Genomic DNA, 144,179 nt, shown 5'->3' on the forward strand with positions numbered 1-144,179 from the left:
CTGTTTTCAAAACATTCTTCTGGTATTTGAAGGGCATTATTCCCGGTGAAACTCTTCAGATACCTATGTGACCTTTGTCCATCTTCACTTCTTCTGTTTTCAAAAACCCTTAACTGTTTATCATAAATATTCAATTGTCATCAATAAAACAACAAAAAATTGCTGTTGAGGCTTGGTACATACTTCTTCAAAGGCCTCCACTCCATCCAGGTTAGGCTTTACAAGCTTTCAATTTACAGTCTTTATTTAAATTACTGTCAAATATAAACTGTACATATATTTGTTTAGAACTACGTTTGAGCATAAACCCTAGGACAGTTAAACTATATATATATTATAGGAATATGGCCTAGGATTGAGAATGTCTTCCCGGTGAAGGCTCTTTCCTAATTAGAGATCTGTAGTCCAAACCCCCAAGATGAATTATTCCCGGTGAAACATCTTGGCAAAAACCTTAGAATCCAAAAAATAGGACACATCCACCCAAAGAGGAATTATTCCCGGTGAAACCTCTTACCCATTTGCTTAGAGCCAAAATAAGTTCAAAACTACATAGCTTTCTCTTGTGCTATAACAAGGACCCTCGATTAGCCTCCTCTTGGGCTTTGTACAAGGACCCACAGGCTTCTTAAAAGCATTTCCAGCTTCCTCTTGAGCTTGTATACAAGGACCCATCAGGTTTCTTATAAACATAGGAACAGGTCTTTAGTCACCTTTTAGCCTACCCTGGTGAGTTTCTTCCAATTTAAACTAAACTTTAAACAAGCTAAGATTGTCTCAATTTTATATTGAGTACACCTTTTGGAATGAGAGACATGGACAGTCTCTGTCACCCTTATCTTCATCAATCTTCCTTAGCAGAGTCTAGGATCCATATTTGCTTATCCTCAGCAAGTGTCAGCCTTCATCTTGGGCTTTAAACAAGAAGTCTCCACTAGATAATCTTTCTGCCATTCATTTCAATAAAAATCCCTGGAAAGGGTTAGCCTCCAAAATCAATCTTTCATTTCAATAAAAACCCTGGAAAGGGTCAGCCTCCAAAAAACATGATAAAATCAGTCCTTCAAAAAACCAAAGATTCATTCTCTTAGGAGATAATTTCCCCAAAAGATTCAAAACCCCTGGAAAGGGTTAGCCTCCAAAGTCAATTAATAAAAACCTGTTTAAAAGGACAAAACCCCTGGAAAGGGTTAGCCTCCAAAATCAATCTGTCATTTTAACCAAAATCCCTGGAAAGGGTTAGCTTCCAAAAATCATTCTTTTCAAAAGACAAATTCACCAGCTGAGTCAAAATCCCTGGAAAGGGTTAGCTTCCAAAGAAAAACAGTCTTTTAATAAATAAACTCTCCAGTAGAGTCAAAACCAACAAAAACAGTTAGCCTTAACCTTGGGCTTCATACAAGGCACCAAACAATAAAACTCCCCTGTCAAGAGTCAGCCTCAACCTTGGGCATTGTACAAGGCAGATAATAGAGTCTCCCCAGTGAGTTCTTCATCATTCAGTAGCCACAACCTTGGGCTTTGTACAAGGCAGATTAAACCATATTTTCATGTGTCAAAGATTCCTAACACCAAGTATCTTTTCCCCATAGAGTCATCCATACTCAGTTTATCTAAGGGTCAGCCACAACCTTGGGCTTTGTACAAGGCAGAAAATAATGTTTTCCCTAGCTAGAGTCAGCCTCAATTCTGGGCTTTGTACAGAACACCAAATAAAAATCCATCAAACAAACACTCTCCAAATAGAGTCAGCCTCAATTCTGGGCTTTGTACAGAACACCAAATAAAAATCCATCAAACAAACACTCTCCAAATAGAGTCAGCCTCAATTCTGGGCTTTGTACAGAACACAAAAATACCCTGTAATTAATCCCCAGTGGAGTCATCTCCCAGAGTTAATAAATATTAATTAATCAATCAAAAAGCCTCAAGCTTGGGCCTCATGCAAGCCAGCTAAAGTCAAATCTTTTATACAGTAGATAGACATAGCTTATCTCTATAGAGAGATATTTTTACTACTCTACCACATTCAAACAAACAAACATTTCAACATTTCAATTTCAATTTCAATCAAGTCTCCCATTTAGGATTTTGAAAGGCATGAGCTGGCAGTAAAACCCAGACATGTGGTAACTTTCCCTAATTTGGATGAGCATCTTTCTTTCATTTAAGAGGCATCTGACTGGTATACTTGCACACACACAAGTAAGGTCCCCCTCTTGAATGAAATGAATTCAGTTATTCTGTCACTCTTTTAAATGTTTGTGGTAGAATAGTACAAATACCTCTCTGTAAAGATGATTTCATGTCTCTTTACTGTAAACAGAGATTTAATTCAAAGCTTCAACCTTGAGCTTCAAGCAAGGCACCAAAAATAATTAATTTCCCTAGTTAGTTCCCCGAACTACATTAAGCTCTGACTTCCACTAGGGATATGTAGGCATGAGGTTCACAAGGAATCTCAGCGAGCTAATAAAATACCAAAAATAGTCAGTTTGTCTATCTGTCTGTCTTTCCTTAATCAATTCAATTCCTTCTCCTAACACAAAGGAGAAACTTTCCCAATCATTAGCAGCAAACACTATCACAATGACACAAAGAAGGTTCCTGTAGAGTACTACAGATATGTAGGGTGTTTAAACACTTCCCTATGTATAACCGACCCCCCGGACTCCAGAATTTCTAGTCTAGGTGAAATCCCCACACTTAGCAAACTCTTAGGGTTTAGTTGAGATCTTTTTTTCCCTTTCCTACTCGTAGGACAATAAGAAAGTTCGTGTGATATCGTAGGAAGAACTGAAACAAAATTCATCCCACCACGGGCGCATTCTCCTTCCAAATTTCGCGTGAAGGGTCTAGCGTGCCGTCCTCCCAAGTGAAACGGGGAGGTAAAGAAAACGACACCACAAGAATACTACCAAGAGGCCATCTCAAATGTTGATAAAGAAAAGTGGTTGAAGTCAATGCAAGAGGAGGGGAATTCTTTGCATGAAAATCACTTGTTTGAGTTGGTAAAATTGCCTAAAGGTAGCAGAGTAATCAAGAATAAATGGGTATATAAGATAAGGTTATAAGAGAATAAATCTTAACCCAGATACAACATAATATTGGTTATGAAAGCTTTTAATCAAAGAAAAAGTATTGAGTTTGAATAAATGTTCTTACCTATAGTGAAGATGACATCTATTCGAGTTGTGTTGGGATTAACAGCTAGCTTGAATCTAGAAGTAGAACAACTAGATGTGAAGACTGATTTCCTTTATGGTGATTTGGAGGAAGAGATCTACATGGAGAAATCTGAAGGCTCAAAGTCAAAGAAGAGCTTGTTTATAGATTGAAGAAAAGTTTGTATGGTCTCAAGCCGTGACAATGGTACAATTTTTTTTATTCTTTCATGGAAAGAAATGGTTATGGTAAAACCAATGTTGATCATTATGTGCTTGTGAAGAAATTCTATGATTGTGATTATATTATTATCTTGTTATATATTGATGACATGTTGATTATTGGTCATGACACTAAGAAAACTCAAAGCTTAAAGAAAGAGTTAAGCAAGTCCTTTGCAATGAAGGATTTGGGTCCTGCACAACAAATAGTCAAATACTTGGTATGCGAATTTCTTGTGACAGGAAGAAAGGTAAATTATGGTTGTCTTAACATAATTACATTTAAAAAGTGTTAGATAGGTTTAACATGAGTAATTAAAATTCCATGAGTACTCCACTTGCTAGTCATTTTAAATTGAATTCTGATCAATGTCCTACAAGTGAAGAAGACAAAAAATATATGAAGAATGTTCCTTATGCATCTGCAGTTAATTTATGCAATGGTATACATAAGACCACATATTGCTCATGTTGTTGGTGTTGTTAGTCGGTTTCTCTCTAATCCTGGTAAAGATCATTGGCAAGCAATGAAATGGATTCTCAGATATATTAGAGGTACTTCGAGAGTGTGCTTATGCTTTAGGAGCAGTAATCCTATATTAGCTGGCTACAAAGATGCATATATGGGCGGTAATATTGATTCTAAAAAATCTACTTCTGGATACATGATGACTTTTGCAGGGGGCAGTATCTTGACAATTGAGATTACAAAAGTGTGTGGCTTTATCTACTATCGAGGATGAGTATATTACAACAACTAAAGTGACTAAAGAAGTTTTATGGATGAATAAATTTCTTTAAGAGTTAGGTGTTGAGTCAGAGAAATTTGTGTTGTTCTATGACAGTCAAAGTGCAATTCATCTTGGTAAGAACCTGACATTTCACTCCAGGTCATAGCACATTGAGGCACGGTGTCATTGGATACGATATTCATTAGAAACGTAGTTATTTTCACTTGTAAAGATCCATACCAACGAGAATGGTTAAAATATGATGACAAAGACTTTGTCTTCCACAAAGATGATCAACTGCAAAAAGAAGACGTACATGGTGGAGTAGCTTCATCCCACTTGAGTCGTGAGGGGGATATTCAGGGTGGGCGCAATCCTAAAGTGGGACCCATCGTTTATTTAGGAAAAGAAAAAAATAGTAAAAGTATAAAAGAAAAAAGTTATTAGATTTGTTTTATTTGTGCCAAACTCATTTGGCGTCTATTTAAATGGGTTTTTTAATCCCTAAAGCAACACAACAAATAAGAAACTTACAAGAGTTTTAGAGAAGAGCACAAATGTTTTAGAGAAGAAGAAAAGACACAAGTGATAGAAAGGTCATATTTGTTTGAGCTACAAATTCAGTATGTTGTTACTATCACTTCGATGATAGTATTGATATTTTTGTTGCCTGGTTTTACCTTCTCTTAGAGTTGTTTTGGTATATTCATAATTTATGGAGGTGATGTTTGAAGTGAGTTTTTCCACCTTTATTATTTATCGGTGAAAATTTTTATTCTCTAGTGTTACTTAGAAGACTTTTGTATATGCATTATTGATATAGTGGAAGGTTTTTACTAGACTAGGTCTCATGGTTTTTATTCTCTCACTTTGAGAGAGGTGAAACTATGCAAGTGTCAATAAGAGTAATACCCCAGCATGACTCTAAGTCACACTTATATAAGAGAGAAAATTAGAACTGTCATTGGTTGGTCCGATAGTGGAAGGTTTTTACTAGACTAGGTCTCATGATTTTTATTCTCTCACTTTGAGAGAGGTGAAACTATGCAAGTGTCAATAAGAGTAATACCCCAGCATGACTCTAAGTCACACTTATATAAGAGAGAAAATTAGAACTGTCATTGGTTGGTCCGATGTGAGATGCGGAAGTTCGTTGGATAAACATCAACGAAATGAAAATGATCTCCTTCTTCTATGCGGTGTTTCAATGTGGGGATTTGTCTGCTCATCGATGGATAGAACACTTTAATTAAATTAAGTCTCCAAATTGAATCGGTCTTATTGGACCTATGATTAGCCCGCATAAAAGTAATCTATATATTAGTTCATTGATCCCTCTTAACTCTAACCACCATTATCAATTATTTTAAAGTTTCTTTAACTATACTCAATATTCATTAAAATCTTTGAATGTGTGATCCAATGCCACAATGTGTAATGACTGATTAACTGTATTAGCGATTTGATAGTTGCTTTGTTGGGCAAACATCAATTTCAAAGTTTAAACCATCATGTTATTATGCTGGGCTTTGCTAGGCAAAAATCAATTTAAATCTTTAAGCAATCGTGCAATATATGCTTTTGCTTTCCTCTTTTCATACATTGCACTTTGATATGCTCAACTTCCAAAGCAGCCAAATGAAATAAAAAATATTAAAATATAAACATGGCCAATTTTAAATAGCATAATGTAAGGAGGTATCTTTTTCTTGTTCCTATATAACTTTTTTTTTTTATAAAAAAAAAAGTCATAAAATCGTTCATATCAAGTGTTGAGAAATAAAAAAAATTATATAATTGAATCTGTGTCTAAATATTAAAAAAAAATGAAACTTATTTTGACCTGGTCCAATATCCTTTCATGAATTTATTGGTCAACTTTGTAGCTTGAATTGTATTATATAAAATAATGCACACTAAATATAATATACATACTATAGGTTAAATGTCTACTAAAAGCTAAGAATCGTTTTTTTAAGTGTGTACAAGTACATTTATAATTTTTAGATTATTCAGTCATGCATAACTAGGGTTAAAATTAGTTCAATCAGAATATCAATAACACTAAATTAAACCGAATTATATTAATTTATTTAAAATTAATTCAAATTAAAATATTAATTAAAATACAGATTTGAAAATTTAAACTATACTAATTCTTAAAAAATAATTTCTTTTATAAAACAGACAATTTGTTAATGAAACCGTTTTTTTCTTAAATTAATAACAATTTCTTAATTTGTTTTTAGTATTTTTAATTTCGGTTCAGCTTGCATTGAATTTTAAGTCAGTTTATTTGTCATTTAGTTCGATTTTAAAATTATTTGTGTAATATAATAGTTTAATTATTTTAACTTTAATTCAATTCAATTTAACAATTTTTTAAGAGTCTTATATATAATAACAATTCAAATATATTATATAAAAATTATATATAGAAATACCAAAATGAGTAGTTGTACACCCATCTAGAACATACACTACTTTTCTAATTTCCAAAAATCCTAATATGATAAATCTATTTAGGCACAAAACTAGCTATTATTACAAAAGAAATGACAAAGAAGATGTCAATTTCATGATCATACAAAACGTGTGACACATTATGACCCCCCCACAAAGCAATTCAATTCCAAATCAAAACCCAACACAAAACCATAGCTTTCCCATAACCAACTCACATAAGGGACCCTCCATTCACATGCTCATGTTTCCTCAAAATCAACGCTCAAGATTTCATTCTCAAACCAATCTCAACCATCCAAATTCCAGACCAAATGGTTGGTGAATATGTCCCATTCTTGTCACCCCTATAAGGTGACACAATACTTTAAATCTGTTGATGCTGCTACCGACAACTTAGCTTGCCTTTGTCCATAATTTATGCATTAATTCAAAACAATGTTTTTTTTATGTTAATGTCAAAGTGATTATGATTATTCCTATAAAACACAACCTTGCATTTCCCACTTTTGACACAAGTGTTACACATTTCTTTGTATAGCATCAAATTCCTTAAACTTTAGTCACTATATATTTTGTTATTGAAGAAGAGGATTTTCATAAGGAAGATGGAATTCAAGGCTACTGAACTTAGATTGGGGTTACCAGGAATAACAGAGGAAGAGGAGAAGAAAATCAAGAACAACAAAAGACAATTACCTCAAACTTCTGAGGAATCTGTTTCAATTTCCAAGGTTACAAATGATGAGCAGATTGTGGAGAGTTCTTCTGCAGCCCCTCCTGCAAAGTAGGTTTCTAAAGCATTTCTAACAAAACTTGATCCTCTACAGCGGCAGAAGTACAGTGCTGCTGTAAATTTGCATCAGCAGCACACCGTACTGCGGCTGTAGAGGGTCCTCTTGATGAGATAAAGAATTGAAGGTTTTCGTTTGTTAGGATTTGAATTTTGAACTAATGGATTGAATTTATTTTGATATTGCAGGGCAAAGATAGTTGGGTGGCCACCAATTAGATCTTACAGGAAAAACAGTTTGCAGGAGGCTGATGCTGGTGGGATCTTTGTGAAAGTGAGCATGGATGGTGCCCCTTACCTTAGAAAGATTGACTTAAAGGTCTATGGAGGGTACCCAGAATTACTCAAAGCTCTAGAAACCATGTTCAAGTTAACCATAGGTAAGATTTAGAGAAAATTTGATAGACAATTGCATATAACAAAACTATACCAATTCAATCAACTAGGTTATCTGATATAAGTTAGTTTATCAATTATCCGCTATTTTTTTCCAAACAGAACTATAGACTAGTTTAAGTTATTTGTTATAAGTTAGTTTATCAGCTATCTGCTATTTGTTTTTTCCAAATAGAACTATGGACTAGTCTTAGTTTTATTGCGGTGAAGCTAGTTTAAGAGACAATTTTTATTGTTGTTGTTGAAATGAATTTGGATTTTGTTATTTCAGGTGAGTATTCTGAAAGAGAAGGTTACAAGGGATCTGAATTTGCACCAACTTATGAAGACAAGGATGGTGATTGGATGTTAGTCGGAGATGTTCCATGGGAGTAAGTTCTCTTACTCTTGTGTGTTAGTTTTTCGTGCTTATGTCTATGATTTACCTATTTACATCCTCTGCAGTCGATTTTATAATGTATCAGATAATCGGATGCACTATAAATTTAGCTGCAGAGAATCAATTTTGACCTAATGTCTCTTAGTCTACATATAAAATTATTTACACACAAACTAATAGTACTTTATTTTATTTGCAGCATGTTTGTGACTTCCTGCAAAAGGCTAAGAATCATGAAAGGGGCAGAAGCTAAAGGTTTGGGCTGTGGTGTATGAGAAACCAATGAGTTTTTACTATATCTATATGATTTGATGAGTGAGAGGAGCATGTGCAAGAAAATAGTTTTGGTGTTGAAGAAAATCACCATGCCAATCTGGATTTGGAATGGAGATGGAACAAGATTTTTTCTACATAAACTTTGTCAACATATTTTTCTGGTTATTTTAGCATCTGATAGCATCTTGATCAGATGCTATATGCTATTGTTTGTCATTTCCAATGAACATTTTTAATAAGAATTTCATAGAAATTTTCATATATACAACTTTGTATACTATAGTAATTCAAAAGAATTAGAATTAGAAGGGCAAAGTGGTTTGTTTTGTATCAATATAGATAAATTAAATACACAGTTTTTTTTACAGAAAAAATAATACAGAGTTAATACTTATTAGTCCCTAATATTTGATGATTTAAGCTTTTATATTTTGTCAAAAAAATTTTAAAAATACAATAAAAGATATTTTCCCTTTGTTGATACACCAACCATTTGAAATGGAATTATTCGATTTTGTTGAAGATTTAAATGTGTTTGATTCCGTGTTGATAAAATTTAATTTCAAATAAATTGATTTAGTTAAAAATAAGTTAAATGTAAAATTATTTAAATTAATTCATTTATTTAAAAATGTTGAATACTAATTTCATATAAAAAATCTTTTTTTTTTTTTTTTAAATTTATGAGATGTAAGTTGACTCTGTTTTTTTGGTAAAGCTATGGGTTGAAAATTGGGTCAATGATCCATGTAATCCACATGAAGCAATATTTGCTTCCATTCAACGTGTCTTGCCTAAAACCACACAACCAATCAAATAACAGACTGGAAGGCGAGCAGGGCAGGTTAATCTTATGTTACTTTTCATTTTTTATTATAAAAATTCAATATTATTTTTTATTTTAATTAATTCTTAAATTAATGTTTCTTTTTTAGTTTTAAGACAAGGATTAATCTTAGAAAATTTCTTTACCCACCTCCCTATGGGGTCATCCCCAGCGAAATTCCCAACTTACTCCTGCTTCAGAGATTCATCTCCGAAGTTTTTTTTTTTTAAAATTTTTTTATGTTTCGGAAATGCATTTCCGAAATGCATCAAAATTCATTTATTTTTTACCTTCAGGTAAGAAATACAATCAGGTAAGAAATGTGGACACATGTGCCTACGTAAGCCTTCTAAGACGGTTACCTTCTAAGAAACGTGGTAACACTTTCCTACTTAAAAGCCTACGTAACAAAAATTGGGAAGCTCCACAGCCACGCCCTATTTAAAAGAATAAAAAACCTTTTGAAATTTCGAAGTTCCCTTTTCCTTCTCCCCACCACTCTCAGACGGTTAACTTCTAAAACACTTTCCTATTTAAAAGCTTCTCACCCATTTTTCTTTCAAAATATCCCAAATCATTTTCGATCCTAAGTCTTCTTCTTTGCTTTAACGTTTTCTATCTCTTGTTACTGCTTTCATCACAATGTCTCGCCGCGGTGGAGGAAATCATCCCGAAATTCGCCGGAGTCAACCATCTCCTGCACATTCTCAACAATCATCCATCAATGCTGCAGGATCAGGCCGTGGTGGTGGTGGCCGTGGCTCTCGCGGTGGACGTACCTCCAATCCTTCTTCCTCCGGACATCCACCTCCTCCCTCATATGCTCCGGCCCCGGTTACCTCTCCTCCGTCTGTTGTTGCAGCTCCGGTTGTTCGTCCATCTGTTTCAGCGCCGTTTGTTCCATCTGTCGCAGCGCCGGTTGCTTCCTTGAGTTCGGCTCTGATCTCCATCGAGAGCCTGACTGCCGAAGTTAAACAGAAGGCTACTCTAGAGTCGGCTCCGTCGTCTCAGAAGGAAAATTGGGAAGGAAAATTCAAGTTCGTGCTAATCATTTTCAGTTGCGAGTGGCTGATAAGGATCTACACCACTATGATGTAAGTATAGTTTGCTCATAAGTTTTTTGTTGTTGTTTATTATGTTGGTAAGTTACAATGTGGTATGGATTTCTAGAGGATCAGGACTTTCTAACCTGTTGCAGCGTCTCCTCCATCGTCTTCATCCGATTAAATAAAGCGAATCGTTCTTGTTTGTTATTTTTCTTCTGTCCAGACCTTTTTTCGGAAGTGCATTTCCGAATTCCTCCAAGGGGGGTGAGTTCGGAGATGAACTTCCGAAACACCACATTTTCTGAAAATGTAACTTTATTTCGGAGATGCATCTCCGAAATCAATATTTTATATTAAAAAAAACACGTTTTCGGAAGTTCATTTCCGAAAACACCTTTTTTTCAAAAAAAAGTACCTTTTCGGAAATGAACTTCCGAAACAATGGATAGTGTTGTAAATTCACCAGGGGTGAGCAAGAAGGTTAGGAGGTGGGTGAAGAAATTCTCTTAATCTTATCACCAACATCACTCCAAATATCCAAAATACACATATTTTGACATCTAAATTCTTACCATAAGATTGATTAACAATATAAGTGTCATAATTTTTTGCATTATGCATTTCTTCTTTAAAAAAATTTGGTCTTCTTCATTTTCTTTCATTCATCCATGGCACCTTGTCCTCCTCCACCTCTACCAATTCAGCCGCAATTTAATTTTGTCTCTTATGTTGATGTTAGTTCCTAATTTTTTTACAATGGCAACAATTTAATGGCTCGAATTGTCCAGTTTAGAGTTGGTCAATGCGTCAAACTCTAGGTACAAAGAATAAAATTGTAATCAATGGATGGTTTCATACTAATCTAAGAATTTGATGATCTAAATTGAGAAGCTTGGAAGAAAATTACTTCAAACATTTTTGACTAATTCACTCAGTTTTAGATTTAATTATTCAAAATCATTATGTTGAGTTATATATTTACTGAACTCCAATAGGGGACAAATTATGTAAAGGCGGGGGAGGCCAACAAATGGACGAGAGATGAGTCTTCCACCGAAGACCTCGGCCGCCCAAAATAGGCCAATGATGCCGCCTAAAATGGGTTATGAAGTCACCCTATTAGTCTTAGTCCACATGAACTCTTTTCCATTCAGTTGGAAGAAGTGGGAATGACGTGTCCTACTATAACATACCAAAAAAAACGTGTCAAAAGAGGAATAACTCCTTCCTCCTCATGATCTAGTAGTGGGGGGAAGTTACTTCTCTTAACCCTTGGCCCAAGAGACCTCTATAAATACTTACTGCCAATGAGAGAGGGAGAGAGAGAGAGAGAGAAGGGGGTCATTCTTTACATCCTAAAAGCTCAAGGCTAATGGAAGGAAGAGCTACTTGCAATGTGCCGGGAAGAAGCATTGTCGCAATAAAGAAGAGTTGATTCCATGAAAGAAACGTGAAATTCCTTGAGGACGTTTGTTAACCATTGAAGTTCACAAACAGTATTCTACTTCAATGGAGATCCGAGACATAGTTGGTTGCTTCGTTATTTTCCTATAAATCAGTGAATCTCTTAGGCAGATGCAGAAGCCCGTGATTGATTTACGAGTGTCTGGACATGTAACCCAGTCTGAATTTGAGAAAGCTTTTAGTTGCAGAGATGAGTGGCTTGGAAAAATAAGTCCTTGACCTGGAGAAGACTTGAGATATCGTAGCACTCTAATGGATGCATTGTAATGAATGTTGGTAGGATGACTCATACATTGGCTGAGTTGTTTGACAGAATATGAAATGTCAGGTCTTGTATTCAACAAATTTATAAGTTATCCAACAAGTCTTCCGTATGCTGTAAGATCTTGCAAAGGTGTTCCTTCTTTGATTGTTGAAGAAGAAGAAGTAAGTGTTGATAACCCTCCTTGGAAATGACACCATATTTTTCTGGATTATGTGTGGACTTGGGCTTCTAAGATGATTTTGTGTTCTTGCTTCGATATCCTGATGGAAAACCATGCTTGAAATAAGATGTTTTCACGGTGTGATTTGTTTTGTTGCAGTTGGTGCAAATAATTGAATTCTTCGAGTTACATCTTTCTTTTCCACGACTATTATTGGTATTATTGTTGGCATGGAGAATAGTGGTGTTGACAACGGAAGTTGTAGGTGAAGAAATTTCTTGTTGAACAATAAGAGAATATACTTGATTGATGTTGGGAGGTGGGTCAAAAAGCAAGATTTGGGTGCGAATATTTTGGTAATTATCGTTCAAACCCTTTAGCAAACACGATACATATTCCATATGCTAGTAACGTCGAGCAACTTTAGCCAAATCACACGCGCATGGAAAAGGGCATGAACAAGAAGGGGTTGGTCGGAGATCTTCAATCTCATCCTAAAGAATCTTTAGCTCAGTAAAGTATTGATAAAGGGATTGATCACCTTGTTTGATGGAATGAAGATCACGAAGAAGATTTGAGAAACGAAAAAATGGTTACCTTTGGTGAATCGTTCTCGAAGATCTTCCCAAAGATCAAAAGTCGAATCGAAGTAAATTGTGCATTGTACGATGTGAGGTGAAAGAGTTATGTTGATCCAAAAAAGCATCATACTATATGCACAACCCCATAGCTCCCATAGCTCGAAGTTAGGGTCTGAGGAGATCGGTTTGTTGAGAGTTCTAGTGATGAAGCTGGGTTTGTTCACCGATGTCAGCACGTGACACATTGATTTACTCTAATTGTGGTAGTTGTTGTGGTCGAGCGGCGGGGCGACCAGTATGGTGCCAAAATTTTCACTAGGGTGAAGTTCGAAAGGCTTACTGGGTTCAAGGTTGGGTCTTTTTGCCCAGTTGAATCCTTCTTGGAAAAGTCTTTAACGGTAGAATGGACATCATCGGAATCATTATCGAAGGCCATTATAGGGATGCGATGAAGGTGAGAAAATTTTTAGTGTTGGTGGTACGTTGAAGGAAGATGATGAATAGAAAGAAAAATATTGGATTCGGTCTCTTAATACCATATTACACTATATGAAATATGATGAAAGGATCCATTGGACCAAAAATATTTATTGAATGAATGAATGAATTGAATTACAAAGGAAGAGGCCAATGCTTTATAAAGCAATTGGGCCTTCAATGAAGGATAATCCAAGCCCAAGAAAAAAGAAACAGAAAATTAACTAAATTAACTATAAAAGTGAAAGTTAGTTACGCTTCTCATAGTGATGACTATTTAGTTTGGTTGTCATTTATTTTCACAAGTTTTTTTTACTTTTTTTTCTTAAAATAGTCTTTTCACAAGTTTTGTGAAACTTAATTTGAAATAATATATAAGGGTGTGAGAATTTTTAATTTTAATAACACCAGATTCAAAAATGGAATTTTGTTGGGGTAAGGGTATGATCGTTCGTTGCCTCTTAAATGTTAGGCATGTCACAAACAAAAATGTTCACTAGGTACCAATATCTTCTCACATAGGATGAGTCTCTCGCCTCATTAATAGTCATCACCAAATTCATGCATCTCATAGTATTATCAACAATGAACAATAGCAATCACACATATCACATACATCTATAATGACCACCTTAAATTAATTTATTCTAACGATCACATTCTTAAACTAATTCTTAAAACCAAATAGACCAACACAATAACCTAGTTCACCTAGCCACCAATTTTTGTGTACCAAACCCATCATCAGATAGCTCAAACCCATTCTCTTCACATTTAGTAAGTGAATAAACAATATCTATAATACTAGGTCTCTTTGATGGATCTCTATGCAAGCAAGCAATAGCAACACTAAGTACACCCATCAAACTTTCCATTGAACATGTCTCTTTCAAAATAGCTTCATCCAACCATTCCTTAAGTCTCTTAGCTTTTTCTTGTTCACTTTTCACTTCAAATGTTTTTATAGCCCTAGCCCACAAAACATTTCCCTCCTCATCAATCACTTCCTTCCCAGAAATCAACTCCAACAACAAAACACCAAAGGAAAACACATCCATCTTTGTTGACACGACACCGTCGGTTAGATATTCGGGTGAAATGTAACCTTGTGTTCCTACAATGTGCATTGTAATCGCATTTATTCCGCTCTTTGCAAGACCGAAATTCGCAATCTTAGCTCGCATGTTTGAGTCCAAGAGTATGTTGCTACTTTTAATGTCTTTGTGTACAACTTTTGGTCTTGTGTGTTCATGAATGTATAATAAACCATTGGCTATGTCAATGGCTATTCTTAGTCTTCTTACCCAATTCAACTTTTCATTTTTGTCTTCATGTAACCATGAGTATAGAGATCCATTTTCAACATATTCATATACTAAATAGCAATTTGATTCTTCTGGTTCTATGCAGAATCCTTCCAACTTCACCAAATTCCCATGGTTTACCTTCAATACATAATAATACATTGTTATTCAACTCTACCAAAAAAAAGTCTTAATTGTACTAATGAATGATTAAGAAATAAAACTTTTTGAGGATAGTTCCACTATCATTAAATAATGACTAATGTTAGAATAATTGAGCATTATCTAGGAATCTAGAGGTTTATTCCATTAGTTTGATAAGGTTACATAAATTATACTATATTTCTTCATAAGTGGTGTTCTTCTATTGATTAATTAAATATAGTTTGAAACTTTGAATGATGTACGAATAAATGAGCATGACATAATTATATGATTTGTGTTGTTTCTATTAGCCATAATGAGCAATGAGTATAATACTAACAAGTATTAGAGGCTTTATTTATTTCTCAGTTTATTCTAAAATGTACTAGTACGACAAACAAGTTGGGCAGGGAGACACCTTTCAAACATTTAATAACATTAGTTTAGTTGACCATTCACTAAAAAAGTCACTTCACTCAATATCATCTCATTGCTCATCAACATTAAGATATTAACTTCCTCAACTAAATATTTGGAATTAAATTTAAAACTCACACACAAAACCTAGAGATCTTGTGTTTGAACTCGAGTCGCGTGATGATGTTCAACCTAACTGTTCCGGGCCAGACAGAGGTCCAATAACGGAAAGGTCTAAACCTTAATCCAAAGTCATAAGGTGCTGAAGGCACTATGCACACGCGACTTCCAAACACGTATTCGATCCACACCATGGATTGTCCTTTGTCGTTGGATGTCATCCAACAATTCCCCGCACACCACTATGAAAAGCAAGGCGATCTCTAACCGCTCATTGTATATGAGAGACCTCACTCCGAAAAGCAAGGCGATCTCTAGCAGCTCATATATAAGGGACCTCACCCAATGTTCTAATCGTAATTTACTCGCGCCACTTTTCACTGGCTTGGCCGTCCCCTCTCCACCGCATCAAAAAATTACTCCGCCGCAACAACACTTCATTACACATTTTTGGTTCCACCACGGAACACTAACTATATCAACATTTGTGATGACCTAAAACTTATGGATGCATTTTGATGACATTTACTGGTTTAAAATTAAACTATTTGCAGAATAATGACTAGTAGATACAATTTCAAGTCTAACACATGTAAAATACAAAGGCAAATGATCATTACCTTCTGCAAAATTTTGAGCTCTTCATAAGCATTCCACTTCATCTTCTTAATAGCATAAACCTGTCCATCAATCTCACCTTTATAAACACACCCTTGAATCAAAAAACTTTCATCAAACCCATCCGTAGCTTCCACCAATTCATCATATCCAAAAACCCTATACTTATCCAAACAATCAGACACATTAGCCATAAAATTCACATCCATCCCCTTCTTCTTATAATCCTCCCCCTTTTTCCCTTTCTCTCCAAAATACATATCCTTCTCTTTCTCTTCCTTCTTAAACACCATCTCTCTGTATAACCAAATCCCCAAAATCAAAATCAACAAAAACCCTAAAATCCCCAACCCAATAGCCAACCCTCTAACAATCCCACTCTTATCATCACCACCATCACCACCACCAACATCATTAGAATTCCGACTCGGCGCCGGAGAAGGAACAACAGCAGTACTAGGTTGTTTCAAAACAGGTAATTTAGTAACAGGAACAAAAATAGTATCATAATCATATAATTTCTCACCATTAACATCAGTTATAGACTTCTCAGAAGCTCCAAACATCGAAGCAATAGATGAAACATTATCAGAAGGCTGAACAACATAAGAAATCATGAAACTGGAACTGTTTCTGGTTCTATCAGGACACTTGCAGAAGATAGGGAAAACAGCGTTATCACCAATTGAGAGATTAGTAGCAACGAGATTCGGGTTAACGACTTCAACGGAAGGGTAGGTAGTGAGATTCTGGTAGTTTATAGTTGAGACAATGAAAAAAGTGTCTTTTGGTTTGATGGTGTAGGTGATGTTGGAGTAAGAGATGGAACCGAAGGTGGTGTTGATGAAGTTGCAGGAACAGGTGATGGGGATGAGGAGGGGTTGGTTGGGGAGTAAAGGGGTGGAAGGGGAAGAGATGTTGGAGGGTTTTGAGATGGATAAGCGGCTGAGGGAGAAGAGGTCGGAGATTGTGGCGAGGTCGAGGTAGTTTGGGGAGGTTGCTCTGTAGAATGCGTAGGTTTGACATGGATAAGTGTTTGTTTGGTTTTTGTTGCAGGTGAAGCCTGTGTTGTTTTCTTGTCTTGGAGTTTGGGAGTTGAGGAAGGGGAGGAGGAGGAAGAAGAAGAGAGTGGATAAGTGGTGAAGAGGTTTGAAAGTTTTCATTTTTCACTTGATGTTTGTTTGGTTGGTTTTAGGATTTGGTTGTTGTTAACATTGTTGTGTGTGTTATTTGAAGACGGTTTTGGGATCTGACTATTCAATGTTCAACTTAAGTTTCTTATATATGAAACATTTACTATAATCACGGACAAATGTACTATTGGATATTATTATTTGAACAAACCATATAGGATGTTTTGGGATAATTTTATAAATTTATCGGTGTTGTGAATTTTCTATAATTTTACATAGTTGTGATTGTGACCAGTATAGCTGTTAAAATGGGTAGTCCATATTGACCGGCTCGCCAGCCTCAAAAAATTATAAGGCTTGGGCCTTAAAATTAGAGCTTATATTTTTCAGAGCATTTTTAGCCCAGTCCTGAAAAGTCCGCTACCTATTAGGGTTAGCCCATATGGGTCGTGGGTAGCCCATTAGGCCCGCATAATTATAAATTTAAAAAAAATATATTAATATTTATATTATCTTACTTTTTCTCACTTCACTAAATTTTATCTTTATTTTATTCAATAATTCTATTTTAAATATTATATATTAATATAATCAACATTTTTTCATCGTATTATATTAGTTTTTCTCTTATAATAAATATTCAAGTATTATTTTATACAATTTAGACATATATTGTATTTAGAAACACATCATAGTATTTATAATAGATAATATAGTACTTAAAAATGTATTGTATTTAAAATAACATAATTTTTAATTTTATTTATAATAAATATTATGGAATTTTAATTTTAATTTTTTTAAATAAAAAAGTCCATTTAGAGCCGGGTAGTCCGAAGTCAATCTAGGGCCGAGCTCTGATAGTAAATCTCGAGTCCATATTATACAGGGACTTTTTGGCCCAGTCCTAAAAAATTCAGCGCCCGTCAGAGCCGGCCCGTTTGGGCCGGATAGCCCATATTGACAGCTCTAGTGACTAGTGTCAATTCAACTCAATTAAATTTTTTTCTTATTCAGAAATTTCCAAATAAATAAATATTGTGGTTGTAATATGATTTTACTCTCAATAAAATTGTGAGCTTTTAAGTATTTTCTTTTTGAAAAAATTATATTTAGTCTTTCATTGATGGAGTAAGATACATAAATAACATGCAAACGTGTAATAACATGTGCCATTATATCTTTTCAGACAATAAAATCGATCCTCTTAAAAATTATATTCACTATCTTAAGCTACACAACATTGTTATTGTTATTTATATTTAGTATATACATAATAAAAGTATCTATTTTTGAGAAAATAATCAAAATAAAAATTATTCGTATCAAGTGCAATATTAAGAGAATTAAAATTTAATAAACATTTAAGCTTTAAAGTTTATGATTTTACAATGACTAAAAACATCAAGGGTCCATTTGCACCAATGCCTTCTTCGTACGCAGATAATGTAGGTAGGTATAAAATTAATGACTTAGAAATTTTTGAAAATGTGGGTGGGATTGGAAAGTAAGTATGCATTGATAACCAGTTTAAATATATTTTACTGCTGGAATAAATTACGGAATAATATAAATTATTTATTTTGTTAGTTGATAAATTGACGGAGTGGAATGTATTATAACTTTTTCATTATTTATATGTTAAAATAATTAAATTTGAATAGCAAATTAAAATAATCTCTCGTTCCTTTATCATGAAGTTTGTATGAATTATGATGAAGATGAATGAAAAATTGTTAGAAAGAGAGAAAAGAGGTATTGAACTCTCTCACGGTAAAGTTAGTTACAATGTAAGCTTATATAAAGGAAGAAGTTATAACAAACCTTTAACATAATTTCAATTAATTTATGCTTAGATGTAATCCTCTGTAGTGAGCCTACACTAAGTTATTATGATCCAAATGTTTCGTGCGTTCATAAAAAATTAGATTTGCTGTAATATGGATGGCGCTATGATTGCCACAGTATAGTACTAGTAGTTTGTTGCATTGAACACCTAAATCATGCAACAGATAGATGAGCCATTGAAGCTCATAACTCACAAAGGATAGTACCTGATATTCAGCTTCAGATGAACTTTGAGATATAATCTGCTATTTTTTAACTCTCCAAAAAATCAAGAAAGAGTCAATGAAGAAGTAGTAGCTTGAGGTGGATCTCCTTGTGACCAAACATCCAGCCCAATCGACATTAGCGAAACCATGGAGTTGGATGTTTGAGTCTCTTATGAACAATAATCCTCTCCCAAGTGAATCCTTCAAGTATTTCAACTCTGCAAGCTGTGTCATAATGTGCAGTGGTTGGTGAGGCAAGGAACTGACTTAGTTGTTGAGTTACAAAAGTTATATCAGGTCGAGTAGTTGTGAGGTAAAGCAGTTTTCCAACCAATCTTCTATAACTGAGTATGTCTTCAGAGGATGCACTTGTATCTTGATGGGGTTTGACAGACTGATCAGGAGGAGTTTTGGCTGGCTTAGAAGCAAGGAGACAAGTGTCTTTCAACAAATCTAAATAATATTTCTTTTGGCATATGTTAATACCAATTTTGGAGTGTGTTACCTCTATGCCTAGGAAATATTTCAGCCAAACAAGATCTTTGATTTTGAATCCAGTGTCAAAGTGTAACCTTCACCGTATTGATTTCATCTATGGAATCAACTGCTAGGATGATATCATCCACATATACTAGCAAAGCAGTGAAATATAAATTAGCGTGAAGTGTAAAGAGAGAGTGGTCAAAGTTGGAATGTTTATAGCCTGGATAAATGAGGAAACTAATTAGTTTCTCATACCATTTTCTACTAACTTGTCCATACAATGACTTCAATAATTTGCACACTTGATTTGGTTTAGGACTGGTGACACCCTGTGGAACTGACATGTAGACATTCTCAAATAATTCTCCATGTAGAAGATATTGTTTACATCCACTGATGTTAATTCGAAGTGCTTAAAGGATATGAGTAATGTGCTTAATAAGTGTAGATTTTTGTCTTCGTCATCAATCTCCACCTCCACAATCTCTAGATTATCAAAGATCTAATGAAATTCTATAAAATAATATCCACTATGGATTTATTTTATACCATTATAAATTAGTAGAGTTGTTGTTTCAAACCAACATGTGATCCAAAGATTTTGTCATATACAATGATTCAAGTTTTGCTCACATCGAAGTCGTAATCTTCTCTCTGACGAGTTCTTTTAAAACTTTATTCCTAAGGCATAAGATAATGACATTTCTGACTTTATCCACCATCTCAGTCTTCTCTGCTTACGTTAGATGTAGAGACATTGAAGCCTCACCCTCAAATGTTTCTACACACTTCTGTTGAGTTAACATTGCTGGCATCTTCGCTTTCCCAAATCCAAAATTGTTGTTTGCGAAAAAATTATCGATCTCTTATTTAAAACCTATGGTGCACACTTGAAAGTTTAAGAAAATTTCTTTACCCACCTCCCTATGGGGGTCACCCCCAGCGAAAAACCCATTTTACCCCGCTTCGGAAATGCATTTCCGAAATATTTTTTTTTTCAAAATTTTTCCAGACTTCGGAAGTGCATTTCCGAAAAAATCCCAAAAATTGAGATTTTGACTAATTCGGAGATGCATCTCCGAAACAACAAAAAAAATCTTAAAAAATCCCAAAAATTAATTTTAGGATATTAATTAATTCACATATCATAAATTTGATATAATTTATGAGTAATAAATAATAATAATTATATATTTTGATATAATTTATGAGTTATGAATAATAGTTATCATATATTTCTATCCTAATTCAAATTTAAAATTTAAAATAATTTTAATTATCAAAATTAAAATAATTTCACTTACAAAATAAGTTATAATTTTTTATTTATATATTTATAATAATTGTTAATCTTTATAAAAAAATAACATATTCTTATTTTAAAACAAAACTCACGTTTTTATTTTCTTTAAAAAAATCATATTCAATTAATTAAAGTAAATAATAAAATTGTTTCAATTTTAAATAGAATAAAAAATAATGCTCAAAATGTGCATAAATAATGAATAATAAGCACACAAATATGTAAAAATAAAAAATATATATAATATTTTTTAAAATGTTTAAAAATGATTACAAAATATTATCAATTTCATTGTTCACTTTATATAATACTTTTGGATTAATCATTAATCCTTGTTTGTTTTTATATTTACTGTTTATATAGTTTTTAACGCACTATTTAAAAATATAACAATTTTTATAGTGTATATAAAGTATATATAATATAAGTTTATTTAAATAAAAATAACAAAATTTGATTGAAGGTCAGATTTTTTTTTTATTTCAATATAACGTTTATTATTTATTAATATTAAAAAATTTATAATTTGAAAATTAAAAATTAAAATAAGTTTGTAGAATATAATTTTTCTTAATTATCAAAATTGTCATTTGTTTAAAATTGAGATAAATCATTATTTAATAAAAAATAACATTTCCTACAAATAAATATTAAAAATCACGTATTTTAAAGAAAAATTAATATAAATTACGTGATTATTATTATTATTAATTATAATACATTATTTTTATTATTTATTAAGAAAAAATGTGATTTTTTAATTAAAAAAACGTGTATTCATTATTTGAAACAAATTTCACAATTATTTAAAATACAATTATATATTTTTTTTCACAATAAAATTATTATGCTAATTATTATTTAGTTTTTGTATATTTTTTATAGACACTTTGTGAATTTGTATATATTATATTTAAAAATGAAACAACTTTATTATTTATATTAAGTGAATTCAATATGATTAAATTTAAATAAAATTAAAAAAAAATTCAAAAATATTTAGCATTATGATTTTTTTTATATGAAGTATAATTAGATAGTTATACAAAAATGTGAAAAATCTATTTTATGTATGAGAATAGGGAATTATGATTTATTAGAGAGGAAATTATTTATTACTAAAAATAGGAGAAAATTATTTTAAGTAAGAATCTTGAGAAAATTATTGATTCACTTTCATTTTATACCTATTAATTGTATTGATTCACCTTGATTTTAATTTTTTAATAATTATTGAATTATTTCGGAAGTGTATATCCGAAACATTCCACGACCAATTTGGTCTTGGAATATTTCGGATATGCATCTCCGAAAACACCTCCCTCTCCCAAGGGGGGTGAGTTCGGAGATGAACTTCCGAAACACCACATTTTCTGAAAATGTAATTTTATTTCGGAGATGCATCTCCGAAATCAATATTTTATATTAAAAAAAACACGTTTTCGGAAGTTCATTTTCGAAAACACATTTTTTTCAAAAAAAAGTACGTTTTCGGAAATGAACTTCCGAAACAAGGGGTAGTGTTGTAAATTCACCAGGGGTGAGCAAGAAGGTTAGGAGGTGGGTGAAGAAATTCTCAAGTTTAATCCCTTTGCCCCCACGACGAGCCCCACTTGTTTTGAACTTAAAAGGTTTAACCACACCAAACCTTATCGTTGTGAAATCTTATAATATATCAACCACGCCCAGAATAATGATGTGTGGGACAAAGAATAAAGACAACCAAACTAAATTATCTCAAGCAAAAAATTAATCTATCAAATAATGTAAGTAAATCCATAACAAGAAAAAAAAAAAAGATAAAATACGAGTACACAAAAATTTGTTTATCCAATTTGATCAAATTGATCTACTCTAAAAAATAGAGCAATTTTCAGAGTCATTATATTTTCAAAAGTTGTTACAATATATTAAAAATGAGTTATAAAAAAAATAGTCTCTCGTGTTCTCAAGAACAAATCATATTTTTCACGCACGTATTATTCAATCTTTCCAATTCTACATATATAAATCACATAATTTCAATGTGTTTAAAAGTGTTTTTCAATTTCTTTGATACCAACATAGGTTTGTCAAATTCCAAAAACTCCAAAAAAAAAAAAAAAAAAAAAAGATTGTAGTCTAGAATTATCACCTCTTCCATCTAAAAAAAAACTTTTTAAATTATTATATTACCATATTCTATTTCCTTCTCTTGTTAATCAAACTATTCACAAAGCATAAAATTCAGGCGAGAATCCACACTAGTCAATATTAACAACTACACGATTAATTAAATGATAATTTTTAGACTTTGAAGGCACTTGGCAAACAATATAGTCATGGCACGATGTTGACTCGTCTACTTTTTTCAAATATAAAGAATGAGAACATTCTAAGTGAGGAACAATTCTTGCATGGACACGACCCTAAATCCACATTCTTAGGCACAACTTATAAGAAAGAGTCTTTTTTAAATTTATTTTAATTTTAATTTTGGTTTTAATTGGATTCATGGGGTGGTTGAAATTATGAAAGAGAGAGAAAAATCAGTATTTATTTTTTAATTAATTAAAATTGTGTGATTAATTGTGTGCAAAACAATTTCTTAAATATGTGTCCACCTAAGAATTTTCCTTTAAGGAGCGTGAGATACTGAAATCATGGATGTCGAATTTTTTAGATGTCTTCCACAAACAATAGACCTCGTCAAGGCATCACTTCATGCCGTGCTATAATAACTAACAAGACCCCAAAGTCTTTAATTGCCAAGGCTTTTGACTATAGTGTTACATTTTTCTTTGTTGTAGCAATTATCTCTTACCATTCATCATCAAAAGAGAAAAATATTGAATTTAAATGGAGTGAATTTAAGTATACTTTACCCTTTCATATATAAATTATATTTAAGATGAACATGACCGTCTCACATAATTAATAATTTAGAAATATTATCCTAATTTAATTTCAAAAATTAAGCTCTTAATAAAAACAAATTTGAAAAGTTATTAATAATAGTTAAAAAAATTTAAAATAGACAACAATTCAATTTTATCCTCAATCATTAGAACTTTAATGTTATCTAACCACTCAATTTATATTTTCAATATTTTTCCAATTACTTATGAGTGATGCCTTCAAAATTTTAAGGTTATGTGCTATGGTTATGGTTTCTTTTGCATAAGGTCATCCCTGAGACAACCTATTATCCTAAAAATAACGTGTTTGTTTCCCAACTCTTTTTTTTTAAAATTTTTTTTATCAAATTTTGTTAGGCACGTACGCTCCTGTTATTAGTCTGACTTATTTCCACCCTTACTCTTCAGGAATCCAAATCTAGCATTACACTCTCGGGTCTCTTCGATCGCCTTTAGGACATATGTTGAGTCACCTCTAAAAAAGTCCACCATAATCTCCAATGCATTAACTCTGATATCCTCAAGTGGTTTAATAATATTTCTCTAATCAGAAGATGCAGCAAGCATGCCACATCATCCAGTATGATATATATCTTATCATGGGAAAGATGAAAATATGATGTCTCATAATGTCATCTCTCAACGAGCGCTAACAACATACCATGTTAAGTAGTAGTATAATCTGTCATGCAAAATCTCACAGCCTTGATAGTTGCATCATATCGTGAAACCACTACTCATCAAGCTACTACAGCCTCTCAATTTTGCGATCATGGTTAATGCATTTTAAAGCATCACGATATTGCAGAAAAATAATTTGTCATTGAAAAGTTCGAATATTATAACACATTTTAAAGATGCATTTATGTATAATATAGAGATGTGTATTTCCATCATATTAATTTTTGACAAAAGATTTTTAACAAACCTATCTGAAGTTCCTTTTTAATATTTCAAAAGTAATTTCGATGTTTCACTAAAATATGGGGAACAATCCTTAAAATGAAAAAAAAAAAAAAAAACTCTAAAAACTATCAAACCTAATCTTAAAATCTTTTGGACTTCTGGATACTCCTCTTGATCCTGACCCAACTATAAGTTTGTCATAATAATGAAATTTGAAAGAGTAAATATACTGGATAAAAAATATCCTAGAATAACTTATTAACTTAAAAAAAAATGAAAATGCAAGACTTCCAATATCATATTCTTGACAATAAATTTGTAATTCTCAAGAATATGATAAAAAGTTAGCATAGCTTTATTAACTTATTAACTTAAAACAAAAATGTCCTAGTATAACATATCATATTCTAAAAGATATCCTAGTATATCCTAGTAACACTAATTTTCTTTTTCAATTCTCTCACAAAGTTAGTAGTTTTGGTAGCCTATATTTCCTAGAAATTGGATTGACCGCATTAGATTGAGATCAAATAATATATTTAAATACATTTATTTATTTTTAAATAAAAGAAATGTCAAAAAACTTTTTTGACAAAAAATAAATGTCAAATTTAAAATATAAATAATTTAATATCCATCCAACAATTACAAATATCTTGTTTTGACAGCTAAATAGGCCAAATTAATGGCGGCAACCCATTCAGGTTCTATTATTTCCAACTTACTACACTTTACATGAGTAAAATAAAGTTACTATCTTGACCAAAAATAAATAAATAAAGTTACAATACATTTATGATAATTATTAATAACTAAGTAGTTAAGTAAAAGATAATCTCTTAAATTGAATTATGTCTCCTGCTTCGGTAGATGCACAGTCGTAAATATATATATTTTTTAAAAAATTTATTTTTTTCTTAGGTGCATCTACGGAAGCATTTTAAACTAATGTTTGTTGACAAAATCTACAAATAAATCCAGTTCAGGAATTATTGCGTAGGTACATCTACGGAATGACTTAGCGCCAAAATATTCCGTAGATCTATCTACATAAGCATCTGATATAGTTTGAACCAGCATGATCACTCCCTCATTGTAACACTTCTTCTTCAACACTCACTCTCACCACCCTAAAAAACCCTACTTCATCAATATCATTTTTCACTCCAAAGCTCCAACTTTTTGGTGCAACAAATCAAACGGAGCAAGAGAAGACTCAATTTCAGGTAAATAGTCAAAATGGATAAAATTCCCGGAAATGAGACATCTTATTGCATACGCCCTATGATGTGGTGTGCATTGACTTGCTCGCATCATGTGTATTGAATGACTTTCAAAAGGGAATCACTTTGTGCAAGTTTACTTGAAACCAGGATGCCCCATACCACCTACGTCACCAGAATGAGATCTTCATCATACCGAAGATGTCGAGACGTGGCTGTATCTTTTTGTTGATATGATGCATGAATTCGAAAGATTGAACAACATCAAGAAGGAAGCGAATAAGGAAAAGTCAAAATTGGAACCACCAATAGATTTAGCCGGCGACAGCTCTTTTGATGTATTTTCTACTTTCAAAGTGTAATATATGCACTCCTTAACATTGCAATATAATCATTTTTTGTCAAGTATTAGTTTATGTGTTTATGTGTTTTTCTTCTACTGCTATTGCTACTGCTGTATTATTCTGTTATGTTAAGAAAAATAATAGAGAAACTTCCTATAGATGTATCTACGGAAGGCTCTAATTTTGAAAATTATGGGTTTTTTCCGTAGGTACACCTACAGAAGCAAAATATCTAAGATACTTCCATGGATATACCTACGAAACGTTCTGTGATAGAGAATGTGTGGTCCATGTGCATCAAAGTTTTCTATAAAGTTAGGGTTTCTATGTTGTATTACACACAAACACAAAAATTTCTTAAGAGAATTAGTTCATGGCATCTCCTAGGCCATCATCATGGTAGCAGTCATCATCCAAACGACCCGCTTCTGAACAAATTATTTTCAAAAGGGACGTGCGTGTTGTTTTTTTTCTTCTCAAACCCCCGATCCAAATGAAAATTTGGCACATCTATTCTTTGGATCAACTAAAAAGGGCTCTGATGTCTTGGTTAGAGGAGGACTACAAACCTGACGAAGTCATCAGAAGGATTCAGAGGCTTAGAACAAAAACCTAACTTGAGACCGGAGAAACAAAACGTTGGTGGGATGAAGTGGAAAACGACTTTGATGTCATTCAAATGATGTATGGATCAGATGAAATTGTTTTGACTGTTGTAATTTCTTAGATGTAATATTTAATTTTCAGTTTAAAATTTCAATGTAATGCCGATTTTAATCAATGACTGTTTTTTTTCCCGTTGTTTTGCTGATTTTGGATTTATTCCACAAGTGTACCTACGATGTATTTCGTATGTGTATCTACGGAATATTTTCACGCAAATGTAAAAAAAATGTGCTTTCGAAAATACATCTATGAAATCAAGAACAATTTTGTCAATTCAGTGGTGCGTGAGATCCAAGGTTTACAAGTATGAAAAAGCTTATAGAACATTTATTTCTAGACAGAAATTGTAGCATTCTTAAATTTTTCTATAGAGATAGGGAATATAAACATCTTGATTCAACATAAAACAGAAAAGCAACAAATTTATAAGGGTGTGCTTGATATTCATATTATATAGTATTTGTGAGAATTGTCATCTAGATATAAACAAGAACAAGTTGAAACAATTAATTATCTCTTCATTATGTCACTCGCTTCCTTCTTGATTGTAAAATCCCAAATGTCACCATATTTTTCATTGAAATCCCATATGCTCATAGAATTATAGTCACTTATCAACTTGTCTCTAGCTCCTCTTTCCATGTTGTATATTTGAGGTTCAAAGTGGTGTGGTTGATCAGGTTTATCCATCTCAATTATGCAAAATACGATTGTAAATATTCCTGCTCCAATGAACAAGTACTCACCCTGAAACACAACATAGTAGTTAGGATTTATCCATTGAGTCTTTCTTTATTAATGTTAATTAACTTTTAGAATTACCGGAACATTGAAGAATACCCCAGCAGCAATGACTGGTGGGAAGAGCCATGAAATTAGACCTGCATTAGAATCAAAGTTAAAATTAAAAAATAGTCAAAATTGCGGTCAAGTACGAATGATATTGTCTAAGTTGCAGACAAACCGTCTTTAAGGGCGTGCAAAACGGAACTACCGCATAGAACTCCAAATTTGTCACAGTTAAATTATAGTTAAATATAATTTCATAAAACATTTGTCACTTTTAATCCATAGTTAAATATGACCTCTGATTAATTTTTCATGATTGAATTGTGGTTAATCTACGGTTTCTAAAAACTTAAAATGACTCTGAAAACAATAGTGTGTGGTGTGGTTCAATCAATTGAACCATGACTCGGAGGTTTTACCGATTCAATATTTTGTCTGGTTTTTAAAATATTGGTTATAATATAAATTAAAAAATGAAAAATGTTGAAGCATGTAAAACATACATACCCTGGAATCCAGTGGGGGGTCCTGCTCCTACTACCTCATCCTTAAGTGCACCCCAAAATGTTCCTGCAATGAATATTCATAATAAACTTTGCAATCAAATTTTACAGCTGAAAAAAAAAAAACAAACAACTCGTTATAATTTCCATTAAAAAATAAAGGTGATACTGATTGAAAGAAAGTAAGCATTAATGAAAAAAAAATGACCTTTATCTTCTTCTCCTTCATAAAAAGTATGGTGACCATCAAATATTCCAAACTCAAACTCTTCCTAAAATTCACACGAAAAAATTCCCATTATAGCACAAAACAAAAGTTTAGTACTATAAAAAGAGCGAAGAAAAATGAAGTGGATAAGAAAAAAATAATACAGGTGGAATGCCATTAGTGCGAAATTGGTCTATAGGATCTTCATTGAGGTCAGGCTCAATAACATTGAAACCAGCACTCAACAAGAATTTAGTTGAGTTGTTGTTAGATTTGGTGAAGATGCCATGGAAATTAGGTGGTGATAGAGATGAGAAGGATTTGGAAGTGAGTTTGGGTGGAGAAGTGATGGTGGAAGGGATGAGTGAGAGTGAAGAAGTTAGCGCCATGTGTTAGAATTGGTTGGTTCTCTTTCTAGTGTTATTATCCGTTTTCTCCTTCTTTTATCACCCAACAAATTTTATCTTATTACATTAGATTATTAGATATTTGGTGGTTATGTTATGTAATGTTAATTAAATTATTCACCTAAAAAAAAACCCAAGTTGTCATGTTAGTTATTGTCTTATACTAGAGATTGATTCCTTTCCAACTAACTCTTAAAAGTCAAATACCCCCTAACATCTAATCTTCTCTCTTCTCTTCAAAATTCAATCACATAATCCACACATCTACATATACAAGCTCCTCATTTACCACCATTAAATTTAAACTCAAAACATTGTTTCAATTCAGGTTTAGAAATGCAGTTTGAGGAAGAACAACAGTATGCTTCTCTCTCTAACTTACTTCCACACTTCACCACCATTCCCACCATTCACAAAGCATGGCTTTTCAACAATACACTAGGAATATTTTCTTTTACCCAACCTCATCTTTTAACAAACCAAACCAAAACTTCAATTCTCTCCTGTGAAGTTCTTAAACAAGAAACTGATGTTAAGTTTCAGTGGGCTCCGTTTCCAATTCAGATGTCCGGTGTTGTTTCTATGATTGTTCCGTCTCCTTCTGGTTCTAAGCTTTTGGTGATTCGGAATCCGGAGATTAAAGAAGATGATGCTAGTTCTTGTTTTCAGATTTGGAGTTCGTCTTGCTTGGAGAAGGAGTTTCATGTTCCTCAAACAATGCATGGTTCTGTTTATAATGATGGATGGTTAGTCACGACTTATGAGATTGAGATTTATTTGCAGTTTAATTATGATTCATGTCTTTTCTCAATAATCGATGTTATAGAGTTGCAATGAAACTGTTAGATATAGGTTGATATTAGTTAGAATTAGTTTACTACATATATAACTTAAACTGCAATCGCAATTTAAAACCGTGCTATTTTTATCTCGTTGCCAATTGTGGTTGCATTTAGTTGCAATTTCAGTAATTGTGACTGCAACTATAATCGTGATTCTAAATTTTAGCTCATTGCAAATTTCTCAGAGTGTGAATTGTAAAGTTAATCTAGTATCCATTGCTGTACTATTCCATGATTTCTTTAACTAACACTCATGCATAATTGTAAAGTTATTCCTTCATAATCCTTTATTGTGGTTTAGGTTTGAGGGTGTTTCTTGGAACTTGGATGAAACATTGATAGCATATGTAGCAGAAGAGCCCTCTTCTACAAGGCCAGTATTTAACAATATGGGTTACATGAAAGGGGGTTGTGCAGAGAAGGATTTTGGTAGTTGGAAAGGTCAAGGAGTCTGGGAGGAGGATTGGGGAGAAACATATTCTGCAAAGAGACGGCCTACACTTTTTGTTATCAACGTCAACAGGTTTTTCATCATTCATACTAACGTCCGATATAATTTAGATATATCATATACACGTAAGATAGTAAGTTTATTGTTGTCAAAAAGTGGCAGAATTTGAACTACTCTCTCGTGCCACGATACTCTATAACAGTGTAGTATAGTGGAATTTGAACAAATTTCTATTTTCCATGATTTGCGATAGACAACACTGAGTAAATTTTAGTTTAACTAATATTTATGCAGTGGAGAGGTACAAGCTGTCAAAGGAATTGACAAATCTTTGAGCATTGGCCAAGTTGTCTGGGCTCCATGTACCGAAAGCTCGAATCAGTGTCTTGTTTTTGTCGGGTGGTCATCTGAGGCAAGAAAGCTTGGTATGAAGTACTGCTCTAACAGGCCTTGTGCATTGTATGCGGTTAGAGCACCACATCATGAGTCAAAACCCGAGAAACCAGAGCACCAGTGAGTCATTTTAGTAAGAAATTCTTAACTCCTTATGTTTCCTTAACTTTTACAAAGTACAAATTTGTTTGCAAGTTTGGTTATTTCTGAAAAGAGTTATGAAACTATAATGTTTTACATGTAGCTCAACTGAAGAATTGCATGCACTGAATCTAACTCCAACAATAAGTAGTGCTCTTTTTCCGCGATTCAGGTGAGCTGGTGGAATCAGATACTTATCAAAGTTAATCAAACAATGGCTTATGAAACTGAGTCAGTTCTTGCGAAATATTTGTATATGTTTATGTGTGGTGTCCCTGATCTACTAACCATCATTCGTGAATTATCTACCAGTCCAAATGGAGAGTTTCTTGTATTTTTATCTGCAAAAAGTGCTGTGGATTCAGGAGTGCACAATGCTACAAATTCACTTCATAGGATTGATTGGCCAACTGATGGGAAACTGTACCAATCCGCCAAAATTCACGACGTCGTAAGATCTGTTGCCAGATTAATTTGATTGGATTTGGTTTGATTGCATTTTATTTAATTTAGACTTCAGTTTAAATTCTAAATTAGTCCTCCAAAAACTATGGTGTCATCACATTAGTCTTCTAAAGAGTTTTCTTCAAATAAGTCTCTCAACGATCTAAACCGTCACACGTACATCCTTACGGAGGGACAAAGTGCTGATAGAAAATGATGGATTTTGTAAATGTTATGTATATTTGTATTTGAGGGACTGATTTGGTGATATGATAATCATTGGAGAACCCATTTTTACGTACAATGTGTAATCTTTGCAGAAGTCATAGAGTGCGTGTTTTTGTCAGTTAATAACTCTGATTTTTTCAATCAATTCTGAAGATTCCTGTTGTAATGCGTGCTGAGGATGGTTGTTTCCCCGGGCTTTATTGTACAGCTATCCATGATAATCCTTGGCTTTCCGACAACTGCACAATGATCATATCATCCATATGGCACAGCTGTGAAGTTCTACTTTCTGTGAATGTGTTGAGGTAACTATATAACAGTAGTAATGCTTTTCTTTTCTCTGCTCATTAATGGTTTATGTATTCTTTATATCATATTATAGTGGGGAAGTATTACGTATCAGCCCAGAAGACTCAAATTTCTCGTGGAATCTTCTTACACTGAATGGGAACAATATTCTCGCCAGTAAGAACAAATTCTCGATTTTTCTCTACTTTGGTCTTCTAAAGTGCTGAAGTAAGTTTTATCCCGATTGCTTGTCGATTGTTTTGCAGTTTCCAGCAATCCGGTCAATGTTCCTCAAATTATGTATGGAATGGTCGTTGAGAAGGCAAAGAGAAATACTACATGGAATTGGTCAAAGATATCTAGTCCCATATTCAAATGTTCTGACAAGGTATTTTTAATCTATTTCTTTTGAGATATTAATGAAAACTGTTGTTTCAAAAGTATATTAGTACATGTTTAGACGTGACTCACTGGATTTTGGTTGCAGGTTACAACTTTGCTGTCCTCTCTCCAGTGCAGTATACTGAAGATTTCAGTCACAGATGCTTCCAACGATCCAATAAAAGGTCTAAAACAAATCCAACAAATGTTTGTATATTGATGTCTATGTGTAAATCTTAATCAAATTTAGGGATCAGTCAAGTCAACCGAATCATTAATATGTATTTATTTTAATTTCAGGTGCTGATAAACCTTTTGAAGCCATATTTGTATCATCCAAAACCATGAACAAGGATTTATGTAATCCATTAATTGTGATCCTTCATGGAGGGCCTCAAGACGTCTCTTTGTCACACTTCTCTAAGTCTTGGGCGTTTCTATCTTCGATTGGATATAGCTTGTTGATTGTAAATTACAGGTTATTCATGCTTCTAATACAGTTAGAGATTGTTGATTTAACTCTTACATAATAATTTTAAGGCTACCATTTTTTATGGAAAAATAAGCTTATTATATCCCTCAGAGGTTCATTAGGATTTGGCGAGGAAGCACTACAGTCTCTTCCAGGGAAAGTTGGATCTCAGGTTAGTGTTTATTGTTTTCTACATCCGAATTGTCTTTGGTAATACTATCTAAGCGAACATATGCTTAATAAGCTAGTTGCATATATACTGGATTTTCTATTTGTGTCTTTATTTTAGTTTTTTCTGTGTAGGATGTCAATGATGTTCTCTCTGCCATAGATCATGTGATCAACTTGGGTCTTGCCAGTCCATCCAAGATTACGGTGATGGGAATTTCACATGGTGGTTTTTTGACGACTCATTTGATTGGTCAGGTGCAATAAGTCCTATTACTATGACTTATCTCTTTTTGACATATCCATATAACTTCTATTCATGTTTTATTAACTCTTATCTTCTTGCAATAACTCTTATGAACTTTTGAATTTGTTGAAGTGTGGTGACTTTTGTTGATCATAGTGTATTGTTTGGATTTCTAATTGCTACAGGCACCAGAGAAGTTTGTAGCAGTTGCAGCAATTAATCCAGTTTGTAACTTTGCACTGATGGTTGGTACAACCGACATCCCTGACTGGTGCTATGTAGAGGCTTTTGGAACCATTGCAAGAAATCGCTTTAAGGAAACACTTTCAGCAGAAGATTTGTCTCTCTTCTATAGCAAATCTCCTATCTCGCACGTTTCAAAGGTCTTACCTTTGAACCAAACATTTTTTAGATTGAATTGCCATGTTATTACAAGCTCTCTTGATGATTGAGTTTACCCTGACTGGTGCTAATGATAACGATTATGATGTATCTTATTGCATATAATTGATTGCAGACATTATGTCTTTTCATGAATTCTGCAGGTAAAGGCACCAACACTCTTCCTTTTAGGTGCACAAGATCGTCGCGTTCCAATCTTTGATGGACTGCAAGTAAGTACTTATAGCAATAAGAATAGTTCACTCAGACTCATGGTTTTCTTTGTTGATATTGTATGCCAGTATAACTTTCACTGTTTGAATGTTTAGTACGCTCGAGCTTTAAAAGAGAAAGGAACAGAGGTCAAAATCATCATGTTTCAAAATGATGTTCATGCACTCAAAAGGTAGACAAGTCCATAATAAATCTCTGCATTCCTACATAGACTCATTATCATGATTTTAAATCTTATTTTATATTTTTGCAGGCCACAGTCTGAATGGGAAAGCATCCTTAACATTGGGGCATGGTTCAACAAATACAGCAAATAAGTGTGTCGAAAACTTACGACACTTGTTAATTAGTCAAGTAATTGAAATTTGATTGATGGCACTTTACAACCAGTTATATCCTCCATGGTCAAAATTGGGACTATAGTTTGATACACTTTATAGTAATATATGAAATACACACAACAAATGAAACATGTTTGGAGACAACAGTTGTTAAATTATAGGTGACTATGAAATGCAAGACTAGTTATGCATGTTAGTCATTAACTGATTAACCCAGAATAATTTTGAAAGACTATGGATAATAATCTAAGGGGGATAGTTCTTCCCACCCTTAGTGGTGAAGAGCCATCCTTAGGAAACTCGAAAATATTCTTTGAATAACAGATAAGTTAATCTCCCAACCCTCCCCATACACATCAAAACACTTCATAAGTGAGACCTCCATTTTGCTACAAATTAATATGGAAGTTAACCTCCATATTAATGAAAGGGTAAGTCTGTAAATGAAATTTAACATATGATACATTTTGATCTAATGATAGTGTGCTTATTTCGTAGCTAAGTGGATATTATAGAAGTTAACCTCCATATTAACTATCAAAACAATAAGTTTCACTCTTAAACAATACTTTTATTATAAATTTGACATATTTTAATAAACCTTATATAATTCAATTGAACAATACATTGATCACAAAACATTATATATAATTTTATCAAACCATACACTTATGTAATTCAATAAATATATCATATATTAAGTTAAAATGCAAATCATACATTGTTCACAAAATACAAATTATCAAAATATAAAGGAAAAGTCAACTACTAGGTATATATGACCCCCCGTTTACTCCCATGCCTCCTATACTGCAAGACATTTTGTGTCTTAGTTATCATGACCTCTACAATGTCTCTTTTGGGAGTGCCTTCCTAAAACTCTTATCTCTCTATCTTTGCTCGCCTAATAGCCACAATATACTGACATGTAGGTGTCATACCCCAATTTTTGACCTAAGATACCACCTCATATCATTTGCATATGCATCATTTGCATCTCTAACAAATTACATAGCTTGTGTTTGCTACTTGTGCTCAGCAGGGTTTAATCAAGAAGTCACTCATCAATACAAGCAACAATCAGTTAGGGTTTTGTTTTCCCTTCATCTCAAAAGAACCATCTTCATCAACAATCAACATTTGGTCCTCAAAGATTCATTTCAAGCAAGCTCAGAGACTTTGAATCAACCAGATTAGGGTTTTGACTGAAGATAGTACACCCTTGGCTTTTGCTCAGGATTTGACCCAATGACTTGAGACATGACCTCAAGACCCCAAGTACATAATTTTGACCTAATCTATTGGCTCAAGACATCCCCTACACAGGGACTAATCAACAGTGAAATTTCAAATCATCAGATTAGGGTTTTTGAACTATCAGGGACTGAAATCAGAGATTACATTTGAGAAACCCTAAAAAGCTCCAGGGGATCACTCAAAGGTTTTAATCATATTCAAATAATCCCTATGACAATATCCAATGGAAATTGTATCTCAATTCAAGATCCACAGTCATCAATTTCATCAGGTCGACAATTAGGGTTTTTGACCTAATTCACCTGAACAACTGACTTTTTAATCAGAACATGGTGCCACAACTTAAACCATGGCTCAAGGTCCTCCAATAACTCAACATGATCCATTCATACCATTCATTTGGTGAGGATAGCCTGGTTCATTTGAAATCTCCAGAAACGCGATTCGTTTGAAAAAGTCAATTGTACAAGATCACCATTGACTTTTTTGGAAATTTTGGTCAACCATGACTTTTGAAGTTTCAAATCATCAATATATGATATATGAAGTTATTTGATCAAGAAAAATCAAGAAAACCAATCAAGAATCAAAAAGTCAAAAGTTTGACTTTCATACTTAGAAATTTTTCTAAGTGTTTTTCAATGGTTTTTTCCAAACTTTGGAAGGGAATAACTCAAAATTTCACCTACAAACTGAAAAAAACTTCCAACATGAAAGTTGTAGATTTTGATCCAATAAACAACTTTGTCACATAAAATGTTTTTCCAAAAGATCAACCATTTAAGAGATATGGAGCTTCAAAGTTGGTATCTTTTGAAAAATACACTTAAAATCTCACTTTCTTCAAAGTTCATGGCTCTTTTTCACCCATTTCCTTAAAGGTCTTGAAGAAACTTTCAACAAGGGTTTTGAAGTATATAACATAAGCTTTCCAAAATGTCCAAGAGCATGAAAAAATATTGAGTGGAGCCATGTTTTGAATTTTGTCATTAGAGGTCATTATGCATGAAATTTCAAACCATTTTCACTAAGTTTCAACACTATATGACCTATAATGCAAGTAATGATGCATCAATGCAATGATTGAGAGATATTTTCTGATTTGAAGATCAGAATGGAAGGAGATAAGAAGCTTGGAAGTTTAACCATGGTTAAGTCATTTTAACCATTTTGCATTTAATGTAAAAGATTCCATTCTATCTCTTAAGCCAAATCATCACTCTTTGATCCACTTGCAAAGGCTTTGCATTCAGAAAGCTTGGCCTATAAATAGAGGTCATTTCCACTCTTCAAATCACACCAAAACCTCACAAATCATAGGTTTTCTCTTTCTTTCTTAGAATGCAAGTTTCTTAAGTTTTAAAGAGGTAGAATTTCCAACCTCTAAACCATTGAAGTTCTGGCCAAGATGGTGGTTCCAACAACTCATAAACATCATATGTGATGTGTTTGATCCACTCACACACCCCAAAAACACCTAAATTCCAAAATCACTACCTCACTTCCATATATGCATAAAGAGAGCCTTACCATGCCAAAATCAGTTCCAGACCAATTCTGTCCAAGCTAATCATCCAAACACATTCCATATACCATATGTGAGCTATCCCAACCATCATCCGTGACCTGTAACCTCTAAATCTTCAAATTCGATTCACTCTTGAAGCTATTGCAGATCGGGTACCATGACTATGCTCAGATGAATTCAGGTTGTTCCAAGCATCCAGACACCTTCCATAATCATCATTGAAGCTATCCAGATCATTACAAAGCATCTGTAACACCTCCAGCTCAGAATTCAATTCTCAGTTTGGCCGTTTTTGAGGTAGGTGCACTTGAACTTCAAACTCTATCATACATGCATCATAAATGAAATATTGCTTTGCCATCTTGCTTCTGCACCATCACTGAATAATAACCCTCAATCAATTGCATCATATCATGATCTTACACAATTTCAGATTGAATCATAGAATTAGGGTTCTTCACGATTTCCAGAAAATTAATGATCTTAGAGTGAAAATAAATGAAATTAAAGATCACCATCATGTTCCTTATGAAAAATCGAGCAAGATAGGCTATTCACTTGATCAAAACAATTCAGTTTTAAGAAAATTCAAATTCAAATTGGGGTTTGTGTTCTTGGCGCCATATTTTTGAAACTGAAGTTTGGAAATTGATTCAAAATATATTTAATTCGTTGCAAGTGTTAAACAGACCACGCGCGTGGTCCAGTTGGCTAAGCTTTTGAGTAGTAACCTCCAGGTCACGAGTTCAACACTCATAAGGACCAAAACCTCTTTTTTACCACTTATTTTCTTCATTTTCTTTACAACTTCATCTAATTAATTGACCAATCAAAATTAATCATTTTTACTTCATTTTTTTTACACTCTTTATTTAATATATATATTTTATTTAAATGTTTTTAATACTTTAAAAATAGTTTTTTTTCACTTAATTTTCAAAACTTAATCACTTGTAAATATTTTGTGATCAAACCCTAATCACTTAGGTCTTAATTAAGCATAAAATTTGTTTTTATCTTAATTAAGTTGACTTTTGTCAGAATTCAAACTGTTTTAAAACAAACGATCAAAGTTTTTCAAAACAATAAACCATTTCTTTTTGGTTTTCTTTTCAAAAAACTCTTGATCAAATCTTTTTGGATTGATCAATTGATTTTTAAAACAACTGGGCCTCTCGAATATTAGAGAGTATAAGTCCCATTCCTTTTTTCTTTGTACAGTTTTTCTTTAAACAGAAAACTTCTTTCAAAATAAAAAAAGAAAGAAAATTTTCAAACGACGAAACCTCGCTTTTAACAAAACAATCAACCATGTTTTATAAAATAAAACATGGGCCTCCACATAGGTATAAGTCCCATTCCCTTACATGAAATTAGGTATTTCATTGTACATACACCTTTTTGTACATACCTCGATCAATTTGGTTTTTAACTTCGAATAACAAATCAAAAATGAAGGTTTTCTTTAAATATTCCCAAAAATACCATGGGCCTCCATGTAGGTATAAGTCCCAACGTCCCTTGTAAATACTTGTTTACATAACTTCTGAATAAACTCAATGGGCCTCTCCCCGAGTATAAGTCCCGAGCCCTGTGTATACAAACGGATCATCCTTACAGGTATATTTCCTTCATAAACTCCATTGTATACACACACCTTGTCATATATAACTGTTCATATTTGTTCATATTTGTTCATGTACTTGTTCATATTTGTTCGTACTTGTTCATATTTGTGATCGTGTTATATATACTTGTTCAACTTAGTACAACACTAGGTTCCCCATAGCCTCCTATTGGGCTTCGTGCAAAGAATCTCCCTAGTTTAGGTTAGGACATAGAGTATGGTTTCCCGGTGAAATCGCTCTAAGAGCTCAAACCAACTATACCATGCCTCCTCTTGGGCTTCGTACAAACGACTTGTCCCTCCCATAGCCTCCTCTTGGGCTCACAATGCAAGGACCCTCGATTGTCCCTCCCATAGCCTCCTCTTGGGCTTACAATGCAAGGACCCTCGGATAGCCTCCTCTTGGGCTTCGTACAAGGACCCACGGGCTTCTTATAAGCATCCCCAATATCCAAAACAATAACCTAGGAGATTAGACATTTATCATCTCTATGATAGGAGTATCTCATCTATATCATCACAAACAATTAATCAATCGAATTTCTCTTTTTGCCACAAGGCTGGCTAATCAATCAAACCTTTTGCCACCAGGCTGGCTGATTAATCAAAGTTTTTGCCACAAGGCTGGCTTCGTCGAAACTTTTGCCACAAGGCTGGCTGATTAATCAAAACTTTTTGTCACAAGGCTGACTTCATTGAAAGTTTTTGCCACAAGGCTGACTAATCAACTTGTTTTTGCCACAAGGCTGGCTAAACAAAAAAACATCTTTATCATTCTAAGCGCCATAAGTGGCATAGCCCAGGGCTTATAATGAAAAGATTTCAAACAAAATCAAACAGATGTATGTGATGATATAGATTAGATACATCGAACATTGAGATGACATTTGTCTCTTTTCCTTTGCTTCCACTAGCATAAGTGGGAACTACGATTGCTCTGACTTTCTCAACATCCCTTTGAGAATACGTAGGCACAAGGTCGTATCCTTGGCGAGCAAAACTTCTCCCTCAAACCACTCAAACCTTAGCACCCGTAGACCCCGAGCTACAGATGCTCTGATTCCCTCTAAGAGATATGTATGCAGAAGATTGCAATGATCTTTGCGATCATAATCAAACAAACACCTTAGTTTCCCACCTATTTCACAACAGAACCTCCACAATATCATAGAATGAAAAACATAACAAAGAAGCCTATAGAGTACTATAGATACGTTGGGTGCTAATACCTTCCCTTCGTATAACCAACCCTCTTACCCAAGATCTCTCCCCCACTTTTAAGGTTATTGCAGCTTTTTTCCTCTTCCTACTTTGGAAATAATAAAAAGTTTGGTCGTGACAAAAACAAAGAAAAATCTTTTTCTTGAGCACTCGAGCCCAAAGAAGGCATCAGGTGTCTCATCCCACAAACGACGATTTTTCCCCGCGACAGTAGGTAATATATCAACGACATGATATGCCTTAACTCGCCCTTCCTATAATATCTCTTAATAAGCTAGTCTATGTGGCTCTCCCCGTATATCTAGTTTCATGTAATGATGTGACACTGTAACAAAACCATTGGATGTAGCTGAATGTAGAACTCCATGGATGAAAACCTGACACACTACGTACATCTTCTAGGACCAGATAATCAAGGAATTATGCAAATATCTCACCAACATCTCTCCGACAGACTGTGGGAGGAGCAACAAAAGTGGGGGATATAGGAATATCATACAGATACCCGAACTGTCAATACATCAGTTGTGACCCACAAGCCAGCCATCCAGAGTAGAAGGATATCTCATCGAAGGAGCATGTCTCACGGTGATCTTCGTACGATGTGAAGTTTATATCATCTTCCGTGATGCATTCAAGATAAACTCTGAGCGACTTGGTCGCTTAATTCTCTCTTGGTAGGATGAAAGAGCAAGCACGTGGCAAAGCCTCGTCGTAGTGATCCGCATATGCCCATCCGGGGAGGCATGAAAAGTGACGAAGGATCCATGCTTGAAAATATTTATGTGAAATATTAGTAACGACGTAGCACAAGTGTTATGAAATATTAGTAACAATAAAGATGCAAATATATTACCGTAAATAAGGTGTTGCTTGATGTCATTTGTTTAGTCTTCCATAAACAGGCTTACTTAACTTGGAGTAGAAGTAAACTAAACAAGAGACCCCTAGTTATATTTATAAATCCTCTCCAAGTCAATGAAGTATCTCAGGTAGACGATATCGACATCGTATGCACTTTTGTCCACGAATATGGACGTACCAACCAGAAACAAAAGGTATGACCTTAATGCACGTACTTATAATGTGCTACCTATGCATCATCACCATCAGCCTCAACTGCCACATCCTTGTGGTATTTGTACGAATTCTCCAAAAATTCAAACATGGCATGACATCCTCTAGTGTCATCCATCTCCTGTTAGATATCAATGGGGCCAACTCCCAAATATTGCACCATCATATCATGTGCGTCAGGTCTAGAGAATCTATAGTAGTTTAAAAATCTCCCCTTGATCGAAAGATGTATGAGGGAAGACACATTATCAAGTGTGAGTGATATTTCACTGATCGGAAGATGGAATGAAGAAGTCTTTAAGTGTCATCTTGTTGTGTTAGAAGAAAAATTAAGTTTTACAATTATCGTATCCATAGAGACCAATGGTTTTAAAGACCGTTCAATAGCTTATAAGATTTTAAGTAGATAAAATGGTTGTGTATTGGTTATTAAGCGTGAAAGTAAATAACATAAAATATATGGCAGAAAGTAAAATGGAGATTTCGGTTTTAATAATAAGAACGCATGATGGGGTAGATTTCATCATTGAGTATCTATCATGCACGTCTATAGATCAGTAATATGAACATCTACTCTACTAATAATATTATCATGTGTTATCCCAATCTGTATATCCTTTCAGTGTCCACGCCGCGAGATCAGTCTATTACCCAATAGCTGGTATCTCGAACTATTAACCAACATAGAGAATAAAGTCCCAACAGTCGTAATGTAGTGAGACTCCACACCAATCCTGCTACAGTATGTGTGGATATCAAACCTAACCCTATGTATAGCATTAACATCCAATAGATGATTATCTTAGATCTAATAATGATAAGCATATTTCAATGTCGAGTCACACTATGAAAACAAGTTTTAGGTTACATAGCTAAAACAAGCATTAAGATTCAAAAGTCATCAATATTACAATATGAGTAGAATTACATAGAATGCCATGAATTATTTGATACATGAATATAATGATTATATCTAACCCCAACGACGATATTTTGGCTACAGTTACTGTAACGCCCTGAATTTAATTAATTGGTTAATTAAATTAATTAAGGATTTAATCGTTGGAATTAATAGAAGTGGAGAAATTATAAGTGTTATTATAAGAGGCGTAATTTTGGATTAATATGTTGTTTGGAGCTGTTAAGCTTAGAGTCGAATTATTAGTCGGTTTAATTGGAGAAATAATATTATTATTAGTAGACTAATTATTATTTAAGTGGATTTAGTCTTGTGTGTTGTTTACCAATTGAGAGGTGGTGGCTAGAAGGCCCATCATGACAATGTGGTATAATAAGTTATTTTATTAGGTTTGAAAAAGAAGTATATGTGAGGTGATGAAATCAGCAAACCAAAAACATTAGGTCACGTAGTATCAGTAGTAAATAGTTTCAGAAAACAGATTATTAGAACATAAGTTAAGATATGGTTTTAACATAGAAACATAGAGTAGTTAGCAAAATAGTTTATAAAAGTAACAATAGAGGTGACATTTGACAGAAGTATATCAAGACTGGTTTTTAGCAGAATTGTTATTGAATAGCAGGAAAATAGCAATAAACTAGTAGTTTTAAGTAGTCTAGCAGAAGCTGATAATTTAGCAGAGAAATATATTTGATGACACTGCAGTTTTAGTAGCAAAAAGAATCAATTGGTAGTAGTAAATCAATTTGGCAGTAAATGTGTAAATAATTCAGTAGTAATAGCGGTTGAAAAAAATAACACCGAATAAGTATAATTGTAGATTTAAGCGGTAAAATTGTTTAACTGGAATTAGTTGAAATTTGTCGGAGTAAGTCGTATATACTTGTAGGTATTTTTGGTTGATTTATTTTGTTATAATTATGTCGAATAAGTTGATTTGCAGGTGCGGTTTAATTGTTCCGGGTTATGGAATTGTATTGTTGATGAGTTGTTATTGAACACGTTGTTTTATATACTTGTTGATGATTCGGTTGTTGCCAAATATGTTGTTGTTGTTGAGTTGCCGTTGATTATAAGTTGTTGTTGATAAGTTGAATTGTCCCGATTTATGGACATGTTTGAGTTGTAGGTCTGATGACCCGTGTTGATTTAAGTTGATGCAATTGATGCATGTTTAAGTCGTTGTTTTCGTTGTGGTTGATGTTGTTGTTGTATGTCATTATTAACATTACATATATTGCATGATTAAGTTGGCCTTGATGACACTACATTGAAAGTTGAAGGATTATGCTTTGGCCTTGATGGCACCACGTTGAAGGCTTATGCCTTGTTGAAACGCCTCGATAACCTGGCATATGTTTAAGTTTGGAGTTCTGCTCCAAATGGTACCACATGCACTTGCATAGTTGAGTTGCATATTGAGTCGCGTGTTAAAGTTGTTGTTATTGTTCATTGTTTATTGATTATTGTTGTGGGTTGTTGTTATTATAAGTTGTTGTTGTTATAAGTCGTTGTTGCTATAAGTTGTTATTGTTGTGAGCTGTTGTTATTAGGGGTGTTCAAAACCAAACCGGCCCAATAGAAAACCGCAAAACCGAGTCAAACCAAACCGAAACCGCAAAAAATCGTATTTGGTTCGGATGTGTTTGGGCCATTTTTTAACAAACCGTGCGGTTAGGTTCGGTTTGCGGTTTCTATTTTACAAACCGAACTAAACCAAACCAATCCGCATTATGTTACAACCCACTAACTTCAATTAACTTATATCCAACCCAAACTCAAACCTATTATGCCTTAGCCTTACGATAACGAATGATTATCTATTTCTCACACTTAAGGGTTCAATTTAAGTCTTCTCAAATTTCTCCTAGCGGTATTGCACCTTCTTCTCATCTTCTTTTCCAAATACATATCATATATTTTTTTTCTAGTTTTTCATCTCTTAAGTTCTTTCTTTTTCATCTTATTATTTTTATTCTACTACTCTCTCTTCCAATTACGTTTTTAATGTTCCTCTTCTTATCTAATAGCATCTCTTCTGCTATTTCTTTTTCATCTTCTCTAATATTTTATTTATTTTTTATCTATTTTATTATAATATTTTTGATATTATTTTATGCTATTATTTTATGTTTGGTTTTACTGTTGAATAACTATGTTGATACATGAAGAGTAATTGTTGATGTTAAAATGGTTTTAAGTTGAAAAGATGATATGTCATCAAAGTTGATTATTGTAGTTCCGCTGCTTAATGTTGATAAAGTTGATTCTTGTGGTTTTAGTTCATCCGAGTATTTGTGTTATGTATCAATGATAGCATGATATTGTTGTTAAGTTGAATTGTAATACTCCAATTGTTTTTCGAAAAAGAATTTTATAACTGTGATTTTCTTAATAATTGTAGGGGTAGAATTGGGGTGTTATAGACAGTTACTCATGATTAGCATAACAATGGATAACTTTTGGATGTCGACTTGTAAGTGTCATATGCCTTGTCACCTAAGCAGTGTTTCCGCCTTTAGACTTCATATATTATTCTCATGTTATAGACTAAAGTGAACCTACTCTAATTTTGTACTACCTCGATCCACTGAAACTCCCTTTGCACTAAATTGGAACTTGTTATTTAAAGGAAAAATTCCAAGCCTCTCGCTAGGCGCACTGTCCTTGCACCTAGCGTGCTTACCCTGTGCCAACTTTAATCTGCTGACTTTTCTTCTTCAACAAGTAATGCTTGCATGTCTTCCACGTGTCATTGGTCGCATTTGTTCATCCAACGCAACCACCCCTTTGACTAGCACGTTAAACGTTTCTTCACCATTAAGTACTTACATCTAGTTATGCCACATGACCTTGATATGTACTCAGTGCGTTTGTAGCTTGGTCCTAGTGAGTCTTGCTTCTTCAGGGTTTTTACTTTGCCTATTTTTTGCATACTTAATCGTGGTTTTCTAGTTCCTTTTAGCTATTTTTTATTAATGCATACAAGAAAAGTTCAAACAGATATTTTCTCACTTTTCATAGATAAATCAAAGGATTTTGTAACAGTTGCTTGTGAAATAAGTCAATAAGTGCTGACATATTTAACGTTTCAATGAAAGTAGACAACAAATCATGGTTAATAAAAGTATACCCAGTCGTGGATAAATTTTGTTGCCTATATAGTTGCATGACATCTGTAAACCATGGTTCATTAGGTTGCGGCATCTTCATAATGTTTCTATCGTGTTGATACATTTCAACGACTCACAGTTTTATAAAAAATACATCAATGTCAGAATGTTTAAATCTTATAACACATATATTTAAGAGAATAAATACATATTTACCTCTCCATCCCACGCGTGTCTGGAAACATGGTTTGCATACAAACAAAACAGTGATGTATTTGAGGGGCCTCTTGGTATCCTTTATGGCAGTGCGGGATGGACCTGCATGGTTAGCACTCCAACACCCAAGTCAGTTCTAGATTCAAGATAAGTATAATGAAAAATGGATATCAGAGAATGTACCTTGCTCTTTGCATGTGAACTGATTTATAGCTTGGGACAAATGAAATGGATTTGAGATGGATTGGTACCTAATCACTTGTGCCTTTGGTCGGCCTAGAACAATTCTTATTTTCGATGAATGATTTTTTAACACATGTCTTCTTGACCAATCACATTGTAAACCAAACAATGTATATGTGACAATACATATAGCAAACTCCCATGCCCCTTCCTGATGTTGATCAACTTGTAATCTTCTAACGGTTGAACCACAATGTTTTTGTTTAATATCTTGAGCATTAGATAAATATTCATTTGACATGTATGATTCTTCACACACTTCTATAACTTCCACCCTCTCTAGCATGTCTATTTCTACTTATTATCCACAAGTTGTTAAAGAATGGTGCTTTATGCTCTTCGAGAGATTTTTTTAGTATCGATCCATAGGCTAAAAATGGTTCTATTTTGTGAAACTGAACTCTAACCGATCCTTCAGCTGTTACTAGTCTTGATTTGTTGCCTTAGGAAAAATGCCAAACACATGGAATTGGTTATGATGATACAATTGCATTAATTACCAAAATGACAATCGTTTGCACTTTAAAATAACTTATAAGGGATGGTATCATTCCAAATTAATATGAATAATACATTTCTTCACAATGAGGTAACTGAAGAAATTTATATGACTCTTCCTCAAAGTTTTTTTCTACATCTAAGATTGTGTGCAAACTTTAATGCTCTTTATATGGTTTGAAACAAGCGCCAAGCACATGATATGAAATATTTTGTTTCACTTTACTTGAGTTCTCGTTTAGTCATGATAAATATGATTCCAGTCTATTTATTCATCACACATCTATGCACATTATTTTTCTTCTTCTAAATGTCGATGATGTGGTTATTAATGGTTATGATCATTCTTCCATTCAATAACTTAAAAACTAGTTACATGCGTCTTAAGTCGTATTTTACGTCCAACGACATCTTCCTTCATCAAAGCCCTAAATTTGATATCTATGACTAGTTTTTATTATGATAATTCAGTGGATACTTCTTTTGAGTTTAATGTAACTGTTCTGGAATGGGCCGACACTCGACCCAAAACATAGTCTAAGGCCCAGTCCAATGCTACTTGGTGAAAGGCCCAACAAGACATCTGCTCGGATGAATCCAATGTCGGGAAAACAAGCTCAATGAGACGATCTGAGCAGTTGCTGCCGTGCGAGGGCACTTACTCGTACAACACAAGCAGTTATACTCCTTGCACATGTTGACGATACCTCCTCGTAGGGTTTGTCACCAATGCCTCTCTGAATACTACGGAGCCATCTTGCCCCGAAAAGACTGTGTTTTCCACTTCCCATGTATTTCGGAGCAGTTGAACTAGGTTGGAGACCATGTGCTGGTCTCCATTACACGCGTAGACCTTGGGAGTCTCCAATTTGGGTCTGCATGTCCAGCCCAATATGGAGACCTTGGCCAAGTGCTGGGGGCTATAAATACCCTCTTTCACTAAAAGGTCAGATATTCATCATTCTTACTCTTACTCTCTGGTACTTGCGCTCCGTTTTGCTCTCTCTTGCTCTGACATCAGAGTACCTTGCAGGTACACCCTCCATTCTCACCAGTCCAGAAAGTTGCAGGACAAGACGATCCATACTGATCAGGTACAATCAGTAACATATCATTGTGATTATGATATTTTTTCTGATCCCTTAGTGTAGTGGTAGTTTGTAGGAAACCTTAATTACTCGACTATTATTCACCCTGGTATATCTTTTATTGTTCAACAGGTAGGTCAACTCATGTATTTTCTCTAATGTCCTCACTTTGCAACGGTTCATTAAATAATTTGCTACTTGAAGTAAATTTTATCCATTGTCTATTCTTTTCGATTTGAATAATTCATAAATTGAGAGAGCTTATAGTGATGCTGATTGAACATGGTGGCTTAACACTAAATAATTGGTCATTAGTTAGTGCGTGCTTTTTGGCTCTTCATTAATTTTCTGAAAGAAAAAAAAAAAGAAGCAATATGTAAATCTGAGTATTGTGACATATGTGATGCTTATTCAAAATAATTTATTTTTATGATCATTTAATTAAACTTAGATTACATAGTTAACATCACTTTATGCTCACAACAGCAGTGCACCTTAAATTGTTGCAAATTCCATTTTACATGAACATACCAAATATATCAAAGTTGGCTACATTCAATTCACGACCCTAATAAAAAATACCCTTATTAGAGTTGTCTCACACCAAATCATCGATTATCTCTTAACAAATTGATACTCTTTGACTAAGCACGCCAATTTAAAAACACATCAATTTAAAAAGATGTTAAAAAAAAATTAGGTTCTAATTTTTTTATTATAAGAAAAATGAGACAACTCCTTAATTGTATATAATTTTAATTTTAGTTTAGACTAAAAAAGAGAGTGAGAGATAACATCAACTACTGCTTTAATATTTTAAAAAAAAAAAATGATGTGATTCGTGTAATAATAAAAAAAGAAAAGAAAACGATAGACCACATGATACAAGATAGCTGCTGCCATTGTTAATGGGTTTTATTACCATCGTGTCAACCGTGTCAACCGCCACTTTATCTCTATCCCCACTCCATTTCTCCCGATACCCCTTTTCCATTTCTCTATCTCATTCTTCTTCTCATTACTCACCACCTTCCACTTCATCAACAAAAACACTCATTTCCCTCCTCACGTAACTTTTCAACTCATTTTATTTTCTTCTTCTCTATTACACTCTTTTATTAACTCAATCTCAATTTAATCTTCAGCACAAAATTCTCAGCAATGGATAATCCAAAAAGCTCTCAACTCAAAGAATCTCCATTAGGTATAGACGAAGAAACAGAACAACAATACGCACTTCACTCTAACCTACTTCAACAATTCACCGCTATCTCTTCTATCGACAAGGCATGGATTTTCAAATCAGACTTAGGTAAACGAAATTCCACTCTCAAATTTCAAATTTCAATAATCGCGTTTGCGTTTGCGATTGCGATTATTCAACTAAGTTGATTTTATTGTTTTTGCGGTTAAAGATTCTTCACAGGGAATGATGTTTTCCGTTAGTCAACCGAACCTTCTGGCTAACAAGAAACGGAAGTTGATTCTATCGTCTACCGTTACTAAACGGAGTGACGGTTCTGTTAATTTACAGTGGGCTCCGTTTCCGGTTGAGGTGTCTGGAGTTTCGGCTATTGTTCCGTCACCTTCTGGTTCGAAGCTTTTGATTGTTCGAAATCCTGAGAGTGATGGTCCTTCTCGGTTCGAAATTTGGAGCAACAGTTATCTTGAAAGGGAGTTTCATGTACCTCAATCTAAACATGGTTCTGTGTATACTGATGGATGGTAAACTTACTATCATCACCACTTCACTTGTCATTGTTTTCTTTTGTCATTTGATTTATGATTTGAATGATTTATTTGCAGCTTAGAATGGTTTTCGTATAAGCTACAAGCTATTTTCGTAAGCCATCTTGGAGAGCTTATGAATGTCAACTGAAAATGGCATATAAATGTGTCATAAGTCGTGTATTCATAAGTTCTCCCAAACAGTCTCACAAGTGCTTATGAGTTATAAAAGTAGATAACTCAAATAAGTCAATTCAAATAGATCGATAACTGGAAACTTATAGTTTTGATATGTCATTTGTTTTTACTTGTTTGCGACCTCTGCGGGATGTAATAGTAAAAAACCGTTCATGCCATGCATTAAAATTCAATAGCTAGTGTCTTGTTCTGTGATATTGTAGGTTTGAGGGAATCTCTTGGAACTCTGATGAAACTCATATAGCATATGTCGCTGAAGAGCCTTCCCCTGCAAAGCCTACATTCAATGATCTAGGCTACAAGAAAAGTGGTTCAGATGACAAGGATTCTAGTAGCTGGAAAGGTCAAGGAGACTGGGAAGAGGATTGGGGAGAAACATATGCGGGGAAGAGACAGCCTGCACTTTTTGTCATAAACATTTCTAGGTTCTGTATAGTTTATTATTTATATTCATTCAATAATAGTAAGTGTTTTATTTATGAAGTCATAATTATAATAGTGATTTTACAGTGGAGAGGTACAAGCCGTCAAAGGAATTGACAAATCTTTGAGTGTTGGACAAGTTGTATGGGCTCCATCAAGTGAAGGCTCTGAACAATATTTGGTTTTTGTTGGCTGGTCATTTGAGACAAGAAAACTTGGTATTAAGTACTGCTATAACAGGCCTTGTTCAATATATGTTGTTAAAGCACCGCACGAATCAAAAACCAATGAAAATGAGATCCAGTAAGTTACTTCAGTTTAATTTCTTTTTTAAAGTGATTCTGTTTTATTAAGTTTGGTTATGTTGAGCTGAAGTATTAAAGTATGATGATGCAGCTCAACTGAAAATGCTCAGGCGCTTAACCTTACTCAAACCATAAGTAGTGCTTTCCTTCCACGGTTCAGGTAAGTTGATACTCACATTCCTAAATGCTAAATATGTTCTCAGTTTTCATCGCATGATCTAGTTCAACAAGTAATTAGTAATAGGTGTGGGAATATGATTTCTACAAATTTGATTCTAACACATGCATTTTCTACCAGCCCAGATGGAAAGTTTCTCGTATTTTTATCTGCAAGAAGTTCAGTTGATTCTGGGGCCCATTCTGCTACAAATTCACTTCATAGAATTGATTGGCCCAAGGATGTGAATTTCCATCAATCTGCAAAAGTTCATGATGTTGTAAGCTTTTACTACAACCAGTTTAACTCTAGCTTTATGATATATCTTTTTAAAAAGCTGTAAAATGAGCTTGTCATTTTCATTATGTCTGTTCGCCACATGACGAGTGCTTAATTTTATTTTATTTTTGTCAAACTTAATAAAGTTATTTTGATTTTTTTTTTTTTGTATTACTTTTTTTAAGATACCAGTTGTGCTGTGTGCTGAGGATGATGGCTTTCCCGGGCTTTACTTTTCAACTATCCTTAGTTATCCATGGCTTTCTGATGGCCATACTTTGGTTATTCCCTCTGTCTGGCACAGCCGTCAAGTTTTACTGTCTGTCGATGTGTTGAGGTAAGGTAACTATAACAGTTGGATTACTTTTTATTATGTTTACGATAACCATTAACAAATCATCCCGACCAAACTCTGCACATTTTCATCAAATACAGTGGACAAGTAAGGCAAATCACCCCCGCAGACTCAAATTTCTCGTGGAGTCTCCTTACGTTACATGGGAACAATATTTTTGCTGGTAACATTAGATGCTCATTTTTTCTTTGATCTGTAGTATTTGAGTCTGATATATGTGTTGCTTTACTCTAAATTGTTCAAACTACATGCAGTTTCTAGCAGTCCAGTAGATGTTCCACAGGTCAAGTATGGAACCTTTGTTGAGAAGGAAGCTGGTAATAATGAATGGAGTTGGTCGGATGTATCAAATCCCATATATAAATTCTCTGATAAGGTTTTGGTTAATCTTCGTTGGCATTATTTGTATGGATTATTTTTTAAAATAAAAACAATGCTGTGTGCTAAAAGTTCATTTGAATTTCCTGCAGGTAAGTTCTTTGTTATCCTCTCTTACGTTCAGTGTAATGAAGATCTCAGTCAAGGATGCTTCCCAGAACCCAACTAAAGGTATATGGCTTACTTTGGATTTTGGGCTAGATTAAATGCACAGGTGTATCTTAATGCAACTCTTATTTACTGATCACAACCAATTGATTTTCATTTCTATTTTCATGCCAATTTCAATTTCAGGCTCTGGTAAACCCTATGAAGCTATATTTGTGTCATCAAAAACTAAGAAAACTGACACATGTGATCCATTAATCGTGGTTCTTCACGGGGGACCGCACTCTGTCGCATTGTCAAGCTTTTCAAAGTCCCAGGCTTTTCTTGCTTCAATTGGATATAGCTTGTTGATTGTCAACTACAGGTAAATAATGCTCCCTCAGTGCCTGGGAATTTAAAATTCATTATTAGTTTGCCTATAAACTTGTAATACATCATTAATAATTAGTATGTACGCTATTAAGCACTTAAGACCAAATAAAAGACCGGGCTCTAGAGGGATTTTCGGACTTCCATTGGGATTTATCAAGATAGATGGTATCTGATAGAACTACTGTTGGGCCTAATTGTAATGAAAGGCCTGTTAGTAAGGAAAGGCCCAATCCATCTATTTGGAGAGTGTACGTTCGCAGGGGAAAGAAAGTGGGAGAGAATTCTGTTATTGACGTGGCATAGGAAATCCCTGAATTCTAGGAATATATGGGGAGGCAGAGTTTGTGAGAGGGATACGTACGTTTATTGCTATCGTTGTACTGAGGAGAATATTTTCTCTGGAGGAGCGTTGCTCTGGGTATTTGTAAATCGTTTTCCATTACTTCCATTGATAATCAAACTTCTCCATTCTCCATTTTCTCTTCTTTTGCACTATTTTATTCTTACTGTTTTCTGTGAGTTCTATCATTGGTCCGACCTGCCGGATTGTTCGAGAGGAGCCAGTGAAAGGTGTTTTATGTCAAGGAAGATGACCCGAATAGACGAGTTGGAGAACCGTGTGACTGCCATGGAGCAAACCTTTGAAGATCGAGTATCGACGCTGGAAGAAACTTTTCGTCAGACATTCACAGAGTTCCGCAACACACTGACAGAAGAGTTTGCAAGACTTCGCCGTGAGCCGGAAAGGAGTACGGGGTCGTCGTCAGTGGAGGAGACCGTATCGGAGTACAGAATGGCAGTGAAGAAGGTGGAACTACCATCTTTTGATGGTGAGGATCCTGTTGGATGGATCACGCGTGCTGAAACGTATTTTGAAGTTCAAGGAACGTCGGAAGCGGTGAAGATTAGACTGGCAAAGTTAAGCATGGAAGGACCCACCATCCATTGGTTCAACTTGCTAAGGGAGACGGAGGACGATCTGACATGGTTAAAGCTGAAGCAAGCCTTAATTGAGAGGTATGGTGGAAGACAAAGTGATAATCCTTTTGAGGAGATGAAAGATTTGCAACAGACAGGGACAGTGGATGAATATATCGCCGCGTTTGAATATGTGTCGTCGCAGGTGGGACGACTGCCAGAGGACCAATATTTAGGTTATTTCATGGGAGGACTCAAGACGGAGGTTCGTCTGAGGGTACGAACATTGAATCCACGTTCCCGACTTCAAGCAATGAAGGTCGCTCGTGATGTGGAAACGGAGCTGCGTGGTTCGTTGTTGCCCAGGGGTGGTGTTGGTGGGTTCCGCAATGGAAAGGGAAGTGGATCGGGAGGGTTTGGAACTAATTGGAAGATGGGTTCTGGGTCTAGTAATAACCCAGGTGCGACCCGAGTAGGAAGTGGGTCAAATAATTACTTTTCTGGGCCAGCCCAAAGCAAAACTGGGTCTTCTAATAACCCAAGGGGAACAGTGAATTCAAACAGCAACAACAACACCCAGAAAATTGGAAACGATGAAGGAAGAAAAAACGGAGGTGAGCGCAACCGTGGCCTCAAACATTTACCGTACGCAGAATTGATGGAACGACGATCAAAGGGGTTGTGTTTCCGATGTGGAGAAAATTATCATCCTCTTCATCAATGCACTGAGAAGCAACTCAGATTGGTGATCTTGGGAGATGATGAGACAATTAATGAAGAAGGTGAGGTGATAGCCATTGAAATCAAAGAAGATGAGGATGAAGTGTTAGATTGCAACTCTATGGGACTGTTTGGAATCACTGAATCAAAAACAAAAATGAGCAATAACCCTCCTACTACACTGCGCCTCAAGGGAAGTTTGAATGGAGTGTCGATTGTAATCCTAATTGATAGTGGTGCCAGCCACAATTTCATTTCACCTCAGGTGGCCACCGCATTAGGGTTAGATGTTGAGCAAGGAAGATCTATGGGAGTGAAATTGGGGGACGGTCACCGGGTAACAACAAAAGGGAGATGTAGGGAGATGGAAGTTCATCTAGGTGAGTTTATCACTAACGTTGATGCTTATGTTCTGGAGTTGGGTGATCTAGATATGATTTTGGGAGTGGCTTGGTTACAAAGATTTGGGAAGGTGACTTTTGATTGGGAGAGAATGACCATCAGTTTTTTATGGGAAGGAGAAAGGGTGGAATTGCACGGCCAATTCTTCACGACCTGGGGTGTTTCAACAAACAATGCATCTAATACAACAATGGATTCCTTGCATAGTCTGTTAGAAGATGAAATAGCAATCGCCGTGGACGAAGAGGTACCAGAATTGACTGAAGTACAAAAACAAGGACTTGTTGAAGTGTTGAGCAAATTTAAGGGAGTTTTTGAAGAGCCCCGAGGACTTCCACCCGAAAGGGAGATTAATCACGCCATTGAATTGCAGAAAGAGGCGGGACCAGTGAGTGTAAGACCGTACCGTTATCCTCATCATCATAAGGAGGAGATTGAAAAACAAGTCCAGGAGATGCTTAGTCAAGGCATTATTCGAAATAGCTCTAGTGCTTTTTCAAGCCCGGTCATTTTAGTTAAGAAGAAGGATGGATCATGGAGGATGTGCATTGATTATAGAGAGTTAAATAAGGTCACAGTACCAGATCGGTATCCTATACCTGTGGTGGATGAGCTCTTGGATGAACTACATGGGACAAAGTATTTTTCTAAACTGGACTTAAAATCTGGTTACCATCAGATTAGAGTTAAGGAAGAGGATGTGCAAAAAACAGCATTCCGAACGCACGAAGGTCATTACGAATTTTTAGTGATGCCGTTTGGATTGACAAACGCACCTGCCACTTTCCAATCTACCATGAATCAGATTTTCAAGCCATATCTTCGTAACTTTGTTTTGGTCTTTTTTGACGACATTTTAGTATATAGTAAAAGCTGGCAAGAACATTTAGCACATCTGGCTCAAGTGCTACAAGTGTTGCAACATCACAGTTTCATTGTTAATCAAAAGAAGTGCAGTTTTGCTAGTAGGAAGGTGGAATACTTGGGTCATGTGATATCAGAACAGGGCGTGGCAGTAGATCCAGCTAAGATTAATAGCATTTTAGAGTGGCCAATTCCTCACAATGTCAAGGGAGTGAGAGGGTTCTTGGGATTGACCGGATACTATCGAAAATTTATTGTTGGCTATGGTAAAATAGCTAAACCGTTAACCGAATTAACCAAGAAAGATGGATTTCATTGGGGATCAGAAGAGCAGAGGGCATTTGAGCAATTAAAAAGGGTTATGATTCAAGCTCCGGTGTTAACCCTTCCAGATTTTACGCAACCTTTCGAGATTGAATGTGATGCATCCGGGAGGGGAATTGGTGCTGTATTAATGCAGAAAAAGAAGCCTATAGCTTACTTCAGTAAGGCTCTATCAAAGAATAATCTAAGCAAGTCAGCTTATGAGAAAGAGCTGATGGCTTTGGTGTTGGCTGTGCAACATTGGCGTCCTTATTTGTTGGGAAGGAGATTTGTAGTGTACTCCGATCAGAAGAGTTTGCGGCATTTGCTCCAGCAACGCATCACTACAGCTGACCAACAAAATTGGATAGCTAAGTTATTAGGCTATCACTTCGAAGTAGTTTACAAGCCTGGCCCTGATAATAAAGCTGCAGATGCCCTATCCAGAATGTATGAAGAAGTGGAATTAAAAGGAATAACGTCATTTCCCATATGTATGCAAGAGCAACAGATTCAACATGAAGTTAGAAATGATCCTTATTTGCAGAAAGTGATGGCGGATTTGCAGCAAAATCCTACTTCTCAACCGGGGTTCCAGTTGATCAAAAACAAGTTGTTTTATCATGACAGGCTGGTGTTGTCTTCGGACTCTGAGTGCATACCATTAATGCTGAAGGAATTTCACTCTTCCACTACTGGTGGTCATTCTGGGTTCTTGCGCACGTATCGAAGGATAGCTGGCAACCTGTATTGGGTAGGAATGAGGAAATCAGTACAAGAATTTGTGCGGAGTTGTGACGTGTGTCAACGCCAAAAGTATTCTGCATCCTCTCCTATGGGTCTGTTGCAGCCCTTACCGATTCCGGAACAAATTTGGGATGACATCTCAATGGATTTCATAACCGGCCTTCCAAAATCTAAAGGTTACGAAGCTATATTTGTGGTAGTGGACAGGTTATCTAAATATGGACACTTTATTCCCCTAAAGCATCCATATACTGCAAGGAAAGTGGCTGAGGTTTTCACTAAAGAGGTGGTGCGTCTTCATGGTATCCCTCGATCGATTGTTAGTGACCGTGATCCCTTATTTGTCAGTTTATTTTGGAAGGAATTATTTCGATTGCAAGGGACAGTATTGAGTATGAGTTCTTCCTATCACCCGGAGACGGATGGACAAACGGAGGTGGTCAACCGGTGTTTGGAAGCATACCTTCGCTGCTTTGCGTCAGAACAACCAAAAGAGTGGTCACAATGGATTTCTTGGGCTGAATGGTGGTACAATACCACATTCCATGTGTCCACTGGCACGACGCCGTTTGAAACAGTGTATGGGAGAAAACCTCCTACCGTGGTGAGATTCCTTAAAGGGGAAACGAAAGTGGAGGCAGTAGCTACTGAATTGAATGACCGTGATGAGGCTTTACGCCAACTGAAGTATCATTTGATTCGTGCACAGGAGCAGATGAAAAGATATGCCGATAAAAAAAGAAAAGCGTATTCGTTTGAGGTTGGAGAATGGGTATTTCTAAAACTTCGACCCCATAGGCAACAAACGGTGGCGCGAAGGATTAATCAAAAGCTTGCTCCAAGATTTTTTGGGCCCTTTCCTATCCTTAAGAAGATAGGACCTGTGTCTTACAAGCTGAAACTGCCCGAGGGAAGCAGAATTCATGCTGTGTTTCACATATCTCAACTTAAGAAAGCGATTGGAGAGTATTCGGCAGAACCACAACTTCCAGAAGGGTTAGAGATGGAACCGGATAGTATAGAAGAGCCGGAAGAGCTGTTGGCTTCAAGGTCAGTCTCACATGGTGGACAGCGAGTGCGCCAATGGTTAGTACGTTGGAAGGGAAGAGCAGCAGAAGATACTACATGGGAGGATGAATCCACTTTGAAAAGTCAATTTCCCTCCCTCAGTCTTGAGGACAAGACAGTTGCTTCTGGGGGAGGCAATGATAGAACTACTGTTGGGCCTAATTGTAATGAAAGGCCTGTTAGTAAGGAAAGGCCCAATCCATCTATTTGGAGAGTGTACGTTCGCAGGGGAAAGAAAGTGGGAGAGAATTCTGTTATTGACGTGGCATAGGAAATCCCTGAATTCTAGGAATATATGGGGAGGCAGAGTTTGTGAGAGGGATACGTACGTTTATTGCTATCGTTGTACTGAGGAGAATATTTTCTCTGGAGGAGCGTTGCTCTGGGTATTTGTAAATCGTTTTCCATTACTTCCATTGATAATCAAACTTCTCCATTCTCCATTTTCTCTTCTTTTGCACTATTTTATTCTTACTGTTTTCTGTGAGTTCTATCAGTATCTCTGTTCAATGAAAAAGTTGGATGTTGGAAAATGTATTTGCACTAGAACACCACAGGAGGACCAAGAATCCAAATCCTGTAAACTAATGGACAAAAAGAATAATCTAGGATAGGAAAGAATGATATTGCCAACACCTTTACCTCCATAGCCAGTATGACCCCCACAATGCTTGAAGCCTCTCTTAGATGTCATACCATAGTTGAACAAATGTCTAGGACTAGTGCTTCTACAAGTTTCTTACTTGACAATATTTCTCAGAGGTTCATTAGGATTTGGCGAGGAAGCCTTACAATCTCTTCCGGGGAAAATTGGATCTCAGGTACTTAGTTGTTTTTCTTTCTGATTTTTAAATTTTCAAGCTTATGTGTTTATCTATCTACTTTAATTCTCTTTCTAATCAAGCTCAAAAGTTATATTATGGCCTTATTTTTCTAAGAAGATGGATCTTGATTTTAATTTGTCATATGCAGGATGTCAATGATGTACTCAATGCTATTGATCATGTCATAGAGTTGGGACTTGCCAGTCCATCAAAGATTGCGGTACTTGGTGGTTCACACGGTGGCTTTCTGACAACCCACTTGATTGGCCAGGTTCACACATACTGACTTTTAAAATCTGATACATATATTTTTCGTATAGAATTCATTTAATCCGTAACTTTTTGTGGAAAAAAAATTTAAATAACAAAGTTTAAAAAAAAAATTACCAAAAAAACAAGCTTTTCAAAAAATTTACCAAAGTGTTTAGGTTTCGCAGGACCCCCTGGAGTATGCGCCAAATGAATTGGCGCATTGGTACAAAAATTATGTGTATGCGCCAAATGGTTTGGCGCCAATGTGTGTCACCCACATTAGGTTAGCCAAATGGTTTGGCGCCTATGTGGGTGTTTTTTTTTTGACTTTTTACACTAATGAGCCAAATGAATTGGCTAATTCAAGAAAATCTTATACCAATGCGTCAAATGGTTTGGCGCATACTCTAGGGGGTCTGCAAAACCTAGATACTTTGGTAAATTTTTTAAAAAACTTGTTTTTTTGGTAATTTTTTTTTAAACATCGTTATTTAAAAAAAAATTTCCACTTTTTGTGACATTGGATCGTTGGATTTGTTGTCAAGATAATTTAGAAAGGGCTTTTGCTTGTCATGCTGTAAATTGAATAGTCACAAAATTAGTAGGTTATTTTGAGAGCTGCATATCGTATTTTAGTGGCAGTCATTATTTTTATTAGTTGATTAATTTCATCAACAAACAATATTAAAACTTATTATTGTATCAAAGTTTGGGCTCTCACAAATTTATTATAGGTTTTGTTTTAACATTGTTCAGAATTTTATCATGTCTTTTTGATTTCTATAGGCACCAGAGAAGTTTGTTGCAGCAGCTGCTAGAAATCCAGTTTGTAACCTTGCGCTGATGGTTGGTACAACTGATATTCCTGATTGGTGCTTTGTGGAGACCTATGGAACCAATGGGAGGGATAGAATTACTGAAGCACCTTCAGCAGAGGATCTGACTCTATTTTATAGCAAATCTCCCATTGCACACATCTCAAAGGTCTGTACATACAACTGGTCTCAAATTTTTTATGTGCAGTGCATACAACTGCTCTCAAATTTAATGAGTCCGGCATTCCGAAACCTTCCGGCATTACAAATTTGTATTTTAATTTGTATTTTGATGTGTGCAGGTAAAAACACCAACAATTTTTCTATTAGGTGCCCAAGATCTCCGCGTCCCAATTTCAACTGGACTGCAAGTAAGATTTTAATCCTCACTTTTAAGAGCTGCATTACCTTTTATACTAAGAACCGTGTGATGGAGAAAACCATATTGTTCAAATCTGTAGTTTGCTCGGGCTTTAAAGGAGAAAGAAGTACCGGTTAAAGTCATCGTGTTTCCAAATGATGTTCATGGAATTGAAAGGTACACAAATCATACATAGAGTAAACATCTATTATGCTTAATAGAATTGTAATTGATAAAATAGTTTGGCTTAATTTATGTACAGACCACAATCCGACTTTGAAAGCTTCCTTAGCATTGCTGCATGGTTCAACAAGTACTGCAAATGAGTAAAATTTTCAGACACCGGCATCAAATCATATGATTTCCTGAATATTCTAATCCATTAATCACAAAAGAAGCGCATCAGTACAAGAAGGCGGATATTGATCCTGCAAGTGGAGTGTTGTGTAACTGTATTATGTTGCAGACTGTATTTTAAATATGAACATGATAGTGGAGCGAATTGTGTTTGTCATATGGGCTTTCTTTATCTTTCAATAAAAAAAATCATTTATAAAGTAAAACATGACACGGAATATTTGAATATGAATAAAATTCCGATGTTTTTCTTTTCATCGGCACATATCTTAAAGATTATGTCAATATAGGATTGTTTTATCTTCCAATTCTTCATATATATATATATATATATATATATTTATACCGTTTGCAGAAAGTAAAATCTAGATTATTATGTTATGGAATTTGAATTTGCTTATGTTATGATTGTTTGTAGTTATGGTGCATTCTAATGCTATCTATGACACTACTCTATTTATGGATATAGAGAAAAACTTGGAAGACCTCAAAAATAGTGGTTGTTCATCTCTTCTAAACAAACACCTTAAATACATACAATTCCATTGCGTTTGCAGTCTCACCTGATTCATCATCAGAAATATAGAAATATATATATATATATATATATATATATATATATATATATATATATATATATATATATATATATATATATATATATATATATATATATATATTAGGACCTTATTCAAATTATGCCCTCAAAAGTTAAGTTGAGATACTTCTCCCACTTATGGAAAGCATCATGATACATGTATTCTTTTTTCTTCATAATCATAAAGTGAAGGATAAAATGGTAAACTATAATTGAGGGAATGATCTCCTGGTGAAGATTTAGGTTTTGAAAGAAAATTTCTCTCAAATTTTCAAGTTTGAATTCCGCCAACTATATTTATTGGTTCATCATGCTAAATAAGAAATTACTTATTATTGTAAATTAAATATTTTTTATAATTTAAATAAAGGTTCGATAGACTCTTTTAATTACTTTTCCGATTTGTTACAAATGCATAATATAATAAAAATATTAGTTATTAAGTTATAATTTCTTTTTGACTAATATAGCTTTTAATCATCGGTGGAATTTGACTATACAAAAATGTTAGATGTAGAAAATAATATTTTTTTTTGGCAAAAACATTACCAAAAAGTAAAATATAAATCATCCGTATTCATTCCTTTATCTCATACCACATCAATCTTCATCCCAAAAACTCAAAACTTAGTACACTTTTAAAATAAAACAAATATAAATCTCCATACTCATAATCCCTCAGTGTAGGGGTTTCTATGAAGAAAGAGGTGGCTGTGAATTTCTTGACTGATCCACATAAAGGAAGATCGACTTTCAAGCCAACACATATTCGGGTGTATGAGTGGGTAGGAGAAAAACATGCATGTGTAAACTTGACTAGGATTTTCCCACTAGTGGGGTTGAGGACTTAAGATTTTACCATGGGACATATAACTCTCTAAACCGCTTCAAGTAAAATGGTCAAGTATGAGAAAACGTGTTCCGACAATCAACATACTTTTGTATCATTTGTCTTTGACACTTTTGATTTTCTAGAACCTGAAACAGTGGATCTTTTCTATAAAATGTAAAGGTTCATGCATAACAATGTTTTGTCACCTAGAACAACGAAAATAATTTTTAAGAGGATATATTTTGTCATCCAAAAAGTGAAAGCGACGCAACTTATTACAGCTTGCTATTTATGTATAATCTTGATTATATACTAGTAAACTATAATAACATTTTTTATAACAGATCTTTCTGTTTATTTATTCTCCTTCAAAATTTTTAATCATAAACCATATAGATCTTCCTTTCGATTTATCTTTTCCTTATTGTAAAAATGTTACCTATTATGAAATATATCTCCATTCACATACAAATTTTAGATTTGATTTTTGAAAATCCAAAATATGAGTTTTCAAGATCAAACTCAAATATTTCACTAGAAACCACAACAAGTTGTACAATAAAGAATTTGGTAGTAGTATATATGATGATGGCAATGTTGGGCATGGGTTTAAGATTCTGATGGTATGTTGGATATTTCTTTTAGGGTTAAATATGTTTTTGTCCCTATAAATATCTCAATTTGTGCTTTTAATCCTTATAAAAAAGTCGACTTTTAGTCTCTATAAAATCACTTTTGCACGCAGTTTTAGTCCCTCTATATGGACTAAAATTGCGTGCAAAATAATTTTATAGGGACTAAAAGTCAATTTTTTTAATAGGGCTTAAAAACCATTTTTGATAAATTTATAAGGACTAAAAACATATTTAACCCTTTCTTTTAAATCAGAATAACGTGAGAAAATGGAGAGAGGTCTCTTCTAAAGAAGTTGTATTGGTAATAAAGATATTTTTTAATGACAAATATAATGTGTAATAAAAGGGAGAAAAATTCACCAAAGTACAAAGAGGAAAATAACTACACAAGAAGTGTCCGACAACTAACAAATAAAAGAGAAACAAGTGAAGAAACAACAAACAACAAAAGACAATCACCAACACATTGCTTATAAGAAAGATACCAGAGCTACTAAAAATCCACCACGCTAGAGAAATGTTAGATCTCTTGCCACCAGATCCATCATCAATAGATCAAATACCAACAAAAGAGCCCTAAAAAAGAAATACCAAAATCAACATGAGAAAGAGGGCGACCACTCGATCCAATAAAGGTGAAAGTACATGATAGGATTCTGAAGCCAACCAGTAAAGGTACAAAATTTCACTTATGATCTACTAAGAAACCATTTCCACGTAAAAAAAAAGCTCATTTTCTCCGCCTTTTTTGCTGTTTTGGTGACTCCGTTGAATATGACATCATTGTGGACTTTCCAAATGAATCAAATAACATAGTGCCAAATCATCAGGTAACCTCCCCTAATCTTACTCCCACCCTAAAGAAAGAAAAATCTAAAAAAGAACCTTGGCGTTGTTAGGGATAACAACCCGCCGCCCCAACCACTTAAAGATTCAATACCAAACCAACAAGGCCAACTCACAAGTGAAAAAGAGATGGAAAACTAACTCCAGCAAAACCCACACATATGACACAGAATCAAACTTGTATCAAGGATCACCCCTCTTTTATACAAATTCTCTATAGTCAGAAGTACATCTTCCAAAAGTTGTCAAGAGAAAACCAAGATCTTAAGAGGAGCCCTACTGATCCAAATGACAGGAGGATCCGAACCTCTATCAAAAGTGGAATTGAAGAAGAGGTCAAACTAACACTCTGAACAAGGTTGGTGGATGCCACTGAAAAAGTGCCCTCTATGTCGTGCTTCCAAATCCACTTATCATTATTCAGGAAAAGATTAACACTATCAATATCGGGTAATAAAGATATTGGCACAGGGGTTTATGAAAATGGAATACATAGATCCGGGTTCAACAATAACACGAGAATTTCCTTATCACAAGAACCATAATGTTAAACAAGTTTTCTCTAATAAAAATTTCACTATGTTTTTTTTGTTAAGGCATAAATCTCTCTAACACCCATTAGAAAAATGTAAAGTGATAATAGGTTATCCAGACTCAAGACTTAATTTAATAGATTAATTTATAAGTACTTTTGGAGATACTATAAATGTTTTTTATGCTTGAAAGACTTCATGATGTAAATAGTCTTACTTTAGTAGATTCATTCTGTTTATGTTCATCATAATAATTCTATCTATTCATCGCATTCAATTATCAATCTCTCTTCACTGCTTTTGCATGGTTTTTTACTATACCAAACATTCCAATTCACAGAATTATATTATTCAACAGAAAGTGGGCTTTCTCTGAATATAGGTTTGTTATTGATGCCTCACTTGTCTATCTTCTCATCTGCATCAAACTATTTTGTTTTGATTTCTTAATAGTTGCTTCTTTGCTTACTACTTTCCATGGCATGAAAAGAAAGTTAGATTTAGTGTCTCCCTAACGCATCTAATACATATTTGTTCATTGCCTAAAAAACACGCCATACTCTGCTAAAATCCAACTCATCTTGCTTCATACCTCCTCGTAGCGATTCTTCTAATTTTGTGATGTGGATCCTCTAAAATTTGCAATATCTTCACGACACTCTTTAATGGCGGTGGTGCGACATTTGTTACGAAACATTCTACCTTATTCATTCATTTTCTTAGTGCAATTATTGAGTTTCATAAGCATATGACCGTCATTTTCCTTCCCCCAATCTCCATTCACTATCAACTCAAACTCTTCTTTGTGTATCCATATATTTTCAAATTTAAAATTCCTCACGATATTTCTCCATTCTTATTACTCGAGTAGAATATGATATTGTTCGGAACAGCCCGCTATAATATTGTGCAATTAGAAATTTTGGAGTGTATCATACCGATATTATATCATTTTTTACCGATCTAACCTCACATCCTTCACCTCTTCCCCTTCACACCTGAAGGAAGCCAATTAGTGGTAAACAAACTAAGTTACTACCTTACATCGCTTTAGAAATCTCTAATCCTTCATGATGGATGGCCTACACTACTTTTGTCATCATTTGAAAGCAAGTCATTTAAGTTGTCCATAATACACCAAAACAACGAATTATCATGGGAAAGTGTACAAAATAAATTTTATGAGTTGCAGTTCTCTCATTATTTGAGATTATAGAAACCCACAAATCTCCTTCAAAGATAAACAAAGCGACTTACTTTTAAATTAATTTAATTAGATGGATACTTTTTTAAGGTAGAATCAAATGAGAGTCTCCACAAAACTGCAAGTCCTCAACTTCTTTCAATTTTATCAATTACAAAAGACTGATTGAATTTGGATTTTGACCCTCTCTTGCCTTTCTCTTATATCTCTGTCATGCTCTAATCTCTATCCTTCTTTTACTCTCTCATTTATATTATTGTTTTTTTGTGCGATGATTGATCGAAGAAACTTAGTCGAGCTCTAATCTCTTTGATTTTGTATTTGTATACCGATGCTTGATTTCTAATAACAAATCTAGACTCTTTCTTATAAGCGTTTGACTTTTTCTTTTTATCATATATAAAGTATTTATTTTTAAGGATTTTGATGCACTGAATGTGTAAAAAAAATTTACATTGACAGTGCACTATCTTTAAACTCAAAAACTTATGTGTTTATTTCAAAAGATAAAAATTATAATTTTTATCTTTGTGTTTGATAAATAATTTAAGTTCCCGAAAATATTTATAAAATATATTTAATTTAAAATTAAAAAAAAACTTAAATAAATATATATAAGTGAAAAGTTATGGGTAGTTACTTTTTATTCCCGTAAAAATAAAATATTTCTATCCTATGATAATGAAAATTAAAAAAATCAATTATAAATCATTTCCATTAATGAGAATATGAAAATTAAAAAATTAATTAAAAAATAAAGAGGATAAAAGTAATGCACTGTAAACTAGTTTTACACTATCGTCTAATTGAATTATAACATTCTGCCATATTATATCAATATTTTTAAATTAAAAGTGTGACTTAGTACACGCGTAACCACTGGACCAACTAACCATTGTTTAATTAACCATTGTTTAATTTATAATTACTTAAAACGAATGGATATATTTCCGAAAATAAATTTGAAATCTATGATATGATACAAACTCCAAATACGAAAACGATATCAACATTTCAGGAGTAATTCTTCTCATCCTCCTGTTTTCTTGTTAATCCTCTCAAATGCAAATGTTTTCGAAAGTTAACACCAACGCACTCGCACTTGTTGCTGCACCACGCGAAAACTCTCTACCCACTTCCAATAAAACCACACAACAACAACAACAACAACAAACACTTCTTCATCCTCCCAAGAAACTGACTTTGCAACACAATTACGATTCTATTATTCCAAACAAAAGGGGTGACAACAACACTGACTCTGTTTTGAAGCAAAACAAGGTGCACTCCAAGTGTTTGACGAAATGGGCATCTTACAGTGGACGCCTTCCTGCCATTCTACATGCTTTGGATACCATTCATGATTTGGATAAGGCTCTTAAGCCCTGGGAAAAGAGACTCAGCAAGAAGGAAATCAGTATCATATTGAATGTGCAGGTTTATTGGAAGAGGGCTTTGAAGATTTTTGAGTGGTTTAAGAAAAAGGGTTGTTATGAGTTAAATGTGATTCATTATAATATAATGTTTTCGATACTTGGAAAAAGGAGGAAATGGAGCCTTGTGATGTGTTTGTGGAATGAAATGAATGCAAATGGGGTTGCACCTGTGAATTCGACGTATGGAACGTTGATTGATGTTTATGGCAAAGGTGGGTTGAAACAAAAAGCACTTGGTTGGCTTCAAATGATGCAAAGTCAAGGGATGGAACCTGATGAGGTTACAATGGGGGTTGTTGTTCAGTTGTACAAAAAGACCGGAGAGTTTCGGAAAGCTGAAGAGTTTTTCAGGAAATGGTCAAGAGGGGAGCCTTTGAGAGTAGAGATTGATCATAGGACAGATGATTATCTTCATATTGGCAATGAGGTATCACATGTCAATGTTTGTTTAAACACACAAACATACACTACCTTGATTGACACACATGGAAAGGCTGGTCATATTAGAGCGGTGAGTGAAATTTTTGCTATGATGATCAAACATGGTGTTGTGCCGACTACGGTGACGTTTAATACGATGATTCACCTGTATGGAAGCCGTGGACACATACGAAAAGTAAGTTTATTGTTGCAGAGAATGGAAGAGCTTGGATGCCCACCTGACACTACGACATATAATATCCTTATTTGTGTTTGTGTTAAACATAATGATATCAATTTGGCATCAAAATATCTTGCAAAAATGAAAGAGGCCTTCCTTGAGCCAGATCTAGCGAGTTATTGCATCCTCTTGTGTGCATACTCAACTAGGAAAATGGTCCAAGAGGCTGAAGAGCTCATACGGGAGATGGATGAAAGGGGTCTTAAGATTGATGAACTCACCCAATCTTCATTGACTAGGATGTATGTAGAATCGGGTATGCTGGAGAAATCATGGTTATGGTTCATGCGGTTTCACCAAGCTGGGAATATAGCTTCTACCTGTTATTCTGCCAACATTGATGCATATGCTGAGAAAGGGTACACATTAGAAGCCGAGAAAGTCTTTATGTGCTGCAAAGAAAGGAAGAGGCTTCGTGTCACTGCCTTTAATGTGATGATTAAAGCTTATGGGAAAGGGAAATGCTATGATAAAGCATGCCAACTATTTGATAGTATGGAAAAATTTGGCATTGTTGCAAATACATGCAGCTACAGTTCTCTCATACATATTTTGTCTTGTGCTGACAAGCCACACATTGCAAAACCCTATCTGAATAAAATGCAGGAGGCAGGGTTGGTGAGTGATTGCGTCCCTTATTGTGCTGTGATATCAAGCTTTGCAAAGTTAGGCCAATTAAATACTGCGGAAGCATTATACAATGAGATGATTAAATATGCTGTGCAACCTGATGTTATTATTTATGGTGTATTAATCAAGGCTTTTGCTGATGCTGGAAATGTTAAAAAGGCTACTAAATATGTATATCAAATGAAGAAGGCAGGTTTCTCAGGGAATCCAACCATACATAACACGTTGATAAAGTTGTATGCTAAACTAGGTTACTTGGAGAAAGCACAAGAAACATACAAGTTGCTTCAATCATCGGATCAAGGTCCTTCATTATTTTCTTCTAATTGTATGATTGATCTTTATACGGAGCGACTTATGGTTAAAGAAGCAACAAAAATATTTGAGAGCTTGAAGAAGGATACCATTGCAAACGAATTTTCATATGCAATGATGCTATGTATGCATAAGAAAATGGGAAGATTGGACAAAGCCATTCAAATTGCAAAACAGATGAGAAATCGGGGACTCATGACCGACTTACTGAGTTATAATCATGTGCTTGGCCTGTATTCAATGGATAGGAAGCTATGGGAAGCTAAAGAGACTTTCAAAGAAATGATAGAATCTGGAATTCAGCCAGATGATTTTACATTCAGAGCTCTTAAAAGTCTTTTGCTGAATTTTGGTGTTTCAAAGCAGAATATTGGAAGGCTAGAACTAGCGATGAAGTGGGATGGTTCTCCCTGCTTGCATGCATGGATGGTCTCGCTTTCACGTGCTTCAGAGAGATTATTCCAAAGATGAGTAGAAGTAGTTGCTCAAGGATGGAGCTTTTATAGTCTGGCTTCCCTCTGGAGCTGGTTGTTTGCTCCTTTATTGGGCTACATGGTTGAGGCTATATTTGGAGCATTTCAGTCATGGAATCTAGAGATAGAATCACCAATGGTAATTTCAATACTACTAATACTACTCTATTTTTTATAGAATTATTTGTTTTTTTTATAATACTTTTAATTACTCTTAAGTGTTATTTTTTAACTAAAATTAATAAATGTTGTTTTTTTTAAATAATGATTATCTTTTTGCCTATAATTCCCTAATTTTTTAATATTCCCTCTATTAAAAAATAAGTGTCACATTTAGAAAAAAATTTGTCCCAAAATACTTGTCACTCTAAATTACCAATGCAATTTTATATTTAATCTTCCTATTGTACCCTCTAATAAATACTCTTAATTTATTATTTTTTCACTTATTATTAATCCTAATTTGAATACACCAATAATTAATTAGGATAATTTGATAAAGTCACTATTCTCTCCTTCATTTATTACTATTTCTTAATTTGTGTGAAATGATCAATTTTGACAAATAAGTAGTTTATTTGACTTTTTTCTCTATTTATAATAAATGATTAGGGGTAATTTTGACCATACTCAAATTAATATTACGTAAACTTTAAAATGACACTTAAAAAGGAGTAATTTATTTTTAAAAAAGTGGCATTTAAAAAGAAAAGAGAAACGAAAGAAATATTTATTATCTTAGTTCACATATTCTCTCTTTGCAATAAATAGTTAGATAATTTTGACAAAATAATAGTCAACGCTTCTTTGAATTTTGAAAATGTCAAATAAAAAAAAAACCACTTTCTCCGTTCTAAATTATAATACGTTTTGGGTATTTTATACGAATTAAGAAACTTAATTACTCCCTCAGTCTCATATTTTTTTTTTTTGCTTTCGCACCGGTTCCGACCTACTTAGTAGATCGACTAATCCGGCTCGTGCTACGGAGGCACGTGCACTGGCCAAGCGTTGTTTCTGCCAGGAATCGAACTCGGTATTTCTCTAATATCGTCCTCATATTATTTGTCGCAATTGAACATTTCACACAGATTAAGAAATAGTAATAAATGAAAGAGAGTTAATAGTGACTTTACCAAATTATCTTAATTAACTATTGTTGTATTCAAATTAACATTAATGTTAAGTAAGAAAACAATAAATTAAAAGTATTTATTAGAGGGTACAATTGAAAGATTAAATATAAAATTGCATTGGTAATCTAAAATGACAAATATTTTGGGATAATTTTTTCTCTCTAAATGTGACAATTATTTTGGGACGGAGGGAGTATTATTTTATGAGAAAGATATATTATGTAGGATTTTACAGTAATGCCCCTCATAAGATTGTTGGACACATTTTCCTTGGGATAATATTATTCCACCATCGCACTCAATAGTTGTGTGGAGACTGATGCATAATAAAATTCCCACGGACGAGAATTTGACTTTAAGAGGTTTAATGTTTTCTTCAATGGACTCTTTTTGTAAGTCTACAGGTGAAACTTCAAGACATGTTTTTTTTAATGTAAATTTTCTAGAAACATTTGAAATTGGATGAAACACATGCTGCAGATTATTGCTCCCGTCAACTGTATGTAGGACTGCATTGCAATCCTGAACTTGAGCTTCTCTCCTCAAGCTAAAACAGTGGTTCTCGTGTTACGAGCCTGTTCCATCAAATTTGGAGAGCTAGAAATTTGCGAAGATTTGAAGATACTATTTTGCATTAGAAAGCTTGCGATTGGCAAATGCTAAGCTTGTTTAGAATTCTACTGCCAGAAGCTCAAACTCCTATATTGCTAATTTCACTTTATTAAAAGGCTTTGATATCACAATACACCCTAGAAAACCTTAAAGAACTTTAGAGGTTTTGTGGACCCCTCCTCCTAGGGGATGGATAAAAGGAAACATTGACGGGATTGCTCGTGGTTCGCCTTCTATGTTGGCTTGTGGTGGAATTTTTAGAGATGACGGCGCTTGTCATATTACTAGTTTTTGTACGTTTATTGGCCATGGGAACTCTATTGTTGCTGAATTAATGTTGGCAATTATTGCTATTGAGAAAGCTTGTGAGCTTGGGTGGAGGAAAATTTGGATCGAAACAGACTATTCTCTTGTGGTGAAATTTTTTTCTAATGCTCATCTGGTTCCTTGGAAAACCAGGTTTCGTTGGCTTAGTTATCAAAAGTACACGCTATCTATTGATTTTATGATATCCCACATATTTCAGGAAGCCAATTTTTGTGTTGATTCTCTGGCGAAATTTGGATTGAATTCTAAAACTTTCACTTGGTATAATTTTGTTCATACTAATATTGTAAAGGAATTCTTGTTAGACAAGGATTGTACCCTTAGTCTTTGATTTATCTCTTGAGGGGTCTTAGCTTGGTCCTCCTTGTGTTTCTTGTTTGTTCATTTTGTTTTGATTAATGAATTTCTTCTTTTCTATTTAAAAAAAGTACACATGAAAGAGAAATCAAAAGAGTCGAAAGAATGAATAATAATAAATATTTGAGGATGTATTAAAATAATAATAAATGATTCATTGAAATTATAAAGTAATTTATAATTAGAGATGAAATATTTTATTTTTTATTTCAAAACATCGTATAATTTGAAACTGAGTTAGTAAATTACAAACACTTAAAAAGAAGTGAAGAAGTAACATGTTAGGGTTTCAAATTACAAACACTTTAAAAGGAAGGGAAGGAGTAACATGTTATGGTTTCTCAAACATTATAATATGATATTAGCATGATATTGTTTCACAGCTAGTGAACATTGCTCTTCATTTCATAGCATTGTTTCACCCCTTCTAGACCGTTTTTCTACTCCATGTTCTCACCAACAATTGACATCAAGAGTTAGTCTTTTGATTGCATCTAATTGACTCCAAAAATTTGAGAATATGGCAGACAATGACGATCCTAAGAAAGTGTATAATAAAACATCCATTTTCAAAAGCAAAAATTATTAATATTTTTTAAATTATTGATACACATATATGTATTTTTATCACTAATTTTAAAAATGCTGATAGAAAATCATGCAGAATACTGCACTTTTTAAAAATACCAGTAAAATACATATAAAAAATTAAATTTTATCTAATATTTTAAAAATTCTAGTCAAATGCATGGTTTTTATGATAAATCTGGTATAATTTCAGTTTATTATATAAATAAATAAATTTAATGAAAATAAATACTTACTTGTAAATATGTGATAGAATCTTTAAAAAAATGGTATAAACCAAAACCCTTTTTCAAAATTTCAAAAGTAACCATTTTTAGATGGCGAGAACCCGAGGATATTATAATAAAAATGTTGTAAGATGATCAGGCATAAAAATATGAGTGATAGTTAAAATTAAGGGTGACAATTAAATCTATTCAACAATTATCATCCACTAAAAAATCCATACAATCCATCCATGTCATAAAAATTTGGTTAATAGATTGATGCCATCCAATAAATTTTAAAAGTCCAATAAATTATTTTTAATATTTATTTTAAATCTATTGAAACAATTTCATAAAAAATAATAAAATTTATTTGTGTTATCATAAAAATCAAATGATTTTAAAATATAGATGATATTTGTAACTTTTATATATAATAATAATAATAATAATTTCCAAATCACAAGTGGATTTAGTAGTAAAGTGGTTGGAAATAGTAGGATAGAGATATTTACTAAATTAGTTATTTTAGAGATAAAGAATTACAACCATGAAAGATATTCAGAATAAAATCATACATGTATTAAAGTTATAAGTGAGGCTTAGAGATTCGTCATCTTACTTTATTGTATATGTTTTTTATGTTGTAGAGTTACACCATAAAATCACTTTCTGACCTCTTTTGGCACGACAAAATACATCATGTACAGACAACTAACAAGTTATATTAACCGATCATTGTCAAGATACTCACCCTTATTGAATTCATTTACTTTTTTAAACTATTTTTAATATTGTCTACTACTAAATTGAACATGTGACAAACCATCAATTATTTTTATTTTTGCTCATATTTATTTACAAAAGATAGTTTTACAAAATCAATCTAAGTTATTTTTCACTTACTCGAGGCTCGACATCCATACAGTTCTATCTGTTGATACTTTAAACATACATGTAACTTACATGTGACATCACATGTTTTCAAGTGAGACATATTAGGTAGAATTATTAATATATTATATTGTTTGAAACTAAAACAAAATAAAATGTTGTATTCCAAAATTTTGGAGCTTCGTGATGATAACATATTATAAAATAGTGCGAAAAAGGACCCAAGTTTAGAGAAAAATATAAGAAGTATTGTATTCTAGAATATTTTATCACTATTCATGCAATTTTTATTCGATGAATGAAACTCTCATTGATATTTTAGCTAATCAAGTAAGATATTGAGCCAGTTTGTTTCAGCTTTAAAAAAATGGATTTTTTTCTTTGTATTTTTGAAAATAGATTTTTTAAAACTGTTTTTCAAAATATTACAAATTTTTTTATATTCGTTTTTTCTAAAATGAAACACTTAATTTGACATCTTATAACATAAACATACATAATTGAAGACCAAAACTTAGTCAAAATCATAATTTTTTCAAAAAGTTGTATTTCAAAAATGATTTTTATGAAAATCTATTTGAAATAGCTTCAAAATTAAGTGATTTTTTTAAAATTTTGATATCCAAAATTTTTCCCCATAAATAGATGAAATACCTAAAATCACATTTTAAGAATAACTATTCAAACAGATTTTTAATTTGAAGCTTTTATAAAAAGTTTCTTTGTAAAAAAAATTTTCACAAAATTTAGTAACACTATAAAAATCATTTTTAAAAAAAGTCAAAACAAACGGGCCCATAATAAGTAGAATTATTAATATATTGTACGAAACTAAAACAAAACAAAATATTGTCTTTCAAATTTTATAGCTCCGTGGTGATAACAATATGAAATAAAGAAAAAAAAAAGGACACAAGATTAGAAAGAAATATAAGAAGTTTTATATTTATTGATAATTTTTAATAATATTTTAATTTAAATTGAAAATGAAAATTATCCAATTGAAAGACAAACACCAATTTAGAAGTAAAGTTTGTTCTTGACAATATAAACTTTTGGTATATCTCATATTTTTTTTATATATGCCTTGCATTTAAATGTTTTTTAATATTAAATAAATTTCACTTATAAACTTGTTCTTCTTAAACTTAATTGCTTATATTATATGAACTTTTTTTTCTTAATTTTTATATTCGATATTGAGATCGACTAATCTAAAGATTACTTTCTCTATCTATTATTAAATGATTCGGTTAAAACCAAATTAAAATTTATATTTCAACACAGAAATTATTAATAAACGACAGAATTCAAACTTAAAATTTTGAGAAATTTCAATTTTTTTAAACATTTACCAACCTTACCAACCCCTAAGATTCATCATATATACTCTTATTATTGGCCAAATGCTAAATTTGTCACACTTATAATCAATTTTTTTTTTCTTAAAAAATTTGACATCTGTCACTAAAGACAACATGGGAACTAATCTATCTATATTGATATCTTAATAAATGTTGATGTCATACAATTACTCTCTTATTTCATTCAAGCTTTTGCCACCACCAACACATCTTCTCTTTACAATAATGTAGAATGCAATTCAATCAACATAGTCCTAAAACCATTTCATGGCTAAAATTAGTCTTCAACTAATCATTTTCCAAGAAACAATATAAACTTTTTTTTTTTAAATGAAGCTATATTAAAATAACGAAGATTGATACAAAAGCGATAGGGGGGACATAAACCGAAACCCTATCAATAAGAGACGAACCTAAAGAATGGCAAACCGAGCCGATTCTTTACAAAATCTTCACGAATATTCTCAGGAATAGAAGAATAATAAGTAGGATCAATTAAACTAAGACCTAAGTTAGCAAAAGCATCAGCACAGCTGTTGCCTTCTCTATATATATGAGAGACTATAAAATTCCAGTTAAAAACTATATTTATACAATTTAACCAACGGTTCCTAATACGCCAAGGAACCAAAAACGGAGACTTGAAAGCCTTGACAACCGCCATTGAATCTGTTTCCAACCAAAGATATTTCCAGTTATTCTCATGGGCGAACTCTATTGCAAACATCGCACCGGAAAGTTCGGCAATGAGCGAAGAAGAAATACCTAACCGAATGGCAAACGCACCAAGAAACCCACCCTCACTATTACGCACAATCCCACCACAAGCAGAGTTTCCCGAAGGAGCAACAGAAGCCCCATCACAATTGATTTTAACCCAACTCCTAGGAGGGGGTTCCCAAATAACCTCAACAATTCGCGGAGCTCGGGGAGGCCGGATGATTACACGGAAACTCTTTAGAATTATGAAATCCTGCATATTCAAGTGAGATCCAGCCGTGCTATTTCCAGCTATGGAGACCGCATCCAAAATATAGGAGATGTAATAAGAAACACTAGTGCTAATGTTTTGGAATCGTACCTTGTTTCGAGCCTGCCAAATGATATTAAAAACAAAAATAATAACAGCACCATGTAATGCTCTACACTGACCTGCTGCCTTCTTGTTGAAGATCTTTTTCACATCTTCCCAACTTTGGATCGAATCATTAAGCCGGAGCATCAAACCGACCCAAGCCCAAATCTGAGAAGCAAACTTGCAGAGAAAAAACAAGTGGTGAGAAGTTTCTTCTTCTTCTTTACAAAGATCACACCTAGACGGGAAAGCAAAACCTCTTCGTTTCCATTGATCGTCTGTGGCTATCTTATTGTGCAACAATTTCCAAACCATACACGATTTTGAAGGAGGAATTGATTTGGACCAAATCCAACGCCACCAATCTAAAAGAATCCCTCTAGGTCTCTTGAAATCGTAACACATTTTTGGAGTTAGCTCGCCATTTGAAGAATGCAGCCAAACCCTTGAATCCTCTCTAAGATCATGGGGAATATGAAAATTTTGAATCCGCAGCTGAAGCGGTAAAGGGATGGGAGAAGAAGAAAGAGAAAAATCCCAATTACCGTTCGCAATAATGTTACTCACTTTATGGTCCACCAAAGAAATCATGTCAGGCACCTCAAGATGCAAAGGATCCCCGCACCAACTATCAAACCAAAGGCTTATAGATTTACCATTACCCAAACACCAAACCGAATTCTCCAAAGCAGTGCTCAACTCTGTTTTGATACTAGACCATATAGATGAAAAAATGTGATGGTTGATGAATTTACCGTTTCTAAAAGTTCGTTGTCTTAACAAAACAGCCCAAGAATCCACCGAATTAAGACAGTCCCACGCAAGCTTCAGGTTATAAGCTTCATTAAGTTTGACAAGAGATCTGAGACCTAGACCGCCTTCGGCTAAAGGAATGCACATTTTCATCCAAGAAACTGTAATGACTTTACTTTTAGAAGAATCTCCACTCCATATAAAACGTTTTATCGCCCGCTCAATGTCTCTAAGAAGCGATATAGGCCACGCATAAATAGTCATACTATGAATTAACATACTCTGAATAACCGATTTCACAAGCTCCACTCTACCGGCAAAAGATAATAATGAACCTTTCCAAGAGGCCAACTTGTTAATGACTTTATCAGCAATAGGTCGCAAAAACACCGCCTTAGGTTTGCCTTTGAAAATCGGCACCCCTAAATAAACCAAAGGAGCAGCCCCTACCTTAAAACCCGACATCTCCGACAAAATATTCCGTCTAGAATCCGACATGGCGCCACAAAAAAGGCAAGATTTGCTATAATTAACAAACTGACCCGAGACAGCCGCGTAATCATCCAAAGCATTGGTAATGACTTTGATGTTTGAGAACTTTCCTTTGCAAAAAAGAAATATGTCATCAGCATATAAAATATGTGACGGGATAGTGGCATTATGTGGCCCTTTTGTTAGCTCAAGCTGCTTCAAATCAACAAGAATATTTAATTTCCTACTCAACACTTCTTCCGCGATACAGAACAGAAGCGGAGAAAGCGGATCTCCTTGACGAACTCCACGAGAACATGTGAAATAGCCTTTGAGAGTACCATTGATATTAACAGAGAGATGAGCAGAATGAAGGATGCTTAAAATCCAAGAACAAAATTTACCATTAAAACCGAAATTATGCAGCACTTTAATCAAGAAATCCCATCTAAGAGTGTCAAAAGCTTTTGATATGTCCACTTTAATAGCAATATTCCCACACCAAGCCTTGGTATCGAGCAAATTGAAAGCTTCCGAAGCCAAACCAATACAGTCCATAATCTTCCTTCCGTGAATGAAACCACGTTGCTCCTTTGATATAATTAACGGCATAATGGATGCAAGCCTGTCCGCCAACACTTTCGAGATGATCTTGAACTTAAAATTGGCAACTGCAATCGGGCGGAAAAGGTCCAGCGAATCAGCCCCTTTAACCTTAGGAATGAGAATAATTGTATTAGCGTTAAAGCCCGGCATTATCCAACCAGTTGAAAAAAATTGAATCGCCGCATTTATGACGTCCTGTTTGATAATGTCCCAATAAGTTTGATAAAACACAGCACCGAAACCGTCCGGACCCGGCGCACTGTCCCTATTCAAGCTAAACACTGCTGCAGTAATTTCCTCTGCAGAAGGAATGCGAGTCAGGAGACCATTCGTCTCATCATCAACCAAGGGCTGAATAGTATTATCTACCAAAGAGTAATCCTGCAATATAGAACTATTGGTAGAAAATAGATTTTCAAAATATTGAACCGTGTGGTTGGCAATATCTTCCGGGTCTGTAATGTGAATATTCTCATGGACAAGCATGGAAATGGGCCTGAATTTCTGCTTAATCTTAGAAATTCTGTGGAAATAGGCCGTGTTACGATCTCCCTCCAAACTCCATTTTATTTTAGATTTGCTGCGCCAGAATTGCTCTTCCATGGCCAAAGCTTTAGACAAATTGGATTGGGCCTCCGCTTCCAATAACCTTTTGGCTTGAATTGTTCCTTTCATAAGTATATTGTCATGTGAGAATGTTTATAAACAAATTAAATCACATGGCCTACTTTGGTCCTCCCTTTATCTTACATCATATAGAAGCAATGTTTCTCTTTGCTTTCTGATTTTCATTGGTAGCATTTCATTTTTTTTGGTAGATTGTGACATGATAACAAGAATTTGATTGGATATATAGCAGTTTGATAAGTTGAACTAACTGAAGAATTTTTATAGATTCATGTAGATTGTAAAATGTGAAGCTGACATGTCAATGACATTATGAAAGGACCATGTGGATTCATTAAATGGCTTAATATGTGTCAGCAAGAGGTTGGGGATGCCCACATGATAGACAAAAATTCTATCCTAGAAAAAGGATTTAATTTTGTGATGTGAGTGTGAATTTAAGTCTAAGGTGCAACGTGGCTGCCAACAAATAAGTGTAAATTGTTATGCAATGTACATTTTATTTTTATATACTCACTTATGGTAGAAAACACCTATATCATATCACTTATAATATAAAATAAATTTAGGTGATATGTGAAAGTAAAAAGAGATGAGTTCTATTGAGGGTATATAAGGGAGAGATGAGTCAACAATTAGAAATATAAAAAAAAAAATTAAAAATTACATAAGAGACTATTAAAAAAGAATATTAATGAATTAGATAAAAAAATATATAAGGAATTTAATCTATGTAATCAGTTATATTTAGTAGGATAAAATTTGATTATTGTCGTTGTATATATCATATTAGATGAATAATCAATATCTATATGAAGAGATGAAGAGATGTAATGAAGTATATTTATGTCAAAAATAGTATATTAACATTGTATATAACTCTACAATTAATTTAATGGTGAAGATTTGAGATTTAAAAATATATTATTTTTCTAGTGCCTGTGAAAGTTAAACATTTCTATACAAAATCACTCTTTTTTAAATCATTATGTTATCATTCTATACAAAAATATTCTTTTAAAAATATTAAATTTTTTTTATATTTTTTTAAAAATTCTTTTTTTTCAAATTTCTTGTTTTCTTTCCTCAAAACTTTCAAATAAAATCCGAGTTTGACATATTATTATTGATTTTTAAGTTATTCCATCCGTTTCACAATAAGTTTCGTTTTAGCAAATAAAATTTGTTTCAAAATAAATATCACTTTTACTTTTCAATGTAATAATGATTGTCATTTTTTCAATTCTACCGTTTAATTATTACTTTATATACTACTTCCAATATATTTATAAGATTAATTCGGTAAAAGTACAATGTCACATGACAATATTATTGCATTCCTTAATCTATGTACAAAAACCTTAAACGACAGTCATTTTAAAACTGATTAAATATTAGAATGCTCGAATTTGACAAGATCTTCTATTTCATAAAGACATGTAACCATCCTGGGTATGCTATATGTTTGCACTTTTGATATTAGAAAAGTGAATCAAATCAGAAACGTAGATAAATGTTTCAGTAGTGTGATTGCGGAGTGTTGTCTTATGTTTAAGAGTTTAATAGATATGTATTAACAGTTTAAAATAATTTAACACTGTCATCCAATAGAAAACAATCAATCTGTCATGTCACTAAAAAAAATTAAAATAAAAAATAATTTAATTAAATACACGATTGTAATTGATTGATAGTGTAAAATTATTTTATATTATCAATTCATCACCCTTTTCTCTATGTATAATCCGTAGCATACACATTTGATGGTGATTTGAAAATTTCTCCAAATTGAATTAAAACTAGAAGCTCCAAATTGTTTGAATTTTTTTTGGAAAGTTTTAGTTTCAATGAAAGTAAATGAATGAGTGCAGTAAAATTGATAGTCAAATCTAAACAATAGAAAAGTAAAAGTAATAAAACGTAAATGATTTGGAAATATAAATGATTTAAAATGTAAATGTTTGAAAATGTAAAGTGTAGATATTAAGAGTATGCCTCATAATTCAAGTATCCCACAATTTTTTTCTTCATAAGTACAATTTTAAAATGAATTTTATTTGCTAAACATGTACTCATATTTAAGGTGCAATTGTTTAATAATTTTCATCTCTCTATAAAACAAGTCTACAACACATTTTTGCTCATAAATTGAACTTGAAAATGCTGGAGGAACGAATCTTTTATGAGGCTGTACTTGTATCAAAGATTCAGTTGATGGTGATTCTTCTGTCCAAAATTATGATTTTGCTAAATTATTTGATTAGAGTATAATTAATTATGCATGCTTTGGAGCCCATGAAAGTTGGAAGATATATAATTGTCCTTTGTATGAATCATCTTGTCATTCCAATAATATTTCCAATAACTCTTGTGATGATTAATCATACTTTTTTTCACATGCAAACAAACAGCACATGCAATTTTGATTTTATAGAAACTAACTAGTATGGGTTGCACACTTTTTCAAATCTAATTATTTAATCAATAATTACAAAATAATATAGGCACAATAATTTTTCCTAACTATTTTCTAAAATCATTTTTATTTTAAATCACATATTTTATTTTGACTTTATAAAATGAATACTAAGTAAAATTTAGTGGAAATACATTGACAGCGTAAAGCAGTTTTATACTGTCAGTAAAATCATAACCGTTAATCTTTGTAGCGTTTGACTTTTTTTTAAATCATATATAAAATATATATTTTTTAAAATTGTGATATATTGACTGTGTAAAATATTTTATATTAAAAATACCATATATACAAAGTTATATATTCTATATAATTTGTATCGTAAATATATATATTATATTAGGTATTAAATTTTGTGAAAGAGCGGTCAGTGAACTGTGTAAGCCTAATTTTTTAACCTAAGTGATGATAAAGTAAAAATTGAATTAAATTAAAAGGATACGATTAGAATAAAAAAAACTGCTACTTATCATTTTAATAATCTTCTACTTAAACTCCTCAATGAAAAATAAAAAATTATTCAAAATAAAATTTTAAAAGTTAAATATTCTTTTTCGTCTCTTAACTAAATATCTGGGTTTATTTTGGTCTCTTATTTTTTAAAACGGAATCACTTATTTATACAAAGGATGTCACATTTGTCATTTTTGTTAAGTTTGTTAGTCAAAGTCAAACGTAGTAGCCACTTCACGTGTAGTTGGCATTCATGTGGAGATTAACTTATGACACGAATTATTAAGAAGTCGCGCATGATTGATTAAAGGGTTTTAAGTTAAGTAAAAGATTTCTGATGTGATTTGATCGTTTCAGAAAACCCTAATAAAGGAGAAGAGGGCGAAGGCTTTGGAGAGAAGGATTGCTTTGGCAGAATCGAAGGTGCAAAATCGTTTTCAAGGGAACACGAGAGCTTGGTCTCCATTACAATTGAAGATTCTATTTTCAAATCGATTATTAAATTGTCTCTTTTTTCTAATTTAGGTTTAGTATTTACCGCTTTGATCTCTTACTAGGAATCTTCATTTACAACTGATATTTGTTTCAACTGTAGTAGGATTTTTCGTTTTCGATAGTTTATAGTTTTTAGGTTTTATCATTGCGAGTTTTAGGTTTTAGAGTTGTATGTGTAGCTGTATGTGAGGTATACATTTTTCCCCTTTCTAATTTTAAACTTTCTGACATAGGTAGTAATGGAAGAATATTTTCTTTTGTTGATCATCGTGATGGTTCATTTTTTAAAATGAACTAGCTGTATATGAAGGAGGAACTGTGACAGAAATCAAAACTGGTGTTGTCAAATGAAGTAATTTTGAGTTGGTAGGTATAGTGAACGAACTAGGTTGTACGGAAATAGACACAATATGGTACAAGGACCCAACGTTTGGGATGAATATTTTGAGTGATGAAAAAGGTGCATAAGACATTGCAGAACTTTGTACGATACATTTGAGTGTGGATATTTATATACAATATGATGTGTCTGAGCTTGATTTTTACGAGGTTCCTCTTGAGGAAGAAGAATTAAATCGTGAGGACATTATTGATCTTGTGGAGGAAGAACAATTGCTTGTTAAACTTTATGGAGAATAATTTAGAGAAGGTATGGGACAGAATGGTGAGGAACAACATGAGGATTTACAGTGCGGTGGTGTTCAAGAAGGTGAAGGACAACATGATGATTTGTAGAGTGGTGGTGTTCAAGAAGGTGAGGGACATAATGATATTTTTCATGATGATTAGGAACATAATGGTAATGTACATGATGGGTTGGACACTGATGAGGGTAATGTATGTGTGATGAAAGAGGGTGGGAGTGTAAGTTCTGATGATAGTGAGAGTGAGAGTTTTAAGTATGATAGCTCTGGAAATTGCATTTGATAACTCTGATGATAGTGTTGATTGTGTGGATGAGAAAATGGATGATACAATTGAACATGAAGATGCTTAATAAAGTACTAGCAATAAAAATAAACACAAGTGAGAAGAAGGCAAAAGATAACTGGACATGAGTTTTGGAACTTTTGATTAATGATCTAGGAGGTAGGGATAAATTTCTCCCCTACAGCTTCATATTTGATCAAAAAATTTATTGTGTGTTTTAATTGTAATTGAATTCATTCATTTCTATCATGTTGTATTTAATTGAATTCATGTATTGTATGTTGTATTGCATGGTCTGTGGCCTGCTATGGATGAGCTTCGCCTTTGGATTGAACAAAGGTTTTTTTATAAGGCACTTGTATGATAACTTTAGGAAGAAGTATCATGGAAAAAGGTTAAAAGTAATCCTATAAAAGGTTGCAAAATCAACTTATCCACATGCATGGTAAAGAGAAATGAAGGCAATGAAAATGGTGAATGGAGAGGCTTTTTTGCATATGATGAAGACTCCACCCAGGTTTTAGAGTAAATCACAATTTAGGACACATTCAAAGTGTGGCTTTGTTCTTAACAACATGTCAGAGGCATTCAATAGTGTGATTCTTGAATCAAGGGCTAAACCATTGGTGGTTAGTGTGGTAGAAATTAAAACCTACATGATGGAAAGGTATGTAAGTAATAGGAAGAGATTTTTAAACTTAAGCGATGGGGTTGTTTTACCCAATATAGAAAGGAAAATTGAGAGAACTAGTAGACATAACCCATGCTGACATTAAATTTTCCAGCTTGTACAATCGGATCAGTATAATCCCAGCCAGAATTTACATCATTTGTTAAGATGTAATATCCAAACAAAGGAGCCCGGCAAGTTCAAACACGTCCAAAAAACATTTGAATTGTTCTTCCAAGTCTAAAACAGACAATTTACTCAAACAATAAAACTAGCCCAAACAGGGAAGACAAAAACGAACAACTCAAACAAATCTAACCAAAATACCTTGATAATCGGAGAAAGGAAGAAGACAACCACGAAATCCAAAAAGACAGAGGCATTGCGCGCGGAGGAGAGTTGGACAGAAACTGTCAAACAAAGAAAACTAGTGACAACGATAAAAGAAAACCGGTTGCAGCGTGACCTAAACGTGGAGAAGGGCATGGATCACCCATTTTTGCAAGGTGGCGACATGACATTGAGAATCTTAGAATGGGAGCAGGCAACCACAATGCACGACTTTGGATTGAATGAGATCAACCAAAAATAGCGATAGAGACTGAGCCTTCCATCTATCTAAATATCTTAATGGCACAATCTAGCTAGAGTTTCAACCAATTTGTGATACCAAATTACAAATATTTAAACACAATAAAGAAAATAAAAAAATACAACGTTCACTAGAGTGTAATATAAAACAAAGAAATACAAAATAGTTTCTTTTTTTTAAATACGCACACTATTTTGAGAAATTCTTGAATAGAAACACATCTATATTTATATTTTTAGAAACAATCAATAAGGTGATGCTATTTTAAATCAAAATTTTATATTCATTTATAAAAAAAATTAAAATTATAATCATGAGATAATTGTGATAATGAAGGAGAGAAAAATATTATTTTTATTTTTTAATTAACAAAAAATTGTGATTATCGTTTGTATAAACAACGTATTTTGTTGGTTTCTTTTTAAGAATTTTTCACTTTTGAGAAATTGTTGACAGTAAAAACAATTTTTGTTTTTTAATTAATTGGTCTGTGTTATTGTGTTAAAATAAAAAAATATAATACATATTTCTATTCTATATTAAACATATTTTAAAAATAAAATAACATAATTTTACTTTAAAGTCAATTTTAACAAAAATGAATTTTACAAAATCAAATTTATTTTAAAATAATATTTATTAAAGACTCACATAAAGTCCTTCAATAATTACTATGTTTTAAAATATTAATACCCATCACATAATACAAGATGAATAAGTAATTATTATTAGGGAAATGCTAACCAACTTATCTCGGTAATCTGCAGGACAATGGTTAAGCATTTAAAAAAAAGAAAATATTATATAGAAAATGTAATATTTCAATTTTCGAGGCATTAAATACGCACATTACCTACATAAATTTACTACTTTAAAGTCTTAACCATTGTCCTGAGAGCACTGGTTAGCATTATTATTATTATTATTATTATTATTATTATTATTATGTTAAATTTTTTTATTGAACTAAAAGAGATTTGAAATGTTTCATACAAAACAAAACAATTTTAAATAATGTTTATATGAGCAGTTATTTAAACACCAATTTAAAAGAAAAACTATATTTTTTATCAAATTTCTATGTCTATTTAACATTTTTGTTTTTATATTAATTAATATTATATATTCATGAACTGATTAATTCACCAGAAAACTTTATGTCAGCTACTCAAAGCAAGACCCATGCTGGAATCTTGGATCCCATAAGCAAATATCAACAAGACAGATCCCATAAGCAAATATCAACAACAAGACATACAATAAGACATAAAAATGTTCTCCTTGATTCAAGACAATAATGGAACAACAGAAACACTTGCCACTACTTTCCATTTACAACCGTGACCACTGTCCCATACAAGAAACTACAAAACAAAACAAATTCACTCATGAACAACTAAAAATCAAACAACAAAAAGTGTATATTAGAAGCTGCTGCTACATGCATGAAAACCCTACACTTGTGTTGAATGAAAATGAAATAACAAAACAGAGATAACTGTTCTGAAAGTGTTAATCTCTCCTAACATATTTTACATCAGAAACTAAGTAATCCTTCTTTCAGATTCATCAACATTATTACATGGAAATTTTGATTCATGATTATGCCATGACATAACAACATCTTGAAGCCCATTTTTCCAATCATTCCAATGAAGATCTTCAAATTCCATTCCACCATTCTCCAGTTTTAATGCTACCAACAACAAATTGTCCACTATCTTAAACACCTCAACCACCATAGTAACCTTCCCTTTCCCCAATCCAATTGTTCCATTTTTCCCAATCTCAATCCTAAACCCTAATCCCCCTCCAATTTCCTTCACTTTCTCTTCCACCACACCAATTTCTTCACTTGAAGTAAACCTCTTTTCAGTTCTAAACGACGTAGTTTCGAACAAACCACTCAAATCCAAACCCGAAGACATCGATATTATATCGAAAGCATTCATCCCCAATTCTAGTTTCTTGTTACCTTCACAACAGTATTTATTGTATAATTCTGGTTCAAAAACTTTAACTTCAGGTTCTTCTCTTAACGATTTCTTAAACCATGCGTTTCCGAACACGTTCTCTAGTTTGATTCGGGTTTTAGGGTTCGGGTCGAGTAGCTGATAGATTAGGTACCGCGCTGGCTTCGAAAACCACGCCGGAAACTGAAAATCCCGCCGCATGATTTTCTTACACATCGCCGGAATATTTGAATCGTCGAACGGGAGATGACCGGCGAGAAGTACATATAGGATGACGCCGCAGGACCAAGCGTCTGCTTTAGATCCGTCGTACCCGATCCGGCCGAGAATCTCCGGTGCGGTGTACGCCGGAGTACCACAGGCTGTATGAAGGAGACCGTTTTGAAGCTGTTCCGGTAACGCGGAGAGACCAAAGTCGGAGACCTTGAGATTACCGTCAGCGTCGAGGAGGAGATTCTGCGGCTTTAGGTCACGGTGAGCGACGCCGTTTTTGTGACAGAAACAGAGAGCGGAGACAAGCTGTTGAAAGTACCGACGAGCGACGGACTCCGTAAACCTACCTCGCCGTGAGAGTTTGTAGAAAAGCTCACCGCCGCCGGCGAAATCGACGATGAGATAGATCTTAGTTTTCGTGGCTAAAACTTCATGAATTTTGAGGATGTTCTGATGGTTTTGAAGACGGCGCATGGCATCGATTTCACGAACGATTCGTGGCTCCATGGACGCGTCCACCGTTTTGGATTTGTCAATCACCTTCACGGCGACTGTTGAACCGTCGATCAGAGAAGTTGCTTGGTAAACCTTCGCGAAGTTTCCGCGTCCGAGGAATTTGGTAAGCTGGTATTTTCCGAGTATGACTCGTGACGGCGGAGACGGGGGTGGTGACTGTTGCCGCCGTTCCATTTTTATTGATTTTTGGAAACAATAACAGAGAGAGAACAGATGTGAGTTTGTTCTGAGTGTGTGATTATTTATTTATATATATATACACATAAATTGCATAGCATATTCCTTGAAAATTGTTCTGTTTTTTATTTATTATAATTCCTATAATGTCCTTTTTTGTTTTATTTGTTCTTACATGTCTGTTTTCTGTTTATTTGTTTATTTTATTTCTAGAATACTGTGCATTATTTTATTTCTGTTTTATTTTAATAACAATAAAATATATTATTCCTTAAAAATATACCCATTAGCACTAAACTATATAAAATGATTTTTTATTGTGTGCCCCCAAAGAGTAGTTCCACTGGTATTGAATTTGAATAAGAAAAAAAATTAAGTTTGTGGCAAAATATAAGAAAAGTATAATTAACTTTGAAATTTACAGATGTCATTCATGAGATATTAAGGAAATAATTTAAAATATTTAATTTCTATAACCATCGTTATTTGAATTATTTCATAAAATCAATAAAATGGAATGATACTACAATTTTAATTAATTTTCTTAAAGTGTAAAGTTGTGAGTCTAATGCATGAATGAAATATTTTTATAAAAATTTAGTTACGGGTTAAGTGAATATTTACTTTTCTCAAATGAAAATAGTTGACCGACCTTTTAGCATAACATAAATTAGTTTTAATTTTAGAAAAAAATTGTTATTTACTATTTTTATTCATATTTAAATTTAAATTACTTTAGGTATTTTTTTATTAAGTTTGACTAAAAGAATAGATTATATTTAAAACTTAAAGTAGAACTTGATATCTAGAACAAACTTAAAATTTATATTAAATTTGAATATTTAATTGATAAAATTGTAAATAATTTTTTTTAATGAAAACAATTATTCTAGATGATTAGTCTTTAACAATATTTGTGTAAAAAATCTCATATTCAAGTATTAATCACTATATTAATGGAAATAGATGTGATCAACTAAATCGAACAACTGAAATCAATGACTTAATTTAAAATTAGGTGCGACCATATATTTTTTAAATATAGAAAAGTTAATTTTAAAAATATACATTTATTTAAATAAGTTATTTAGTTACTTAAGTAAATAAGAATAATATTTTCTATATTACTATAAAATTATATTTTATATTAAATTTTCATTTTTTTAATTTTAGACTTAAATGAATTTTAAGTCGTCATATTTTGATTAAAATAATATATTAGTTTTTTTATTTTGAAATTTTTTTAGTTACTCTATTTAAAAAAGTTTTAAAGTTGACCAATGACAAAATATTGTAAAAACTCTAACAATTCGAATAAAATTGTTGATATTTTAAACACGTCAAGAAAATAGATATGTTGGATAAACAATAATGATAAAGGGAAAGGCTAAATAGTGCCTCAAAGGTATTCTTTAAGTGATTAAAGTGGTAAAAAAAATTAAAAATGCGTGTATTTAATGTATTAAAAATACATTGGAAATTGAAATATTAACTTTTTTAAAGAATATTATTTTTATTTAGTATGTTTGGCAAGACCCTTAATATAAATGGCTCAAATCAACAAATTAACATGTTAAACCATTTAAGCAATTCCACTAAAAAAGAGAAGAAAATAAAAGACAAAAACACAAAAAAAAATATTTAATCAATGAGATCAAAACGATCTAATTTGAAGAAAGAACACTTTTCTAATTTACTATACTTCCAAAAAATATTACAAGAAATTGCAAAAATGTTACAAGAAAATAGTCACTCAAATTTCTAATAATAATCTCTATTTTCATTCAAGTATTTCCTATCACTCCAACTCACTATATGAATCATGAAAATCTAGAGTGTTTAAAAATGTCTCCTAATTCCCGTAAATACTTTTAAAAGTTTCTTAAATTTCAATAACATGGTCATATGAATTATTAGATTTGTTTATCTAAATTTTCCTTAAGACTGACGCATCCTTTTATATTTTAGAATGTGTGCGGTTTAGTAGTGAATGTTGGAGTCTTGAGATTACGCTTCTTTCAAGGTCTCAATTTGAATTCTTCTAGGTATAAATTGCTTATAAAAAAAAACTAAAATCTCATGAATTCTTAATAGACTTAAAACACAACTCATTAACAACGAATCTACTCAAATTATTTATTTATTTATTTATTTTCATATGAATTAAGCTTTTAAATAAATTATTGATTTCTTCATCAGTTTGGCTATTTTAACATAGGTCACAATATATTATTTTATTATTCTTGTATGAATTAAGCTTTAAAATAAACTAACAAGTCAAATTAGACTTTTGAATTTATCCTCGATTCAGGGTTCGTGGCATTGGGGAGATTTTGACATTTCGACTACTAGGTCAGCTTCCAATGCGGCCAACACACTGCTGATGCATAGCTTGCTGGAGTTGATTTCTTAGATAGAGAGGTGGAGGATCATGTTGTTTGGATTTCAAATCGTACTTTTGGTTTTCGGTAATCAACGGGTTTCAAATCTCTTTCGGTTCTTTCGCCTAACTTGACAAAGCTTTGGCTATAATTTGAAAGATGGAGGTTCCTTTCAAGATTAAGGCATTCAGTTGGAGATGCTTTATTAACAGATTACCGACAAAAGATCAATTGTGGTTTAGAGGTATTTTCTCTTCATCTACCAATCTTGATTGTGTTCTTTGTTCGTCGATTTTAGAAACTTTGAATCATTCCTTTCTTTCTTACCGTGTTTCGGTTTTGGTTTGGAAGGACGTTGTGAAGTGGATAAGTTTTACGGAGGAGATGATTCTTTGTTTTAAGGGTAGTTTTTTTTAATTGGTCTACATTATGTAAATCTAAGAAAGTGAAAGTTGGTAAAGAAGGATGTATTTTGTTGGCAATTTGTTGGAATTTATGGATATTAAAGAACGACATTATCTTTTGGAACGAAGGTTAAAACGTTTTAGGACGTAGTTTGGAATGTTAAGGCCCTAGTTAGTATGAAGATGTTCTTTAATCAGAGAAATTACTCATCCCAATTGTAATTTCTACGAGTTTTGCAAAATTCTTTGCATTATTTGTCTTAATTGTAATCTCGTTGATATCGAGATTCTCTTTTTTTTTTTTTTGTAATCGGGTTCGAGTATCTATAATACTAATTTCAATATAACTTGCTTAGAAAACAAAGACTTTTCAAAAAAATTAATTTTAAGTTTATGATACATCAAGGCCAAATTTAGACCTTAAACTTATCACCATATCGGTCATGAGTCTTACAAAGTTTAGTTCCATCCAATATATTCTCATTATTAGTCATTAGGCTCATTTTTCTTCAAATTTAACTAAAGATTATGAATTTCAATGAGTCATAAGAATACAATAACATTAAATCTTTAAGAAAGTTTTATCATCTATTATAATTCTTCCAACTCAGATTAATTTTAAAAGTTACACACATAAGATATTCAATTTATAAAAAAATTATTTGACTACTTAAAAATAAAAAGACATTTAAACGAAAAAGAAGTTTTTTGAATAAGATATAAAAATATTGTAATTCTTTGAGTATACTTAAATCTCTCCAATATTAAATTACACTCAAAGTATTACAATTATAGAACATTTATTTAATAACATTGTATCAATAATTTTTTAAAATATTAAATTTTAGTAGTAATACTTACTTTATGTTTGCTAAATTTATGTTGTTTTATTTGTAGAGATTAATCATAACTTAGGTAAAATAATAAGATAAGGTCTATCATATAGTAGTTAGTTAGGGAAGACGGGATGGGTCTCAGGCCTTTGCTAGCCACTAGCCATGTCCATTTTTGTATGAACATGATCAGAAAATAGTCATGTCGGTTTAGGTCATAAACTCCCACGATAGGACACCCCCCACATATACATGTTAGGAGTTTATATAATTTAATTTTTTAACTAGTAAATTCATTACTAACTATAGTACTATTTAATTTAAGTAATAATGAAATTTGTTGATGTGTATGATGAGTTTCCAAACGTGTTACAATCTGGAATTAGAATATGCAAAGCATATGGGTAGCTGGCTCCTTAAAATATTTCACGCACCCTCTTTTGTTCGCATGTCACAACCAGATACTTCACCAAATAATGAAACCAACCAACCAGCCCTTTTGAATTGATCAACAAGTTGACTATTAAAGAAGTGGCTGTGAATGAAACTAAATTAGTTGTACTAGTAGTAGCAGCAATTTTCACTTTTAGAATTACTGACTTCGAGGAACATTCACGGGCTCACCAACGTTTGAGTTTGCGTGGAGAAATGAATGTGCATCTTTCTTTTCTTGCTGTAGGACTTCAATATTAAATACTCCCCCCGTTTTTTATTATAAATCGTTTTAGACTTTTTACACAGATTAAGAAAAATAATAATTATTGTATGAAAATGAGAAATTATGAAGTTTTTTACAAAATTATCCTTCATTAATGAGACGTGGAAGATAAATTTATATAATTGAAATGAGAGAGAATAATAAATATTTAAGGATATAATAGAAAAAATAGCATTAATTATTCATTGGAATTGTAAAACGACTTATATTAAAATACAAAATATTTTTCCAAAATGACTTATAATAAAAAACGAAGGGAGTATATTCTTATAATTGGCTGGTCAAACACACGAATATTGCAACTTAAAAGATCCCTTCGAGAGTGCACAACGGCTATTTAAAAGTAGCTTTACAACAACTACGCTACTTTCATAAAAAAAAAATTGAAATTGAATCCTATGACTTTCATTTCTTACTTTTATTTTTAACTCTCTCTCTCTCTCTCTCTGCTTGTTAAAGATAAACATTATTTCTCTTATTTCATCCTAATTTTGTTTAATGATATTCTAACTTTTTCCTCCTTACACATAAAAGATCTTTACCCCAAAAAATTATTACTCCTCCTCTAAATAATTTTCACTACAAAAAATGTTCTATGCAGCGACGTGGATTACACGTCGCAACATGCAAAATCACGTGGCAAACAAAAAGTAGCGACGTGGGCATTTATGTCGCAGGAGCACGCGTGGCAACATTGTAGCGACGTGGAGACCACGTCAGAAAGTAGCGACGTGACTCCCACGTCGCAACAGGATTACATAGGAAACATCCCACTGCACACACAGCAGGTGTGGCAGGTGTGGGGAAGTGTGTTTGTTGACCAATGTAGCGACGTGTTTCCCACATCGCTACATTAAATGCTTTTTTTTTAAAAAAAAATTTATTCACGCTAGATTTGTTTTATTTTATATATTTTATATATTTTATATAATTAATTAATATATAATAAAATATAATATATAATAAAATATATAATAAAATTTATATATAATAAAATTTATATAATAAAATCTATAAAATAAAATTTATATAATAAAATCTATAAAAACTAATTTATATAATAAATTTATATAAAATAAATTAATATAATAAACATTATATAATAAATTCAATTAAATAAAATTAAAAAATTTAAAACTAATATTTTAATGAATTAAAATGTAGAATATTTTACATTAAAAAAAATTTAAAACAAATAAAATACAAAATGTTTTTAAGAGGCATCATCCGGAAAATAGTTATCCGGATTAAAATCATCAGCCACCCCGTCATCCTCCGGCTCTTGAGGAGGAGCATTACTGTAATTTCCTCCTCCTTGCATAAACCGTCTCATCTGCTCCTCCATCTCAGCTTGCTTCTTCATAATGCCCTCCATCTGTCGCGCATGCTGCTCCTCCATATCAGACTGCTTCTTCCGCATCATCTCGATCTGGGCCTCACTTTCGCGTCTCGCCAATTGCCTTACTAATTCAGTTTGTTCCTGTGTCAGATTTGGTTGACGCGATCCACCCTCTCCATCCTGAACTCTTTGGAACAGATTACGGTCACCAGATCTATAGCTGGACGCCAAATTTCCAGCCCCAAAAAAGCAACCATTAGGCCCTTTATCTTTAATAACGTCACACCAAATGTAGTGATCAACATCCGCGTTAAGCGGCTCCCCCTCTGCTGGCATGAATTGAGGATTATTTTCCAGAAAAATGGCAAGTCGTCTATCATATTCTTCCTGCACAAATATTCAATAAAAAAATTAAGTTAAATATTTAAATGCATATTTAATGATACTAAATAAATATATACATATTATAAATTAAAATATATTAAAACGTTGCCACGTTATTTTCACGCCACAACTTATGATTTGCCACATGATTTTCACGTGGCAAATTATCAATTGCCACATGAAATTCACATCACAAACTTTGTATCAATATAAAAAAATAAACAACGTAAATTTCACTTACAAGATACATCCTAGTGCGCTCGTCGACAACACCTCCCGATCTCCTTGTCCGGGTCCTCGAAATCAGCTCAGGCATCAATGGTCTTCTACCCAACTGCTTAGCCTAAATAATATAATTAAAAATAATTAGTAAATTATATTATGAATAAAGAAGTAACTTAAAAATTTTAAAACTTTTACCAATCGTCGGGCATGCTCGGCGGTGCTAATACTTCCAACTGTGTTGACACAACCGCCCTTTTCAGATGCCCTCATCTTCTTAAAGGTTTCTGATTTAGCCCGGAATTCTGGAGTCCTCCAATATATTACAAGCTCCTGAAAAACCTCCTCGCCTATCCAGCTAGGACGGATGCCGTGAAGCTCATAATTCTCCCTTACTCGCCGCAGCATATCAGACATTCTTTTAGAGCATCTGGTATTGAAAACTTTCTGAACACTTTTTTCACTCAAAGGATCCCACACACATTTCTCCTGCAATAATGTTGTATGACATTAAAATAAAATGTTAAGTAATTATAATGAGAATTTTATTTAAATAACTATAACTAAAACAATAAATTAAATGCATAACCTACATAAATAGCAATACCTTAAACATTCTAAACCATTCATCTTTATTTTTGACGTCCCCATAGCTCTTAAAAGCTGATTTATACATCTGCTGAATTATATAGCTAACAATCCTAGCAGCAGTCCGACTCGGCGTAAAACTGAAACAAAAAATGAAAATGTTAGATATAAATTTATATAAAAAATGAAAATGTATACATATATTAAAGTTTTTAAATAGGAAACTTACTTGCTTCCTTCGGGATGAATCCAAAATCTACCGTCAACGACATGAATCTCATCGGGATCATCCCTCCCACGAAGATCAGCTCTGTCTATCTCATCAACTGCCTCATCAACCTCACGGGCTGGTACATGTGTGGGATGTGGGGTGCGTGAGCCTCCAACCTGTGTGGGGCGTGGACTAGGAGATCGTCCAGCCTGTGTCGGACGTGGACGGGGAGATCGTCCAGCCTGTGTGGGGCGTGGACTAGGAGATCGTCCAGCCTGTGTCGGAGGTGTACTACTGGATCCTCCCGTATGCTGAAAGGAGGAAGTCATCTGCATGGGATATGAGAAACCAGATCCTCCAATATGCTGGAAGGATGAAGGCATGCCAGTATGGGCGAATGGAAAGCTGGGCGGGGGCACACCAGTATGTGTGAATGGAAAGCTAGGTCCTCCCGCCTGCTGGAAGGACGGGGGCACACCAGGATGCTGGAAGGATGGCGGTACCGCTGAGTACTGGAAGGATGGCGGTACCCCAGACGGGAATGTGTGGGAGGAGAGTAATGGGGTAAAAGCCTGAGTACTGGCTAAAGACATATGATCAACACTCTGAGGGCGGGAAGACACGGCCATGGGAGGCGCCTCACATACTACTATCCTCGGACGTTGGGACTTCTTACCACTATCTTTACTCTTAGGTGGCATTTTACCTATTTTATTATTCATCAACACATAAATATTCATCAACACATAAATATTCATTAACATATAAATATTCATTAACACATAAATAGATATTTAATAGATATCCATTAACACATAAATAGATATTCATTAACACATAAATAGATATTCATTAACACATAAATAAATATTCATTAACATATAAATATACATTCAATGTTTAGTTATTCTTCATCTTCGCTATCCACATCATTCTCTTCATCATTCTCTTCATCATTCTCTTCATCATTATCTTCGTCGTTCTCTTCGTCGTTCTCTTCGTCATTCTCTTCATTGTTGTCATCGGATTCAAACTCTTCATCATTCTCTTCATCCACATTATTTTCAACCAACAATATAGATGCATCAACTTGATGTCCCTCAACAATTGTATCAGACAAACTTGTAATGTCTTCAGCTGCAACCACTTCATTAATTTGATCAACATCATCAACTTGATAGGCAACATCTTCTACTTGATCGCCATTTTCAATATGACCTTGCGGTTTTGTTTTTATTGCAACACACCATCCTCTTTTACGTGTCACAAATGAAGGATAAGGTACATAATAAACTTGCCTAACAATATTTGACATTATGAAAGGATCATACTCTTTGTATTTCCGGTTCATTTGAATCTCAACAGTACCGTATGACCTGTCTATTTTTGTGCCCCAACCAGACAACATGCCATATGCTGGAAAGTCGTTGATGGTCCACATCAAAGAAGCTCGCATTATAAAGTTTTCTTTACGTGATATATCATAAGTCCATTCTCCAATCCACAATCTCTTCAAATCATCAATTAAAGGTTGTAAATACACATCAATTCCTGCTTTTGGACTCGAAGGTCCTGGAATGACGCACGTCAAAAACATGTATGGTTTTGTCATGCACATCTCAGGAGGGAGGTTGTAAGGGGTTACAATAACTGGCCAACAAGAATATGCGGTTCCCGACCCTTGGACATAGGGAGTAAATCCATCCGAGCATAATCCAAGCCTGACATTTCTAGGTTCTGCGGCAAAATCAGGATGCATTCGATCAAAATGCTTCCATGCCTCGCCATCAGATGGATGCCTCATAGTGCCTGGACTTGTGTTATTTGTGTGATGCCATGTCATTTGACTTGCACTGTGCATTGAAGCAAACATTCTTTTTAACCTTGGTATTATTGGAAGATAAAACATGGACTTTACTGCTACACGGTCTTGATTAGTGTTAACGGCTCTACTGGGAACTTTATATCTTGGACTCTCACAAAACTTACATTCCTCCAACAACCCATCTTGAGTACCAAACTCATTGTCGTAGAACAACATACAACCATTAATGCAACAATCAATCTTTCTTACTCTTAAGCCCAACTTCGACACCAACTTCTTTGCTTCATAAAATGTTGTAGGCAAGTTGTCTTTCATTGTAGTTGAGTCCAACATCATCTTTACGAAGAATTCCAAACACTGATCAGGAACATTCCAATTTGCCTTGGCGGCCAACAATCTCACACAAATTGATAACTTTGACTCAGACGATCCATCAAACAACGGCGTATTCATCTCATTCAACAACTGATAAAATTTCTGCGCTTCCTCATTCGGCAACTCTTCCCCACCAAAATCTTCAGGCTCATCATAGGTCACGTTCACACCAAAAGCATCCTCAACCATGTCACCAATCAGATTAAAGTTTTCCTCATATTCCACAGGCGGCCGACTACTTGAAGCATGAGAGTTGCTAGTCTCTTGTACGTTACTAGGCAGTTCTTCACCGTTAAACGTCCAAACCCAATAATTTGCAATGAAACCCCTTCTATGCAAATGAGCTGTTATTTCCTGTGGGTCACTAATTATTGGTCTACATTCACATTTAAGACAGGGACACCTAACTCCTCCTTCGCTTCGACATAATTCCTGAGCAAACGCCCAACTTATAAACCCTTCAACTCCTACTATAAAATTGGGTTTAAGTCCCATTCTTCCTGGAAATGTTCTATCGTACATCCAACTACGATAATACCGATAATATTCCATACTGCACATTTATACAATCATTGTCATTTGGAGTTAGAATACTAATCAACTTGATATTATTCTTAGACGTATACTAGTTAATATTTACTATTCTTAAAAATATTATTTAATAACAATACTACTAATATTTTTAACTACACATGTTATATTGAACCTATGTTAACCATAAAGTTACTATTTTATTAACTACACATTTTAAGCTACACATATTGAAAATATTCTTTAATAAAAATACTAATTTTAAATATTTACTATTATTAAAAATATTATTTTATTTTAAATTATAATTTTTTATTTTTTATTTTTAAATATAAATAATATATTGTAAACATAACTTTTACACTCATTAAGATTAATATGTATATTATTTTTAATAATAATTTCTATTTTTAAAAACAATAATATATATTACATATAAAACATATTCTATTAGAATTTTGTTAATAAACTATTTTTATCAAATATATATAAAAATGATGTATTTTTAATTATAGTTTGTTTATCTTTCTATTCTTCAAAAAAATAACTTATTTTATATAAACATAAAAAATTCATAACTTATATGTATAAAATTATTTTCTTTTTAATATTTTATTTTCATAATCCATAATATAAAAATATTATCTTTTTATTATAAACATAAAAAGTTAATTTCTATATATGTAAAAATTAAATTTATAATAAAAATTAAATTCTATATAAATATTTTAATAAATATTCTATTTTTTTATAATAAAGTATAATATACCTAATAAACAAAAATATATAATAAACATATCTAATAAACAAATATATATAAATATAGTATAATAAACATATCTAATATATATTCTGTTTTTTTAAAATATAGTATAATATTACTCATTATAATCACTACAACACGGAACAGCTTTCACAGCGCTTTTTTTGGCCTTTAACAGCGCTTTAAAGCGCTGCCATAGCCAGCGCTGGCGTAGGCTACGAAAGCGCTTTCAAAAGCGCTCTGGTAGACCCCCCCTTTAAGAGCGCTTTCCTGGAAAAAGCGCTCTGGTAGGACCCCCTATTAGAGCGCTTTCCTGGAAAAAGCGCTCTGGTAGATCCCCCTTTAAGAGCGCTTCTTAGTAAAAGCGCTGGCAAAGACCAGTAAAAAAGCAAAAAAAATTAAAAAATTACGCAGCATACAAAAGCGCTTTTGGAAAGCGCTCTGGTAGGCCCCCCTATGAGAGCGCTTTTTCCAGAAAAAGCGCTCTCATAGGGGGGCCTACCAGAGCGCTTTCCAAAAGCGCTTTTGTATGCTGCGTAATTTTTTAATTTTTTTTGCTTTTTTACTGGTCTTTGCCAGCGCTTTTACTAAGAAGCGCTCTAGTATGTGGACCTTTAAGAGCGCTTTTTAGAAGCGCTGTAGTTGCTAAATGAGGTATTTTTATGTGCAGCCTATAATTTAATCCTCCCAGTCGACCTGTAATGTTTTCGACCTGTAATATTTTCGACCTGTAATATATTTTCGACCTGTAATATATTTTCGACTATATTATTTCAGCCATCAGTAAGACAATATATATACTAATATATACCATTATAATATCCAAAATTATATATATACATCATTACAAAATTATATATATACATCATTACAAAATCAACAATATTATAGTTCAAATCTGCATGAAAAATAGCTTAATATAAAATTGACACAATTCCTCTTTGATTTCTTCTAACTTTAGCTTCGAGTACCCAGCAGCACGGAATTCGTCAAGGTACTATAAAACAAAAACATAATATGAATAATATATTTAGGTAAATGTAATAAATTATATGAAATTATCTTAAGTTATAACTTTATACCGTGGGAGGAATCTCTAATTGATTCGCCTGAATGATTTCTTTCATAAACCTCAATACAAAGTATCCGCAGTCTGAACTGTTACGCTGTAGCGGACACTACATAGAAAAACAAATAAGATTCTATATAAGTTGTCTTGTTTTACCAAGTAGCATAAATATTATAAGCAAATTTGTGAAAAGTAATGTACCTGCACTTCGATCCAGGTGATGTTGTTTGATTTAGTCCGGGATACCTGTGCGTCCCGTTGACTACGGAATACTTGTATTGATCTAATTAACAAATATATAAAAGCATATGTTTAGATCAATCCCACAAATAAGTAAATATATAAATATACACGAATATATATTTAGAACGATCCTACTTACAAATCAACGATTTCCTTCATGGCCGGATAATTGGTCCATTCACCCTTTACCGAATTCAGATAATACACGACTTCCCTTATCGGGTTGATAGCAAGCAGCAACCAGTGTGCTCTATAAATTAAAACAATAGGTTATATGAAAATATTGCTATACACTAAAGAAACAGAGATTAGATGAATAAAGAATGAGAAACTAACCCTACTGGTCGGGTATTATACGCCCAAAGATGCAGACATTCTGTATTGCCGGTGGACATGAATCTATCGACTAAGCGCTGTCTAACAGATTCCGGATCCGAAACAATTTCCATTCCGCTGCAATGGGCGGAAGACACGAACCGGAATCTGTTAGACAATGCAGTCCCGCGCAACACTCTGTCATACAACAACCTTAAATAAAAACATAATAAACATTAGATTCTTTTCATTGAAAAGTGTAAATAAATTATATTGTGGGACTAATTAAATAATATATCGGATGAGTGAATATTACCGGATGTATGAATGCATATTACTGACGCCTAGTTGATCTTGGTTAAAAATCTCTTGCAAGTCATCAATTGTAATATGTGACTTGAACTCAATACCGAAGACACTTTCATCCATATCGATTTCCCGTAAAGCACCATCCTTCATATCGGACATATCAACCATTGTTGCGAGTGTCGCCCGGTATCGAGGCACAAAAGCACCGCCTTTTCTTGCCGCTTGCTTCGGAGGACCACTGGGTGGTACGCTACGAACCTGCTGCGTCACTTGTTGTGACTCCCGAGCGGATGCCTAAAAATCATATAAGTTAGGTAAAATATAAAATCATGCATATTTTGATTCAGATTATATATTAACACTTTAAATGTACCTCTTTTAGCGATGCAACAGACTCCTCCTCCTGTAAAATCCCTTTACCCTTAATTGCGGGTTTTATAGGAGCAGTCTAAAAATAAAATGTAAAACATAATTAATAAACGGTTTAGAATTGACATTCGAAAACTAAATGATTCATAATCGTTTTCAATTTACCTCATCACTAATGGTAATGAGCTCCGAGGGCCATGCAACAAACGATCCTATTGCATCTCGCAGCAATGTCGTCTCTGAGACCATGTCAGGTACCGGTAGAATCGCATCACGATCTAATACAACATCCACCGATACTTTCAGGTGTCCATCCGGGAGCGGTCTGTGGTGAAGTAAATCTCCCGAAGTGTTGTGCACTTTTCCCTTGCCAACTAGTCGATAACTCGGTTCCGATAAGTATAGTTGGCAAGATGAAATGCCCTAAACCAATAGTAAATATAAAGTCATTATCATTAATAAAATAGAACAATTTAAAAGGAAAAAAAATTATAATTACCTCGGGAAATTTCCTTTGATAGTTGATACTAGCCTTATCACTAGTTTCTTTCACCGATGAAGTGTTGCATTTTTCTCTCATATACGCCTCTTTATCTCTTTGCAATTCAGAGACTTGTGCTTGCAATTCCGCCAACTTTTGCAACACTTCTTCATTTGAAGGATTTCTTCTCCTAGGACTCTTGTAAAAAGAGGTTGGAGTCACACCATGACCCTTACCCCTCACCCGACCGGGATACTCGGGAGCATCTAGTACTCTACTAAGTACGCTCTCCTCACCGGTGGATGCCGATTGCGACAAGGTCTCCTGTAATTCATTTACATTTAAATAATTATTAGTGGAGATAAAAAGTCATTTATATATTAAAAAACATTTGATTTAATTAAAGACATAGTATTATACTTACACATTCAGTATAAACTCTCTGAACATCGGGATCGACAGCGTGATTCTTGCCCACACGAGCTTCCTTCCACAACACATGTACAGGAAGTGAAGCTTCCTCACTTTTAGTCTCCTCCAACTATGCATTGACACAAACGATAAAATCGTCAATTAAAACATGCACATGTAGACAATTAATTAAATCGAATTTCTATTTACTTACAATTTTATCCTCTAAGCGTGCATATCCCAAACGCCCTTTTTTGTATGGATACGCGGGTTTGGATGCTCTCTCCCTATTCGTGGCACTCTTTTTCTGAAAAGCTTCATCTCTTTGCTTTACAAACTCAGCCCAATCTGCTTCATCAATGAAGGTCGCATACTTTGTTGGCCGTCCCGGTGCATTTTCAAGAAATTTTCCATCTTTATCCTTAAGATAGGTGTTTGTCAAAAAACTTTTCCACCCTCTATATCTCTTGCCGGCCAAACTAAGTATGTAGCTTTTACGTTCATCTGGTATCTCAAAAGTCCTCTGCAAAAAAACGTACGCATAGTGTGTTAGTATAAATAATTTAAACAATTTATCGTCAAGATAATAACAACAATTAACCATATATGATATATACCTGAAGCTCTTCCCAAATCGCTTGTTTTTTCTCCTCCAATTCTAAATTTTTCGTTTTCGATTTCCAGGTAGCTATGGAGACCGGAATATGCATACGGACAAGTGTACCAATATAACTTGTCAACTTTGCAGAATTAGGACCAATTGGTTGTTTATCAGAATTCCATTCCAATCGGTACACTAATCCTTGGTCTCTATGTCGTATGATACTCCTCATAATAGTGATGCCTCGTGCAACCTCTTTTGCTTCAGTATCAGGTGGAGCATTTGTATCCGAAGCAACTCTTTCTTGTGAGTTTTCTTGTAAGTTTTCAGGTGGGTTTTCAGGTGGAGCATCTCTATCTGAAGCCATTGAACCTGTATCAAACAAACTAAAGCACATTAGTACACTATTAATAAGCTAACAATCTATACAAGTCAAATGGAAGTCAAACCATGCATGTACAAGTAAATCGGAAACGAAATCGGTACAAATCAAAATAAGCGTAAAAAAGAAAGTTATCGGAATTGAACGAAATTTACATGGCTATGGTAAAACGTCGCCACGGACTCAAAAACAAAGTCGGTTTTCCGAAATTCAGACCCTAAGCCCGACTTTTGATTACGGGCAGAAGCAAAACCGATAAAAAAATAGTCCCGAAATGTAAAGATAAGTGCATGAGCAGCTCCGGAATCGTCAAAATAGTATAGTTACATGTAAAGAAGTCAACAAGCGGATACATGGTTCAAAAGTTATGTACAAAACGAGAATATGCACCAAATTGAATAAAACAAATTAGTCGGACTATGTATACTATTACCTTTATCACTAACGTCTCTTTCTTTTCTTGGTAGGTTTGTGTACTACGCGTCTCTTAACAATGCGGACGGTTGGATTGATCCAAATACCCTCATTATGATCATTTCTAATACAAGATTCATTCTCATTTTGATCGTTTCTTGTACAAGATTCAATGCCAACACCAATATCACCTTGATCTTCAATTTTTTCATCAACTATTTTGTTAGATAAAAGCACTATAGACCATTTCGTACTTGTCGGATCATTGACATAGAACACTTGTTTAGCTTGAGAGGCTAGAATGAAAGGCTCATCTTTGTACCCTACCCTATTGAGATCCACTTGCAAAAATCCTGACTTATCCATTCGTACGCCACTATTATTTTCAACCCACTTGCAACCAAATACAGGAATCTGAAACTTCGCGTAATCAAACACCAAAATGCGCTCGATAACCCCAAAATATGACAAATTTGCAAATTTCGGATTTAAGTCATTCGCACTTGATATGTGCATAGCTTCAGCTACCAAGGTTACACCACTATTTTGCATAGTACTTTTATCATCCTGTTCTTTGGTATAAAATGTGTATCCATTAATTGCGTATGCGCTATAAGAAAGTACAATTACAGATGGACCATAGGCTAAACATCTCAACCTTTCTGTTACTGAAGCAGGATCTGAACGATACTTTGAATAAATATGATCTCTAAACCACGGTATGAAACTTCGATTGTGCTCTCGTACTATCCAGTTCTCATTTCTATTTGGATTTAAATCTCGGAGAACAACTTTGTGCATTTCAACAAACGGCTCAACCTCAATCTCATTGTGCAGAACATACAAGTGCACTTGATCCCGTTCGACCATTGATACTGTCACAACTTTATTTCCAATTAGCCTTTTTCCTTCTTTTTTTTCGACAATATGAGATTTGGGGAGTCCAATTGATTGAACATTTGACAGATATTCAGTACAAAACTCAACCGCTTCTTCAGCAACGTATCGCTCGGCAATACAACCCTCCGGTCGACTTCTGTTTTTCACGTACCCTTTTAATATTTTCATATAACGTTCAGCAGGGTACATCCATCTCATATAAGCTGGTCCGCACAGTTGTGTCTCTTTCACAAGATGAACGACTAGATGAACCATTATGTCAAAAAACGAGGGAGGAAAATACATTTCAAGATCACATAAAGTAACAACTATCTCATTTTGCAATGTTGGTAAGATCGCGGGATCGACCACCTTACTGCAAATAGACCTGAAGAAGAAACACAGCTTAGTTATTGCGCTTCTTACTTTTTCTGGCAGAATAGAACGTATACCTATTGGTAAAAAATGTTCCATTATAACATGGCAATCATGCGTCTTCAAACTCTTTAACTTGAGGTCTTTCATGGACACAAGTCTTCTAATATCTGAAGAGTAGCCTTCTGGAACTTTTACTTCACTGAGGAACTTACACAATGTTTTCTTCTCCTTTCTAGATAGAGTGTAAACAGCAGGTGGCAAATATGTTCGTCTTCCTTTCGTCACGGGCGCCAATTCAGTTCTCATCCCCATGTTTACCATGTCATTCCTTATGTTAACGCCATCCTTAGACTTTCCTTGTATATTGAGTAGCGTACCTATAACGCTGTCAAATACATTTTTTTCAATATGCATAACATCCAGGAAATGTCTTACGTACAACGACTTCCAATATGGAAGTTCAAAGAAAATTGACTTCTTCTTCCACCCACCCTTGACAATTGAATGTGCAAAAGGCTTGCCAAACTGAGTGCTCACATCTTTCACCTTTTCAAAAATTTGATCACCTGACAAAAAAGGAGGGGCTGTACGATGTTCGGCCTCTCCATTGAATGCTTTTCTCCACCCACGGTAGTGATGATTAGAATTTAAGAATCTACGATGGCCGAGAAAGACATTCTTCTGACAAAGCGCCAATCGTGTCGTATCGGTTTCATCTTCACAAACAGGACACGCCTTTTGACCCTTGTTGCTGTACCCGGATAGATTTCCGTATGCTGGAAAATCATTAATTGTTCCAAACAACATCGCCCTCAAGTTGAAACTTTCTTTCCTATACCCATCGTAAACCTCCACACCTCTCTCCCACAAAAACTTTAAATCTTCGATTAAGGGTGCCAAGTATACGTCTATGTCATTCCCTGGTTGTTTAGGCCCAGAAATTAGCATAGATAACATCATGTACTTACGCTTCATACATAGCCACGGAGGTAAGTTATAAATCATAAGAATCACAGGCCATGTGCTATGCGAGATACTTTGAATACCATGCGGGTTCATTCCATCAGTAGACAATGACAACCGAAGGTTTCTTGCTTCTTTTCCAAATTCAGGATATTCAGTATCAACTTTACTCCATTGTGGTGAGTCTGCCGGATGTCGCAACTTTCCATCAATAATTCTTTCATCTGCATGCCAAGTCAAGTGTCTTGAATTGGTCTCACTACGATACATGCGTCTAAATCTCGGAATTATAGGAAAATACCATAAGACTTTAGCAGGAGACAACTTTTTCTTATATCGAGGGGCACCACATTTAGGACACTCATTCAACGCTGCATACTCGTTTCGAAACAAAACGCAATCGTTTGGACATGCGTGTATCTTATCATAGCTCATTCCAATAGAAGACAACATCTTTTTGGCTTCATACGTTCGATTGGGAAGAACATTATCCTCTGGTAGCATATCTTTCATAAGGGCTAATAACTCTGTGAAACTTTTATCCGACCATCCATTGTCCGCCTTTAAGTTGTACAACTTTAACACCGCAGACAATCTTGTGAATTTTGAACAACCATCATACAACGGTTTCTCTGCATCGCTTACCAACCTCTCAAACATTTTGGGACAATCCGCTAGATCTTCTTCCAGCGCTTCTGCAATCTCTTCGACTCGATCACAATCGTATGTGTCTGTGCAATCGTCGTTTGAAGCATACTTCCTATTACACCTCGACCCAGCATTCCCGGTACTTTTCTCACCATGCATTGTCCAACATGTATAACTTCTATCAATTCCAAACCGTAGTAAATGAGATCCCAACTGATTCCCGTCAACCTTACCCCCGGCATAACAGCAACCCAAGCAAGGACACGGCATTCGAAGCGGGTCTTTGGAGTTCGCAACCGCAAACTCAACAAATTCCCATACCCCTTTCTCGTACTCTTTCGACAATCGGTTTGAATTCATCCATGTCTTATCCATGTCTTAATTAAGCTAAACAAATGCTTCTTGGTTTCTCTATCAGGTACTAAGGAATTCTGTCAAGATAATAAATAGCTATCATCATAATAGAATACCTAATCAGAAAACCTAATCAGAATACCCGAATTCTTAAAGAAGACATTACCTTATTTCAAGGTAATATAAGTCCACAAACCAAAAAATTGGTTGAGAGACACTAAATTGATATTAAATAGAACCATAAACAATAAACTATAAGCAGAAAATAACAAACTATAAGCAAGAAGAAAGGGATAGTAACCTGAGTTAGACTTGATGTGGGAGATGGGTAGGTTTGAATCGGCGTTGTACAAGTAGAAACCAGAGACTTCAAAGTAACTGTAAAATTAAACACACACACCATGCGGTTAAATACACCACTACTAACAAATATCAAAATAAACCCAATCTAGAACTCAATTATTTAAAATGATATGAAATCAATTATCAATTAGCTAGTAACTACAAACAAGAGAAAGAACAGATGCATACATGTGTACCACGGCTTGTTCAACATACATTGGTTCGTAAATGAGAGGCTAGTTCATTAGTCCTAACAATTAACCTCAACTAACAGTCTAACTTTATAACTAACTTACAACATAACCACCAGTAGGATTAAGTGATAACTAACGGTCTTTTTAAAATAGAATCTTAATTTATTTTCATACATTACTTTTAATATGAAATGAAATAAATATCGAATTAGTAATGCTTTGAGATTATAAGAAATCAAATTAGACAAAATACATATTATCACTTTCAAATATATATGCATTTATACAATTAAACAAACTTTAGTAACAAAGGTCTCCATTTTTCAAAACTCTACTCCTTTTAAGAAATGAAAGAATCCTCACTCATATTTTAGAATCAAGTAAAACCATAAAACATTAAAGTGAACGTAGTTTCTCTTAATAATCATTTGGTGTAGACAAGTTATTAACCCTCAATTGAACTACCCATTACAATTCAAATAACTCAATGATATGACAAAGAAGAAATTATGCAGCAAGTAGTTCATGCTTTCATAATATACTATAGCTTTCATTTCATATCATATACTATAGCTTTCATTTCATGCTTTCATTTCAAACAACCCATTATAATTAAAAACGAAAATGGCACTAATGTGTTCTATTCTTGACAAATGTGTTTGCAATTTAGATATAAAAATATCAAAGTTCTGTTTTTAGCTAAAATAATGGCACTAATGTGTTCTATTCTTGAAAAATTGTGTTCTTCAGCACAACACATTCAGTACCCAACAACAAAGCAACAAGAAATTGTGTTCATGGATTATAACCTATTAAGAAACATAGCCAGTCGAACAAAAACAATTAAAAATAAAGCAAAAGAAAACAAGGTGACATACATGAAGATGAAGATGACGGCGGCGGTGGAGGCGAGATGCTACACGGCGGCGGCGGCGGTGAAGAACTTTGAGTTGTGGGAGACAAAGTGGGGGAGACGAAGTGGAAGAAAAAAGATGGGGGAGACAAAATGGGTTTTCTGGGTTTTCTGGGCAAGTTAGCGTCAATGGGAGAAAAAAGATGAATTAGGGATTCTGAACGCGTAATATCAAATTTTAGTAATAAGGCTACTAAAGCGCTTCTGGAAAGCGCTCTCATAGCCTGGTCTATACCAGCGCTTTTGACAAAAAGCGCTCTCATTAAACACCCCTACCAGAGCGCTTTTGAAAAGCGCTTTCGTTCCCCCCACGTTCCCCCCACCTACCAGAGCGCTTTTGTAAAGCGCTTTCGTACCCCCCACCTACCAGAGCGCTTTTGAAAAGCGCTCTCATAACCCCCCCCCCTACCAGAGCGCTTCTTAAAAGCGCTTTCATACCCCCCCACTATTAGAGCGCTTTTTTAGCGTGTTTTTTAATTTTGTCTTTAGCGAAGCCTATGCCAGCGCTTTTCCTAAAAGCGCTTTCGTAGGGGTGCTGCTAAAAGCCAAATTTGGCGTAGTGAATAACTAATATATATAATAAAAATAAAAAATGAAAACTTTATAATATACCTAATAAATAAACATATATAATAAACATACCTATATATATATATATATATATATATATATATATATATATATATATATATATATATATATATATTACAACAAATACAAACACAATATAACAAACACAATATATACAAACACAATATATACTAGAATTTTATAACAAACACAATATATTTTCAACAAATACAATACCTATTAAACAAATTTTATAAACAAATTAACATATATACCTATTAAATCTATTTAATATATACTATAATACACAAAAATAACTTACCTCTTCTTCAATCTACTCCTCCTTCTTCAATCTACAACCTTCTTCAATCTACTAATTAACCTATACAGAAAAAAATAAAAAATTAACAACAACATATATAATAAAATTATCAGAAAATAAACAAAATATCAAAATAACATTAACTACCTTTGATTCAAAAAAAGAATTGGGATTGAATTGATTTGGGAGAGAAGGGTTGGATTTTAGGAGAAGGGTTTGGGTTTGCAGAGAAAGGGTTTTTGAGTTTGCAGAGAAAGAGTTTGCAGAGAAGGGTTTCGTGAATGGTGGTGGGGGAAGTGAAATGGTTGGATTAAAAGACAATGTAGCGACGTGGAGTGCACATCGCTAGTTGCCACGTGACATACACGTCGCAACATGGCAACGGTCACATACACGCCTGCAGAGCTGCCACTGTGTCACATCAATGGAACGTTGTTTTTGATTTTTAAATGTAGCGACGTGATAATAACGTCACAACCAAATTTTTCATAAATTTGAATATTCCCCCCATTTGAACGTTATGGGGTGTGGTGAATTAATTTATGTAATTAATGTAGCGACGTGTATCCCACGTCGCAACTGTTTTTCACATTACCCCATGTCTGACTTCTAGTCACTTTAAAGCTGTAAAGTTATTTATTATTAAAATATAGGTGGCGATGTTTAGGTCACGTCGCAACAAGAATTTTCTAGCCACGTGTTGTCCACGTCGCAACTTATGTCGCTGGGGAGGAGTTTTTTTGTAGTGTTTATTCGAATGCTATTTTACTCGATTTGTTGGTAGCTAGACTTAAGTCCTCTTTTGATTTTCCCGATTAAGACTACACTGACATCACTAGAATTAAGAGAGGACTTGTTTTAAATGTGTTTAGGTCTTCTCGCACTTATTATTAGAATTCAAATGAGTGAAAAAGAGTGAATGAACTCATATCTTCATTAATCAATAATGGATACAAGCTCAACTTTTATGGAAGCACAAGCAAAAGGAAAGTTAGTTACATCAGTTGTAACAGAAAAATAAATTGCTAACTAACTATCCAACTAACTTGGAGACTAGTTTACTTGCTTAACAAGTAACCTTGTTAACATGCACCTAACTAAGATGACTTGTTCAGCAAGTCATCATTATCTCTTGTTAAACCTCCCCTTATATAAGTTGGAGAGTGAAAAATATCCACAAGTCCAAGCTTGGAAACTTGGGCATTAAAAGGTCTAGGATGAGAAGCTTTGGTAAAAGTGTTAGCAACTTGAGAACTAGATTCATTCGAGAGAAACCTTATGAGTCATTCTTGAACTTTCAATCTAACAGAGTGAGAATCAATATCAAGGTGATTTATTCTTTCATGAAATACAGGATTGACAACTATATGCATAACACTTTGGCTATCACAATAAAGCACAGACTGTTTAGTTCATGATTGACCTAAATCTTGCATCAGAAATGTAGGCCACTGCAGTTCATTGGTTGTTGTTGAAAGAGCTCTCTATTCAGCTTTAGTTGATGAACATGATACAATGCTTAGCTTATTAGATTTCCAAGAAATCAAGGAATGGCCAAGAAAGAAACAATATCCTGATATGGATCTTCCAGTATCCAAGCAGCCACCCCAATCAACATCACTAAGTCCCTAAAAGTGAATAGCAAAATTTATGGGAAAAGTAAGCCACAACCAGGTGCATTCTTCAAGTATCTCAATATTCTCAAAGAAACTTTATTATGATTTTTAGCACCGAAAGATATATATATATATATATATATATATATATATATATATATATGTTGAGTTGTTGAGTAGCATGAGTTATATCAGGCCTAGTAGTGGTTGTTAGAACATGAAATGTTCTGATCAATATTTCTAGTTTTGATGATAACATTATATATGAATTTTGTATAAGACAATGTGGTACTCTAATTATTCACGTTTTCCATTTCAAGAAAAGTCTAAGAGAGTATGCACAAAATCAGCATTCAGAAGCTCTGACCCAGAAGATCTGGATGACTTCGTCAGAACATGGTCTGGAAGACATCAGAAGATGGTCTTGAGAAAATCAAAACATGATCTGGAAGACATAAGAAGATGGAAATCAGAAGCAAGGCTCTGAAGATCTGATGGTATCACGCTACAAAGAACTTCCAAAGTCTGATGACCGAAGTTGCATCTGCACCAACGCTGAAGACTCTGATATTCAAACGTTATTCTAATAGTCTGAGTCCAGAAGCAAGTACAAGATGGAAAAGCTATAACGTCAAATCTGTCTGACTGACAAAAGGAACATTAGAAGCTACAAAAGGCAAAGTCAGAAAAAGCAGTTGAAGCATGGCTCGAGGTAGTTGACAAAAGAGTGAAACATTAAATGCAGCAGTGTACTATTCACGCAAAACCTTAAATGCTATTCAACGGTCACATTTCTCACTGCCTATATGAGAGAAGTTTTTATGCTGAAGCAGTTAACAACTCTTGCTCCAAGTAACCTTACGCTGCCAAATTGATCTCTTAACGTTGTCACACAAAAACAGAAAAGAAATTTCATCTTCAACCTCACAAATATTGTAATATCTTAGTGAGTGTTAGAACTTAATCTTGAGAGAAAAATCACTTGGTGATTATAGCTTATTAAGAAGCACATTAAACTCTTGTAATATTGTTTACTTTTATAAAAGGAATTTTCCTAGAGTGATCAAGTTGTGATCTGTATACTCTAGAAGACTTAGAAGTTGTCTAAAGGGAAAACCATTGTAATCAAGATTGATTAGTGGATTAAATCCTCAGTTGAGGTAAATCACTCTGTCAGGGGTGGACTGGAGTAGTTTGATTAACAACGAACCAGGATAAAAATAACTGTGTGATTATTTTTTATCTGGCATTTTTAGAAACAACCCTTATTCAATCCCCCCTTTCTAAGTGTTTTTCACTCCTTCAGTGGTGAGGTATATCAAATGACCTACCAGCCTTCTATAGGCTCCCATATTAGTTAAAAGAGGATTGTCATGATTGCTAAGCTTGATAGCTGGATCTAGAGGAATACTAGCAAGCTTGCATTTATTTTTCCTGAAGTTTCAAGTAGCTCTAGACAATATTTACTTTGACAAATAGAGACTTATTTTTAAGATTGTACAACTTCCAATTCTAGGAAGAATTTTAATTCTCTTTAGTTCTTGATGCAAAAGGCCGAGTTCAACGCATCTTGAAGAGAATTAAATTATGTTAGGCTAGGTCCAACTAGTAGTATGTCATCAAGATATATTAGTAGAGTAAAAATGTGTCAGCAGTTTATTTGATGAAGAGCGTATGATCATCTTGGCCTTGAGTGAACCCATGATGCAGGAAGAAACAAGTTAACTTGTCAAACCACTATCAGCTAGCTTTTTTTTAAGCCATAGAGTGATTTTCTAAGTTTGCAGACTTAGTCTGGTTCATGGGAAGCAACTCCTTGTGGAACTTTAATGTACACAAATTCCTTAAGATCTCCATGAAGGAATGATTTGTTGACATCAAGTTGATGAATATTCCATCCCTTGATTGAGGCTAAATCAAGAAGTACCCTGACTATAGACATTTTTTCCATTGGTGAGAAAGTTTAAAAGTAGCCTAGCCTTTCAGTTTGTATGAAACCTCGAGCCATTAACCTAGCTTTGTATCTTTCAAATGATCCATTTGCATCTCTTTTGATTTTGAACACCCATTTTTCTGCCTATAGGTGTTGCTCCATGAGGAAGTTAAGTGTATACCCAAGTTTGATTAGTATGGATAGCATCAATCTCTGCCTTCATATCAGCCACCCACTTAGGATCTTTGCTGGAAGAAGCATATGAGGATGGTTGACTATGCTTGTTGATAGCTAGAGTGTGTGTAAGATGGGAAGGTGAAAGGTTTGTGTGGTTTATGTATAACGTAATTGGATAGAGAGGTTTTGTGTTGGAATAACAAACATAGTCATTGAGATACATAGGTTTTGAACTGGTTATAGTAGGTTGTCTTATAAGTTGATGAGTTGGTTGGTCATTAGCTTGAAGTATGATTTGGTAAGTTGTACAAGTAGGGTTAGACCAATCATTTTTATTGCTCATCTCAATGGTAGGTGTATCATCATCTGCAATAGGATCAGGTTCTTTGTGGTTTAATAGGCAAGTGTTGGAATTTGTAGGTGTTGGGTGGTCTAATGGTTCATGTATGTGAATGTTAATATTATGTTTGGAAACTCAAGTTCATAGAATCGGAAATTTCTAGAAACTGATATAGATTTGTTGTGAAAATATAAGGTAATATAATTGTCATACCCCAAAATTTTCCCTCCATATTTCAAATTGTTTTGGCTCAAGCAGTCTCCTCAAACTCCAACTGCTCAAGACTACACAAGAATTGGGCACACCTATCTTTCTCCTAAGCAACAAATCTCCAATTAGGGTTTTGATGCTTTTCAAAGAAATTGAACTTCTGAGACCTCAAGTGGACTTCATATCTTCCCACATGTCTCAAAGTATCTCCATGTCAAGTTTCAAGTCATACAGTGCAAGATTGTTCAATCAAAGCCCAAATGATCAATAGTCGACTAGTTTGACCTAAAAGTCAACTGTCGTCAAAGTACAATCAAAAGTCAAGATTTTTGGTCAACATCAAGAATATGAGGTCACATTCATCATTTGATCAAGGGTTGATCATTATTCATCAAGGAAATTTCAAAAATTGATAAAGCTCAAAGTTTCCAAATTAGGGTTTTTAGGCTAAAAGTCAACTTAACTTTGACCAGCCATAACTTTATCAGAAATTCCCCAACCAAAGCTCATTCTCAAAGAAATTAAATTCTTTGCAACTTTGATGTTGGACCCAAGACCAATAAATGCTTCAATTTAAATATAGGTGTTAAAACATTACAGGTCCTTCTAGAAGTTCACAAAAAGTCATTTTTTGTCAGAGCCAATATCACCAAAATAAATTATTCAAATGCAAAAATGTTCCAAAGGGGGTTGTATAGGACATCTTGGGCTTTTCAAAAAGTACAAGAACATCTCCATGTAATAAAAATTGAGTGAGTTATGATTGACAGAAGTTGGATAAAATTTGAGAAAAGTATGAAACCCTAATTGGGAAAATTCAAACTTTTGAGTATTGGGCCTTGGGTTTTGAACTTTCCACGCGACATTAAGCTTAAGAGAGGCCCAAGGATCAATTGATATTTATTTTATGGTTTTATTCCATTTATTTTTGAATTTATTTATTTAAATTCAATTTAAAATAAAATCAAAATAAAATCATAACTTGATGCTCAAGGACCATGTGATTTATTTTCCAAAGATCTTGATCTATTTCCAATCAATCCAAGGGCAGAGAAAAACGTGGAAAAAGTGCAAGAAATAGAATGAGCTAAAAATAGGAATTTTTCATACAAAATCAAATCAAATTTTTTCTCAAATTAAAGCAATTGATTCTTTCCATATTTTTTGACCTAAATTCATCCTTTATATATACTTGATACATTCACAAGCAAAGGGGACAAAAATTGGGAGAGACACAAGGGTTGCAAATTTTCAAAATATTCAAAGAATAGGAGAATTTTCGTGTGCATCCCTCAAGCAATTTCAAAGCTCCCAATTCATTCAATCCTCTTCCCAAGGTAGTATAGGGTAAGAATGAACCATTCATCAAGTCCCATAATGCATAAAACGCATGCTTCATGTTCATCATGTTCTTCACATTATGTTTTTTCTTTTTTGATTAATTACTGTATTTCAATGCAAACTAACGCCACTAATGTGTTCCTAATGATGTTTAGAAAGGATTATAACCATTAGTTTGAAGGTTGCACGCGTGAAACAAGTTTCACCATTGTTAGGGCAAGGAAGAAGCTTGCTTCGGTTCTTATGATACAGGCACTTTCAGATAAAAATAATGCCACCACTGGGTACTCTGTTTTCTTGTTTAACATTTCTTTTGCAGGTTTGGAGATTCGCATAAATTACTACGACTAAACCGCAGCAAAATCGCAGGTGATTTATAGCAAAATCATGGCTAAAATTTATGCAGTTTTTCAATGAGGAAGACGAAGCTGACTTGGCTGGATGGCGTATCGCGATTGGCCCGTCAAACTTTCAAGGCTCTCTCTCTCTCTCCTTCTCATTGGTTTACGCGTGAAAACCGGATCCCATGACATGTTTACTATATAAAAATTGTTTCAGGTTTCAACGACAACAAAGACAAACAGCACAGTTGGCAGCGCTTGGTGACCAAAGGGATTCATATGTAAAGGCAGGGGTCCGATCTCTGCCTCTTTCAAAAAAAAAATTCACTTTTATTCTTTCTAATTCTGCATATCTGGTACACTTGACGCGTGCATACACCTCATGCTTCCTCACGTATCCACCCTTAGATCTCCACAAATTCATATCAGAAGGACTAAGACGCAAGCACACCATGGAACCACAAGAAGCAGCTGCACTAGATCCACGCCCTAGACTCAATTTTGGCATTTGGGCTTAGCTCTTTTGGGCCATACATTCTCTTATTCTAAATTGCACCCCCCAGGCCCATTGTTTTTTTTCTCTTCTTTATTTTTACTTTGTCTTTTAATTTTATTTTTACTAACCTTTTTATCACACACCACATTAATTAAAATCAACACAAATAAAAAATAATAAAAAACACAAAAATATTTTATTTTTCTTTGCATTTAAATTATTTTTATGATTAACTTGTAATTAATTTAGAAATTGTTTTCTTAATTATAGTCTACCACAAAAACATCAAAAAATATTTTCTCCTCTAATATTAGGGTTTAGAATTTTATCTGATTTGTTGAACAATATTTTTCCTTTATTTTATTTTTAAATATTAGAAATTGATGTATAGGTTGCAAGGTTGTTTTTTGTAATAGCGTAGATTCACTTTTCTCGCATTTTTCTCTATTTTGTAATTGTTCATGGGGTGTAATAGCTTAGGTAAATTTACTTTTCCGCACCTCCTATTATGTAACTTCCCCAAAGCCCTGTAATAGCGTATGACGTTTTACTTTCCGCACTAGATATTTGTTTAGATGTATGTCTTAGGATTGTATGAGAAGATTAAAATCAACCGTTAGATCACTTCTAAATCCAAGATAAAAAAACAACTGAATCTGACACACATCACACTCACTCACCTCTAGGGTAGCCTCTCTTTGTTGCCTTTCGATTAAATGGTCAAGTCCCTCAAACGTAGAGATGTCTTAGCAAGGTTACCTCCGATTAATATCATCATAGTCCCTTCGATATAAAGATCACAGTCCCTTCGATGTTGCCTATGATAAAATGATCTTGTACCTCGAGTTGCCTACGATAAAATGATGATCGTCCCTACGAATGCTAAGACATCCCTACAATGTTGCCTTCTATGACCATCCGATGACCCTACGATGTCCCTTCACATCTAATGTATATGACTACCTACCCACAAATGGTATGGATAGTACTATCAATCAAGGAAAGTCTTAAGAATAAGGAAGACCTTACGAACTTAGGATAGGTAACTCCTGATTGCTTGCTCAACTCAAAACATTCAAAATGCTTTTCACACCTCATATTTCAAAATATTTTCAAAGACTACACTTTATATACATTCATACGAGAATCCTTACAAAGTTAAAGTTCTTTTACAAAATGTTCTTCTATACACACACTACACTCTTTCAAACAAATCAAACAAAAACAAGTGAGCTAAGCAATTAAGAGCCCATGGATAACCATGGATACAAAGGGTGTTAATACCTTCCCTTTGTATAACTTACCCCCCGAACTCGAAATCTTTAAAAAGGTCTTTCCTGTTCTTTTTATCTTTCCTAATTGGATAAAATAAAAGTCGGTGACGACTCTTGCTAACTGAAACATATTTTGCGAAAATACAAAACAAAAATTTTGTTCTCCCACCGTATTACAATAACCATTTGAATCAGAGGAAAACTGACTTATGTACTAAGGGATTAAATTTGGTCTTTTGAGGTTGAACATTGGATGAGTAACATGTATTAATCAAGTTGAGATCATGTACCTCACCAAAAAGCACTTCATAAGAGGACTTGTCATTCAATCATTTGGTAGGAATTTTATTCATAAAAAAAACATTGCATGTTGAACAACATATAACCAATAGACCTTGGGAATGTTGATCTGAAACATCAAAGCTCTCCTGATGTTTAACATGTGTTGGTGTCTTCTTTCAACTCTAGTATTTTGTTGTGGTGTCCTCACACAACTTCTCTGGGGAAAAAATGCCATGTTCTTCATAAAAGAATTTAATAAGAATTCTGGTCTATTGTCATTTATGATTATTTTTTACATTCTTCTCAAATCATGTCTTAACCATATTAATGAATCCTTTTAAACAATTAGGAACTTCTCCTTTAGTTTTGATCAAGATCACCCAAATATACCTATTACGATTACCAAGTATAGTTATAAAATACCTAAATCCATGAATAGATGTTGTAGAGAAGGGAACCCATATACCAACATGTATCAAATTCCTAAATCCATGAATAGATGTTGTAGAGAAGGGACCCCATATACCAACATGTATCAAATTGAAAACATGTTTTGCTTTAGAATTGCTTAAAGCATAAGGTGGCCTCTTTTTTTCCATATGACATACATCACACGATGCTTTGGCCAAAACAGAAACGTAACTATACCTTTTATTCAAAACTCTAGATATATCATAAGATAACTGTCTTAATCTCAAATTTCCTAACCTACTAGGATAAGTATCAATAGCATGAACACTAGCATTCAGCTTTACCTGACTAGACTTCAAGTAGTATAAACCATCCAATTCCTTAGCGAAACCAATCTTTCTCATAGTTCCTCTTTCCTATATAATGAATTATTCATCATCAAACACTATCATAAAAGTATTATCCTTAGAAATTTTGATATGATATAAGATTCACATTAAATTCTGGCAGGTATAACACCTTATTTATGGCCAATTTATCATGTGTTTTCATTTTTCTAATCATGTGTGCTTGAATGTTTGTATCATTAGGAAAGCCAACAATTACATGGGGAACTACTTGTATATATGACATGGCCCAATCAATAGAATTGCATATGTGATTTATTGCTCCTATATCTTAAATTCAATTATAATCATTATCTTTGGATTTGGATTCACAATTAGAATGGTTACCTGGAACTCCTACAGAATAGAAACTGTTGCTTTCTCCTCTCACCATGTTGGATGCATGTTTCCCTCCATCAATGTTATTCTTTTCCAAAAGAGCTATCAACTCCTTGTATTGTTCTTGAGTGAGAACGTGTTCCCTTCACCAGTGCCCTTCATCTTTATTCAAGAAATGACCTTTTGAAAATCATTTCCAACATTTTTAAAAGAGGAATTTCCTTTTCCTTCTCCTCAACTGGGAGGATATCCATGTTTCTTATATCATACATCAATATTGTGGCCATTATTTCCACAATGTGTCCAAACCTAGTCCTTGAAAAAGCTTCTTCTACCTCTTCATGCCTAATTATACCCTCTTCCCTTGCTAAAATTTAGATTGGCTCTATTGCTTACCACTGTATTAGCAAGTGCATCTGCTTCATGCTCATTCACATCAACACGACCACTAGCTCCATAACCTTGTTGAATTTTTTCTTGCAACATGATTGAAAGAACTTTTTTGATGGTTGATATGGGATCCAATAACAAAATTTGAGACTTGGCGCTTTGATATTGTTCATTCAATCCCATAAGAAATTGAGTGATTTTATTTTATTTCTTGTATCTTTTTAAATTGCGCATAGCGACATAGGTGCAAGAAACAAAACATGTGCACTGAGGCATGGACCTAAACTACTCAAGTTATTCCCACATAGCACACATTTTAGTAAAATAATATGAAACTTTCAATTCTCCTTGTTTGAAGTTCAATCATCTTAATATAAAGCAGGAACAAGAACTTTATCACCTTGTAAGTAGCGTTGTTTAAGATCATTCCAGATGTCCACCATGTATTCGATGTAAAGTAAACTCTCTCCAATTTGCAATTTTGTGGAATTGATTAACCATAAATGTACAAGATTGATGCACCTCTCCCATGTTGTGCAATTTAGATCATCTTCTGGTGGAACAAGAATTGAACTGTTCAGAAACTTGAATTTGTTCTTGGTGGCAAGAATTCGCTGCATTCTTTTTTCCAAACCATGATAGTTGTATTCTCCTTCCAATTGTGGAGTTACACACACGGTGGTTGGATTCTTCGACAGATGTAGTTTGGATTGAGTGTCGTATCTGCACACTGATATCTACCATTGTTGTTGTTCCAAGATATGACTTTTGCATAAGGATGAAGAAGAGATGGATTTGAAGGCATCTTTCAATTTTAACAATGTCTCTTTCTTTAATAGTCTATAGAATGGTAGCACATAATGAATAAATATTTCTATAAATCATCGTGAAAATGCGGTTACTATTTTTCAAGGGCCCAACATAGGAATTTTTGTGAAACTCTACACTTGTTAATATTTTCTTTTCGTTTAGTGATGTAAAGTCGTGGAAATTTCCTAACATGTGCCCTAAAAATGTATTTCCTAGCATGTTTATGATTCGAAATCCTGAAGTTGGAATGTTGGAGACCAATTTTAGCGCCTAATTTTTTTCCTTTGTCCTTGTCATGTCTCATGCTAGTCATTATTGGCATGTTAGAGACACGTGGTCTTTTAAGGGAATTTCTTAATGCACCCATGACTTTCTAGCACACCGCGTGAAAATATTAAAATGCCCTCAGATTTCGGAGATACGTCGTCGGACGCCCCAAACGTTTACTGAAGCATCAATTATTTCGGAGATGCATATCTCCAATAATGTCGGATGACTATTTTCTGAATTTTTCATAGCAAAAGGCAGAAAAACATAATTGAAAAATATCAACTTGACAAAATCAAAATACCATTGATATCATGAATCGGCAATACAAAAGATATTTTAACATAGATCAAACATTACACTTCAATATCCAGGTGGGCGTTGTAATATCTTGGTAATATCATTGACTAATCTTGAAACAGTCGCCTCTAGCTCAATCAGAACTAAGAAGGTTCTCCACATAGCCTATAAATTAGCGGCTGTCTTCAGCTCATGGTTGCTGAACTCAAGCTTCCCTTCTTTGTCTAAGGATGGCGAGCGGTACTTGGTCTTCACAATTTTGCAATTGTCGCCATATGGTAGAAGGTCATGCGATGTGTATTCCTGGTCTTCAATAGGGGTGTACTCCATGATCTTAAATTCTCTTGATGATGTATTTCCGGTAAAGTGAATATTTCCTACATGCCAAATGATGTTCATTCTTGTTTTTGGTATGAAACAATATGTCAAATGAGCCTATTTATAGTAGTTTAAGACTAACATAGACCTCACAAATCCTATCTTGTGGCAGCAAAAGTTTTGGAAATATAACTCCGAAACCACCCTATATTCCTTTATTCTGGAGATGTATTTCTGAAATCTTCCCTGACATAGCAAACAGTGACAGAATAGACATAAACTTATATTGAATGCAGAATTTTGCGATTTTTTTTTACAAACTACAAAATTTATATATTATATACCATAACACATTAATAAAATGTCACTTACAATAAAATTATAAATAACTACTTAAAAGAACCAAAATAATTGTCGCCAGTCAAATCTATAGATGGTACCCCTTTGAATTTTCTTTATTTTTTTCTTTTTCAATCTTGCTTAATTTGGTGTACTCTTGCATCCTTTTAATAAATTGGTTCGACCAAGTATTGAATTTGGTTGTATATTGAGTAGCCAACTCCAGTGATGTAATTGGTATAGGGCATCCTGGTTTCAAATACACTTGAACAAAATGTCGCAGATTTGAAACCCATCCAACACATATGATATGATCACTGGGATATGGTGGGGGAGCAGTGTGCTGCGGGAAAAGTTTTCAAGAAATCGTATCTTGTAAAATCAATACATACTCTCATACGCACTTGCTATGAGATGACTCGTCTCAGGGAAGCTCATCCATTTATCCTCTGGTGCATGTCCACTAATGCAAGGTACAAGAGAGTGATAAATTTCTTCAACTTTCTCTTTATTCTCGAACACCCGTGTGTATAATTCTTTATTGCTCTTCAACTCTGGGATAAGAGTATGGCGAAAAAGTGTGTGATCCTCTTCCTTTTTACCGAGTAAAGCAAAATCAATTTGAAAGCCACAGTTATCGTCACCCTTGACACTGACGATCTATTCAATGTAATTGTGTATGAAAAGTGGCATCTTCTCAATGAATGAGATTTTTAGTGGAGGCGGTGAAAGAGGTAATTTATAATGTGAGCTCCTTTGAAAACATTTTTTTGAGATTTTAGAGTCGGTTAATTAGAAAAAAGTTTGTCAACGTGTTCAAAATATGATGGACTCCCCATTGTTTGTCAACATGCAAAATTTTACTGGAGTTATATCTCCCGAATTATTCTTGTAATGGTTTTGAAGTAATTTATTATATCTCATTCCCAAAGATATATGTTCGAAATATTTTTTAATTTGACGCTAGAGTGCGATCAAATCTGTTCGCTTTTGTGTGATACAGATGATGCGACCGTAAATATATTTTCAAAAATTAAGGGATGATTTGGATTTTCAAAGAATTCTTTTGAACTAGGGTGTGATAAAAAGATCCTCTTCTTTTAAATAGGTAGTAAATTTTGAGAGAGATTTCTAATGGAGTGAATATGGACCATTCTAAAACACCATTCATGCAAGATAGAAAGATTCACATTACAAATTTAGTAAATTAGATTTAACCATTTAATCTTATCAATTGTTAAGATTGCATTATTACATATTTCATGATAAATCAAATCATTTTTGTCCATAACAATAAAAGAAAACTAAAATCTCAAAATAAATGAAATTGTGACTTGTACCAAACTAATAATTATTTTGTTATTTTTGAAAAGACTTGTACAAACCTAGTTATAACATATAAGTTGGTATTTTTCCTCGTAGGTGAGTAGGACCATTAACTAATATATGGTCAATAATCATTACTAACGTTAATTATACATTGTATGACTAGAATTTAGGACATAACAAAGCAGAGGATGGTGGATTCGTTTGAGTGTAAACGATTGGTATGTAATAGCCACAGTCCCACCATACTTATACATCAAGAATATCAAGTGTAAGAGGGTTTGTGTGTTTTATATTATTTGTGTGGTTTTCTAACAGCATTTGTGTACCTACTTATCAACCCAACAATAAATAATAGAGTCATATGATTCATATGATATTTGGTTTTTTATATATTTTTTGCGGTTCCAAAAATGCCACGTGATGAAATGTAGGTGAACTACTAGTTATGGAATGAATCAAAGGTCAGTATCCCACACTCTCCACGTATGCTCACATACGTGATAATTTTTATTCTCTTTGCTTGTTTATTTTTATATACAATGTGTCAATGAAGATTACTTTCATTATGTGATGGGTTAGTTTTTTATTAGACCAGCGCAAAACATAGGTGTTAGTTTTTATTTATTTTATTTTAAGATTATGTGCAGCATATGCTATATTTTTCTAATTAGATTTTTTGCCCTGAATTTGTCCTAATTACATTACTGATGTTGAATTAATAACTATTTTAGTAGTATTGATCTTATTAGGGATAAAAAAAACTCAAATCCCAATATATATAGATATATAAAATTGATCACGGATATGAAGCAAGTAATTTAATAAATATTTGTGAATAAAATAAATAGATATTTAAATATCTATTTGTTAATGGATACAAATGTGAGTTTGATGATACTCATGTTTATTAACTTGTGTAAATATATAAAGGATATTACAAACTTTATCAAAATCACACCGAGTATCGAAAAAAATGGTAGTATAATATGTGGTCCGAAGTATTCAAAATTTATGCCTGTGTCTATCAAGTGATTGATCATATAATCCCACATTCCCCTTCTATAATATCCGCGACTTTCTCACTGAAAGACACTGATCTTGAACTTTGTCTTCACCTTGATGTTGTCGTGCTATAGTAGATATACGACTTGATTTCTAATGACCTTCTCCATACCACCATTGAACATGACTCTACTGTAGAACTTGCTTGGAATAAGATGTTTGACATATTTTATGACAACAAAAATTCTAGGGCTCTTTACCTAGAGCAAGAGTTTTCACGCGCTCGTATGGAACAATTCTTTGATGCATCCTCTTACTGTCTACATCTCAAATCCCTCACTGACGAACTATCTAATGTTAGGGATCTTGTCTCCTGTGAACATTTAGTTCTCCAACACAAATTCATTACAGTGATTCTCTTCCATCCTTTTACAAGGCTGTTAGAATCCAAAATGTGGATATTTGTTGATAAACTTTTGTGGTATTTTGATAATTTTTCTCAACTCTTTCCATTTAATTACGGTTTAATATCGTGTAAATAAATAACATTTAGTTTGATAGTAAATATACTCTTTTTAAGCTTTTCTTTTGCTTTTTGTAGGTTTTATGCATTTTGGGAAGTTTTAGGAGGTATTGAGGCAATTTGGAGCAAGTTTGGAGGCCAAGGGAAGAAGTTTTGTTCAGCAAGGGCCGCTCAGCGGCCACTAAGCGCGCTTTCCAGTGGCGAGAGACAATTTTGTGTTCAGCAAGTTCCGCTAAGCGGCCTCATCCCGCTTAGCGGCCTCCAGCGTGGAAGCAGATATTTTGTGATGACCGCTTAGCGGCCGTCATGGCGCTAAGCGGCGGTACTTTTTCAAGTGGCTACTTTTAGGCACTTAGAGATATTTTGTGGATCTTATCTTATTATCTTTTCATTCCAACAACACACACACTCTAGGGCAAGAAGAGAAGAAAGAAAAACTCATCCATATTCAAGATTTCTCAAGCATTTTTCTTCATCATCTTTGAATTTCTATGCTAGGAGGTCTTGTATTGATGTTTGTTGTTGAAGCTATGGATAGCTAAACTTCTCATGTGTCAAGATTAGAGGTAGTTAGCTTGTAGAGTATGTATTTAGCTTGATCTTTTGTATATGAACCTTGTTGGTGATTAATATATGGTGAATATCTTTGTATTCATGTTTATATGTTGTTTTGATACACTATTGAGAGATATGTTTCAAATCTTGACCAAAAGGGTATTCATCTATCAACAATCAAACTCTAGAGATAGATTTGTGAGTTGATAATCACTTGTATCAAACTTTAAAGGTTATTATGTCAACTGTCGGCATGAGAGATCATCTGACGGTTAATATAATAACAATCACGACACTGCTTTAGAGATAAACAGTATCGAGAGGATACGTGATTGTATTAATCATTGATATGTTCATATACATGATCATCAGAGTATATACAAAAGCAAGCTGACGAAAACTAATCTTGACACAATTTTACCAAACCGTTTTTAAAACCTAAGTTATTGTCTTTAACTTCTTTTCATGCTATTTATTTTTATGACACTAAAAACATCCAGAATCTTAACTCAAAATACACTAAGCTATAGAACGGCGATAATATCGCATCAATCCCTGAGGAGACGATACTAGAAATATTTATCCTATACTTTCTAACAAAATGGCACCGTTGCCGGGGATTGGCGTTAAGATATTATAAGCATAGCAATAGTTTTTGTGTGTTTTGAGTATAAATATTATTATTATTACCTAGTCTTTGCTCACTTTTTGGTTAGTGTTTCAGCTCTGGTTTATGCGTGGGAGTGTCCCAGCAGATCAGCTTCTTTTTGATCCAGAAATTGAAAGAACCGCAAGGAGATTGAACAGTAAAACCAGAAGAAGAAGGAAACTAGCCAAAGAACGAAGATTAGCCCAAGAAGCTACTACTTCATCAGCACCACAAGTTATAGAAGAAGAGATGGCAGGGCATGGAGAACAAGACCCACCGCCACCACCACCACCGCCGCCGCCAAGAGCACCATGTGCTAACAGTCCAAGAAGAGCAACCCAGTTTGCACGAAATGACAACAATGCAAGAAATTCTGAAATGAAGACTGGCATTCTTCAACTACTTTATGCTAGTCCTTTTTCAGGACTTGATCATGAGGACCCATATACACACTTGACAAAGTTCTATGAAATTGCCGGAGCAGTCGGAGCACCTGAAAGAGAGGAAGAGCAAGTGTTTAAAAGATTATTTCCTCACTCATTGATTGGTAAAGCAAAGGATTGGTACCTCGATCAACCTACTCAAACCATGACAAATTGGAATGAGTTAGAAGAAAAGTTTCTTGATAGGTTCTTTCCTCAGTCAAGGCTGCTTGAAGCAAAAACAGCAATTTCAGTGTTCTCTCAAGGTGTGAATGAAACTCTTAATGAAGCATGGGAAAGGTATAAGTCAATGTTGAGAAAATGTCCGAGTCATGGCTTTGATGAACTCACCCAGATTCATATTTTTCGTAATGGCTTACAACCTCAACCGAAGCTTCTTTTGGATGCTACTGCTGGAGGTTATTTGATGGCTAAGACAGCAGAGGAGGCAATAGAGATAATTGAGAAAATGGCCAGGAATGATCATCAGGTGCAACATAACCGAGGAGTTGTTCAAAAGAAACCGGGACTTATTGAATTAGGAACCAATGATGCTATTCTTGCTCAGAACAAGCTTCTTTCTCAACAAGTGGAGGAGCTTACAAAACAAATGGCAAGGTTACCTCAACAACTCAAGGAATTACATGATCCTAACAAGAACAAACAAGTTGCTTCGTGTGAGCTTTGTAGTGGAGACCACCCTACCGGATATTGTCCACCGGTGAATGAAGTGAATTACATGGCGAATCAAAATCAAGGAGGCTATCAACAAAGACAAGCTCCTTACCAAAACCAAGGTGGATACCAACAAAGGCCTAATGCACCACAATATAACCAAGGGTGGAGACAAGATAATTATCAACAAAGACAAAGTCCTTATCAACAACAACAACCTTCTCAAGACAAGCCTTCAAAGTTGGAGGAGACTCTAAATCAATTCATGCAAGCATCAATGGCGAATCAAAAGAGTAATGAAGCGGCAATAAAGAATTTAGAGACTCAAGTCGGCCAACTTGCAAAACAATTAGCCGAGAAGCAACCCGGACCATCATTCACGGCAAACACTTAAACCAATCCTAAGGAGCATTGCAAAGCGGTTGTAACTAGGAGTGGGAGGGTGCTTGATAGTGAAGTGGAGAAGGAGGTCGAGGAGGAGGAAGTTAGGATAGAAAAGGAGAAAGAGGTGGAAGGTGAAGTAGAACCAAAGAAAAATGAGGGAGTCTTAGTTGAAAATGAGAGTGAAGAAAAAAGTGAGGAAGAAGAAGAAAAAAATAGAGAGAAAAAGAGAAAGATTAAAGAAGGAAAGAAGAAAGTTATGAGTCCTCCCGTTCGTAATTTACCTTACCCTCGTGCGCCTTCGAAGAAAGATAATGAGAAGCAATATGCTCGTTTTCTTGACATATTTAGGCAATTGCAAATTAATATTCCTTTTGGTGAAGCTTTAGAGCAAATGCCAAAATATGCCAAGTTTATGAAGGACATTCTCACAAAGAAAAGAAGTTACACTGAGCCCGAAACGGTTGTCCTAGATGCTAAATGTAGTGCCATCATTCAAAGTACTCTACCAAGGAAGGAAAGAGATCCAGGAAGAGTTACTTTGCCGGTTACTATTGGAGACATTCATATTGGAAGAGGTTTGGTTGACACGGGTTCAAGTATCAATTTGATTCCTTTGTCCATGGTCAAGAGGTTAGGCATTATGGATATGAAAAATACAAGAATGACACTTCAATTAGCCAATAAGTCTACAACTATGCCTTTTGGGATAGCGGAAGATTTACTTGTGAAAGTTGACAAGTTCTTCTTTCCGGTTGATTTTGTTGTCATTGATATGGAGGAAGATGTTGATATCCCGTTGATTCTAGGAAGACCTTTTATGAAGACGGCAAGGATGGTGATAGACATTGATGATGGTTTGATGAAATTGAGGTTCCAAGATGAGGAAGTGTGTTTTGATCTCTCGGAAGCAATGAAACATCCAAATGATACAAGTGATTGTTTTAGAATTGATGCTATGGAGGAAGTTATCATGCAAGTTGAAAGTAGAGCTCATGTGTTCAATCCTCTTGAGAAAACATTAACCAAAGCTCTTGATGTTCTTAATGAAGAAGAAGAAAAAGAGATTGAAGAGTCTTTGCGAGATCTTGATGTTTTTGAAGAGATAAGTCCTTTTGAAGCAAAGATGGAGGAGTTGAAAGATGAGCCAAAGGTGGAAGAAACCAAATTAGAATTGAAGATGTTACCGCCCCATTTGAAATATGTTTTTCTTGAAGAAGGTGGTAAGAAGCCGGTGATAATTAGTGGTTCATTGTCTAGAAAGGAGGAAGAGAAATTAATTCATGTGTTGAAAGCTAACAAGGAGGCGATAGGATGGGTTCTTTCCGATCTAAAAGGAATTAGTCCGGCTTATTGTATGCATAAAATTATGATGGAGGAGGATTTTAAACCGGTAGCTCAACCTCAACGCCGGCTGAATCCTACAATGAAAGAAGTTGTAAGAAAGGAAGTGGTGAAACTATTGGAAGCCGGAATGATTTATCCTATTTCCGATAGTGCATGGGTGAGTCCAGTCCAAGTGGTACCAAAGAAAGGAGGAATGACCGTGATCACAAATGAAAAGAATGAGTTGATTCCGACAAGGACCGTGACGGGTTGGAGGATGTGTATTGATTACCGAAAGCTTAACCAAGCTACTAGGAAAGATCACTTCCCTTTACCTTTTATGGACCAAATGTTGGAAAGGTTATCGGGTCAAGAGTTCTATTGTTTCTTGGATGGCTACTCCGGGTACAACCAAATTTCGGTCAATCCGGAAGATCAAGAGAAAACGGCGTTCACTTGTCCCTTTGGAATTTTTGCTTATAGACGAATGCCGTTTGGATTGTGTAATGCACCGGCCACTTTTTAAAGATGTATGCAAGCTATCTTCTCGGACTTCATAGAAAAGACAATGGAAGTTTTCATGGATGACTTCTCCGTTTTTGGAGCTTCATTTGATCTTTGCTTGAAAAATTTGGATGCCGTGTTGAAAAGATGTGTTGAAACCAACTTGGTCCTCAATTGGGAAAAATGCAATTTCATGGTTACCGAAGGCATAGTTCTTGGTCACAAAGTTTCTTCCAAAGGAATTGAAGTCGACCGAGCAAAAGTGGAGGTTATTGAGAAGTTACCACCGCCAACGAATGTCAAAGGAATCCGAAGCTTCTTAGGCCATGCGGGATTCTATAGGAGATTCATCAAAGACTTTTCAAAGATTGCAAAGCCTTTGAGCAACTTGCTCAACAAAGATAAGTCTTTTGTTTTTGATAATGCATGCCTTTTAGCTTTTAATGAATTGAAGCAAAGATTAACTACCGCACCCATAATCATAGCACCCGATTGGAAACTTGATTTTGAACTAATGTGTGATGCTAGTGATTATGCGGTAGGAGCGGTGTTGGGTCAAAGAAAAGGAAAAATTTTTCATGCTATACATTATGCTAGTAAGGTTCTTAATGAAGCACAAATTAATTATGCAACAACTGAAAAAGAACTACTAGCTATTGTATATGCATTAGAAAAATTTAGGTCCTATCTAATTGGTTCGAAAGTTGTTGTTTACACTGACCATGCAGCGATAAAGTATTTGCTTACCAAGCCGGATTCAAAGCAAAGGCTCATTAGGTGGATATTGTTGCTACAAGAATTCCACTTAGAGATTAGAGACAAGAAAGGAGCGAAAAACTTGGTGGCAGATCATTTATCAAGGTTGGTGAATGAAGAGGTAACAAACAAAGAAGAAGAGGTTTTGGAATCATTCCCGGATGAGAAGTTGTTCATGGTGGAAGAAAGGCCGTGGTTTGCTGACATGGCTAATCATAAGGCATCGGGGTGGATGCCGGAAGATTGGAGTAAAAGTGCAACAAAGAAGTTTCTTCATGATGCCAAATTCTATGTGTGGGATGATCCATACTTGTTCAAAATTGGTGTGGATGGTGTGTTAAGAAGATGTGTGACAAGGGAAGAAGCAATGAGAATCTTGTGGCATTGTCATAACTCACCTTATGGTGGACACTATGGTGGGCAAAGAACGGCGGCAAAAGTTCTTCAATCCGGGTTCTATTGGCCTACGTTATTCAAAGATGCTTACTTGCATGCAAAAAGTTGTGACAATTGTCAAAGAAGTGGTGGAGTGAGTAAGAGGAATGAGATGCCATTGACAAATATGTTAGAAGTGGAAGTGTTTGATTGTTGGGGAATAGACTTTGTAGGACCATTTCCTTCATCTTTTGGTTGTGAGTATATATTGGTTGCGGTTGATTATGTTTCAAAGTGGGTGGAAGCAATAGCATGTCCAAAGGCGGATGGAAAGACCGTAATCAAGTTCTTGAAGAAAAACATTTTTACAAGGTTTGGAACACCAAGGATTCTCATTAGTGATGGTGGCTCACATTTTTGCAACACACAGCTTGAAAAGGTCTTACAACAATATGGTGTGAAGCACAAAGTCACCACGGCCTATCATCCACAAGCTAATGGTCAAGCCGAAGTTTCCAACCGAGAAATCAAAAGAATCTTGGAAAAAACAGTTTCTTCGTCAAGAAAGGATTGGTCACAAAAGTTGGATGATGCTTTATGGGCTTACCGTACGGCATACAAGGCACCGATTGGTTTTACTCCGTTTCAAATGGTTTACGGGAAGAGTTGTCATTTACCCGTAGAATTGGAACATAAGGCATTTTGGGCCTTGAAGTTGCTTAACTTTGATCCTAAGGCAAGTGGTGAAATGAGAAGATTGCAATTGCTTGAAATGGAAGAATTGCGATTACAAGCCTATGAATCCAACAAAATCTACAAGGAGAAAGTGAAAGGATATCATGATAGAAAGATTGTGGAGAAGGATTTCAAAGAAGGCCAAATGGTTCTATTGTTTAATTCAAGATTGAAGTTGTTTCCGGGTAAATTAAAGTCGAAGTGGTCGGGTCCGTTCCGAATCAAGGAAGTAAAAGACTATGGAGCGGTTGTGCTTGAAAATCCGACAACAAATGAAAGTTGGACTGTGAATGGCCAAAGACTCAAGCCGTATCTTGGTGGTGAAGTCGATCGAAGTTCGGAATCCGTTCCGATTTTTGATCCGTAAAGCCGCCATGGACCGTCGAGCTAACCGACGTTAAACAAAGCGCTAGTTGGGAGGCACCCCAACATTGTAAGTATTCTCTGTTTTGTGTGCGTTGTGACTGTTAGGAAAGTCGGGAAAAATCGGGGCTTGGGGGACTGCTGAGTTTTCTGCTGAAAAACAGCATTTTACTGATACCGCTAAGCGGCCATCACACCGCTAAGCGGCCAAACAAAAATGCAAAAAAAAAATAATGTGGGCCAAAGGGTCTGACCCGGCCCAGTTCAAAAGGGAAGCAAGTTATGAGGGGCTGAGCGGCCAGAAACCCTAGCCACCTCATTTCTCCCAAAATTTTCAAGTCTCCATGTTCCCTCCTTTCCTCTTTCAACCTTTGCATCCATTTTTGGAAGGAATTTCCTGTGTTCATCTCATCTCCCTCAATTCTCTTTGTCCATTTGTGCTTGCAAGGTAAATGTGTGTTATTTTCTTTGAAGAAGTTTGTGTAAATTGGTAGTAGTAGTAGGTAATGTTTAGAATTGTTCATATTTATGGATTTTAGGTTTAGATTGTGATTAAGTTGTTGTTTTGTGAATTGATTTCTGGAATTTGTGTGTTAAAAACCCTAGTTTGTGTAAATTAGGTTAGTTTTGTGATTAGGAGTAGAGTTAGTATTGCATTCATCACTGGTTGCCATTGTTGATGCAGAAAAAGTGAAGAAATTGTAGGAGAGAACATGTTTTAGCAGACTGCATTTCTGCAGAATTTTTTTGAGAAATCGCAGGGCCGCTAAGCGGCCGTGACCCCGCTAAGCGGCGGATGCTGATGACAGAAAAATGTTTCTGTCTCTGGTTCAGTCTTGTTCAAGCATTCAAAGTCGGGTCCAGCACCACTAGTTAGCTATGTTTAACTGCAATATTATGTGTTTAACAGTGTGGTGTGCTTTTTGTTGTAATTTGCAGATGACTTCTCGACAAAACCGAAGCAAAAGAGGACGGTTTCCAGGCTCTAGTTCTGGACAAGCTCCCATTCCTGTAGCACCTCAATTTGACAGTGCAAGATTTTTGAGTGCTGAACACCAAGAGTGGTTTGGACGGTTGTGCGGCAGAAAAATTTTACCGGAGAAAATCTTTGACCTCAAGCCTAATTGGGAGTATAGGCAATTTGTGGAAAACATGCATCATCGTAGGTGGGATGTTCTTTTGCAGCCGAGTACTCGTATCAATGTGGATATTGTGAGGGAATTTTATGCTAATGTGATGCCAACGGAGGATACGAAGTATGTGAGAAAAACAGTTGTTCGAGGGAGAGTCATTTCATTCAACCGGGCTGCCATTAGTTCTTATCTTGGTGATCCGTTAGCCCTTCCTGAAAATGGGTGTGAGTATGCAAGGATGCATAGAGCAAGGCAGTGGAATATGGATGAAGTAGCAGAGACTCTTTCTTTTGAGAGTCGTGGTTTTTCTCTTAACCCATCTGGCATACCGGTGAAGATGGACCGAGGGAACATGAATCAGATGGCTCAGCTCTACCTCACCCTACTTCTGAACAACTTGAAGCCGAAGAGCCACAACAGTGATCTCACTTTACCTAACTCTTGTTTGTTATTTGCTATGATGACAGGTATAGAGATTGACATTGCTCAGATTATTTCTGAGGAGATGCGAGAGGTGGCTTCTAGTGGGCACTCTTTAGGGAGTCGACTTGCTGGTCAACTTCCTTATCCTGCTTTGATTATGGGATTGTGCAGGAGGGCTAGGGTGGAGATTCCAGATGAGGTTCAGATGACTATCACTAGCAAGGTGGATGAGCATTATGTTGCTCGGTTTTGTTCTCCACGGGGAAGGGGTCGTTTTCAACCACAACCTGAAGCAGTAGCTCCTCCTGCCGGCCAAGCAAGGTATAATCAACAAATGGCTTGCAGGTATAGTTGGGATTATATGGATGCTTTGCGCAGGTCGGAGGCTACCATTCACGACTCTTTGCACCGCTTGTACCTGAAGATGAGCGATCCTTCCAGTGTGACATCTTTTACTACAAATGAGCAGTATGAGGCCATTTGTAACTATCCGGAGGATAGGCCATTCTTCAGGAATGGGGGAGGAGTTAATGAAGAAGAAGGTGATGAAGGAAACCACAAAGAAGAGGAGGATGGTGATGAGTGATGATGCATACCTTTTGGTGATGTTGTTATGTTTTATTGTGTTTGTTTGCTAGTACTTTAATTTTCCGTTGAATAGTTAGTTGTTGGATTATTTTGTTACCATCCTTAGGGATGTGTTTTGTTTGTTGTAATGAAGTAGCAAATGGTGCTACTAAGACATCTTTGAGGCATTTGCCATTGGCAATTTGTCTCTAATATATTATATCATATTAGGTGTGTGTGTTATATTTTGTGTTTTTATTATAGTGTTAAGTTTGTGTAGTTATATAATGTAGTGCTAGTAATATAATAATAGTACTAATAATATAATAGTAGTAATTGTGTTTGAACATAATATTAGTAATTATAAGAAAATTTTTGTTGTTTGTCCTTGTGATGAATAGAAAAAAAAACTCAAGCAAGCAAAATCTCATCAAAGAGTGGTAACATCAAAGTTGGATGGTGATGATAATGCTCTTGATGCGGTGCATGCTAAGGTAACGATTTTCTTGCTTTGTAGATATTAGTGTGAATATGATTTAGGTGCTTTATACAAAAACTTGTCAGCACTTTGCATTTGAAAGATTTTGTTCATATTTGAATCAAGTTAGGACATAACTACATAAGTGAGAGGACTTTCCATTGTGTACTAGAAACTTTTGTGTGTGCTAGCAATTGGTGTTAACTGGGACGATTCATGCTTAATCTGCTTTGTTTAAAGTGTTAGAACTTAGAAGTGATCGAGGCATTTTTTTTGTGTAATACGAGAAAAACCACCTTCCAAAAGGCCACATGTGAGAGTGTGATCAATTGAAACCAATTTTGAGCCTTAAATTTTGATGTTGCCAAGTGAGTTGAATGAGAACCGACAAGCTAGTAAGTATTCCCTTATTAAGTTTGTTGAAGAAAAGCAAATAGAGAAAACTTTTGACTCACTTGGAAAATATTTTCTTTGGTAGACACTTAACCCAATTACATTTAAACCTTAAATGAAGAGCATGATTGTGTTGAATTGTTGAATTGTTCAAAGTTGGGGAGAGAGGAGTTTACTTGAGAAAAAGAAAGAAAGGAAATGGTGGTATAATAGAACAATGCATTCAAAAAGAAAAAGAATAATATGAAAAAGAAAAGAAAAAGTTCAATGAGATGAAAAATCAAAAGAAAGAATGCATTGTAGTGTTGTTAAGTCAAAAGGGAGAAATAAGAAAGTTTGTGTAAATAGTGTGATTGAATAAATGCTCTTCATGCAATTGTCCCTTTTTGATTCATTGGCCTTGTAGAAATGTCACTTGTTTGGAACCAAGCCAAGTTACAACCGAAAAAGCCCTCGTGATCTTTGCTTCTATCATTTTGGGTACTTAGTTAGATGAATGTATGAATTGTCTTGAATGTGCACAATTGTTAGGGAGAGTGATAAGTCCTTTGTGCTAGCATGATTATAGCACTTTGTCCTTCATTTTTGAAGTTGATTGTAGGTGATTCAAGTTTGAACATCATTTTGATAAATGCAAGTGTGGTGAAGTGTTTGTATTTAGAACCTAGCTCATATTCATGTTTTGATCTTGTACAAGCAAGGGATGGTTATGGAGCATGCATGTAAGTCAAGTTTGAACCATTCTCTTTATGTTGCTAACCTTGTAAATACTATTTTGTTTGTGCTTGTTGAGTTGTTCTTGTTTGAGGACAAACAAAGGTCAAAGTTGGGGAGAGTTGTTAGAATCCAAAATGTGGATATTTGTTGATAAACTTTTGTGGTATTTTGATAATTTTTCTCAACTCTTTCCATTTAATTACGGTTTAATATCGTGTAAATAAATAACATTTAGTTTGGTAGTAAATATACTCTTTTTAAGCTTTTCTTTTGCTTTTTGTAGGTTTTATGCATTTTGGGAAGTTTTAGGAGGTATTGAGGCAATTTGGAGCAAGTTTGGAGGCCAAGGGAAGAAGTTTTGTTCAGCAAGGGCCGCTCAGCAGCCACTAAGCGCGCTTTCCAGTGGCGAGAGACAATTTTGTGTTCAGCAAGTTCCGCTAAGCGGCCTCATCCCGCTTAGCGGCCTCCAGCGTGGAAGCAGATATTTTGTGATGACCGCTTAGCGGCCGTCATGGCGCTAAGCGGCGGTACTTTTTCAAGTGGCTACTTTTAGGCACTTAGAGATATTTTGTGGATCTTATCTTATTATCTTTTCATTCCAACAACACACACACTCTAGGGCAAGAAGAGAAGAAAGAAAAACTCATCCATATTCAAGATTTCTCAAGCATTTTTCTTCATCATCTTTGAATTTCTATGCTAGGAGGTCTTGTATTGATGTTTGTTGTTGAAGCTATGGATAGCTAAACTTCTCATGTGTCAAGATTAGAGGTAGTTAGCTTGTAGAGTATGTATTTAGCTTGATCTTTTGTATATGAACCTTGTTGGTGATTAATATATGGTGAATATCTTTGTATTCATGTTTATATGTTGTTTTGATACACTATTGAGAGATATGTTTCAAATCTTGACCAAAAGGGTATTCATCTATCAACAATCAAACTCTAGAGATAGATTTGTGAGTTGATAATCACTTGTATCAAACTTTAAAGGTTATTATGTCAACTGTCGGCATGAGAGATCATCTGACGGTTAATATAATAACAATCACGACACTGCTTTAGAGATAAACAGTATCGAGAGGATACGTGATTGTATTAATCATTGATATGTTCATATACATGATCATCAGAGTATATACAAAAGCAAGCTGACAAAAACTAATCTTGACACAATTTTACCAAACCGTTTTTAAAACCTAAGTTATTGTCTTTAACTTCTTTTCATGCTATTTATTTTTATGACACTAAAAACATCCAGAATCTTAACTCAAAATACACTAAGCTGTAGAACGGCGATAATATCGCATCAATCCCTGAGGAGACGATACTAGAAATATTTATCCTATACTTTCTAACAAAGGCACACTCCATGATCATCTTAGAAGAAATAGCCCGGGCAAAAAAGGTAGCCAGCACCACTGAAAATAATGCCTTCATCACCTCACACACGGATGCATCAGCTCCCACTCATATCAACCGCACTAATCGCAACAGAGGTAATATAAATCGTGGTAAAGGAGACAATGGTGACTACTACCGTGACAGAGGAAAAAATAATGGACGTGGTGGAAGCCGCTCTCAACCTCCACAGTGAAATTTACCATCCTACCCACATCAACAAAAACAATGGACTTATCCATCATATCCCAAACAGAATCAACAATGGATTTTCCACCATGGCAGCAACCTTCATCCACTCATCCATGTATGTACTCGACAATTGGAAACTCGAATAAGCAAGCTGGTATTCTTAGGCAAAAGCCAAATCATCAGCTCATGTAGCAACCACTACACCTACCAGGACAGTCACCAAGGATCCTCTCAGTATGCCCCAATAGACATTCAGGTTTCTATGCATACATTCTCAATTTCTCCTCCAAATGATCAATGGTATATGGACATCAGGGTTACTTCGCATATGACGGTGAACAAAGGTAATCTTATGTCTTATTTCAATACAAGCAACAATATTACTATTGGTATTGGTCATAATATTTCGGTTATTATGGACATGTATCATTACCTACCTTTCCATACTATTTCAATTTAAACAATGTATTACATGTCCCTAAACTTATAAAAATTCTAGTCTTTTTTAGAAATTTACCATTGATAATGATGTTTCCGTTGAATTTGATATCTTTGGTTTCTCTATGTAGGATTTTCATACAAGAATATTTTTAATAAGATGTAACAGCTCTGACGATCTCTACCCACTAACCTCCAGACCTTACTCTACAACCCAACCACCGTCTACCTTTGCCGCATTATCTAATAAAGTATAGCACAACTGTTTAGGATACCCTGGACACTTGTCTTACATGTAATAAGTTTTGGAACAATTTCTTTTGTCACTCTTGTCCACTTGGGAAACAAATAAAATTTCATTTTTATGATTATTTGTCTGATACTTTAATGCCTTTTGATATTATCCATAGTGATGTTTGAACATCACCTATTTTGAGTTCAGGAATACACCGTTATTATGTGTAATTTTTAGATGATTTCACGAATTATCTATGGACTTTTCCATTATAAAATAAACCTCAAGTTCATTTTATGTTTCTTCAATTTTACACTCTCATTAAAACCAAAGTTGAACGAGAAATTAAATGTTTTTTATGTGATAATGGGAAAGAATATGACAATGATCTCTTTCAAAAAAATTGTGAGCTCAATGGCATGTCAATTAGGTTTTCATGTCCTCATACTTCCCTTCAAAATGGAAAAGCTGGAAGAAAAATTTGTATTATAAATAACATCATTCGCACCTTTCTAGTTCATACCTCTATCCCACCATCATTTTGGCACCATGCTTTGCAAATGGAAACATACTTACATAACATCCTCCCAACCAAAAAAGCTTTCCCTCAATTCACCCACTTAAATACTCTACCAAAAAGATCCTTCCTATTCACATCTTCGAGTTTTCGGGTGTCTGTACTATCCTATAATTCCCTTAACCTCTAACAATAAATTACAACCTCGATCAACACCATGTGTATTCTTAGGCTTCCCATATAATTATAGAAGATATAAGTGTTATGAGTTGTCTAGAAATAAGATCTTTATTTCTAGGCAAGTCATATTTGAAGAAAATATGTTTCCCTTTTCCACCTTAAATGCTCCTAACACGGTTGACTATATTTTTTTAGATAATGACTCCACACCTTTCCTTCCTTCCTACTCCTATGACACCCCTACACCAAATACTCCAAACACAATTAACCTTTAATATAACAATTCACAAACACCAACCTCAAATCCACACTCATCTACGCTCTCTACCAACCAACCATTCCCAACGACCTCTTCCTTCGTACCTATATCTCATTCTCCTTAAACTCACGTCAAACAACAAACCTTGACTATTACATTGACGCATATACCTTTGGATTCACCAATATTACGATAATTATCACCTCAAATGACTACTTGAGCCCAACATAATATAGTCAATCCGCAACAAACTATTGAGTAATTATTTACAATAAACTTTAATAATATTCTTTCTATATTAATAAAGTCTAGTAATGTCTGCAAATAATCACATTCGTTAATAAATTATAAAAAATATTTTAATATGATTAGTTTATTATATACTCTGTCTTTTGATATTCTAAAAAATTAGTCTTCACATTTTTTTTAAGTTTCTTTGAAGAAAACCTCTCACATTCCATAGAAATCATACTTGACCATTTCATAAGTAAGTTTCTTATATACTCTAGACATCACTTCAACATTTCCACTGTCTAACCAACCAATACCAACCTTCTTCCGTCCAACCAGTGTCTTCCTTCCTACTCCTTCGTCGTCTTTTCTTCCTCCTTATCTCACAATCACAATATCTTTCATTTATTTTGGTTAAAAAAGAAATGTATGAATATTATGTTGGATGTTATTATTGAAGCAAATTAATGTATGAAATTTTGTTATTAAGTTGAAAGTGAGTTGTATAAATGTTATGCGATAATAGCTTTTTGTGTCTTTTAAAGAAGCTGAAACATGATTTTTCAAAAAATAATTTTAGGAAAAAATGTTATCCATTAATATATGTAAATATATGAAGGTACCTTAAAACCTGAAGATTACCCACTTAACGAATACCCACACGAATATGGGATCGATACAAATATCATATTTATCCAAAGGAGCAGACACAAATATCATATTATCGGCTCTCATGGATATTGTTCGCGACAAAGTGGGTATGTTTGTGATTATGACTGCAAGTGCACAGTCTATCGCGTAGTTTTAAAAAGATATCGAACCCAAAGGACTAAGAATCGACCTTAATGTAGTTAATCGTTACTACGTAAATCTAAGGCTATCGTTTGATTGATTGAGATCAGACAGGAAAAAATAAAGAATAGAATTAATTTAAATCAAGGATAATCATATCGGTATGTAATAGTCGGACGTCGGGGATCTAGTAAACAATCGATGCAGATTGTAATTTAAAAATACTTTTCTGTAGAAATCATTAGTTTAAAAACCTTCCTCTCACACTCTCGTGTTTATTGATTATGATTTCCCTATTAAACCTAAGTGAGCGTTCTCGCTGTATCAATTAAAGTTTAAAGTGATTTTTGAAAACAAATGAAAACTAACTACCCTTAAAGCGCTCTCGCTGTATTTAAGGTTAATGCCTAATTTCTAAGGTCCAGTTAAAATCTCAAACTTCCGTTTTTATTGATCCTAAGTTCTATTTGTTTTTAACTCTCTCTATAAAACAGTTTAATTAAGCGTTTAGAAATTACAGCCAGATAAATAAATTTTAGTTAATAAATTACATCGATAGCGTCACTAGATTTCCTCGGTTATATGACTTTACATACCGATAAGAGATATTTAGCCGGACATTATTTTAATAGACGGAACAGAACATATATAGCAGGTATAAAATAATCCGGACATAATTTGATAAGCTAACATGAACAGTAATTAATAATAAATGCTAATAAATAAACCTGAATTAAATTGCAGACTGAATATTGAAATCTTGCAGCACTGGTTCTCGAATCCGATACTTGAATTAAATTTTGAAATTAAATCTAATGCTAAAGACTAAAACTAAATCTGAGGCTAGAAAGAAAAACTGAGTTGCAATAGTATTTCCGGTGTGGAAATCTATTGCAGGAAGTGGGTAGGGAAGAAGTAGCAGAACTGGAAATTGAAATTTGCAGAGAAAAGAAAATGACGGCACTAGGTTAAAGCTTCGTAACCCTTTCAATTAATCTTGACGGGTATTTATAGAGCTGCCAATTCTTGGATTTGAACTTGTTTCGTAGCAGTAGCAGGTCTTTCGGAGGAGAAAATGGCGGAGAAAAACTGGGCAACGTCTCTTCTGGGCTTGAGTGTGTGACTAACGTCACACACTTGTAATTTGAAGGGTGCCGACCGGCAGGAGGGGGTGTGTGACGGACGGCAGGCACTTCATTGTGCCACTCATCACGTGCCCTTCTCTCTTGCGCGTGGGCTTGGCTTGCAGCATTGTTTTGGGCCTTTTTGCTTCTTATTTGCACCCCATTGATTCAAGTGTCGCTTTTAGTAACTTCTCTTCATTTTAGCTCTTTTTTTCGATCATTTCTTTTTCGAGCTCTGATTTAATAAATTCCTGAAACAAATACAAAATACCGGCATAACACGAAATAAAATAATAAAATTGAAATAAAATAAGATAATAATACATGTAAATTAAGCTAAATATACGATACGTTTTCATGTTATCAGATATCCATTTAGATCCCTAGATAATATAACTCCATCCGTTTCATAAAAAGTGTTTCATTTGCATTTTTTCTGTCTTAAAATAATTGTCTCTTTACAATACAAATGCAACATTTGTTATTATTTTTCCACCACTATATCCCTATTCATCACCTTTTACTTTATTCAACTACTCTATTAATTATAATTAATAAGGGTATTCTAGTAAATAACATTAATTCTATGATTAAAACCAATACATTTAATCATTTTCTTAAGAACCGCACATTGCTCAAATAGAACACTTTTATGAGACGGAGGGAGTAGTTATTATCCCTTATAAATTAAATTATTATTGATACTCTAATTATTTGTTAACCTCAAATTTTAATATATAACATATTAAGCTAATATCTTAAAAGGTGTGAGATTCTAGAAGAATAGCATAAAATATGGTGTTAACATCTAAAATATGTTTTCCTGAAAACACATTATCTAGCTTAAGGACGATAGGTTCTGATTGAAACTAAAAATTAATGAGTTAATATTCAATTCACCCCTATTATATGGAGCAAATTTGAAAAATTCATATGTATAAAAAATACAGATTTCATATTTGTCGTTTGAAGATGTCTCCTATTTTGATCCTTCAAAAAATTAGTCACCAAAAATTATGACTTGGCGTTGTCATGTAGAAATCGACTTTTGATTCCCGCATTTTTCCTCATTAAAACATTCATCTCTCGATTCACTGAATTGAAGCTTCCGCGATGTAGAAATTCATATCTCTTAAGTTTGACTCGTAGGTCTCCATTCTTGATCCTCCCTGATTAAAGATTAGTATTGTTTCTCAAATCTCTTTCCAAATTAATTAGTAACAAGTTCCATTGATATTCACTATGCTGCACAACATGAAGAAGCTGGAAATGTCACTGCTAGAGTTGCCAAGGATCCACCACTTGTCCCTAAGAGCGGTGGCAATTAAGTCCTCGTGAATTCTTCATCCGCACTATCACATCAAGATTTTTTCTAGTCAGAACATCTCAAGGAGTCTTTCAACCTTTATCGTTCTTAGGATCCACTTCACAATTTCAGCCTGGTGAACCTTCGCTTAGGCCTCTAGCATCGTCAACAGTACCTAGATCAAAATTGTTCCATAGTTTCCAGCGATTGCAAGTTAACCTCGACATATAAGTTACTAACAAATTATTGAAAAGCGTCTACAATATGGTTCAACAACAGAATTCGCAAGCCTTAGTAGAAAGATTACTTTGCATCAAAGAAATCTTACACCTTGCAAATATGAAAAGAAACATAGTACAAGAGGTCATTTCCCAGAGGAACCAAAACGCCCTCCCCAGATCTGCATCATATCAAGCAGAGGTTCTGAAATCTCCAAGCCACCAAAGATTCCAGATTCACCAAATTGATCCACCCAACCTTGAAGGAGGATTGGGCAACCACTCTCCTTATGAGGTCCGTCACCCTAAAAGGAGGAAGAACAAAAGGAGAGATCTTCTCTCAAAGAGTGAAAGAAAAATCCTCCCTCTGCTCGTATTCTAGATAGTCAGATCCCGAAGTCATTGGAGTGGACTCCAAAGCTCCAAATTCATGATGGAAATGAATATCCAAATGAGCATGTGTAAAATATAGACGACCATATAGATTACTATCATGTTGATGACTGCAAAGTGAAAACTCTTTGCACTATCTTTAACCAAATTGGCTATGATTTGGTTCAAATCTTTGCCTAACAGAAGCATATAGTCACAAATTGACTTGTGCGGTAATTTTACCACTCGTTTCCCCGTCCGAAAGAGACAACCTACCATAATATCCATGCTCAGCGGTATCACCCAGGGGAAGAATGAGAGTTTGTATGCATATATCAACCGCTTAACAAATTCAGTTGTATAAGTGATAAACTTCGATGAGAGCTTGAAGTGTTGGATTTTCAAAAATGGCTTGAGGGAAGACAACTCCTTCAGAGAGAAGATGGGAGCGTAAGTAAGCCCACAAATTAAAAGATTCATTGAATATGGATCTACCCTTTATTAATTATGAGGGGAATTTTATTGAACTTGGAGACAACCGAGCACCGATTGACGTAGGTTCCATCTGATCATTAGAAAATGAATCCAAACAATGCAAAAAAGAAGGTAATTACGGGCCCACGCACGACTTGACAAATACACTACCCTCGACACCTCCCGAGAGAGACTTTGGAAAAAATGCACCAACACAGAGTTTAGGAAGGCACGAATAAAGAACCCTTCCTAGTTAGGGAATCCTCTCGGACTGACAAATCAGAGTACTGATGTTTCCATAAAACTCACGACCACAACACTAAAAAGTGTATCCAGCTAAAGGATGCAATCAAAAGGTTAATCAAGAGAGACCGTGTGACCAGGTGCACTAAAGAAGGCAAGTGGGATCCGGATTATCCTCTCTATAAGTAAGGAATCACCGACCAAAACAATTGATGTCGTGACTAGGGGTAAGGAAGCAAGTAGTGAAGAAGATGAGGTACACAAAGGTAAACAACAACACATTGCATCCATCGGGGGATGCGCCCATGAGTAAATGCATCATTCAATGGGATGATGAAATAAAAAATCTTTGAGCTAAAAGCCATCAGTAAGAAAGGCGAAGATACATTAACAATGGGCTCAGAAAGGCTGATGCTTGGCTTCCACGATAGTGAAAAGGTCAGAAGAATCCCAAACGAATTTTTTATTGGTAATGTGAATAAGAGATTCTCCTTGACCTTGGATAATATTTTAATGAAGAAAAATGTATTAACAAAAGAAGGAAAAGATAAAGTAAAAAATGACCAACAAAGAAGAAAAAGATGAAACCAATGAACGATAGAGATGAAGACAAACTTCAATCATTACAAAGTCGAAAAGATCATTGAACAAATTTAAGATTGTATTTATCTTTGATGTATCATCATTCATCTTATATATCACTTAAAAGCTCAAAAAATATTATTCAAACTTAAGCTAAATTGTTTTCAAAGTTAACACATAAGAACCCATGGAAGGCTTGACTTAAAAACTTGTTTTCAAGTGTAAAAAGTTGGTTTTAATGCCGCCGAGAAAGAGGTATTCGGCTACCCAAATGCAATATTCAAATACTGATGTAAATTTTTGAAAAATTGGTATGTTGCAAAGTAGTATTTGGATACATGAATATGGTATTCAAATACCACCTGAACCAATGTGTTTTTTCCTCAAACATAATCATTATTTTGAATAGCAAAGCTTCGTGGAACCATTTCAAACTTATTAAATCATTCATAAAGGTTTTTAGATGTGTATATAAATTAACATACACTAGAAAGTTAATTACTAACATTCAAAATCAAAATAATAAGAATCAAATATCACTTTCAAAGTGTTCTTCATATTTCAAATGGTTTGAAACTATGCGAACTTTCATAAACCATAAAAAGTTTCTTAAGCCAAAAGAGATTTTGAGTCATTAAATGATATACTTTGAACTGTGATATTGAGAAGTTAGAGTTTGTAATCCCAATATTGAATTTGACATTCAATAGCCTACTACATTATTTATTTCTTAACAAAGTTTGAGTGCTTGTGTTTTTCATCATTGTGTGTTGGTGAAAATAGTTTGTAAGTAGAAAGTGGTGTACATTCAGGTTTTTGTGAGGATTTTCATAGTATTTGGTGATTGTTGAAAAATTTATCTGATTAAGGTAAATTCAAATTCCACATAGGGTTTGGTGTTTGTATATGTTTTAGAAGGTTGTAAAGAAGTTTTGGTTTGAGACTTGTACAATGATCTAAATATAGTGGAAAATCCTCCAAGAAGTAGAGGAACTAGATGTACCCTTAGTTGATAAGGGGAACTAGTATAAACCTAGTGTGTTCTTTTTCTTTATGCTTTTAAAGTTATGCACTTTACATTAATCTTAAATTAGCAATCAATCACTGACTCCCCCTCTCTTATATATTTGTCGGTTGTAAAGAGTTAACTTCTGACGAGGCCTGGTACGACAGTTTGGATCAGCAATTTTGTACCCTAATTGAAAGTGGAGAGAAGGAGGCAACTAAGATTATAGAGAAACATTAATCACATTCGTAGGGCACACATGACAATAATCTGCAAAATGAAGGATAATGGAATTGATTATGCAAAGGGATTAGAGCGAGGAACTAAAAGAAAAAATTATACACCATAGTACATCAACTATAGTTTCTCGCTGCTGCAAAGGACAACACCACCTGATTGCCTGCGCCACCAACATACCACATTACACCTTGTCCCTCACATGGTATTTGTACTTGATTCTGCATTCGTATGAATTGGAAGAATGAGAGGGAATTATGTTATTTTCCTTGGGTCTGTTGCACAAATATCCACAAGCCTGTGGTCCAAGGCAATGCACCAATCTTAGTTGCAAGTGACTATAAAAGGATCTCTCGAAGAAAATGAGAGAGGCTCAGCCTTTTTGAAGGAAGTGAGTTGAATAAAGTGTAGATTTTTCTTCTCATCACCTCAAGTCTATACTACCAGTATCTGGCGTGACAAAAATTGTCTTTTGGTGACTAATCATTGCAAGAGGATGAATGAATTCTCTTAGGTTGTTATTTCTATTTCACCATGTGTTTAATAATCCTAAACTTGTGAACCAATATTTTTTATGTACTAAGCTCACCATGCATGACATAAAACATCACATACACATAAATGACAAGTTATATTAATGGATCATTGCCCAACATGTATTTCATTTCTAAAATCATTTACTTTCTTTAAATTGTTCTTGACATTGGTTGCTATTAACCTGAACATGAGATAACCATAAGCTATTGTTCTCTTTCTCATGCTTATTTACAAAAAATAGTTATTACAAAGTCAATTTGTGTTACTTTCCACTCCCAACGGGTTCGACATTCTTACTATTCTATCACTTGCTACTTAAAACATAAATGTATACTTGCATGAACCAATGAGATATCTCAAAGGTTTACAAATGAAAATGTGATTAAAACTTCTGAGTTGGCACACATTCATCTTGAAGTTCATTAAAATTGTGAAAAAACTTCTGAGTTGGCCCACATTCATCTTAATGGCAAACAACAACAACTTTCCACTAAACCAATTCATAATTGATGTTTGTTGTTTCATTCAATTATATTATCAATATTATTATTATTATTATTACTACTATTATTATTATTATCATTATTATTATTATTATTATTATTATTATTATTATTATCATTCAGAATTCATTTATTCCTAATTAAGAATAAAATAAACAAAATCATTCATTTATTTTCTTAAATTATTAAAATTAAAAAATTCATATAAACAACAAATCAAACATTAACACAACATAATTTTCTAAGAAAGAATGAATAAAAATAAAATAATAAAACAAATAAAAACATTCACATCTATTTTTTTCCATAATTAAGATTACAAAATTCATCCCAATTATGATGTCCATTCTAATTCGAGATATATGTTTTAGTCATCCCGTGAAGAATAATTTGCTTATGCATTAGTTAACAAAGGTTTGTCATATTCCTTCTCTCATAAAACTTTCTATGAGCCAACATATCAATCCATCTTAGTTTGATTATAAATTCCACAGCTTGATTATAAAATTCATCTTGGCATAGTGTTCTTGATGATTTTAAATCTATGTTATTGTCTCTATTTCTTTTTCTTTTAGGGTCTGTTTGATTGGGAGTAGATGGAGGGGATGAGCGGGAATATTTGTAAATATATTTGTTTGGTTCATTTTTTATAAAGGGATGGGAGGGGAGCAAAATCCCTCATAGACTCACTTTTTGCTTCTCCCCAAATTGAAGGGATTTAGAGGAGAGAGAAGATTTATTTATTAAAATTTTATTATGTTCCCTAATTTATCCTCAATTATTTTTGTAATTCTAAAATTGTCCTTACTAAATTATTAAAGATTAGGTTTTTTTGTTTCACGTTTCATTTGTCTTCTATTTTGGGCTACTATTTGTGTCTTGTTGTTCTCAGGTGATTATTTTCTTTCATTAAAATTTTCCTTTTGATTTTATACTTTTATTACATGTGTAATCGATATTGTTTGTTAAGATATTATATTTGTACCTATATGCCATTCAAATTTGTATATTAAATCTATAATTTTATTAGGATGTTGTAGCTATATGTTAAATTCACGGCGAATAAAGTAGGATTCAACATATTATAATTATAAGAACAGTATCCAGGTTATAGTTTGTATCCACATCAAAATGGATTTTGTTGTAAAATAGTGTGAGCATTTGGCCAATGAAAATGGATCAGATGCACTTACAGTCTTGTTTATTTTTTTACTGAACTTTTTACTAGATCAACATCACTATTCTACTATTTTTGATACTAGTATTATATGTGAGGTAAGCATCTAGTATTATATTATTGATACTAGTTGCAGAGTTATATATTAGTTACACTCTCCATATATATTAGTTATAGTATCCAGGTTATGTTTCTTATAATGACATAAATAATTTATACATTAATAGAATAAATAGTAGCAGTGTTATATACATGGGAATTGTTTTTAACTTTCTAATATTAATATAATAAATAGTTTCTTTTCATTATACAATTTCTTTTTAACATTCTAATATTATTTTACCTATTCTTTATTATAGAAATTATTTTATTGGGTTAGATGGATCATCAAGACTAGAGAATTCGTATTAACAAATGGATTGGTTTGTGTCGAAGAGTTATAGTTCAACTAATGTGTGGTGTTGTTTATTATTATGTTCTAATATTTCGTAAGAGAAAATTGTGTTATTGTATGAGCTCTGAGAGAGAAAGACTTCGTGAAGAAATTATGTACCGAATTAGTAACAGTGAAACTAGTAGAAATATATTAAGAATGGGTCCTGAAACTTTTATGACCTTATGTGGTATCTTAGAAAGAGAAGAGGGATTAAAAGCTACCCGATGGTCAAGTGTGGAAGAGCAAGTTGCAAAATTAATTTACATATTAACACATAATACTAAAAATCGTGAAATCAACTTTTGGTTTCGTCGTTATGGCGAGACAATTAGTCGTCATCTTCATAAGGTTTTGAGAACTATTCTTGAATTGGAAGACAAATTTCTTGTCCAACCCGATAGCTCAACGGTCCCTCATGAAATTTCTAGTAGTTATAGATTCTACCCATATTTTAAGGTAAAATTTGTTATTAATAAATTATATTCCCTAAATAAAAATACTGATTTCTAGTATTCATAGATTTTTTTTATAAACAAACATTATATTGTATCAGAATTGTGTTGGTGCAATAGATGGAACACAAATATGTGTCAAAGTATCTGCAAAAGATACCCCTAGATATTGCGGTAGAAAAGACTATCCGACACAAAATATTTTAGCGGTATGTACTTTTGATTTAAAGTTTACTTATGTACTCGCGGAATGGGAAGGGTCCGCCTCTGACTCTAGAATAATAAAGAATGCATTAACACATGAAGATAAACTTAAAATTCCTCAAGGTAATACAATAATAACCTAGACTTATAGTTATTTATATTATATTTTAAACTATCATATTTATTATTTACCTTTACTATAGGAAAATATTATCTTGTCGATGATAGATTCATGTTGACATGTGGCTTAATTACACCTTATAGAGGAGTTTGATATCACCTGAAAGAATATTCGGCTAGAAATCCACCCCAAAATTATAAAGAGTTGTTTAATCTTCGACATTCTTATTTATGCAATGCAATTGAAAGAGCCTTTGGTGTATTAAAAAAAAGATTTAAGATTTTATCTAACTCAACAAAGCCAAATTATGGATTCAAAGCTCAAAAATTAATCATTTTTGCATGTTGCATTCTTCACAATAATCTGATGAGTGTAGACCCAGATGAAGACCTTATAGCAGAAGTAGATGCTGAACTTGCAAATCAAAATGTATCGCTTGACAATCATCAAGGTTCAAGAAGTGACAGAGATGAACTTGCTATGTGCGGGGTTATAAAAGATAGTGTAGCACATCAAATGTGGTTAAATTATCAAAATAATAATTTAGCTTAAAGAGTCTGACTTATATTTATATTATTATTTTTATGTTTGTTGTTCCTTGATGAAGTGGTACCAAATTTATTATGATGTTTATTATGATATTGCAACCTTTTGTTAATTATATTTATTAACTTTGTTGTGTTATAATCGCTCATTTTCATAGTTTATGGCATCGAATAAGCAATTATCAATTAATAATGGTAATTCTGGAACTTTAACTTGGAATAGAGTCATGGATGATGCTCTTGTTGATGCTTTTATGCATGAATATGAAAAGGAGAACAAAATCAATGATACATTCACTACATCAACATATGAAAATATTGCAGCTGAAATTCGTGCATTATTTGGAAACAAAGTTGACAAGGTGAAGATAAAAAACCGTTGAAAAATTTTGAAAAAAAAACTTTACTTAATATTATGACTTTTTTAAAGCCGGTATGATCAGATTTTCTTGGAATTCAACTACACAATTATGGAGTGCCGAGTTAGAAGTTTGAGATGCTTTAATTGAGATAACTTTTGTATGAATTTTTTGTATTTTAAAATATTTTATTAATCAATAATTGTATAACTTTTATTAATCTTATATCTTTTATTTATCCTACTTTTTTCAGTCAAAACC

General features: G+C 34.1%; 7 protein-coding genes across 8 annotated transcripts; 4 read left to right on the plus strand and 3 right to left on the minus strand.

The window, feature by feature from the left end:
* The first annotated feature begins 6,962 nt into the window (after window positions 1-6,962).
* LOC131595777 (auxin-induced protein IAA4) lies at window positions 6,963-8,564 on the plus strand. Its single transcript, XM_058868246.1, has 4 exons — window positions 6,963-7,367; window positions 7,563-7,753; window positions 8,041-8,140; window positions 8,348-8,564. Exons 1-4 carry the CDS (start codon window positions 7,189-7,191, stop codon window positions 8,421-8,423), a joined length of 546 nt encoding a protein of 181 aa, XP_058724229.1. The 5' UTR covers window positions 6,963-7,188; the 3' UTR covers window positions 8,424-8,564.
* Window positions 8,565-13,571: 5,007 nt separating this feature from the next.
* Window positions 13,572-17,107, minus strand: LOC131595778 (serine/threonine receptor-like kinase NFP). The gene is made up of 2 exons (XM_058868247.1): window positions 15,849-17,107; window positions 13,572-14,688 (listed from the first exon to the last, which is right to left on the minus strand). Exons 1-2 carry the CDS (start codon window positions 17,007-17,009, stop codon window positions 13,951-13,953), a joined length of 1,899 nt encoding a protein of 632 aa, XP_058724230.1. The 5' UTR covers window positions 17,010-17,107; the 3' UTR covers window positions 13,572-13,950.
* A 10,170-nt stretch (window positions 17,108-27,277) lies between these two features.
* On the minus strand, window positions 27,278-28,798 carry LOC131595781 (photosynthetic NDH subunit of subcomplex B 5, chloroplastic-like). The gene is made up of 5 exons (XM_058868250.1): window positions 28,520-28,798; window positions 28,356-28,419; window positions 28,152-28,214; window positions 27,678-27,736; window positions 27,278-27,602 (listed from the first exon to the last, which is right to left on the minus strand). Exons 1-5 carry the CDS (start codon window positions 28,742-28,744, stop codon window positions 27,366-27,368), a joined length of 648 nt encoding a protein of 215 aa, XP_058724233.1. The 5' UTR covers window positions 28,745-28,798; the 3' UTR covers window positions 27,278-27,365.
* LOC131595779 (acylamino-acid-releasing enzyme-like) lies at window positions 28,685-33,928 on the plus strand. Of its 2 annotated transcripts, XM_058868248.1 has the most exons (16): window positions 28,687-29,508; window positions 29,906-30,127; window positions 30,350-30,568; window positions 30,693-30,761; window positions 30,902-31,040; window positions 31,415-31,566; window positions 31,644-31,726; window positions 31,816-31,937; window positions 32,037-32,115; window positions 32,231-32,408; window positions 32,514-32,574; window positions 32,706-32,828; window positions 33,003-33,200; window positions 33,363-33,431; window positions 33,528-33,604; window positions 33,686-33,928. In XM_058868248.1, the coding sequence occupies exons 1-16, from the start codon at window positions 29,099-29,101 to the stop codon at window positions 33,747-33,749; spliced, it is 2,265 nt and encodes a 754-aa protein (XP_058724231.1). In that variant the 5' UTR covers window positions 28,687-29,098; the 3' UTR covers window positions 33,750-33,928. The 2 variants fall into 2 exon arrangements, with proteins under 2 accessions (XP_058724232.1, XP_058724231.1); XM_058868249.1 differs by lacking the exons at window positions 33,363-33,431; window positions 33,528-33,604; window positions 33,686-33,928 and having other exon boundaries at window positions 28,685-29,508; window positions 32,706-32,823; window positions 33,003-33,176.
* Window positions 33,929-47,451: 13,523 nt separating this feature from the next.
* LOC131595782 (acylamino-acid-releasing enzyme-like) lies at window positions 47,452-58,754 on the plus strand. The gene is made up of 18 exons (XM_058868252.1): window positions 47,452-47,632; window positions 47,709-47,875; window positions 47,979-48,288; window positions 48,693-48,914; window positions 49,000-49,215; window positions 49,309-49,377; window positions 49,516-49,654; window positions 49,839-49,990; window positions 50,089-50,171; window positions 50,263-50,384; window positions 50,479-50,557; window positions 50,681-50,858; window positions 56,649-56,709; window positions 56,861-56,983; window positions 57,751-57,948; window positions 58,082-58,150; window positions 58,241-58,317; window positions 58,403-58,754. Exons 1-18 carry the CDS (start codon window positions 47,472-47,474, stop codon window positions 58,464-58,466), a joined length of 2,490 nt encoding a protein of 829 aa, XP_058724235.1. The 5' UTR covers window positions 47,452-47,471; the 3' UTR covers window positions 58,467-58,754.
* A 5,379-nt stretch (window positions 58,755-64,133) lies between these two features.
* LOC131595783 (pentatricopeptide repeat-containing protein At3g23020-like) lies at window positions 64,134-66,992 on the plus strand. Its single transcript, XM_058868253.1, has one exon. It carries the CDS (start codon window positions 64,208-64,210, stop codon window positions 66,656-66,658), a length of 2,451 nt encoding a protein of 816 aa, XP_058724236.1. The 5' UTR covers window positions 64,134-64,207; the 3' UTR covers window positions 66,659-66,992.
* A 15,555-nt stretch (window positions 66,993-82,547) lies between these two features.
* Window positions 82,548-84,223, minus strand: LOC131595784 (CBL-interacting serine/threonine-protein kinase 4-like). Its single transcript, XM_058868254.1, has one exon. It carries the CDS (start codon window positions 84,166-84,168, stop codon window positions 82,837-82,839), a length of 1,332 nt encoding a protein of 443 aa, XP_058724237.1. The 5' UTR covers window positions 84,169-84,223; the 3' UTR covers window positions 82,548-82,836.
* Window positions 84,224-144,179: the final 59,956 nt, after the last annotated feature.

The sequence above is a fragment of the Vicia villosa genome, linkage group LG4 (genome assembly GCF_029867415.1).
Source record: "Vicia villosa cultivar HV-30 ecotype Madison, WI linkage group LG4, Vvil1.0, whole genome shotgun sequence".
In the NCBI taxonomy this organism is placed as follows: Eukaryota; Viridiplantae; Streptophyta; class Magnoliopsida; order Fabales; family Fabaceae; genus Vicia; species Vicia villosa.

Coding starts and splice junctions, on each gene's coding strand:
- LOC131595777 (XM_058868246.1), top strand. CDS start 7,189: ATGGAATTCAAGGCTACTGAACTTAGATTGGGGTTACCAGGAATAACA. Junction 7,754..8,040: donor CATGTTCAAGTTAACCATAG/GTAAGATTTAGA, acceptor TTGTTATTTCAG/GTGAGTATTCTGAAAGAGAA. Junction 8,141..8,347: donor GTCGGAGATGTTCCATGGGA/GTAAGTTCTCTT, acceptor TTTTATTTGCAG/CATGTTTGTGACTTCCTGCA.
- LOC131595781 (XM_058868250.1), bottom strand. CDS start 28,744: ATGGCGCTAACTTCTTCACTCTCACTCATCCCTTCCACCATCACTTCT. Junction 28,420..28,519: donor GCACTAATGGCATTCCACCT/GTATTATTTTTT, acceptor TGTGAATTTTAG/GAAGAGTTTGAGTTTGGAAT. Junction 28,215..28,355: donor TGAAGGAGAAGAAGATAAAG/GTCATTTTTTTT, acceptor TATTCATTGCAG/GAACATTTTGGGGTGCACTT.
- LOC131595779 (XM_058868248.1), top strand. CDS start 29,099: ATGCAGTTTGAGGAAGAACAACAGTATGCTTCTCTCTCTAACTTACTT. Junction 29,509..29,905: donor TCTGTTTATAATGATGGATG/GTTAGTCACGAC, acceptor ATTGTGGTTTAG/GTTTGAGGGTGTTTCTTGGA. Junction 33,201..33,362: donor CTATCTCGCACGTTTCAAAG/GTCTTACCTTTG, acceptor TGAATTCTGCAG/GTAAAGGCACCAACACTCTT.
- LOC131595778 (XM_058868247.1), bottom strand. CDS start 17,009: ATGAAAACTTTCAAACCTCTTCACCACTTATCCACTCTCTTCTTCTTC. Junction 14,689..15,848: donor AGCTCAAAATTTTGCAGAAG/GTAATGATCATT, acceptor TATGTATTGAAG/GTAAACCATGGGAATTTGGT.
- LOC131595784 (XM_058868254.1), bottom strand. CDS start 84,168: ATGGAACGGCGGCAACAGTCACCACCCCCGTCTCCGCCGTCACGAGTC.
- LOC131595783 (XM_058868253.1), top strand. CDS start 64,208: ATGCAAATGTTTTCGAAAGTTAACACCAACGCACTCGCACTTGTTGCT.
- LOC131595782 (XM_058868252.1), top strand. CDS start 47,472: ATGGGTTTTATTACCATCGTGTCAACCGTGTCAACCGCCACTTTATCT. Junction 47,876..47,978: donor GATTTTCAAATCAGACTTAG/GTAAACGAAATT, acceptor TTGCGGTTAAAG/ATTCTTCACAGGGAATGATG. Junction 49,655..49,838: donor CTGCAAAAGTTCATGATGTT/GTAAGCTTTTAC, acceptor ACTTTTTTTAAG/ATACCAGTTGTGCTGTGTGC.